The 144,179-nt window shown below is 39.3% G+C and overlaps 2 protein-coding genes and 1 long non-coding RNA gene across 4 annotated transcripts; 2 read left to right on the plus strand and 1 right to left on the minus strand.

The window, feature by feature from the left end:
- Positions 1–6,110: 6,110 nt before the first annotated feature.
- LOC127970329 (kelch domain-containing protein 3) lies at positions 6,111–26,576 on the plus strand. Of its 2 annotated transcripts, none has more exons than XM_052572841.1 (11): positions 6,111–6,215; positions 14,860–15,073; positions 16,981–17,157; positions 19,308–19,423; positions 19,504–19,575; positions 20,122–20,335; positions 20,796–20,882; positions 21,810–21,918; positions 24,418–24,491; positions 25,198–25,276; positions 25,483–26,576. In XM_052572841.1, exons 2-11 carry the CDS (start codon positions 14,920–14,922, stop codon positions 25,547–25,549), a joined length of 1,149 nt encoding a protein of 382 aa, XP_052428801.1. In that variant the 5' UTR covers positions 6,111–6,215; positions 14,860–14,919; the 3' UTR covers positions 25,550–26,576. The 2 variants fall into 2 exon arrangements, with proteins under 2 accessions (XP_052428801.1, XP_052428802.1); XM_052572842.1 differs by having other exon boundaries at positions 6,173–6,215; positions 14,827–15,073.
- Positions 26,577–35,445: 8,869 nt separating this feature from the next.
- On the plus strand, positions 35,446–78,645 carry LOC127970337 (uncharacterized). Its single transcript, XR_008156589.1, has 3 exons — positions 35,446–35,870; positions 78,242–78,334; positions 78,478–78,645. It is a non-coding gene; the product is annotated as an uncharacterized LOC127970337 (long non-coding RNA).
- A 28,968-nt stretch (positions 78,646–107,613) lies between these two features.
- On the minus strand, positions 107,614–113,283 carry LOC127970330 (transmembrane protein 121-like). The gene is made up of 3 exons (XM_052572843.1): positions 113,050–113,283; positions 112,677–112,920; positions 107,614–109,841 (listed from the first exon to the last, which is right to left on the minus strand). The coding sequence occupies exon 3, from the start codon at positions 109,755–109,757 to the stop codon at positions 108,807–108,809; it is 951 nt and encodes a 316-aa protein (XP_052428803.1). The 5' UTR covers positions 109,758–109,841; positions 112,677–112,920; positions 113,050–113,283; the 3' UTR covers positions 107,614–108,806.
- Between the last annotated feature and the right edge of the window lie 30,896 nt (positions 113,284–144,179).

Genomic DNA, 144,179 nt, shown 5'->3' on the forward strand with positions numbered 1-144,179 from the left:
ATATTACAATCAAATTTAATCTAATCTTGACAAACTATATATCGTTGGAAAGGTCTAAGACTCCCAAATTTATATTATACCAATATTTTTTGTTAAAAATGATGTAGGAAAAGTAATAGATCAATTTATGACAAGAGTGCACGCTCAGAAATCTACATTACAAAAGGAGTTTTGACCTTTGTTTAAAAAAAAGACTTCCTTGTTGCATTTTTCTCTATCACTTTTTAGAAATCATCAGAAGTTATATATCACTTGAAAACATAAAATCTCAAAATTCATCCTTTAAAACCCATTTTAAAATCAGACATTGCATTAACATGTATATGGAACATCAAAATCATGTTACAAAATGTTTTCAGTCATGAAATATAAAAATTTAGGTTTGTATCATGCACATTCAAGTCTATCTTCAAAAACGTTAACCAACATTATACATATAATCTTTCACATACTTCTCAGTGTGCTTTTTTGCAGAATTTAATGCTTAGATTTTAGGGGGAAAATTTAAGTCAGGATTTTTTTTATAACAATCTAACAATCTATCACCAACCCCTCCTGACATATCTTTCCAGTTTGGGGTAGGTATGTTGCAACAATATAACATAAATAACAATAAAATATAATTAATTGAAGCATGACTTATTGTTTTTTCTCGTAATAGAACACTATAGAACTACATTCACTATAGAACAGGAACATCATTTGTTGGTAAATTCTTCATGCCTTTTTTGTTGCTAGCAAAAAATGAATGTATTTGCCAAAGTAGAATTCATCAACTTTAGCCGTGATCTCTGTGATCAGCTCATCATCTCTCCATACCCTCTCCACATGGAGGTCACCTCATGTACGTGTCACAAGATCACACCAGGTTAACTAAGCCAGTAACCATCAGCTGACCGGGGAATGCCAAGTGTGCGTTTCTTTCTCAGTTTTGCATGGTCCCCAATAAACTCAAATCTCTTTCACATCAGGCCACTTAAACTCTACCAGGACACAGAGAGGTTCTTCATTTGGGTCCACCACTTTGCCACCTGCACCAAGGTGTGGAGCATCAGGGTGGATGATGAGACCAGACGGAAGAACGTTAACGTCAAAGGTGTCCTCATAGCAGTGAAGAACCTCTGGCTCAAGTTTCAATCCTCTACACATCGCTCTCTAGAGACCCCGACAGATGTTTACACACACTGTTTAATGCAAGATATAAATGCATTTAACCTGCAATTACAAATGCATAATGTTTTGATGTTTTAATCCCAAAATGTTGAATACTGATATTTGCAATGATAAAAGAAAGAAAGTGCTTTAAGAGGCGAGATTAAAAGACAATCATGAATTGTAACATCACTTCCTTTAATGTTTTTACTATAGAGTTGATATGGAATTTGTTTAAATGTTAAATTTGTAAAAAAAAAAAAAAAAAAGTATTACATGTTTATATGAAATGCTTATACAAAATAAATATGTAGTTAACTTTAAAGTATATCTACATTTCTTGCTTTCATACATGGTCAAATGAAAAATTTGCCGTACTTAAGTGAAAGATTTCTGCCATTTACTGGAAAACATTTAAAATTACAATTTTAAACAAAAGCACTATATGAGCATTCTGAGGGATTTTATTACACTAATATACAATCAGACATCCCAATTTCTGTAAAGTCTTTAAGTGTCATGTCATTTAGATGAATTAGAATTTAATTTGGGGTCCTGAAATACCCTGAACACTGCACAGAGGTTAAGATGACCATTGCTACATGAATAAAATAAAAATGGAAACTCATCCTATTTTGTTTTAATTTTCCCTTACTAAATTATACAGTTACTGATGCTATGGACTGTGTGATTACTAACTTTATTAAAACTTGATCTAGTAGCCTACATGATAGAATCAAATGCTTTGCAAATCCGCTCCGAAGCCTCAGATTGTGGTTAATCTTGCAGATCATGACTTATATCTACTCTTCCTCTCCCTGCAGTTTGGTAATATAAAGATTCCTCCTTTGAACTCCCACCTCTCCTGTGGGTTTTATTGTTCTGGGTCTGAATTTGGGCTCCTGGGGTCTCAAAAAAGAAACATTTTCAGGGTCCAAGGTGAACGTTATGACAACATCAGTGTTGTGCTAGTTACTAAGAAATAGTAACTAGTTACAGTTACTAGTTACTTAATTAAAAAAGTAACTCAATTACTTAGTTGATTACTTACACCAAAAAAGTAATGCATTACTGTTAAAAGTAACTTTTTAGTTACTTTTTTAAAGAACTTTCTTTAATGTTCCCATTAATGCGCTTTTATGCGTTATGGTCTATACAAACACAAAGTAAAACAGAAGGTAAATTTTAAACACTATTTTGATTAAGTCAGACCAGCACAAACTGAATATTGTATATCACAAGGATTTCTGAAATAAATAACAAAACACCTGAATAACCTTTTTTTATATAGCGCTTTAAACAAAATACATTGCATCAAAGCACTGAACAACATTCATTTGGAAAACAGTGTCTCAATAATGCAGAATGATAGTTAAAGGCAGTTCATCATTGAATTCAGTGATGTCATCTCTGTTCAGTTTAAATAGTGTCTGTGCATTTATTTGCAATCAAGTCAATGATATCGCTGTAGATGAAGTGACCCCAACTAAGCAAGCCAGAGGCGACAGCGGCAAGGAACCGAAACTCCATCGGTGACAGAATGGAGAAAAAAACCTTGGGAGAAACCAGGCTCAGTTGGGGTCAGTTCTCCTCTGACCAGACGAAACCAGTAGTTCAATTCCAGACTGCAGCAAAGTCAGATTGTGCAGAAGAATCATCTGTTTCCTGTGGTCTTGTCCTGGTGCTCCTCTGAGACAAGGTCTTTACAGGGGATCTGTATCCGGGCTCTAGTTGTCCTGGTCTCCGTTGTCTTTCAGGGATGTAGAGGTCCTTTCTAGGTGCTGATCCACCATCTGGTCTGGATACGTGTTATGTGTATGCCAGGTTAAAGAGATGGGTCTTTAATCTAGATTTAAACTGCAAGAGTGTGTCTGCCTCCCGAACAATGTTAGGTAGGTTATTCCAGAGTTTAGGAGCCAAACAGGAAAAGGATCTGCCGCCCGCAGTTGATTTTGATATTCTAGATATTATCAAATTGCCTGAGTTTTGAGAACGTAGCGGACGTAGAGGAGTATAATGTAAAAAGAGCTCATTCAAATACTGAGGTGCTAAACCATTCAGGGCTTTATAAGTAATAAGCAATATTTTAAAATCTATACGATGTAAACTAAAGTGGCTTCTACATCATAAAAGCTGTTGTGTTGAGCCCTTAAAAATGTTCCTTTCACAGCTTAAGTATGAAAACGATCAACAATGGACAACATAACACAGAACATTTTGAAATAAAGAAATGAAAGCAATCTGAATTATTCAGAATCAATTTCAAGAAACATACATACATACATATATTACTACAGGAGCGAGGTGAGCCGCCTGTCCGGGTGCTGCAGTGACAACAATCTCTCTCTGAATGTGGAGAAGATGAAGGAGATTGGTTAGACTTCAGGAGAGCACACACTCAGCACGTTCCTCTGACCATCAGCAGTGTGACTGTGGAGAGAGTGAGCAGCACCAAGTTCCTGGGTGTGCACATCACAGAGGACCTCTCCTGGACTGAAAACACTGCAGCACTGGCCAAGAAATCACAGCAGCGTCTCTACTTCCTCCACAAACTGAGGAGAGCCAGAGCCCCGCCCCCCATCATGTACACCTTCTACAGAGGCACCATCGAGAGCATCCTGTCGAGCTGCATCACTGTGTGGTACAGCGCCTGCAACGCGAACACGCTATGAACTCCCGAATTGACTCAAATGATTGGCGAACCTGCTCCGAACTCTCGACTGATTCAAATGATCCGCGAATTCGCTCCGAACTCCCAAATTTACTAAAATGATTCGCGATCCCTAAACTGACTCAAATAATTCGCTAACCTGCTCCAAACTTCCAAAATGACTCAAATGTTTCGTGAACCCGCTCCGAACTCCCAAACCGACTCAATTGATTCGCAAACCCGCTTTAAACTCCTGAAATGATTTAAATGATTCGCGAACCCGCTCCGAACTCCCGATCTGACTCAAATGATTCGCGATCCCGTTACTTGAATAAACGGAAAGAGCCCACAGTGCATCTTTGTGTTTACGGACAATGCACCATATACGGTAACGGAGTTAATTTATTTAAAAAGTAATGCGTACAGTATTAGTTACTGTCAACCAATTACTAATAACACGTTAGCCTACTGCCCAACACTGGTTAACATACATGGAAAAATAAACGACTGTTTTGTGTTTTTTCTGAATTTTTTTGATAATGGAAAATGTTTCTTCAAAAGGAAAATAGAGAATACAAATATATATTTTTGTATCTTTGCAAATATAAAACTAATTTTTAAAAGTACAAATGCTTCTTTAGGTTGGCTGTCGAATCCTTCGCTGAAGAAAGTGTTTTCTTTGCTGGAAGGCACAGTTTGCACTGTTCAACGTTGTTTGCAATTTCTTCTTTTTAAACAAAATAGCAGCGGAATTTCCATGAAATGAACGCGTTCTTGCAGCAGTGATTCAATCTGCGTCTGAGGAGATTGTAGACAGCTGTTATTTGCGCATGCTCCAGCGGGTGGCACACGTGACTCGTGAGTCGTTAATCAAGCTGCGCTTAATATAGTGTTATTATGCCAAAATACTGATTTATTTAGTTTTCAATGAAACCATTGTAATCCTGAAAGTATTCCCCCTTTTTTCAAAATGTAACTATAATCTGATTACTACGTTTTTTGACGTAATTGTAACGGATTACAGTTACTGGATTTTTGTATCCTGATTACGTAACGCCGTTACATGTATTCCGTTACTCCCCAACCCTGCTTCTGACCTGAGACACAAGAAAGAGAGAAAAAAAGAAAGAGAAATGTTGGGATTGAACACAGAGAAAGCAATAAAACAACTACATATCATGTAATGTACATTCCAATTACATTACATGAATATGTCACAGTTATACTAAATTAACAGATTTAAACCAACGAAACAAGTGAGATAAATGTGAGCTTTCAATTAATAATTTTCCAAACCTAACTAAAAAACTGGAGGCAAAGTTTTTTTAACTGCACTTAGATCACAAACCTCTGAAATCGGTTGATAAATGTGAATGTTATCGTGTTTTTATTCAGTAAAACCGCAGCTCACCCGTTTACTTTCATTTGTTTTAAGGCAGTCTTGCCCTCACGAACATGGCGGACGCGATGACGTATCGCGGCAACGGCTCAAAGCGGCCAATGAGGCGTCTAGGTATTTATATGTCTATGCTGACAACAGCTGTCTGAAAAATATATAAATTATCAGCTGTCTGGATGTTCATAAAAAACTTGTTGAACAGTATTTTAGAAATATTAGAACATATTTTTATTTTTGAATAACGTCAACAACAGCAATTATATATTCAATGTTTTATTGTTTGTTTTGTGTTTTTGTGCATATGCTGTTATGTCTAGAATTTTGTATTTTTGTATTTTTAATATTGCTAGCCTGTACATGAGCTTGAGACAGAGTCTTAATAATTATTTATAATTTGATCAGTTATGTCTTTTTTTTTTTTAATTAAAAAAAAATAATAATTTTGGGCATTTTCGCCTGTATTATGAAGGACAGATCGGAGCTGACAGGAAGTCGGATAAGAATTGATCACGAGGCTGTCAGCGCCGAATAATTAATTATTATTTCTAATTTGCACTGTGTTATGTTTGGCTTGTCTTTCCAATCTTTCTTTTGGTCTGCAATTAATATTATGTGCTCATCTATTGTTTAAAAACACTTATTCCACGCACAGCCAGTAAAATAATAACTGAAAACGTTTTAGAGATGAACAGAAATGTTAATAACTGGTTACTTTTTTGTTATTGATTGATTTAAACCATGCTGCTATTTGTATGTATTTACTGTCACATTTTACCGTCATGTTGTGACAAATTTAATGTGTGTTTGTGTGTGTCTTTGTGTAAGTGCGTTTTATCTATTTGTGAGCGTGTATGTGTGTGTCAGTGTGTGTGTGTGTGTGTTTGTGTGTGTGTGTGTGTGTGTGTGTGTGTATGTTTGTGTGTGTGTGTGTGTGTGTGTGTGTGTGTAAAGACAGTGTTGCTCCAGCAGAGGGCGCAGCGCGGGTTCATTATTTTGATCATTAGCACTCGGAAGGTAAGAGGAGACTCTGTTCAATATCATTAGTTTTTATTAACATTAAACATTCACATTCCTGTCTAATGGCTTTATTTACACGCCTTCAGCTCGAAGCTGATCTGTATCGTTATATATCCGTGTTTTAATCGCTTCGTTTGCGCTGCTGAAGGGTTTTATCTGCTTTAGCTCGGTTAGCTGGACAGGCTAATAATGACCCTCGATCACGGACAGATTAATTATTATCTTTCCTACGAATGTCACGTTTTGATTTCATGTCACAATAGCAGAGCAGTTGTAGTGAAACTGATGTTTTGATCTGATGCTTTGAGCTGTTTGTGTACAGAAGTTGTGTTGACAGCTAGCTAATCGAGCTAACAGCACTTGACAGGAGATTTATTCGTTGTTTTGATATTTTATATAATTAAAATCATAGAGTCTTACTGAATAAATGAATAAATAATGTACAGTTATGTGTATCCAGAATGAAAGCAGGCACAATTTTAGTTTGTTCTGCCATGATTTCTAATGTCTTAACAAAAATACATTTCTTGATTTAAAGCAGACGTGTGTGTGTGTGTGTGTGTGTGTGTGTGAGAGAGAAGCAGACTGTGATTAGTCTGTTTTATAGATCACATCAAAGCTGTTGAGATTCTGCAGTAAAGAGAGTTAGCTCTGTTAACCCTTCATGAAATCAAATATCATTGTTTTAACCTGCAGTGATTGGCCATGTCTCTATATTTAACCTGTCATTTAAAGGTCAAAGGTCGTTCTCTGGATGTGTCCCAACCCTAGTTAGTCGGCCCCTACATAGGCAGCAGTTGTGGAGCTGATGGTCATGTTCTCAGAAGGTTCCTTCATCCTGATGCTTCTCGTGTTGGCAGCTCGCTGTGTTTCGAGACGCAGCCGTGTGTCATTCGAGAAGCTGATGATAGACTGTTGTGTTTCTCTAAATATATTCTGGCATGTGCCTCTAGAGATATGATTATATATTTATACTCTGCAGAGCTGCTCAAACTCTGATAGACGAGACGCACATTGTGTTTGTGATCCTCTGTTCCTCACACACACACACACACACACACACACACACACACACACACACACACACACACACACACACACACATACATCAGGCCTCTGTTAACATGAGCTGGAAATGTGTTCATCCTCGGTCCATCTGAGATCAGGATGAGTGTGTGTCTTCATCAGGTTTGTAGAAATGTAGCACTGCATCAGTGTCTCATCAGTGGATGCTCTGCAGTGAATGGGTGCCGTCAGAATGAGAGTCTGATAAAAACATCACAATAATCCACAGCACTCCAGTCCATCAGTGAACATCTGGAGAAGACAAAACCTGAAACACATCCAGCATTAAGATGATTTTAACTCAAACACATAGAGTCTATAATCCATAATAACACTTCCTCCAGTGAAACAGTGTTCTGGTCTGAATCAGGAGAGAAATCTGCACAGATCAAGCAGCGTTTAAACAGATCTAAACTAATCTGTGAGAGACAACAGCAGATGCACTTTCTCACTGGAGGATGTGTTATTATGGATTATAGACTTTTATTATTTTATTATTATAGTATTTTAGCCAGACAATCTAACATCGAACACCATAATCATAACTTAAACTGGCTGATCAGGAACTAATGAATAAATGCATGACACGCTGATTTGAGCACAAGTAGAAAATAGAAAAGTTTGAGCTAGAAGGACATTAAAGTCAAGTCAGAGTTCATTCTATTGTGTCAGTAGTTCTCTGTGTCGGTGAGGGATGTAATGATTCACTCAACTCACGATTCGATTTAAATCACAAATTTGATTTCACTTTTTGATTTCTCATGTTTTTACAAAATGAGATAGAAGTAATTACAGTAAATGAGATGGTGTCCTTTTATTTGACTACTGCTGCATGTTTCTTTGTGAAATTGAAATATAACTAAACTATTGTAGAGACTTCTATTAATGAATGAACACTTTAAATGAAAAGTAACGTCATGAACTTCAGAAAGCGACTCTGTTTTAAACTGATGAGAACAAAGTTCTGTTGCATCTGTTTCACCTGAAGTAATGGCAGACGTCAGAATACTAGCTCTGGTTCCATTCATTCGACAAAGATTTTTGTGAATAAAGTGCAAATTGTTAACAAGGGAGTCAGGGTTCATTTCAAGGCATAGATGTCTAATTATAAAAATTAATAATTCCCTTACCATTAAGAAATATTAGCAATGATATTGGCAAAATAACTTGCTTTATAGTACTTTACAGCTTTTTGATATATTTGATCAGACTCTTCCTCAGCATTTGTAGGGAAATATGCAGTTTGTCTTTGCTCCACTTTCTTTCTTGCTCTTCTACATTCCTGTCATAGGGCTCTAGTGTGTTCATTCAAATACGGGTGGACATTGGTTCTTTTTTCTTTTGTTTTATATAGAGCAATACATTCCATGATGTAAGAGCAGACAGAGTTGAAAGTTTAATTGAATTCTACTGGATTCTCAGAGGGGAGCAGGTGTGGCAATATAGGCCTGTAAAAACTCTGATTTCGTGAAAAGAGAAATAATATGAGAATATGTAACAGACAATGAAGAAGCTCCACATATAATTGGAAGATTTACATTAAATATTACAATGATCTAAAAAACAATTATTCATGACATCAAGTTTCTGTTTGCGTGTCAGTAGTTCTCTCTGATTGGTCGTTCCCTCTCTGTGTGTCAGTAGTTCTCTCTGATTGGTCGTTCTCTCTCTTTGTGTCAGTAGTTCTCCCTGATTGGTCGTTCCCTCTCTCTGTGTCAGTAGTTCTCTTTGATTGGTCGTTCCCTCTCTCTGTGTGTCAGTAGTTCTCTCTGATTGGTGGTTCCCTCTCTGTGTGTCAGTAGTTCTCTCTGATTGGTCGTTCCCTCTCTTGTGTGTCAGTAGTTCTCTCTGATTGGTCGTTCCCTCTCTGTGTGTCAGTAGTTCTCTCTGATTGGTCGTTCCCTCTCTGTGTGTCAGTAGTTCTCTCTGATTGGTCGTTCTGTCTCTGTGTGTGTCAGTAGTTCTCCTTGATTGGTCGTTCCGTCTCTGTGTGTCAGTAGTTCTCTCTGATTGGTTATTACCTCTCTCTGTGTGTCAGTAGTTCTCTCTGATTGGATGTTCTGTCTCTCTGTGTCAGTAGTTCTGTCTGACTGGTCATTCCCTCTCTGTGTGTCAGTAGTTCTCTCTGATTGGATGTTCTGTCTCTCTGTGTCAGTAGTTCTCTCTGACTGGTCATTCCCTCTCTGTGTGTCAGTAGTTCTCTCTGATTGGATGTTCTGTCTCTCTGTGTCAGTAGTTCTCTCTGATTGGTCATTCCCTCTCTGTGTGTCAGTAGTTCTCTCTGATTGGATGTTCTGTCTCTCTGTGTCAGTAGTTCTCTCTGATTGGTCATTCCCTCTCTCTGTGTGTCAGTAGTTCTCTTTGATTGGTCGTTCTCTCTCTGTGTGTCAGTAGTTCTCTCTGATTGGTCGTTCTGTCTCTGTGTGTGTCAGTAGTTCTCCTTGATTGGTCGTTCCGTCTCTGTGTGTCAGTAGTTCTCTCTGATTGGTTATTACCTCTCTCTGTGTGTCAGTAGTTCTCTCTGATTGGATGTTCTGTCTCTCTGTGTCAGTAGTTCTCTCTGATTGGTCATTCCCTCTCTGTGTGTCAGTAGTTCTCTCTGATTGGATGTTCTGTCTCTCTGTGTCAGTAGTTCTCTCTGATTGGTCATTCCCTCTCTCTGTGTGTCAGTAGTTCTCTTTGATTGGTCGTTCTCTCTCTGTGTGTCAGTAGTTCTCTCTGATTGGTCGTTCTGTCTCTGTGTGTGTCAGTAGTTCTCCTTGATTGGTCGTTCCGTCTCTGTGTGTCAGTAGTTCTCTCTGATTGGTTATTACCTCTCTCTGTGTGTCAGTAGTTCTCTCTGATTGGATGTTCTGTCTCTCTGTGTCAGTAGTTCTGTCTGACTGGTCATTCCCTCTCTGTGTGTCAGTAGTTCTCTCTGATTGGATGTTCTGTCTCTCTGTGTCAGTAGTTCTCTCTGACTGGTCATTCCCTCTCTGTGTGTCAGTAGTTCTCTCTGATTGGATGTTCTGTCTCTCTGTGTCAGTAGTTCTCTCTGATTGGTCATTCCCTCTCTGTGTGTCAGTAGTTCTCTCTGATTGGATGTTCTGTCTCTCTGTGTCAGTAGTTCTCTCTGATTGGTCATTCCCTCTCTGTGTGTCAGTAGTTCTCTCTGATTGGATGTTCTGTCTCTCTGTGTCAGTAGTTCTCTTTGATTGGTCGTTCTCTCTGTGTGTCAGTAGTTCTCTCTGATTGGTCGTTCCCTCTCTGTGTGTCAGTAGTTCTCTCTGATTGGTCATTCCCTCTCTGTGTGTCAGTAGTTCTCTCTGATTGGTCGTTCTGTCTCTCTGTGTGTCAGTAGTTCTCCTTGATTGGTCGTTCCGTCTCTGTGTGTCAGTAGTTCTCTCTGATTGGTTATTACCTCTCTCTGTGTGTCAGTAGTTCTCTCTGATTGGATGTTCTGTCTCTCTGTGTCAGTAGTTCTCTCTGATTGGTCATTCCCTCTCTGTGTGTCAGTAGTTCTCTCTGATTGGATGTTCTGTCTCTCTGTGTCAGTAGTTCTCCCTGATTGGTCGTTCCCTCTCTGTGTGTCAGTAGTTCTCTCTGATTGGATGTTCTGTCTCTCTGTGTCAGTAGTTCTCTCTGATTGGTCATTCCCTCTCTGTGTGTCAGTAGTTCTCTCTGATTGGTCGTTCTCTCTCTTTGTGTCAGTAGTTCTCCCTGATTGGTCGTTCCGTCTCTGTGTGTCAGTAGTTCTCTCTGATTGGTTATTACCTCTCTGTGTGTCAGTAGTTCTCCCTGATTGGTCGTTCCGTCTCTGTGTGTCAGTAGTTCTCTCTGATTGGATGTTCTGTCTCTCTGTGTCAGTAGTTCTCTCTGATTGGTTATTACCTCTCTTTTGTGTCAGTAGTTCTCTCTGATTGGTCGTTCTCTTTATGTGTGAACGAAATTAAAACAAACTAAAATTGTGCCTGCTTTCATTCTGGATACACATAACTGTACATTATTTATTCAGTAAGACTCTATGATTTTAATTATATGAAATATCAAAACAACGAATAAATCTCCTGTCAAGTGCTGTTAGCTCGATTAGCTAGCTGTCAACACAACTTCTGCACACAAACAGCTCAAATCATCAGATCAGAACATCAGTTTCATTCGATTTAAATCACAAATTTGATTTCACTTTTTGATTTCTCATGTTTTTACAAAATGAGATAGAAGTAATTACAGTAAATGAGATGGTGTCCTTTTATTTGACTACTGCTGCATGTTTCTTTGTGAAATTGAAATATAACTAAACTATTGTAGAGACTTCTATTAATGAATGAACACTTTAAATGAAAAGTAACGTCATGAACTTCAGAAAGCGACTCTGTTTTAAACTGATGAGAACAAAGTTCTGTTGCATCTGTTTCACCTGAAGTAATGGCAGACGTCAGAATACTAGCTCTGGTTCCATTCATTCGACAAAGATTTTTGTGAATAAAGTGCAAATTGTTAACAAGGGAGTCAGGGTTCATTTCAAGGCATAGATGTCTAATTATAACAATTAATAATTCCCTTCCCATTAAGAAATATTAGCAATGATATTGGCAAAATAACTTGCTTTATAGTACTTTACAGCTTTTTGATATATTTGATCAGACTCTTCCTCAGCATTTGTAGGGAAATATGCAGTTTGTCTTTGCTCCACTTTCTTTCTTGCTCTTCTACATTCCTGTCATAGGGCTCTAGTGTGTTCATTCAAATACGGGTGGACATTGGTTCTTTTTTCTTTTGTTTTATATAGAGCAATACATTCCATGATGTAAGAGCAGACAGAGTTGAAAGTTGAATTGAATTCTACTGGATTCTCAGAGGGGAGCAGGTGTGGCAATATAGGCCTGTAAAAACTCTGATTTCGTGAAAAGAGAAATAATATGAGAATATGTAACAGACAATGAAGAAGCTCCACATATAATTGGAAGATTTACATTAAATATTACAATGATCTAAAAAACAATTATTCATGACATCAAGTTTCTGTTTGCGTGTCAGTAGTTCTCTCTGATTGGTCGTTCCCTCTCTGTGTGTCAGTAGTTCTCTCTGATTGGTCGTTCCCTCTCTCTGTGTCAGTAGTTCTCTTTGATTGGTCGTTCTCTCTCTGTGTGTCAGTAGTTTTCTCTGATTGGTCATTCCCTCTCTGTGTGTTAGTAGTTCTCTCTGATTGGTCGTTCTGTCTCTCTGTGTGTCAGTAGTTCTCCTTGATTGGTCGTTCCGTCTCTGTGTGTCAGTAGTTCTCTCTGATTCGATGTTCTGTCTCTCTGTGTCAGTAGTTCTCTCTGATTGGTCATTCCCTCTCTGTGTGTCAGTAGTTCTCTCTGATTGGTCGTTCTCTCACTGTGTGTCAGTGGTTCTCCCTGATTGGTCGTTCCGTCTCTGTGTGTCAGTAGTTCTCTCTGATTGGTCGTACCCTCTCTTGTGTGTCAGTAGTTCTCTCTGATTGGATGTTCTGTCTCTCTGTGTCAGTAGTTCTCTCTGATTGGTTATTACCTCTCTTTTGTGTCAGTAGTTCTCTCTGATTGGTTGTTCACTCTTTGTGTGTCAGTAGTTCTCTCTGATTGGTCGTTCCCTCTCTCTGTGTGTCAGTAGTTCTCTCTGATTGGTCATTCCCTCTCTTTTGTGTCAGTAGTTCTCTCTGATTGGTCGTTCTGTCTTTCTGTGTCAGTAGTTCTCTCTGATTGGATGTTCTGTCTCTCTGTGTCAGTAGTTCTCTCTGATTGGTTATTACCTCTCTTTTGTGTCAGTAGTTATCTCCGATTGGTTGTTCTCTCTCTCTGTATCAGTAGTTCTCTCTGATTGGTCATTCCCTCTCTTTTGTGTCAGTAGTTCTCTCTGATTGGTCGTTCTGTCTTTCTGTGTCAGTAGTTCTCTCTGATTGGATGTTCTGTCTCTCTGTGTCAGTAGTTCTCTCTGATTGGTCATTCCCTCTCTCTGTGTGTCAGTAGTTCTCTCTGATTGGTCGTTCCGTCTCTGTGTGTCAGTAGTTCTCTCTGATTGGATTTTCTGTCTCTCTTTGTCAGTAGTTCTCTCTGATTGGTTATTACCTCTCTCTGTGTGTCAGTAGTTCTCTCTGATTGGTCGTTCCCTCTCTGTGTGTCAGTAGTTCTCTCTGATTGGTCATTCCCTCTCTGTGTGTCGGTAGTTCTCTCTGATTGGTCGTTCCCTCTCTGTGTGTCAGTAGTTCTCTCTGATTGGTCGTACCCTCTCTTGTGTGTCAGTAGTTCTCTCTGATTGGTCGTTCTCTCTCTGTGTGTCAGTAGTTCTCTCTGATTGGTCGTTCCCTCTCTGTGTGTCAGTAGTTCTCTCTGATTGGTCGTTCCCTCTCTGTGTGTCGGTAGTTCTCTCTGATTGGTCGTTCCCTCTCTGTGTGTCAGTAGTTCTCTCTGATTGGTCGTTCCCTCTCTGTGTGTCGGTAGTTCTCTCTGATTGGTCGTTCCCTCTCTGTGTGTCAGTAGTTCTCTCTGATTGGTCGTTCTCTCTCTGTGTGTCAGTAGTTCTCTCTGATTGGTCGTTCCCTCTCTGTGTGTCAGTAGTTCTCTCTGATTGGTCGTTCCGTCTCTGTGTCAGTAGTTCTCTCTGATTGATCGTTCCCTCTCTGTGTGTCAGTAGTTCTCTCAGATTGGTCGTTCCGTCTCTGTGTCAGTAGTTCTCTCTGATTGGTTATTACCTCTCTTTTGTGTCAGTAGTTATCTCGGATTGGTCGTTCTCTCTCTTTTGTGTCAGTAGTTCTCTCTGATTAAATTTTCTGTCTCTCTTTGTCAGTAGTTCTCTCTGATTGGTCATTCCCTCTCTCTGTGTGTCAGTAGTTCTCTCTGATTGGTCGTTCCGTCTCTGTGTGTCAGTAGTTCTCTCTGATTGGATTTTCTGTCTCTCTTTGTCAGTAGTTCTCTCTGATTGGTTATTACCTCTCTCTGTGTGTCAGTAGTTCTCTCCGATTGGTCATTCCCTCTCTCTGTGTGTCAGTAGTTCTCTTTGCTTGGATTTTCTGTCTCTCTTTGTCAGTAGTTCTCTCTGATTGGTTATTACCTCTCTCTGTGTGTCAGTAGTTCTCTCTGATTGGTCGTTCTCTCTCTCTGTGTGTCAGTAGTTCTCTTTGATTGGATTTTCTGTCTCTCTTTGTCAGTAGTTCTCTCTGATTGGTTATTACCTCTCTCTGTGTGTCAGTAGTTCTCTCTGATTGGTCGTTCTCTCTCTCTGTGTGTCAGTAGTTCTCTTTGATTGGATTTTCTGTCTCTCTTTGTCAGTAGTTCTCTCTGATTGGTCATTCCCTCTCTGTGTGTCAGTAGTTCTCTCTGATTGGTCGTTCCGTCTCTGTGTGTCAGTAGTTCTGTTTGATTGGATTTTCTGTCTCTCTTTCTCAGTAGTTCTCTCTGATTGGTCATTCCCTCTCTCTGTGTGTCAGTAGTTCTCTCTGATTGGTCATTCTCTCTCTTGTGTGTCAGTAGTTCTCTCTGATTGGTCATTCTCTGTCTTGTGTGTCAGTAGTTCTCTCTGATTGGTCGTTCTCTCTGTGTGTCAGTGTTTGTCTCTAACAGCTGCTCCTCCTCCTCAGCTGTGATGTCTGCTCAGGCGTGATGGTTTAGTGCAGCGGTCAGCCGTGGCCGAGCGTGGGATGTTACGCTGGACGGTGCACCTGGAGGGCGGCCCGCGGAGGGTCAACCATGCGGCGGTGGCAGTCGGACACAAGGTCTATTCCTTCGGAGGATACTGCTCTGGAGAAGACTACGAGACTCTGAGACAGATCGATGTGCACGTCTTCAACACGGGTTAGTTTGCTTAACCGCCCTTAACCAGCTGCTGCAAACCTGCATGTAAATGTGAGGTGAACTGATGCTCCGATTCAAACGAGCTCCACACAACAGTCAAATTCAGATGAAAATCATCTGCTTTATGGAGGATATACACACAGATTAATATATAAACGAATGAAAGAAAAACAATATCAGCTGTTTCTAATGTTAGTTTTCTGGATTATACTGTATTAGGTTGAATGTGCCATAACTAGTTTGATGACATTATCAACTTTTCATGTTCTGATTAATTGCTAATGCTTTTATCACTTTATACGGTATTATCATGTTGAAACGTAGTTGCAAATTTTTTTTATCCAAATACAATATAACAGTTTTTTTTTATATATTTCTCAGTTTACAATATAAAAACAATTTTTTAATTCTACATTACATAGCATCAGAGTAGGGCTGCACGATTCTGGATAAATTGAGAATCACGATTTTTTTGATCTCATATAGAGATCACGATTCTCCTACGATTCTTTATTATTATTATTACTATTAACATTATCATTATCACAAGTATATAAATTAATTATTTTATTTTGCAAGGATTCTTTAAATTGATCAAGTGTGACAAAGACATTTATAACAAAATATTTCTATTACACACAATTATTGTTCTTCTGAACTTTCTATCAAAGAAACCTGAAAAAAATCTACTCATCTGTTTTCAACATAATAATAATAATAATAATAATAATAATAATAATGTTTTTTTGAACGGCAAAACAGCATATTAGAATGATTTCTGAAGATCATGTGACACTGAAGAAGTAATGATGGTGAAAATACAACTGCACACCACAGAAATAAATTACATTTTAAAATACATTCAAGTGAAAGCAGTTATTTTAAATGGTAAAAATATTTCAAAACTTTACTGTTTTTGCTGTACTTTGGATCAGATAAATATAGTTTGGTGAGCAGAAGAGACTTTAAAAAAACATTACACATCTTATGGTTCAAAAACTTTTGACTGGTAGAGTATATATAATATATTTAAAACCCCAGTTTTTTTAATATTAGAATGATGAAAAAGTTGTTTAGATCACTGATTCAACGACTCACTCATAAACCTACTACACTTGTTTCCTTTCTGGATGAATCAGCGTTTTTGAACGATTCTCTTGAATGAAAAATTAATTCATTGACAAATAAATTAAGACACTTGTCGCCACCTATTGGTGAAACAATGCAATCGACACAAACGTTATTTAAAGCGCAGTACTTTCAAAAGGGGATTTGTTATATTTTGATCGCTGCCATATAGACATCAATGTTTATATTTAAACTATAAACTTTATCCCAGTATTTCTGTGATAATATAAATGACTGTAAGACAGATATAATACTGTGTAGTTGAAAAGAGTGTTTGTGAAGATGTTTCTTAACCAAACATGGTAAGAGCTCTCTCTGTGTCAGCGCAGTGCGCGCACGGATTTGAATGATCCGGTAAGACTTTGTCAAAGGTTTAACAGACTCGGGGAATCGTTGTCTTTTAGAAATGAGATCGAGAGGGTGTCTGAATCGAGATCGCGATCTTTTAACGATTAATCGTGCAGCTCTACATCAGAGTATACAAACATGAAAATATATTCATATGAATGGATATTAAGTTATACAGGCATGAGTCAAAGGGTTCATATCAGGTCCAAAAAATGGGTTCTGTTTTTCAAACTGTATGTTAAATATTCTATATGCAGTTGTGTTGTTCATGAAATTTTTAAAATAATTCAATTGTTGGAGGATGTTCCTTTTTCCAGTTTTTTAGAATAAATTTATTAGATATACTAGAGATCAGACTTTAATGCAGTGTAAGTCTGTTTGGATGAAAGCGTCTGTTGAATGAATGTGTGTGTGTGTGTGTGTTCTCTCAGTGTCTCTGCGCTGGACGAAGCTGCCGCCGGTGCGGACCGGAGGACGGGAACACGCTCGGGAAGTGCCCTACATGCGTTACGGACACACGGCCGTGCTGGTGGACGAGACGGTGCTGATCTGGGGCGGGAGGAACGACACCGAGGGCGCCTGTAACGTCCTGTACGCCTTCGATGTCTGTAGGTGTCTGACAGAACGAATGCCCTCAGGTTTACCTTCATGTTTTAAGCCTTGTGTGCGGGAAATCCTTCACCTGACCCAGCCAAACATGGCCTGCATTTTAAAAATGCTTGTGAATCCCTTATTATGCTATATTATCACTAGATCTTACATTCAGTCTTTTATCAGCTTGTTTTTGGTCAGTCACCACAGGTTTTGTGATTATTTTTTAAGCTGATGCTCCACAGTTTGAGTGAACATTGCCAAATGCTTTTTTTTACTCAATAACTGAGGAGCATCAGCTTAAAAAATAATCTCAAAACCTGTGACTGACAGAAAAAAGGTTGATAAAAATACTGGGCCTAATTGTAAGATTTGGTGATAATATGTGACCCTGCAGTACAAAACCAATCATCAGTAGCACCGGTATATAAATATATCATAAATATATAAACATTTAATGCTTGATTAGTAATATGCATTGCTAAGAACTTCATTTGAACAACTTTAAAGATGATTTTCTCAATATTTAGATTTTTTTGATCCCTCAGTTTCCAGATTTTCCAATAGTTGTTTCTCGAAGCGTCTCGGAGACACAGTTCTTCTGGATGGAGTCTGTCTCAGTGTGTTCTGTTTCTTCATGTGACTCACACAGACTGATGAGGATCAGATCAAACATCTCACTGCATTATTACAGTTAACTGAGATTCCCTACTGACACACTACAACAAAAGATGGAAATAACTGACTTCAGACCAGTTTAGCTGCTGATAATACTAGTGTTCAGATCAGTTTGGTCCCCACTATATCTCTAAAACATTTATTTATTGAATGTTTTGATATTTGGACATAATCAGTGTTTTGTTGCATATATCTTTTTTATGATTAATTCCAGGACACTAAGGGGGCTTTACACCTGCCTCATTTAGTTCGGTTGAATCGTACCAGAGTTCGTTTCCCCCTTTGGTGCGGTTGGTTTGGGCAGGTGTGAAAGCAGCGATCACACTCGGGTGCGCACCAAAAGCGGTCCAAACAAGCGTACTGAGACCTGCTTGAAAGCGAACTCTGGTGCGGTTCGTTTGTGGTGAGAACGTGATCCGACCTCGAACAGACCCAACTGCAAAAAGTACTGACCATTTTTGGACTAAACCAGCTGCCGTAGTCAGCTGCGCTGTGCATTATGGGATGAGGAAGTGTTTGTTGACAGTTTGCACTTTAGCATCAGCTCGTGGACAACCTTGGAGTAGTGAGGAGGTGTGGAGCCTCATAGAAATGGTCATCTGAGCATGTCAGAGTTAAGGAGAAGTAATGCACACCTCCGCTTGAAGTTACGAGCGATTCCGCATCCGCGCTTTATTATAGAAATGTATTTTCTGCATATTGTGGTGTATACAGACAATAGATTATGGCCAGGGACAAAACCAGCCGGCGCAGTCGTCTCTCCATAGTTGTGTTGTCTCAGTGTTGTTTGCTGGCTTTTTCTCTTATGCTGGAATTTTCCCGCATGTAAATTCTGACCAATCGAAGAGCAGTTAGGAAATACGTCATGGCCAATGAGTGATGTGGATGTTGTCATGTGACTGCATTTTGGTTCGTTTCGTTTGGTTCGAACCAAAGCAATCAGTGTGGTGTGAAAAGGAACCATAAAAGCTGAAAAATGCTAAAATGTATAATTATTTGCCCTTGGTTCGGACCAAATGAACCGAACTAGAGATGTGAAAGCACCCTAAAGCTGACCTCATGAAGTGAACCATGTTCAGTTTATTCTTCTCACCACAAACATGATTTTGATCTAAATTGAGGTCCCCACGGGTAAACAAGGTAATAAATTACACACAATGAAGTTTCTTGAAAATCTAAAAATGCAGAAAGTTTCCTGTGAGGGTTAGGGTTAGGGGTAGGGTTGGTGAAGGGCCATAGAAAATACAGTCTGTACAGTATAAAAACCATTACACCTATGGAGAGTCCCCACAAGGATAGCTGACCAGACATGTGTGTGTGTGTGTCTCTGTGTGTGTGTGTGTGTCTCTGTGTGTGTGTGTCTGTGTGTGTGTGTCTCTGTGTGTGTCTCTGTGTGTGTGTGTCTGTGTGTGTGTCTCTGTGTGTGTGTGTGTGTGTGTGTGTGTGTGTGTGTGTGTGTGTGTGTGTGTGTGTGTGTGTGTGTCCTCAGGTCAGCACCGCTGGTTCACTCCTAAGATCTCCGGGTCAGTCCCAGGAGCCAGAGATGGACACTCGGCCTGTGTTCTGGGGAAGGCCATGTACATCTTCGGAGGATACGAGCAGCTGGTGTGTAGCTGTGGCGATGGAGTGATTATAATCAGCTAACGAGTGTGTGATGAAGAGTCTGACTGTGTGTGTGTTCTCAGGCCGACTGCTTCTCCAACGAGATTCACAAGCTGGACACCAGCAGCATGTGCTGGTCACTAGTGAGCACCCGGGTGAGTGTGAGTCTCTTATCAGACAGATGCATCATGACATCATCACTGTGCTGCAGCAGAGCATCATGGGATATAAGGTCTGCCTTATGCAAACAAATACAAAAATGCAAAAACATCTTAAAATTGTGTTTTTGCCAGCTGCAGCAGAGCCGTTTTCTGTGTGTTTTGGTGAATAAATATACATTTAGATTTCTTTCACTTCCAATCACATAACTTCACTGCTGACCAGGCATTACCTGAGGTTTTAGCTCAGATGAGGGATATTAGATGGTCGTATAATTCACTGTTTAAGAAGGGATCTGTGTATTGAGACGCAGCTGGTGTGTGTGTGTGTGTGTGTGTGTGTGTGTGTGTGGTCTTCTGTCACTAGATGGCATCATAGAGTTTCTTCAGGCCCTGATCTGTGTCTGTAGAGCAGCATATAGTGGACTGTGATTCTCCTTCACTGTAATGACAGCAGACAGCAGTGTGTGTGAGAGAGAGTGTGTGTGTGTGTTCAGTGCCGCATCAGTGTGTGTATCTGAGGTGTGTGTGTTGGTCTCTCAGGGCACTGCGGCTCGATGGAGAGACTTCCACTCTGCTACTATCATCGGCACCAAGATGTTTGTGTTTGGAGGAAGAGCGGATCGATTCGGTCCTTTCCACTCCAACAACGAGATCTACTGCAATAAAATCAAGATCTTTGACACGGAGACCAACTGCTGGTTAAACACACCGTCTACACAGCTGCTGCCCGAGGGACGCCGGAGCCATTCTGCCTGTGAGCAACACACACACACACACACACACACGCACACACACACACACGCACACACACACGCACACACACACGCACACTCACACACACACACACGCACTCTCAAACACACACACACACACACACACACACACGCACACTCACACACACACACACACGCACACTCACACACACACACACACACACACACACAGACAGACAGACAGAGATACACACACACACAGACAGACAGACAGTCAGAGATACACACACACAGAGATAGACTGACAGAGATACACACACATACACAAACACACTCTCTCACACACAGACACACACACACACACACACACACACACACACACACACACAGACAGACAGAGATACACACACATAGACACACTCACACACACACACACACACACACACGAAACTGTGTATATGTGTTGTTTATCTCTGATTTCCTCTCTGTTTCTCTCTGAAGTTGCCTATAATGGAGAGTTGTATATATTCGGAGGTTATAATGCTCGTCTGGACCGACACTTCAATGACCTCTGGAAGTTCAATCCAGGTGACTCTGTTCAGTCTCAGCTGTTCATTACTCGTACGTTTGTCTCATTTCAGTCAATTAAGACCCGAGCACCGATGCTGTCTTCTTCTCCTAAATGATTTGTGTTTGAGGTCCTAAACATCCAAAACATGGATGTTCCAAAACTCATGAAACGTAGCACACACACGTCAGAAACGTGCATCTGATGTGGGTTTCAGAAGCGGCAGAACGGCTCAGTAGCGCCACCTGTACACATTCAACGGAGGGCGCCTCCAGCTACGTTTAACATACATGTAGGAAAATGGGTACACACGTGTAACACACCATTACCTACCAAAAAGTCTCTTGGTACAAAATCCAAAACCCAACAGGAAGTCAGTTATTTTGAATTTCTTGTATGATTTTTGTGCAGTTTTTGCCATTTCCAAGCCTCGTTCTTTGACGACCTCCACCTACACATCTAATTTGGTGAGGTTTAGCATAAGGCCTTAGTGACATTAAACAGTGAAGCTGTAGAGTTTTCATCAAAGGGCGTGACCCTGGCGGTCTGACAAACTTTGTTTCGCCATGAAACAGGAGGTTGCTGGAACTCAGGCAAGAAATGTCTGATCTGCCCCAAACTTCACATGTTTAATAAGAGTCCTGGTCTGAAGACATCTACATGCCATTCATTCAGTTATAATCACAGCGCCCCCAGCTGGCAGCAGGAAGTTTGGCACATTTGAATGACTTGGACATATTCCTGCTATGTTTGCCACTTTAAATGCATTTTGCCCACTGTTCACTGTTTCCCAGGAGCCACCGGTGCGAGGGCCTTTCATCGCTGCTTGCAGCTTTAATGATAGTAATGTCCTGATCAGAGTCTGTGTGTTTGAGTTCATTCAGCAGTTTGAGCAGATGCTGATGCTGTTCATCTTCCAGCTCTGACGTCTGTGTTCTTGTGTTCAGAGGCGTTCTCCTGGAAGAAGGTGGAGCCCAAGGGCAAAGGCCCGTGTCCCAGACGCAGACAGTGCTGCTGCATGGTGGGAGATCGCATCATCCTCTTCGGAGGAACCAGGTGAGGAAACAAACATGCACAGGTGACGCACAGGTGACGCACAGGTGACGCACAGGTGACGCACAGGTGACGCACAGGTGACGCACAGGTGACGCACAGGTGACGCACAGGTGACGCACAGGTGACGCACAGGTGATGCACAGACTTCTGGTGCTGAGCTGCAGATCAGTCTGAATATAGAGACGCAGGATAAAAAGTCAAAATTCTAGAAAAACAATGTGACAGTGTGAGAAAACTTGGGGTCATTATTGATTCATGGCTTCGCTTTGATAAACAGATTAACTCAGGGATCAGACTCAGACGACTGTCACGTCTGCAGCTAGACATCGCTTCGGTGCTGCGCTCTCTTCACTGGTTACAAGTCAAGTTTAGGATTGATTTCAAGATTTTACTGGTTGTTTTTAAAGCTTTACATAATTTGTCTCCAAACTATATTTTCAATCTTATAGAGCCCTACATTTCAGTTAGGTCTTTAAGATCGTCGAATCAAACTGTTGCTAGTTACTCCTCGGTCCAGACAGAAGTCAAAAGGTGATTGTGCTTTCTCAGTAGCAGACCCTAAACTGTGGCACAATCTCCCTCTTTATATTCGACAAGCTCCATCACTGGAGGTCTTTAGGTCTCTGCTGAAGACTTATCGGTTTAGCTTGGCTTTTTAAGTAGTTCTTGTTTAATTCTGTACTTGTAAATTTGTATGTCTACTTTGTTTTTATTTTACACTTCACAGCACTTCTCCAGGTTTATAAAATCCTTTCAGAACTCGTCGTGCCGCTTCCGCCACTCGTCTGTGCGCTGCTAGTCCAGAGATTTGGGACGGGCGCCGGATGTAAACAGGAGCGTGACAGATTGGCATGCTGGGAAAACAGCTTGAGACACCTCTGTTCTGTTCTGTTTGTGATTGAGGATTTATTTGAGCGTTGTTTGTGCGCTTGTCTCACTGCGGCACTCTGCTTTCATGGCATTCTGGCTTTATTATCCAGTCATGATGTCACTTCCTCTATGATGTCTTAAGCCACATCAGATGCGGATCAGCGGCTCTTCAAGTTCATGTCTGTCTTTCATGGTAACGCGACCTTGGCTGATGAATGCTCTGATGCTGGTCTTATGTAAAGCTGTGCGTGTGTGGCGTGTGGGAGAAGAGCTTGATGTTATTGTGTGAATGAAAGTGTTCAGAAAGGACAGATCCTCTATAGAATGCAGGCGAAACAAGCCTGTGCTTTAAGATGAAAGTAGCCGTGATAAAAGAACTGAATCCTTCCGCTTCATGAGTGTGTTTCAGTCAGAAACCATTTTCTCTGACATCTCTCTTTTGATTGGTTACTCAGAGATCTGGTCTTTTATCACAAAACTAATAAGGAGTGTTTCCTTGTGCGTGTGTGTGCCTCCTGTGGTGTGTGTTTTTACATGGCTCTAGTCAGTCGTACAGATTTCAGCTTAATTCGTCGCTGGCTAGCGAAACGCACTTAAGACGATCTGCAGACGCTCTTACGCATCTCAGCAACATGTGAAAGAGGATCCCAAAGTGATCCATCGATTCTGAGCTATCTGTCACGTTGAGATTGTCTCCATTGCTCCCCGTGAGTCTCTGTGAATCTCAAGTGTGATGAAACGCCTGTATTATAATTCTCCATAATGAATGTGTGACTGACGTTTAGCTGTCCATCAATCGGCCGCTGTGCTTAATCCGGATCTCACTCCTATTTTGAGTGTTTAATCCAGGAATATCTCATTAATAGATGGTATGTTGTTAGTATTGGAAACCAATCTTCATCTGAAACCTATTTAAAGTCTGGTGTTCCCCAGGGCTCGATTCTTGGTCCAGTACTGTTTTCCCTTTATATGCTTCCTCTAGGATCTATTTTTAACACACATAGGGTCTCTTTTCGTCTGTATGCAGATGACACACACATCCCCTTGAAGCACGATTACAAGCAGGGCTCTAAAGTATTTTTTAGATTGTCTGGATGAACTATAACTTTGGCTTGTAAGTAATTTCTTAACCCAAACATCTGTAGTTTTCTCAGTTCCCTTGTTTACAGCAGAGAGATAAGGGCTTTTCTCTGATAATTTGTGCTGATTGTTGTTCTCACACCGGCAGATATCAGCTTGTTTCTTGTGTCTATATTTAACCCAGACTCCATTAGCATTTCTCAGACATTATTAACTGCTGTCTGAGATCCAGACCTGAGACTCTGATACAGATTCAATCTCATGATCACGCTATAGGGTCTTATTTGGCACTCAGTGAGGTTATTGGCTCTTTAGTTCTGCAGTGATGTTTTCTACCAGTGAGGCGTTAGGGTTAGGTCTTAATGTGCCTGTGCTCCGCAGATGAGCCACTCCACAGGAAGTCATAGCGCATGATGAGTTCCTAACCAACATCTGTCAGGGAATGAGTTCAGCTCAATCAGCAGCTCATACTGCTCTGTTCTCGAAAACAATAGAACTGAGAATATAGAAATAAATGAGTCGTCATCATGGAGTTATCTTGTGTTTCAGTCCGTGTCCGGAGCAGGGGATGGGAGACGAGTTTAACCTCATGGACCACTCGGACCTGTACATCCTGGACTTCAGTGAGTCTGACCGCCTCTCAGTGTGATGTCACGGCCTCATTATCATAACGAGTGCTTTTACTCATTAGCTGAAGAGTTCACATCATGTGGCCCTTACATTACAGAAGCTAAAATAAAAATGCTTAATTTTTTCCCAAATTTTGTTCAATATTTTTCTGGTCTCCATTTTAACGGTTAAATTACATTTTAGTAATCAAAAAGCATGTACTCATTTGGAATTATGAAACTTACACAGTTTACAACAATTTATTAAACATGAAACAAAAATGTGGAACTTTTGAAATACTTTTTATTTTTCTGAAACTTTGTTGATTCTGTTTTAATGGTTTTATTCAGTTTAATTGATGTATAATAAAAAATCATGTCTAATCTATGGTAAAGGGTTAACCTAACCCTAACTTTAAGAACTTAATAGTTTATTACAGTAGTTATGAGGTTTACACGCAGTGCTTCAGCATTCACACACTCGTCCGTATCGTTTGATGCTGTGCACAGCTCTACTCTTCATCTGTTCGTCCAGCATGTGCCTAACTCTGTCAGACTGTGTGTTTCACGGTAATGATGTTGTAATGTCGGTCGGTGATGCGGTGGATCCTCTCTCTGTCTGAAGACGCAGCGCAGGACTCATCCGCTCCTGACACACTGAAGCGCACTCTCATGATCTGTAGCTAGCAGTGACCACTCTGTGTGTGTGCTTCTGTGTTAGGTCCTAATCTGAAGACTTTATGCAAACTAGCAGTTATTCAGTACAGTCTGGAGCAGTCGGGCCTCCCTCATGACATCAGGTGAGAGTCAGAGCTTCCACACACACACACACACACACAGACAGACACACACACACACACACACACACACACACACACACACACACACAGACACACACACACACACACAGACAGACAGACACACTCTGTGACGGCTCCTGCTGTGTGTTCTCCGTGGTCTGTTGCTCTGATGAGTGTGTGTGTGTGTGTGTGTGTGTGTTCTTCAGGTGGGAGCTGACCGCTATGACCACTAACAGTAACATCAGTCGGCCCATCTTCTCCTCTCACGGCTGACAGCTGAACCTGACAGACTCCCGCTCCACAGATGATCCACTTCCACCCGTTCGGATCCAGACTGCAGATTCTGAACACGATTGCTGCCGAGGAGAAACAGATCGTCTCAATCTTAAATCAGTCCAGTTATTCATCAGTGTTCCTGTGTTTTAATGAAGTTTTGGAGTGAGATGAAGATCATTTATCCTGTAATCTGTAATTGCTCTGCTTGTGTTCAGATCGCTCCGTCGGGTTTAAATACAAGACTTTGGTTGTGGTTCCACATGTGCTTTTACACATCGCCCGCAGAGATGATCTTCAGAGAAGACTGGACTGGTTTTCTGTTCCTCAGTGCTTCTGACAATAAACCTGACTCCACAACCAATAGAAACAGAAATAATCTTCTGCATGCGTGCGTTCTGTCATACTGCGATCGCTGACAGACGGTCTTAGATCTCACAGAGCTGGGAGAAGCAAATGATGTTGAAAAGTTTTCTGAAAAGGTTTGAATGTTTTCTCATTTACTCACAGAAGAATCAACACCCATCAAATCCTCTGCTGTTTCTGGGCCACTTTCTCCAGATTCACCTCTTTCACAGTCGGGCTTTCCAGACACGTCTTAAACATCAGATCCATTGCTGCTGTTTCTTAACACCTCTTTCTGTTTCATCTGAATCTTTCCTGTTCTGCAGAATATTGAAGTTGAGAGGTTATTGATTCTGATGGTGCCAAATCTCCAGGTGAAGCTCTCACAGACGTCATGTAATCTCCATGCTGCTTTCATGAGCTAACAGACACAAGCTACGAGAGGAACAAACTATTCTTTCAGTTCTGATTGGCCATTTACTTCTCTAGTGTAAATGCTGGATTCAGAGTCTTTGTTTTAATCATGTTCGGCTCTCGATGTGTGAAGGAACGTTAGGAAACATCTCTGAGCCTCAAGTGTGATTCCTGGCTGGTGGATGAATCTTTTTCCACGAGTTACGTTATAAACGGGTTTTTAGTGGGATCTTGAATTTCCTAAACAATAAAACTGATGATAATTTTGCTTATTGTCTGCTTAACTGTGCAGTGTGAAGTGTTGGAACGTGTGTGTGTGTGTGTGTGTGTGTGATATAAAGAGCACATTGAGAATTGTTTTTCTGTGACGCCACCAATTTAAACACAGTTTTGAGAAGATGTGATTAAATAAAAAATATTTTTAAATGAACTTTTAATTCTCCAGAATGAAACATTTCTTTATTAATCTTTATTAATTAGTTTAGCTTTTATGCAATATTAATCTGATACTTTAGTGTATTACACAGATGCTCATTATGTACAATGCATTCTATTCATCTTCACTAATAATAGTAAACAAAATCTAAATGATTAATAATATTCAAACATTTCTTGTTAAATCTGAACTTGGTTGTGTGTTTTAATGCATTATCGGGTTTATGCTGTGGTTGGATGAGATCATGTGACCCAAGAGCCCGAAACTAGTCATGAGGGTCATTTTAAAATAGAGATGTATGATTGAAGCTGAATATATTCTCCACGTCTCTTGAGCTCTGGAGGCTCCAGCAGCATCTTCACCAATGAAGCGTGATGGATTCGGCGGATCCCTCGGTGGACGTGACCTCAGTGGGCTTCTACTGAGCAAAGGTTGTGAAGCTGAAGGTGAAGTGCTGGAGGATCTGCGGCGGGACGAGACACAGCTGTCGGGCTCGTGTTCACATCTCATGACTGGACATCACCGCTCTCTCCTCCAGACACAAACAGAGCTTTGACCTCCAGCGCTGCTCTGCTCAAACACAAACCACTGTGATGGGTTCTGCTGACCTCTGACCTCTAACCCTGATGTCAGGTCTCATGTTCAGCGCTTCTGCTCCTCGGTTAGTGAGCGATCAGAAGTGTGTTCTGTGCAGTGATGATGAAGATCTCGAGCATCAGTGATGGAGCCAGACGGGGTCCACCCCAGTAATAAACACAATACTATTTCATTTCCTTTGTTTAATCACAGTGATAAATAAAATATATGTGACATTTAAAAATAAATACATATATAAATATATATTGACTGATGTTTCATAGACGTTCAGTTGTTATGCTTTCAGATTTCTTGCCATTTGTATGCATGGAATTTCACAGTATTTTTCTCTCCTAAATTCCTTCACTACTTTAAACTCTATAATTGACTCAGGCCTCTTTTTTTCCCTGCTGAGGGACCCTTGCTGTACAGCGAGGCGGAGCGGGCAGAGATCGGGACACTGGCCAGCAGCTTCGACACCTACAGCAGGACAGGACCCGATCCGGCCCCGGGGCCCTCTGCTGGAGCAGACTGTCATTGACTGCATCCTCACAGACTGCAGCCGGGGCCGGGGCCCGATGGAGCCACTCCCTGTGTGTACGCCGCTCACACACTTTGACCATCAGCCCTGCCACTCAAGGCCTTGACCCACACTAGTGACCAGTGTCCGGCAGCATCCCCGGGTGAAAACAGTACACTTCCATACTGTACTTACAGTGCTCTATTCTCACACACTAATTTTGTACTTAATATACTAAAAACTATTTTTAGTGCTTAAGATACACATATATCATCTAAGTGTGCTATTTTGGGACACCATGAATATGAACTAAAACACAAGTACAAAATTTGTGTGCAAAAATACAGCAATTTAACTATATTATGGAAGTGCACTTTTTTTAACCTTGGACTAGTTAGTTCAAGTGATAATATTACTTTTGCAGTAACTAGTAGTTTAACTAATTACTGTTGCCAGAAAGTTAGAAGTAATAATATTACTACTGAAAAGACTATCTAGAAATGAGTAATATATTACATATTTTGAGTAACTAGCCCCACACTGTTAGTAATGACATACTGGAGATCTGATGAGGAACCGCTTTCTCCTTGGTTTTCCAGATTTGTAGAACATTCCAGCAAACAGACGTTCTGTTTTTATGGATGAATGTAATGTTGTGTGAAAGTTTCTCATGTGGCATCACTGAAACTCTATGGAATTACATTTAGTTCAATAATAATGAACGTAACGTTTCGTTTGTTGTTTTGACACAAACCTCTCGTGGGGGCGGGGTTAACAGTGATCTACTCTGATTGGATAGTGAGCTTTTGATTGACAGGTGCTCTCTGACCGGGAAGTACAGACGTCACTCAGTGGCACGCGCCGCGCATATTGGAAAGCTCTCGCGGTGATTAAGGGGTCGTTCACATATCGCGCCTAAAAACGCGTGGAAAACGCTTGGCACGACACTTTCTCCTCTTTTCCAAAGCGCTCGGGCAGTTGCGCCCCTGGGGCGTCTGTCGTTGCTAAGCAACCATGACGCACGCCAGGGGTGGTTCTTGGGTGAGTGGAGATCCTGGGCTTAGCCCAGAAAAATCCATGTATGTGACTTTTTATTTTAATAAATCAGAAAGATTAACCTTGTTTAAAATATACAACATCAATAAAAACAAAAACAAATTTAAAACAATTTATTTAAAGTATTGAGGAAAATACATTTGCTTTTTGAAAACAAAAATTAAGAATTGCAAAACAAATGAAGCAATGATTTTGCAATACATATTTTCCATGGTCATATCTATTAATTTATTTGCAACGCTGCTTTTATTTTGCGTGTCAGTCTAGTTTGAGCTTGCAATACCATTTTTCCTTTGCGCTTCACTTTTCTGCACGTCTCTCTTTGTGGCACTGTTTTGACGTGGGGTCAATTCGGGAGTTCGTAGCGGGATCGCGAATCATTTGAGTCAGTTCGGGAGTTCGTAGCGGGATCGCGAATCATTTGAGTCAGTTCGGGAGTTCGTAGCGGGATCGCGAATCATTTGAGTCAGTTCGGGAGTTCGTAGCGGGATCGCGAATCATTTGAGTCAGTTCGGGAGTTCGTAGCGGGTTCGCGAATCATTTGAGTCAGTTCGGGAGTTCGTAGCGGGATCGCGAATCATTTGAGTCAGTTCGGGAGTTCGTAGCGGGATCGCGAATCATTTGAGTCAATTCGGGAGTTCGTAGCGGGTTCGCGAATCATTTGAGTCAGTTCGGGAGTTCGTAGCGGGTTCGCGAATCATTTGAGTCAGTTCGGGAGTTCGTAGCGGGATCGCGAATCATTTGAGTCAGTTCGGGAGTTTGTAGCGGGTTCGCGAATCATTTGAGTCAGTTCGGGAGTTCGTAGCGGGATCGCGAATCATTTGAGTCAATTTGGGGATCGCGAATCATTTGAATAAGTTCAATACAAAAACAATAAAAAAACAAAAAAAAAACAAAAGACAAATTTAAAACATTTTATTTAAAGTTTATCCCTTGTATCCTGACACATATGCTGATGTCGTGTCTCTACTTTTTTTGTCTCTGTTTTCTTTTATTTTCCAATCAAGCCTGACTGGCTACACTCGTCTTGGTAGAACAGGGATAAGAAGCAAACATTAAACAGTGCACTGACATACTCTTACTCTTCAAAGATATCTGGTCAAAGGACTTTATCTCTGTGTTTATGGACACTTAAAGCCAAGTATAATTATAAATGCAGGGCTCTATACACTTATATTTTTGAAGGAGCACTTACACAGCACTTACAAATTGCATAAATAATCTTATGAGGCTAATGTATCAAATATAAAATTTGGAATACAGAAATATGAAATTATGAAAAAAAAATTAGAATGGTAGTACTTTGTCACTAGGTGGCGGTATGCCACTGCCTTAATGAGTGAGTCGGTCAGCCATTTAATCAATGGATTCATTTGAAACGGATGATTCATTCGGAAAAAATGTGAGTGTCTGTGTGTGTGTGTGTGTGTCCTAAAGACTGTGCTGAGCAACCGTTAACTGTTAGATGTTCAAAATGTAACGTTAAATCAGACACAATTTAAAACCGAAAAATAAATATAATACTATGATTAAAAGTTACAGATACCTGAAGCTGTTGTATCTTGGCGTTCAAGTGTTTTGGCTGGGGGGGTTTACTTACATTTTTGAAGAAGAAGAAGATTAATTTTGAAATATCCATTTTAATTTTCAAATAAATTTATCTAGTAAAATACTACACGCCAACAAACCGCCTGCCTCCAAAAGATCTCATTTCATTGGCTGAAGAGTACAGACGCTCATCGATGGTTGGCCAGTTTACATGTCAGTCAGAAGCACTAGACTCAGTGGGCGGTTTTCGTCGGGTTTGAATGAAGAAAGAAAGTGACGTGACATTCTGCCAAGTATGGTGACCCATACTCAGAATTTGTGCTCTGCATTTAACCCATCCAAAGTGCACACACACACACACTGTGAGCACACACCCGGAGCAGTGGGCATCATTTATGCTGCGGCGCCCGGGGAGCAGTTGGGGTTTCAATGCCTTGCTCAAGGGCACCTAAGTCGTGGTATTGAAGGTGAAGAGAGAACTGTACATGCACTCCCCCCACCCACAATTCCTGCTGGCCCGGGACTCGAACTCACAACCTTTCGATTGGGAGTCCAACCCTCTAACCATTAGGCCACGACTTCCCACCAACAACGACAACGCGTAACTCACTTGGGTAAATTTACAGACACTGTGGACGTGAGAGTCAAGTGATATTTATTTATTTATTTAAATTCTAATATAAATTACTTTATTGGCCATGAAAACTCATTGATGGCATGGTGGTAATAAAAACATTTGGGTCTGTACTGAAAACATTCGGGGCTCCAGCCCCCTTAGCCCACCCCTAACACCGCCCCTGACGCACGCGCTCTCTCCATGAGACGCAGAAATTTCAGCAACGGATAATAAATGGATTTGCAGCTCTAAAAATCGCTTGCAGTAGCTCTGCCACTAAATTTATTTCAAAATGGCAATCCATATACAGCTATGATCAGCTGTTCCTTCATCTTGGCTGAGCTTTCAACGTTGTTACGGGAAAGGATGAAGCTGATTGGTTAGTTCTTGTCACATGACCCGCGGTGCGCTTGCGGCATTCTAAAAAGTTGAAACGTTTTTAAGATGCGGTGCGGACGCACCTAACCGAGTTCTTTAATCAAGTTCTGAAGAAACTGTACACTATTTTGGTCATATCACTACACTCAGAAACTTTGGGATAACATTGGTGTGTTTGTCAAGTGTACAATTTTGCCAGGCTTCTCAGTACATGAAAAACATTATATTTGGGTATCATGACTCTGACCCCACAAACAAAAATATCAGTTTTGTTATTAATTTTAATATTTTTTTTCCCCTAAACATATTTCACATTCACAAATGCAAATTCTCCAACTGTAAACCTGTCTTCTCTGTTTTTCTAAAAGAAATGGAAAACTACATCGAACTGAATCGTTTTAAACGGTTCGCGTCTCCAATACGCATTAATCCACAAATGACTTAAGCTGTTAATTTGTTTAATGTGTCTGACACTCCCTCTGAGTTCAAACAAACCAATATCCCGGAGTAATTCATGCACTCAAACAGTGACTGACTGAACTGCTGTGAAGATGAACACAGAGCCGAGCCAGATAACGAACAGACTGACTCGTTCACGAGTCAAGAACCGGTTGCATCAGTGTTCGGATCACCAGTAGTTCTTTCAGACAGTTCGATTCAATAAACCGGTTGGAGAAAATGGTTCACCGGTTCTTTTGCGTTCGAAGTAATGGCGTCGTTGGCGATGATTCAAGCCTTCGGTTTACCCGCGCTCATAACACTAGCACAGAATCAGTTCAGAATCAATCACCAAAAGAATCAGTTCAGTTCAGACGCTCTGTGTGTCGGTCTGCTTCAGGCTGAATCACACATGCGCAGTATCATCAGCTCCTCGGTTCACGAATCGGACGCGTCTGACAGAAACGGTTCTTGACACGTGAACGAGTCAATGTTTTGTTCCTTATCTGCCTCGACTCGGTGTTCATCTTCAGTTCTCTCTTCACAGCAGTTCAGTCAGTGTACTGTTTGAGTAAATTAATTACTCGGGGATATTGGTTTGTTTGAACTCAGAGGAAGTGTCAGCCACATTAAAAAAGTTAAAATCTTAAGTCATTTGTGGATTAATGTGTATTGGAGACGCGAACCATTTAAAATGATTCAGTTCGATTTGGTGAACTGGTTCAAAAAGATCCGGTTACATCGAATGATTCATTCGCGAACCGGATATCACAAACTGCTTTGATTTGAACTCTCTCTCACAACAGACACGGAAGAGAAGACAATGCTGAATAAAGTCTTAGTTTTTGCTATTTTTGGACCAAAATGTATTTTTGATTCTTCAAAAAATTCTAACGGACCCTCTGATGTCACATGGTCTACTCTGATGATGTTTTTCTTACCTTTCTGGACATGGACAGTATACCATACACACAGCTTCAATGGAGGGACTGAGATCTCTCGGACTAAACCTAAAATATCTTAATCTGTGTTCAGAAGATAAACGGAGGTCTCACGGGTTTGGAACGACATGAAGGTGAGTTATTAATGACATAATTTTGCAAATTGGGCGAACTAACCCTTTAAGCTGTGAAAGGAGCATTTTTAAGGGCTCAACACAACAGCTTTTATGATGCAGAAGCCACTTTAGTTTTTGATTCTAAATATATTATTCAGGTGTTTTGTTATTTATTTCAGAAATCCTTGTGATATACAATATTCAGTTTGTGCTGGTCTGACTTAATCAAAACAGTGTTTAAAAATTACCTTCTGTTTTACTTTGTTTTTATAACGCATAAAAGCGCATTAATGGGAACATTAAAGAAAGTAAACTGAAGGGGTTTTATATACAGCAGTCAACAGGCGACCTTAATAATAAATACTTTTATTAATTTGATGATTGGCTTGAGCTAGAAAGAACTACTGAAAATAAATAAAATGTGCAAAAGGATTTTGAAAAAATACCCTTAGAAAGAGCTACTGCATTACTGCATTCAAACTTCCAAACTGACTCAAATGATTCGCGATCCCAAAACTGACTCAAATGATTCGCGAACCCAAAACTGACTCAAATGATTCGCGAACCCGCTACGAACTCCCGAACTGACTCAAATGATTCGCCATCCCACTACGAACTCCCGAACTGATTCAAGTGATTCGCGATCCCCAAACTGACTCAAATGATTCGCGAACCCTCTTTGAACTCCCGAACCGACTCAAATGATTCGCGAACCCGCTACGAACTCCCGAACTGATTCAAATGATCCTGCTCCGAACTCCCGAACTGACTTAAATGATTCGCGAACCCGCTACAAACTCTCGAATTGATTCAAATGATCCGCAAAGCAGCTCCGACCTCCCGAACTGACTCAAATGATTCGCGATCCCCAAATTGACTCAAATGATTCGCGAACCCGCTACGAACTCCCAAACTGACTCAGATGATTCGAGAACCCGCTCCGAACTCTCGATTTGATTCAAATGATCCGCGAATCCGCTCTGAACTCCCTACTGACTCCAAATGATTTGCGATCCCGCTCTGAACTCCGAAATCTCGAAATTGATTCTAAATAATTCCGATTGCTTTCATTTATTTCAAAATGTTTTGTGTTATGTTGTCCATTGTTGATAGTTTTCATACTTAAGCTGGGAAAGGAACATTTTTAAGGGCTCAACACAACAGCTTTTATGATGCAGAAGCCACTTTAGTTTTTGATTCTGAATATATTATTCAGGTGTTTTGTTATTTATTTCAGAAATCCTTGTGATATACAATATTCAGTTTGTGCTGGTCTGACTTAATCAAAATAGTGTTTAAAAATTACCTTCTGTTTTACTTTGTGTTTCTAACGCATAAAAGCGCATTAATGGGAACATTAAAGAAAGTTCTTTAAAAAAGTAACTAAAACGTTACTTTTAACAGTAAGGCATTACTTTTTGGTGTAAGTAATCAAGTAATCAAAGTAATTTAGTTACTTTTTGAATTAAGTAACTAGTAACTGTAACTAGATACTATTTCTTGTTAACTAGCACAACACTGATGTTAACACATATGAATGTTTGAGTGTGTGTGTGTGAGGTTTACCTTGCACAACAAAATCTCAAAGTATAGTTATGTTTATCACAGACCAGAATATCAGATGGTCCCCTCAAAAAACGTTATATTAATCAAAATTAATAATCATTATAACAACATCACAATGAGTTTATCATGATATTGCAGCTGGACTCACTGTGAGTTCCTGTGTTTTTCATTTCTAGGCTATTTACATCATGTAGTTTTTGTGTAAAGACACACGCAGTACATTATCAGCATTAAACAGCCTGTGCAAAGCTTTTTAAATGCAGTCTATAGTATTATTATATGAGCTGGTCATTCTGTCGATTCATTCAGGGCTGCTCTGGGTTTAGTACAAACACAACACTAGTCTGTGGAGGTATAGTCTCGTCTCTGAGAACAGCTTTCCTCAGCTTTCCTTAAGACTGTCCTTGTCCTGTTTGCACATGACTAAAAGAGAAGAAAACAGAATACATAGAATCAGTTCACAGTTTTATGAAAAGCAAAGAAATCCTTATAATCAAGGGATGATAAACTTAATCAGTATCACTTTTGAATAACGGTCCATTAGTTAATATTAGTCAACTACTTTAGTTAACATGATCTAAGCAAGAACAATCCTTGTACAGCATTTATTAATTTTAGTTGATGTTCATTTCAACATTTACTAATGCATTATTTAAATCAAAAGCTTGTTAACATTAGTTAATGCACTCTGAATTAGCATGAACTAACAATGAAAAACTGTATTTTCATTAACTAACATGAACAAAGATGAATAAATACAGTAATGTATTGTTCATTGTTTGTTCAGGTTCGTTAATGAATTAACTAACATTAACTAAAGGACTAGTCTTCTAAAGTGTTACCACTCAATCTTTGTAAATAAGTAACGGTAGTGAAATTAAAGAGAGAAGCTTTAGTGTAGGAGCCATGTAATGGGAAAATCATGTGACCTAATGTTGATGGGAGTGTCATTCATTAAGTGGGGTTAAAACACCTGTGGGGTGTGCGAGAGGAAGGGAAGAATGGGGGTGCTGGAGCACATATTTTATTGACCGTTACAAGCCTGTACAAATAAAACAACATTTAAGTTTTTAAGGAAACGCGTCACGAAAGTTATTCCTCCACTCAGCTCCTTAGGGGTCTGTGGATTGTTCATTTTGCGCCGCTACAAGTTAGTCAACAAAATTGTTTGTTTGAGAACGTGAAAGCGTTTAGACTGGATGGAAAGGAATTACACGCTTGTTTTAACAAGAAGGATCATTGCACATTGGACTTCCAAAGCAACGGGGCCGATGTCTTTGGATTCGTTCGCTGCTAATAATCATCACAACTGGACGTTCAAGGCAGCAGGATCGACAGCTTGGAGATGTTTGGTTTGCCGCTCTTGAACTGGTAGGACATTGGGTTCTCACGTATTTGCTTGTGTTTGCGGATGATTTGAAACTGTTTGCAGTTTGCAGTTTGTTTACGATTGTTGCAGCGCTGCTGGAGTGTGCTTGATGAATCGTTGTTTAGACTGCTGGGCTTTTGCGAATCTATTGGGGTTGAAATATGCGTTGTTTTGGATTGTGCTGGCTTGGTTTTGGAAGTGTCTTATGCTGTATTTAGCAGCACTGTTAGGCGAATCGTTGTTTAGACTGCTCTGCTTTTGTGAGTCTATCGAAGTTGTGATGCATATCCAGTGATGTGGTGTTTGAATTGTTCGCTTGCGTGTCGCATTTAGACGCGCTGTGTGCGTGCTTCAATCATGAGTGAGACTGAAACCGGTGCAGATGTTGAACTTGAACCGGACAAATGTAGAAGAAAAGTTCCACTCACAGCAAAGGCTTTGACTTCTAAACTTGAGCAACTTCAGAAAGAACGAAAAAGAAACGTAAATGTGATTTTAAAATTTCTATAGCAGCCATCAAAGAACTCCCGCTGAAAAATGAGAACGTCTCAGCTGTACAGTCTGAACTTGAAGTAAAGGATCAAGTCAAGGTAGTGCTACCACAAGAAGTTCAACAACTTCTTCGGCACGCATTAAGGCAGAGGCTGACATTGCAGCCTTGCTGGATGATTTGAATACTCATTTGAAATGATAAGAAATTAATTATTTAAAAAAGATCTAAATCTAAACTTTAAATGTGAAATTAAAATGGCCAGTATGTGTCAGCAAGTCACTGTTAATAAGTGACTGAACCGAATCATTTAAACGGTTGATTCATTCAGGAACGAAAAACTGTTATGTTGCTCAGAGAAGCAGAACTGTGCTTTGGTGGCTGTGTTTGGAATTATTTTCTGTTGTAGAAATAGAGCTAAAAAAGGCAATATGGTGTCTAAAAAAAGTCTCTTAATTAACTTGTTTACTGAACTGTTATATATTAGGGCTGTCAAATGATTAAAATTTTTAATCAAATTAATCAGAATTTTCAGTGGATTAATCACTATTTGCCACTACACCTGAATCCTAACCATTTTTTTTCTGAAATGCATACCAAAAGATAAATAACAGGACACAGATACATAATTTTCATGTATTGTTTCATCATGTGGGTCTTTTTTTTTCTGAATTTCAAAAGTTTAACATTTACTTAATCTAATTTACCTGAGCACTATATCAAACCATGCCATTTAACTACAGATAGTGTAAGAGTTTTAGGTGAACCAGTGGTTAAATATAGCCACATATCTATGAAATTATGGATAGAGAAACTCGAAAGAATGAACTCAAACAAAAACATGTGCCACAATCACATAAGCAGCAGTCTGGGCACTCTTGTTTTTGGGAGGTGTTCATTTGCTCTGCCACAATACTTTAGGATCGATATTTTGACGTTCTGAAGGCTTCAAGTGCCAGTAAAACCAAGTAAAAATGCATATGCTTTCCCAAACAGCTGTAATTTTCGCTGCATTGCATGTAGGCGTTCTGCGCATGCGCAGTGTGAAACACAGGACGCTATAACACAGTGATCCTCAAATCTGGCTCGCGAGATCCACTTTCCTGCGAAGTTTAGCTCTAACCCTAATCAAACACGCATGAGTTTGCTAATCAGTGTCTTTAGGATCATTAGTAAATCACAGGCAGGTGTGTTTAATTGGAGTCTGCGCTAAACTGGATCTCGCGAGCCAGATTTGAGGATCACTGCTATAACAGGAAGAAGAAGCTCCAGCTTATCAACTACCAAAGTCGTCTCTGTTTATCGAGCTTGGCATGAATGTATTTGAGAGTAACTGGGGTAAAACCTTAATCTTCTGTGTTTTCGTCGCAGCGCTCGCCGCTGTTTTTTACTATCTTGAGAATTCAGAGATCGACGAGACTTTCCTGACCTGAATAATTTGTCACACTGCGCATGCGTGAAATGCGTTAAAAAATTTGACGTAATTAACGACAAACAACTAATTAACGCCGTTAACGCGCTATTTTTGACAGCCCTAATATATATATGTGTTTATGTTAATGATGATTTTTGGAGGAAAAGATGGCATTCTTTGTGATTTTGATTTAATATATGAAATTATATAAATATGTAAATTTTCTGCCCCTATATCTTCAATTTTGTGATCATTCTAAATGCATTTTAGGAGACTGAATCATACAGCGAAAGAACGCACTATAAATGTGCGCGCACATCATTAAAACCTAAATTATCGCAGACGATATAGCACACTCCTCACCACTGTCTTTTTGGCTAATTTGTGCAAAACCTCTTGCTAAAATCTCAAAGCTTCATTTTAACCACCAATGCAACGATGCAATTATTTAGCTTACCTCTACATTCTTGCGAAGGGTTGATGTCTTGTCGAGATTTTATAAGCTGCTAGTTTGGTCTTCCTAGGCAAGTACAGCTTACACTGCATAATAGAGCATACATATGGCCAGGGGTTCACTTCATTTCCTTCGAGTTAGACTTCAGAATATGACTGGGTTTCGTTTTCAGCGGTGTCTGCACCACTAACGCCTGTTTTGTCCGTCTGCATCTTTCTTGTGATTTTAGCGCCAGTTTGCACTCCTGCCCATTATTTACCTACGTAGTTTCCAGGGAGTGATATTTTATTTTATTTTATTTTATTTTTTTTACTCCGTAATTAATGTGTTCTAAAATGTAGCGAAGTACAATACTTCAATCAAAATATACTTAAGTAAAAGTAAAATTACAGATTTAAAAAGTTACTTTAAAAAGTATTAGTACACAAAAAAGCTACTCAATTACAGTAACGCGAGTAAATGTAATTCGTTACTTTCCACCTGTGGAGGTATATGGGAAAGAAGGATTAGGTCTGTAAGGAAAGTACTTAATACCACCTTAACACAAACTCTCGACGAAGAAGCCCTTCATGCAGTTCTATGTGAAGCTGAGGCTATAATTAATGGACGTCCCATTACTAGGGAATCTTCTGACGCCAATGATTTGGAAGCACTGACACCTAATCATCGGCTGCTGTTAAAGACTACTCCATCATTACCTCAAGGGATCTTTCAAAAGGATGATATATATGCTCGTCGTTGATGGAAACAGGTGCAATATATATCAGATCTGTTCTGGAAACGATGGATAAAGGAGTACTTGCCTCAATTGCAAGAGCGGCAAAAATGGTCATCTCCATCCCGCAACTTCAGGTGATATTGTGCTTTTGGTTGATGACTCAGCACCACGTAATTCATGGATAACGGGGAAAGTCAAACATTTCCAGATAATCAAGGTTTTGTTCAAGTGAGACTTCAGACCAAGACAAACTGTTTGATCAGACCAGTGACAAAAATCTGCCTTCTGCAAGAGGTGGATATTTGATATTTTCCTGAAATGGAATTACTTTTAACACAGAGACGGACTTATTACACGTATTACATTGACATGCCACATATTTCTCACTTCACATTGATGGTAAACTCACTCCGTGCTGACAGTCTTTTATGGACTTTAAGGACTAACTCAGTACTGAAGAATTGATGTATTGTAAATGTGTAAACATTTATGATTGATGTAAAGAAAAAAAAAGTTCAACATTCTTTTGTATTTTGAGATCTTGTATTTATAAATGTCTCCTACTGGTATTTAATAGAATTATTAATTTATAATAATTAGGGGCTGGTATGTAGGAGCCATGTAATGGGAAAATCATGTGACCTAATGTTGATGGGAGTGTCATTCATTAAGAGGGGTTAAAAACACCTGTGGGGTGTGCAGGAGGAAGGGAAGAATCGCGGTGAGTGCTGGAGCACATTTTGTTGACCGTTACAAGCCTGTACAAAGCTGTGCAAATAAAACAACATTTAAGCTTTTAAGGAAACGCGTCACGAAAGTTATTTCTCCACTCAGCTCCTTAAACCTGTATATTGTGCTCATAACACCATTTAGTTTATTATATAAATGACAATATAAGTTAAAACGTAATAAGAGTTCATTTAAACTTTGAATTCTTATAAAGTCTCAGCTTTCACTGCTAACTAGGTTAGCGATATCGCTATCTATTATTAGTAGTCTGACACTGGTGGTTAATTAAGCTGTCAACATAATGTTAAAAATGACCAAAGAACAGCTGACTCTTACCTGTGAAAGATAACATCCTGAGATCTGTTTTTATTATCGTGTGACGGTTTGTAGGTGTTCAATCTGTCGAGGAGTCAGGTGTGTTTTCTTCTGTCCTGATGTGAGTTATGAGAGTTGCCCGCTCCAATATGGCGGCGACGTTGACCTGCGGTCGAGCGGCCAATGACGTGTCTAGGTATTTATGTCTATGGGTGAAACGAGGCTTGATTCTGGCGATTACGTTTTGGTTTCACCAGCAACTAAAGCAAACACTGAGGTGTGGAAAAGTTTTTACCGCACTGAAGCCATCTACAGTGGATTTAATCATTTTCCTCCACAAAAACATGTAGGCTTAGCCTATCTCTGTGAGTAAAGGTTTTTCAAATGATAACCATGTATTCATTGAGTCTTAAATGCAGTGGACTGAGTATTTACGCTAATGTTGGCATTATTATTTTATTAAATGTCAGCTGCTGGCGAAGCAAATCCAGCGGAGCCTTTATCTTAATTTCGTCATTACCAAATACCCATCTTAATTTAAAATTTATCTTAATTTAATTTGTTAAAGACTCGTTTTTATTGTTGTGTTGGTCTATTTATAGGCTAAAGGAGCCTATGCCTATTTAGAGTGCTGAGATGGTAAGATGTCACAGAGGACTTATTTTATTTCTTTATTCCAACTTCCAAGTGTGTAGTCTACGTTAGTTATTAATAAATTATGTTGAAACATGAAATGACTCATTTTTGACAAAGGCAAAAGAGCTGTGTGCCTGCGGTGCTTTCACACTTGGTTCACTTCGGTTGCTCCCCCCTGCCCCCGCTGGACTGTATATTTGATAATTGGATAATATTTGATAATACTGGATAATATTTGAGTCCGAACCGTGGTTCGCTTGCGTCATCAAGCCAGCAGCTGTTTACCCCGTTGCTTGGTAACGACAGCGCAGGAGAAGGCGGCAAATGCATAACATTACTCTCTGCACTTTTATCTGTTACGTTTTTGAACTGTTTGTTTTGTTGATAAAGCTTTGGTAAATAACGGAATTTACTGAAAATGCTCTAAAGAACGTTGAAGGTGAACATGAGTTGTACAGCTCTCTGCTTGCAGCGCGTCAGTCACGCTCATCAGGAAAGTGAGTAAAACACACATTTTCAAATAATTTGTCATTAAAAGCGGTTCACTTCTGCGATTTGGTACGATTGCATTCACATGAGCAGCGAACCGTACCAGAGTTCACATTAAGCGTACCCCAGACCACTGTTATTAAGCAGACTCGCGTACAGTTCTCAGGTGTGCATCCGAGTACGGAAGACATCATTCACAACATCCAAACGAACCGAATTCTGACGTCAATCGACCTCGGGTGCGCACCAAAAGTGCTAGTGTGAAAGCACTCTTAAATGATGTCGGGCTGTAAATGGGTTCGAGCTTTTAAAAAGCTGTCAATCAAAATGTACTTGTCGGGCTCGGGTCCTGTCGGGCTGACTACAGCTCTACTGCGAAGCAAAAGCATTGCATTCAGAATCCACGATCAGCGAAAATGAATCTCTGAAAATCATTAACAAAAATGAAGCATATTTGAAGAGCCTGTTACATTTGTGCAACTGTGTTCATTTTTTTTCATTATCTTTTTTTTTGTCTTTTGTAATGGCATATTTTTGATAGTTTCAGTTTTATAAAGTTTCGTTCATTTTTATTGAAACAAATGTAATTCCATAAAACTCGGCCTTATATTTGCAGTCTCTGTAAAAAACATGTACAAAACAGTTTATTTATATATTATTGTTCTTAATTCTATTTTTGTACAGTATGTAATATCAATAAAACTGCTATGAGAACTGAAACTGTTGTCTGTTTAGTCATCTTCATCCTGAAACCATGCATACTGTACACACAGCGTAAATGTGTTTAAATTCCTCCTATTCTTCAATCTCTTAACTTTTACTCAAAAGAGTTTTGTATCTCACTGGTTCTGTGGAGAGCAGTGAATCAAATTTGTTCTGTGTTGTGATTGGCTGTTCGCCGCTGATGTCATGTGCACCTGCTCCACAAACTCAGGATCAAGTTGACAGAGAGAGTTGAGGATCAGCATCATGGCACCAGCAGAGCAGCAGAATGGAGTGATTTGGTTTTGTCAACTCAAAACTAATCCTGTGACTCTGAATTTGTTCATCTACCATCATGGCACAGGCCTCAGGTCAGTCGTTCGTTACTGGACTCCTGCTGTGATCAAACTTCGTCTCATTACAGCACACAGCCACCAGGCGGCGCTACTGACCCGCGCTCAGCTGATATTCCTGCAGAGACTCCAGACTTCACAGCCGTAAAGATGAGACAGTCTGGTTCTGACTGTGAGGAAACACACCAGCACGCTTCTGTGTGTATGTGTGTGTGTGTGTGTGTGTGTGTGTGCCCTGAGCTCTCAGATCTGTAGTAATTCAGTTTCTTCCAGATCATGACATAAACACACTCTGGAGTCAAACCACATTTAGCTGAGAGCTTTACAGCGTTTACCCACCATGCACTACATCCGTTGTGAATCGTTCGTCATGAGAACATTGTGTAGCTGGTTTGTGATACAGCTGTGGCTTCGCTGTGGTTTGTTTCAGTGATTTTGCTCTGTGTCATTCCTGTGGTAGAAGCACTGTAAGCGACTCCAGTGAATCAGAATCACACAGAACATGTGCCTCGGTGAATGTGCATCTCCTGCGGCAGACTCGGGGTTAAATCAGAGTACATCTCTCAATGTCACAGTGTAATCACACAAACAAGCTATGAATTAATAATTTCCATCAACCCAGGCTGGTTTAATGTTGATGTTGGGTCAGTGTCTGCTCTGGTTATGTTCACACATCAGATCAGAGACGCGCAGCTGGTGTTTTCCTGATTTAACACACCTGATTCAGATCAGTGCATGCAGTCGGTTTCATTCATCAAAAAAATCATGCCATGCAATTTGTGTTATTTCTCTGGGGATTTCAGTTTTACTTGTTCGAAGTCCTGACTTTACATTTACACATTTGGCAGAAACTTTTAGCCAAAGTGACTTACTTCAGCCTATAATTATTATTGTGTGTTCCCTGGGAATTGAACCCACAACCTCTTGCAGTGCTAATAAAATGCTCTACCATTGAGCCACATTTTTTAAAAATAACAGATGAATTAATGTTTGCATTTGCATTGTACGACAAATGTAAGTGTTTATAAAGCATCTAAAAGTAAATGGAGCAGTTTATTCATGCTTCTTTAGCACAACAGGAAGTGCAGGGGACTTTTAATTTGATTTATGTGAAAGGAGGAAATGCAGGTCAGGGCAACATTTTGGATTAATAAAGTAAAAAGACAACTGCTTGTAGGCCTCTGGAGTTAGCAAGAGTTACTTCCTTCTGCATGAACAACATAATGTGAATATTTATTTTCTGAAGGAAATATTGTGACTTGATTGGATTATATTTGTCTCGTGTGTTTAGGGTTTGGTGGTTTCCACTGTTAACGTGGAGAATATATGGGAATATCTTATTCCAGTAGTGATACAGTAGCCAGAGTTAAACTCTTGTTCGTTCTCTGGACTCAAGACTGTTGTTTTGGTTGTCTTCAATGTCCCAGATTTCAAGGGAGGAAAAACCCTTTTCTGGGTTAAATAAATAGAACCAAAATAGACAAACTCCGCCTCCACTGAGCCACATGCTGCGCTGTGATTGGCTGTCTGTGAAATCAGAAACAAGCTGGAATCTGCAGGAGCAGGAATTACAGAATGCAAATATAGAGATTTATATTAAACGGCTTCCTTGATGAGAACGGATTATCTGACAGACACACACACACACACACGCGCACACAGACAGACAGTCAGTCAGACACACAGACAGACAGACACACACACACACACACACAGGCAGACACAGACAGACACACACACACAGGCAGAGACAGACACACACACACACACTCAGTCAGTCAGTCAGTCAGTCAGTCACACACACACAGACAGACACACACAGGCAGAGACAGACAGACACACACACACACACACACACACTCGTGTGGTGAGAGCTGAAGGTCGTGGCTGTAGTTTCTCCAGGTCAGACAGTGTTGATCCAGGGTTAGCTGTAGATGTTGTTTACTGCTCAGGTCGATCTGTAGGGTGCTTCACAAGAGAAACTGATGACGTTTAATGAGTAAAGACTGCTCCTCGATCTTCTCCAGTCATCTGCTCGTGGGTTTGTCCTTGTGAGAGCCGTCAGTGCTGCAGAGAAGCTTCACAGAAGCAGAGACGCTGTGTTTCTGTGAGTAATGACACTATCCCCCTAGAGTCCTTTGGGTTGATTTCGCTTCTGTTTTATTTGGATTCTGCCCCACAGTGTAGCTATTTATTCAGATGTAATGTCAATTATATATAGTTGAAACATAAACACTATAAACTTGTGTTTTAGTTCCTGTCACTCCACAGCAAATCTTTACATTTAAGTTATTCAGAACAGATCAGGAATGAGAAAAAGTATAAAACAAACATAAGTTATAGTGGAATTCATTTATAAATAACATTTATTATAAGTGCCAGTCATAAACAAATGTATTTAAAGCATATCTGAAACGGTCAAAGGTGGATCTCTTTGGCACAAATCCAGATTTGTGTGTCTTTGTGTCACTGGTGTACAATAAGGTCAGAGAAGAAATGTTGTTAGCGTTTCAGCGATCGTACAGTATGAAGCACTGCAGCGACTGGAGGATATTGAGTTAGCCGTGTGCTGAGACTCAGAGGCAGTCAATTAATGAAACTTAATTACACACAGTTTCTCCCTTCAGCATATCAGCTCATGTCAATCCAGACACACAGACATCATCAAACAGAAGAGCAGTGTTTGTCTGACTTCTGGATGATAAACTGGAGTTAATTTGACAAAGTACAGCAATCATCCAGCGCTGGCCGGGACAGACGCTCCGATCCGAGCGAATCTGACCTTTACCTGCAGCTCGTTCATCACAGCGGCGCCGAGCTGGATCCCAGCCGGAGGAGAGCGCTTCTGCTGTTATTAAACTGTCCTGGCTTCTCACACCAAACGCTCTGATGGGACGGCGAGAAGCACCGCTTGAGTTTGGGGTTTTAATGAACTGATCTGGGATCTGAGCACATGTGAAGGATGTGTTTCTGAAGATGTTTGGTAGGAAACACCAGCATGAAGTGTGTATCATCACTCGAGATTCATTTCTTATCAATTCAGAAAGTAAAATTTGTTATTTTGCTGTCATTTGATTTAAAAATAAACTATTGGCAGTATAATCACATCTTGAGTTAAAAAAAGATTGCTTTTAAAAACCCCCAGCTCATCTGGGAGCTGTTGTTAACGGCACAGTATCTGTCTGTCGTTGATGTTGTGTTTAGTTCATGTCTACAGAAAGTGTGTGTGTGTGTGTGTGTGTGTGTGTGAGGTAACTTAAAGGAACACTCCACTAGTTGAGCTTTATCCTCTTTCCGCTCCGTGTGTGGACATACAGTGAAATTAAATGTTGTGCCTCACAGGATTTCCTCACTCCTCTAAAGTTAATCAGTTGAGTTTTACAGTTTTCAAATCCATTCAGCCGATCTCTGGGTCGTAGCACTTTAGCTTAGCTTAGCATAGATCATTGAATCTGATTAGACCGTTAGCATCTCACTCAAAAATGACCAAAGAGTTTCTATATGTTTCCTGTTTAAAGCTTGACTCTTCTGTAGTTTCATGACGTACTAAGACCGATGGAAAGGTTGTGCTCTACTATCACGAGTGCAGCAGGTGCAGGGATATTATTATTTTCAGGCGCTGTGTAATATCACTGTACGACAGCAAAGATTATTACACCGGAACTAGAGTATAGTTCCAGCACTGAGAGAATTATTCTTCAGGTTAGATCAACTCACTAGGAATCTAATTGCATGTAAAAGTGAAAAAAAAATGTACCGGTTTTCTTTATTTTTAATTGTTTTGAAGATGCTGCATATCTCTATCACCAGATAAATTGTGTCTCATGAGTGATGAACACTGATCATGCATCAGTAAACGACAGTGAGCCTCACGCTCCGCACCGTCTCCAGGTGATCCGGCTGGACATCTCTGCAGGACACTGGGGTGTTTCTCAATCTGTGATTGGTGCTGACCCGCACGATCTGATCCAGTCCGGTAAAGCGGCTGATAAACACTCACTGATTGGAAATTGGCTCACTATGTTTAAGAGTTTTTGTTCCCCTACATAATAATTCATATACATTTATAGCTTTGTATCATTGCTTTTCCAGTTCCATTTTCTTCTTTGAACTTGTGGTGATGTAGATCTAATTTCCTCTTTCATTGGAGTGAAATAAGCATCATTTTATTTCTTGACATCACCAGGAGACAGAAATGGCAGCACAGTTATATTCTTGCCTTTTTGATAGTTGGTTGATATGTGAATGTGAAGTAACGGACTTGCCTGAATAGTTAACAGTATGGCACAGATCATATTGTTTTTGAAATATAATGTTGACAACCTATTTTGGAGTTAGCAGTCGTTCAGTCGATGGTGACCCGGCGTGCCATAAAGGGACTTTGGTAAATCACGCTTAACTATCCACAATTGCTGTGTGCCCTTTTCACCTTAATAATTGTTTTCAAACCACTTACAATGTTACTCTTGGTGTCAGATAATCACATCTATTGTGTGCTCAGCATTGATCCTGCAGAACTGTGTTGTTTGGTTCGTGTCGGGTTAGGGTTAGGGTTAGAAAGACCGTGAGCATCTTCAACAACGCAAGACTTCCGTCTACAGGATACTGCATATAGTGTTCATACCGCTGATGTTCTCTCATGTAATCTCTCCAGCTGGACCAATTCCTGCGCTTTGAGATCTGCAATGTAAAAAACTAAACTGAAGTCATATATAAAACGATGATTACTGGAGTAGGTTTACTGTCACCTCTGGGAGTATTTTAGGCCGTTTTAAATGTGTGCATTCATAGAGATGTGTTAATAAACAGTAGCTGGACTGTAAGGCTGTGTCTAAGGCCGAATCATCACTAACAGGTTATTATCCCTGTTTTACTCTATCTACTCTCTGTCTGCTTGTTTCCCAGATCATCAAGATTCACTTTCCAGCTGCTTCAAAACAAAAAAGTAAAATGTTATGTCCTTCACGGCCCCAGAGAGCAAAACTCTTTCCTCCGCTAATCCATAAATGAAACCTTTTAGGATTTCTAAATGAACTGAACTGAATTTTGTGCTGACTTGCTGGAAATGATTGAGTCAGAGAAAGGTCTCTGGGCTCCTGTGTGTGTGTGTGTGTGTGTGTGTGTGTGGTGCAATCAGCAGAAAGCATTTACTCTGACGCTGAAGAAACCAAAGTGTGTGTGTGTGTGTGTGTGTGTGTGTGTGTGTGAGAGAGAGAGAGGGAGAGTGTGTGTGTGTGTGTGTGAGAGAGAGAGAGTGTGCGTGTGAGAGAGAGAGAGAGTGTGTGTGTGTGTGTCTGTGTGTGAGAGTGTGTGTGTGTGTGTGTGCGTGTGAGAGAGGGAGAGAGTGTGTCTGTGTGTGTGAGCGAGAGAGAGAGAGAGTGTGTCTCTCTGTGTGTGTGTTTGTGTGTGTGTGAGCGTGTGTCTCTGTGTGTCAAGTCACCTATATTTATATAGTGCTCTTAACAATACAGATTGTTAAAGCAGGTTTACAGTATTAAAATAAGAGTGTGTAATGCAGAAGAACAACAGTAAACACTTCATTTAAAGGCAGTTCATCACTTCTTTTCTCTATTTATAGGCTGTAGCTGTTTCTCCATCCTTCATATTACAGGAGTGTGTTCTTCAAGCGCCCTACTCAGTGAGCACTGACTGTACACTGTAATCTTAGTTTACTGTGCATTTTTAAAGAGCCAGTAAGATGAAAGTTCTAAGCGTCCTATCACTGTTTATAAGTCCTGTACAACAGGTTTAAATCCATCCAAGGTTAAAAAACATTGTCATTTTGTCAAAATATCATTTTAAAATTACCTCAATTCTCAGAGATCCCCAAACGGTTCGCGCGAAGCTGTTCAAAAGATTCAGTTTCCTTAAACCACACCTTTCGGTAGCATACTGTGTTCTGATTGGTCAACTAACATAGTCAGCTTTGATTGGTTGTTCCGCACACACCTCCACGGTAAACTATGCGTTAGCATCTGTTTGGGGTGAATTATGTCTTATTCCTCTCACCGCGAAGCAAACAGTAAAATAAAAAACTTGAACAGTCTCGCTGCTTTTTCTTCTGTGTGTGTGTATTCAAGCCGCGCTTCAGTTTGAATCTGAATAGAGCGTTCAGCGCGGGGGCGTGGTCACATTAGATATAATGAAGGGAGACGTGAAAAACAGACATCGCGTTGTTTTCATATGGATTACTTTATCACAGAATATCTGTTAGCAGCACTTGTTTAGTTTTAAAGTAGACATGTCAAGCTTTCTATAGATATCTCTCTCACGTCTCTTCGTTGAGTATTCACGGAGTTACACTTCATTTTAATGAAAAATGGCAAAGACAGACAAAATATGGTCATGGAAATGATTGAAAGGTAAATTACAGAAGATATTAATGACTTGAGAAAGATCTTTTAGTAAAAGCAGTTGACTGCAGTTGAATTTAAGAACACATTTTAATAATTTGTGATCAAGACACAAGACGCATGTTTCTGAATGAATTTCTTTGTGATCCTCGGTCAGTTAGTGTTGGATGGCTAATGTTTTAAAATCTGTTTCAGCCTTAAATTAAATCATTTCATGGCTAGTAATAAAACCCCAGTTGAAAACACTTTTATTTGAATGTATATATTAATAACAGGTAATGCACAAACGCATATAAACAAGCAGCTGATGAGCTGTAAGAGGCAGCATGGGCTTTTAGTTCATCTCTGCTTCTAGAAGTTGCTCATGCGGTCTCAGATTTAATGTTTAATGGCATTAATGTTGACATAAATGCTGAAATGCCACTCATCTGTTTTCTTAGATTCTGCTGAGAGTAACGGTGAGAAGGATCTCTGCTCTCTTCAGGAGAAGTTATTCTACACTAATACGTTTCTGAAGTTGTGAAAGAGTTATTTCATGCTGCTGCACAGAAAATGTGTGAAACATCTGTCGATTTATAACAGTCTCATTATATGATGAAGCTGTTTTAGAGATTTCCGCTTTAGCAGAGAGCAGAAGCTTTTCATTTCAGATGAGGAACTTGTTTAGCAGTCAGCGTACAGTTTTTAAGAACGTAATGCAATTCAGTTCAAGTTTATTTGTACAGCGCTTTTCCTGATGCAAATTGATGCAAAGCAGTTTTAGAGAAAATTAAAGTTTCTGCATTATATTTAGTAGCTAATAAGTGGTGACTATCTCAAGTTGATGTCCATTTGGCAGAAATGTACGGTAAAAACAAGCCGACAGTTAATGACCTGTAATCAGACCGATGGAACATTATTAATGAACATTATCCAGACTGAAGCTTGTGTGAATCACAAACAGAGAAGGAAGTAGAGAAACATTAGTGTAGCTGCTGTTCCAACTAAGCAGAAAATCATGTGTTCAACTCAAGTACAATAATGTTAATGCACATTTGATCAGATATAACTACACTCACAATTTGAGAGATACATTTTTTGAATGCTTGGAGAAAGAGATGTGTTTTTAATCTAGATTTAAACAGAGAGAGTGTGTCTGAACCCCGAACATTATCAGGAAGGCTATTCCAGAGTTTGGGAGCCAAATGTGAGAAAGCTCTACCTCCTTTAGTGGACTTTGCTATCCTAGGAACTACCAAAAGTCCAGCGTTTTGTGACCTTAGGGAGCGTGATGGGTTGTAACGTGGTAGAAGGCTAGTTAGGTACGCTGGAGCTAAACCATTTAGGGCCTTATAGGTAAGTAATGATAATTTGTAACTGATACAGAACTTAATAGGTAGCCAGTGCAGAGACTGTAAAATTGGGGTAATATGATCATATTTTCTTGACCTGGTAAGGACTCTAGCTGCTGTATTTTGGACGACCTGTAGCTTGTTTATTGAAGAAGCAGGACAACCACCTAGAAGTGCATTACAATAGTCCAGTCTAGAGGTCATGAATGCATGAACTAGCTTTTCTGCATCAGAAACAGATAACATGTTTCGTGGGGTTTTAGTGCTCTTCATGTTTCTCATCCAAAGTGCACACACACACACACACCGCAGTGAACAGTGAAGCAGTAAAAGCTGCACATTTGTGTTTCAGGACAAATCCTCTGTGTCCCAGATATAGTTTTGTATATGTCTGGAGAATTGTGTAATAGAAACTGTATGAACTGACCTGGTGTCCCAAGCTTACTGTATGTGTAAAGGTCAAATTTCACATATTGTTTAAAATATTACAACACGACCTTTTCAGTGTGTCACATGAAAAGTATTTTCCCCCGGCGTAATTAAACTGTGTGTGATAAAGGGTGGAAATATCACACTTCACACCCGCTGTGGTCCAAACACATCTCGAGCAGTTATATATATCATCTGACACGATTAAACATTAAAAACTAGAGAAACACACAGCCGGAAAACATCACATACATCTGTTGGAAAGCGCAGAATAATAGAGAAAATGTTTAGAATGAAAAGTTTTGATAAATGATATTAACAATATGAATGAATAAATACAAAAGTTGTCTCTTGCAATTTTTTTGGTCACATATTATTTTAGCAAAGCTGCTGAATAACACTTTACATGAAATATTTACTCATGCTAGATGCATCTTCTTGTTAAGTATTTGACTTGTTACTTATTCTGTTTTTTTCCATGAAGATAGCCTTGCTGCTGACATGGTGTTAAAATTAAATTAATAAGTCATGCTTTCCACCAGTGGTCTCAGAAGAGCCCAAATAAACTGGAGATGTCTTGTGTTTGAGGATATTTGGCAAAGTGAGAGAACATGTGGCCAATTCATCCATTGTAATTGGATTCAGTAACCCACAGAGAAAATAAGATCTCCCCTCTCCGGTGTGTGCAGAATGATGGATATGATTAAATGTCAGCGTTCAGGGATTTCTTAATGTCAGTTTTAATTGTAGAGAAAATAATTTATGGATTGCCGCCTCGAGTCTCTCTTTATGGCAGTCAGACGTGAAAATATGAAGAACAAGAGTAGTGTGTGTGTGTGTAACGCTGCTGTTTAATCGTGCTCTGCCTCATGAAACACACAGGAAGTGACAGGCTGTCAGCTGCTTTATTGGCCGTTTGACATTTAAACAATTAGTGGCATCTCTGGGCTGTGTAATGTGCTCGTGTGTGTGTGTGTGTGTGTGTGTGAATGTCCCAGCTCTGTGCCTGCAGTACTCTCACACTCTGATTGTTCTGGAAAACAACACCAGAGGCTTCGAAAATTCTGTGTCTTGTTATAACAAACATGTCCACAAACAACCCTACAGTGGAAATCTGTTCAGCGGTGATGATGGCCATCAGTGTGTGACCACAGACAGACACACACACACACACACACACACACACCTGTGGTTATAAGAATGGCTGGTTCCAGTAAAGGTGAACATATGTAATAATCACACAGGTCTTTCTATTCCCAGAGACTGATATTGAGGACACATGTTGTATCTTCTGTTCACTGGAGGATCAAAACACAAACATGTTTCTCGGTTTATCTGTGACTACGACAGCTGAATGATCACATGCACTAACCACTAAAGTGAGCATAAGATATAAAAATGAACTAAATCTTGTAAATATAATCCGATGTAAGTAATTTTGGGTCTCTTCCAGTCTGGATCCTGAAGGACACGAGTTGAATGAGAACGACTCTTTCTCTGCTCTAAATAACTCAAATCATTGACTCAATGTGGATTACACACCTGTGCTCATCATCAACGCTGTGAAACACATGAAATAATCTAATATCAGATTTATCCAAGCTGCTCTCTTACATGATGATTAATATTAGTTATTATTTCTGAAAGATGTCATCTGTGAGGTAATGTGGAGGATACGATCATCTACAGCTTCTGTCAGTGATTAGGGACAGGCCTCAATTACTGCTCACAGAATAAGTTCATGAAACTAGACAATCATTCCAGTCAACAACTCCTTTACATAAAGCCGTCTAAACATACACAAACAACCACTAACAACTATTTTTCACTGCTTCTCTCCCCTGGGCTCCTCTTGTACCAAACATGACAGATTTGCCTGAAGCGAAGAACAGCTTTCTGAAGTCAGAGGATGTGTTTCCTCTCACAGATGGAGAAGGAGTTTGGTTATTACACATCGGCTGCTTGCTTCAACACTAATCCTAATGAGCTGTGCTGAAAAAGATCTAGAAAGGGTTGAAGGAAATGGCACTTATAGACTGACAATAAAGAGTGAAAGAGCATAATGAAATATAAACTAACCTGTGTGTGTTTGTGCATGAATACGTGTGTGTGTGTGTGTGTGCCTGCATACATGCGTGTGTGTGTGTGTGTGTGTGTGTGTGTGTTTGGACTCTCAGCTTATCTACCCACCTGCTCCGTCTACATTCGTCAAACTGCCGAGGGAAACAAACGCCGCCCCGTTCTCATAAATCGTGTGTGATGGTGAATGTAAAGCAGCTAAACTCAAAACCAACTGATGTGGAAAATTACCTGCAGGAAATCTGCATAAACATTTCCTGACCACCTTCAGAGGAAACTCTGGGCAGAAAGACAAATTCACAGTTATGTGATCAATCGCAATCGAACATGTTGAATATGATCCTCAGTCTGGTCATGATTCGTTTCCATCTCTGCAGTAATTATATCAGTATCAATATTAATAAGTGAATGTCACTGCAAGAGAATTTCCTCTAGCACAAATTCAGTTTAGTTATTTTTTATTTAACCCCTAATGCCTAAAAAAAGATCTTCAGAGAGAACAAGCGATTTAATGAACCTAATGAGCCGCTATATATCAGTGATTTCTTCTTTTATGAGTAGAAATCATGTTTAATTTCAGGCTTTTTGTTGTGAAGATCACCGCAGATCAAACTCTGTTTGCTTCAGTCTGTCCATGCTGAGCTTTCATTTCTAAACTGTTTAATAAGAACATCCTTGTTTTATTAAAGGAACAGCCACACAACAAACTAACACTTACATAGATTTTTAATTTATTCTTTTAATGGTCTGGTCCATCAAGTGTTCATAAACCGTTTTAATGTTTAGAGTACGTGCGGCAGACTGGCTTGTATTTTTTAGATCTATGCAGTTAAAGTGTTTATGAGATTTAGGTTTGGTCTGTGCCAGATCTGAGCCCTGTTTCAGTCTCACGGTGCCCTTGAAACTGAGACATGCGGGAAATCTCCAGGGCTTTTATCTGTCGAGGAAATGAGCAAAGAGACCTGAGGTGTTTTCAGCTCTATCAGCTGTTAAACAGAGCTCTCTCGCTCTTTCTGCTTGATGTTAAATGTCCTCGTGTTCAGATAATAATAAGGGTAGCTCCATGTCTGTATGTGTTAATGTGTTTGTCTCCTCCATTATTAGTGTGTTTTCTGTGTTCTGTCTATTGGATTGTTTAGTGGTGTCTCAGATAGGGTCAGATAGCACTGATGTTCTGCTGCTGTGTGTCAGTGAGGGAGGATAGTGCTGTTAGTCTCTCAGTATTATAGTGGTCCACAGCATCAGTGTGACTGCGGTCAGAGAAACATCAGGACTGAAGACAAATATCACATCATTTGATGTTGATGATTTTACAGGTCTCGTCGTTCTGCTGTTCAACACACACACACACACACACACACACACAGGTCTCGTCGTTCTGCTGTTCAACACACACACACACACACACACACACACACACACACACACAGGTCTCGTCGGTCTGCTGTTCAACACACACACACACACACACACACACACACACACACACACAGGTCTCGTCGTTCTGCTGTTCAACACACACACACACACACACACACACACACACACACACACACAGGTCTCGTCGTTCTGCTGTTCAACACACACACACACACACACACACACACAGGTCTCGTCGTTCTGCTGTTCAACACACACACACACACACACACACACACACACACACACACACACACACACACACACACACACACACACACACACAGGTCTCGTCGGTCTGCTGTTCAACACACACACACACACACACACAGGTCTCGTCGTTCTGCTGTTCAACACACACACACACACACACACACACAGGTCTCGTCGTTCTGCTGTTCAACACACACACACACACACACACACACACACACAGGTCTCGTCGTTCTGCTGTTCAACACACACACACACACAGGTCTCGTCGTTCTGCTGTTCAACACACACACACACACACACACACACACAGGTCTCGTCGTTCTGCTGTTCAACACACACACACACACACACACACACACACACACACACACACACAGGTCTCGTCGGTCTGCTGTTCAACACACACACACACACACACACACACACACACACAGGTCTCGTCGTTCTGCTGTTCAACACACACACACACACACACACACACACACACACACACACACACAGGTCTCGTCGTTCTGCTGTTCAACACACACACACACACACACACACAGGTCTCGTCGTTCTGCTGTTCAACACACACACACACACACACACACACACACACACACACACACACACACACACACACACAGGTCTCGTCGGTCTGCTGTTCAACACACACACACACACACACACACACACACACACAGGTCTCGTCGTTCTGCTGTTCAACACACACACACACACACACACACAGGTCTCGTCGTTCTGCTGTTCAACACACACACACACACACACACACACAGGTCTCGTCGTTCTGCTGTTCAACACACACACACACACACACACACACACACACAGGTCTCGTCGTTCTGCTGTTCAACACACACACACACACAGGTCTCGTCGTTCTGCTGTTCAACACACACACACACACACACACACACACACACACACAGGTCTCGTCGTTCTGCTGTTCAACACACACACACACACACACAGGTCTCGTCGTTCTGCTGTTCAACACACACACACACACACACACACACAGGTCTCGTCGTTCTGCTGTTCAACACACACACACACACAGGTCTCGTCGTTCTGCTGTTCAACACACACACACACACACACACACACACACGGGTCTCGTCGTTCTGCTGTTCAACACAAACACACACACACACACACACACACACACACAGGTCTCGTCGTTCTGCTGTTCAACACACACACACACACACACACACACACACAGGTCTCGTCGTTCTGCTGTTCAACACACACACACACACACACACACAGGTCTCGTCGTTCTGCTGTTCAACACACACACACACACACACACACACACACACACAGGTCTCGTCGTTCTGCTGTTCAACACACACACACACACACACACACACAGGTCTCGTCGTTCTGCTGTTCAACACACACACACACACACACACACACACACACACACACACACACACAGGTCTCGTCGTTCTGCTGTTCAACACACACACACACACACACACACACACACACACACACACAGGTCTCGTCGTTCTGCTGTTCAACACACACACACACACACACACACACACACACACACACACACACACACAGGTCTCGTCGTTCTGCTGTTCAACACACACACACACACAGGTCTCGTCGTTCTGCTGTTCAACACACACACACACACACACACACACAGGTCTCGTCGTTCTGCTGTTCAACACACACACACACACACACACAGGTCTCGTCGTTCTGCTGTTCAACACACACACACACACACACACAGGTCTCGTCGTTCTGCTGTTCAACACACACACACACACACACACACACACACACACAGGTCTCGTCGTTCTGCTGTTCAACACACACACACACACACACACACACACACAGGTCTCGTCGTTCTGCTGTTCAACACACACACACACACACACACACACACACACACACACACACAGGTCTCGTCGTTCTGCTGTTCAACACACACACACACACACAGGTCTCGTCGTTCTGCTGTTCAACACACACACACACACACAGGTCTCGTCGTTCTGCTGTTCAACACACACACACACACACACACACACACACACAGGTCTCGTCGTTCTGCTGTTCAACACACACACACACACACACAGGTCTCGTCGTTCTGCTGTTCAACACACACACACACACACACACACACACACAGGTCTCGTCGTTCTGCTGTTCAACACACACACAGACACACACACACACACACACACACACACACACACACACACAGGTCTCGTTGTTCTGCTGTTCAACACACACACACACACACACACACACAGGTCTCGTCGTTCTGCTGTTCAACACACACACAGACACACACACACACACAGGTCTCGTCGTTCTGCTGTTCAACACACACACACACACACACACAGGTCTCGTCGTTCTGCTGTTCAACACACACACACACACACACAGGTCTCGTCGTTCTGCTGTTCAACACACACACACACACACACAGGTCTCGTCGTTCTGCTGTTCAACACACACACAGACACACACACACACACAGGTCTCGTCGTTCTGCTGTTCAACACACACACACACACAGGTCTCGTCGTTCTGCTGTTCAACACACACACACACACACACAGGTCTCGTCGTTCTGCTGTTCAACACACACACACACACACACACACACACACACACAGGTCTCGTCGTTCTGCTGTTCAACACACACACACACACACACACACACACACACACACACACACACACACACAGGTCTCGTTGTTCTGCTGTTCAACACACACACACACACACACACACACAGGTCTCGTCGTTCTGCTGTTCAACACACACACACAGACACACACACACACACACACAGGTCTCGTCGTTCTGCTGTTCAACACACACACACACACACACACACACACACACACACACACACACACACACACACACACACAGGTCTCGTCGTTCTGCTGTTCAACACACACACACACACACACACACACACAGGTCTCGTCGTTCTGCTGTTCAACACACACACACACACACACACACACACACACACACACACACACACAGGTCTCGTCGTTCTGCTGTTCAACACACACACACACACAGGTCTCGTCGTTCTGCTGTTCAACACACACACACACACACACACACACAGGTCTCGTCGTTCTGCTGTTCAACACACACACACACACACACACACACACACACACACACACAGGTCTCGTCGTTCTGCTGTTCAACACACACACACACACACACACACAGGTCTCGTTGTTCTGCTGTTCAACACACACACACACACACACAGGTCTCGTCGTTCTGCTGTTCAACACACACACACACACACACAGGTCTCGTCGTTCTGCTGTTCAACACACACACACACACACACACACACACACACACACACAGGTCTCGTCGTTCTGCTGTTCCACACACACACACACACACACACACACACACACACACACAGGTCTCGTCGTTCTGCTGTTCAACACACACACACACACACACAGGTCTCGTCGTTCTGCTGTTCAACACACACACACACACACACACACAGGTCTCGTCGTTCTGCTGTTCAACACACACACACACACACACACACACACACACACAGGTCTCGTCGTTCTGCTGTTCAACACACACACACACACACACACACACACACACACACACACACACACACACACACAGGTCTCGTTGTTCTGCTGTTCAACACACACACACACACACACACACACACACAGGTCTCGTCGTTCTGCTGTTCAACACACACACACACACACACACACACACACACACACACACACACACACACACACACACACACAGGTCTCGTCGTTCTGCTGTTCAACACACACACACACACACACACACACACACACAGGTCTCGTCGTTCTGCTGTTCAACACACACACACACACAGGTCTCGTCGTTCTGCTGTTCAACACACACACACACACACACACACACACACAGGTCTCGTCGTTCTGCTGTTCAACACACACACACACACACACACAGGTCTCGTCGTTCTGCTGTTCAACACACACACACACACACACACACACACACACAGGTCTCGTCGTTCTGCTGTTCAACACACACACACACACACACACAGGTCTCGTCGTTCTGCTGTTCAACACACACACTCACTCACTCACTCACACACAGACACACACACACACACACAGACACACACACACACACACACACACACACTTCTGAGTGTTTAGAGTCTGGAGCTCGGCCAGCGGAGGCTTCGGGTCGCTGTGTGACTGATGTGGAGCTGGAGGCGAGACACACATTACACACATTACACACATTACACACATCTTAACTTGCCCTACAGCTAATGAAGTGTATCAGGGATCATGAAGAGTAAACACAGATCTAGACACACGTCAGGATCCTCAGCTTGGTGTCTGTTGTGTGCTCATTATCTGGGTTTAATGGCAGCAGCTTCAGTGTAGATGAATCATATCAGTATTTCATTTTGCGCATCATCTTGTAGTCTGAATCTTGTCTGCTTTAACACATTAGCATATAACTTAAAAAAAAAAAACACATTGTTGTGTCTTAACATTTGGTTCCAACATTTGAAGCCATCAGTCAGACGGTGCCTCGATCATAAAATGAGCCCCGGAGCAGTGGAGGGACATCCGTCATATTTACACTAGCTGTATTTACCACGATTACGCCTGTCACCGCAAGGAAATGAAGGTTAGGCTCATGGGAGAAGCGCAGCATGACTCGGTGATGTGGGCCTTGATTTCTTCCAGCAGTTTATTCCTTGAGTTTTATATCTGAAAAGGCATCAGCAGTTATAAAGCTACATGTCCAGCCACAAACACCGAACCTTACATTAGATCAGAAACAGAGGTGTAGTGGTAAAAAAAAGAGGTGGGTAAACTATAAATTCTGTGTGAGCACATCGTGGTCAGGGTAAGGTGGGCCACTGCTGCCGGTGTATGTGTATCCTGATGACATCACTGTAGGCTTTCATTTGATATTACTACCACCGTATCACTGGTTATTCCCTCATATAGGTCACACAATCACTATTCAATTCTTACATTAATCCAAGTTCTCGTTAAAGAGACTCAAGGAATAATAAGGTTGAAATCAATAAAGTATATTAAATGACAAAACAGAGTACAATTTTTTTTTTTTTAAAGAGGAATAGAGAGGGAGGCTTATATCCAGGGTCCAATGCACTTGTACGCAATGATTAGGGATTTGGGATTATTTTCATAGTTGATTAATCTGTTGAATATTTTCTCAATTAATCGGTTAGTTGTTTGGTCTATAATATGTCAGAAAAAATGTGGATCAGTGTTTCCCCAAATGCCCAGGAATGGTCCTCAAATGGTCCTCTCTTTTTGTCCACAACTCAAAGATATTCACAGAGGAGAGAAGACACTAGAACATATTCACATTTAACAAGCTGGAATCAAATATTTTTTTACTTTTGTCTTTCATATATTTTATCAATGACACAGACCGCTTCATTGCAGAAGGACATCCTTTTGGTCACGTGGTTCACGTGAGATGATTGACAGCTTTATAAACCAATGATATTGCACTGATGTCATAGCGGACGCGAATCAATAAGAGGAGAGTAATCGCTAGCTAGTGTAAAATGAATAGAAATGTTATTCTGTATGATGAAATATTTTACAACGTCATAAAATTATCTCTTCAAATGTGCGCACCATTGGACTATAGCCCTGGCCAGTGTTGTCTTGTTAATTGATATTGTCTCGGTGTTGCTGGTGTGTGTCAGAACCAACAGAGATGCAAAACACGTTTCTTTTTTATATCACTTGCGTTGCATTCAGGTCTACTTCATAGAAATGAGTCATACTTTAGATACTACGTTTTTTCAGTTTGATCTGTTTAAAAGAATGAAGTGATTGGAATAAAGTATTACTCCGTTTAATATGATCCCTGAAGTGCCACACATTAGATGTGCTGAAGATCTCAGTCATGGGTAATGAACTCCATTTCACTGACTTTCTGCTTTAAGCTTCATCGTTCTCTGAACTCTCTGAATCACTTTTCATTTAAAGCTGACAAAGTTTACAGTCAACAGGCATGAACCTGAATTAGATCCTTAACTGAACCTCTTGATTTGTGAACGCAGGATGTTTGTATTCCCAGCCCACACTGAGAGTGAAACATCTCTCATGTCTGGCTCTCGTCCACCCGCTGTCTCTTATTCATTGAGCAGCAAAACGCCATCTGATCAGTCTGCCAAACACCAGCCAGATCTGGCTCAGAAACAGCCGTGTGTGTTCAGTATCGCCTGTCAGATGCTGGGCTTTTGTTTCTTTCATGTTTATAATCCAAAACAAGCTTTTTCAGTTGAAGCCTTGAAGCAATATTACACTCTAAACATGTGATTGTGTTCACAGTCGCTATACAGTTAGCTCAGGTGTGTGACCTAGAGCAATGGAACATGAAGTCCTTTCACTTAAACATTTTATAGCGTCAGGACATGTTGGTGTTTGGCTGCTTTAACTAAAGATTGTCTTTCTTAAAGACCGAGAGCTTATGGTCAATACTAAAGCATTAGTATAAAGACTTCTTATTCTGTGGATGTTTGCACTCGAAACTTATGTAAAATAGCTTTGATTACTTTCTGTCGAAAAACAAACCCAAGGAACAAATTTAGGCACTAAAAACATTATTTTGAAGTGTTCCAAGAGTTGTCTTTTTGTGATGTTAACAGTATTTAAAGGTTACAAAAAATGTTTCTTACAACATTCTACTAGCTTAATTTTTAGCCAAAATTTAATGTTATATGAATGATTATTTCTAGCATTCCAAGAGCTTTAAAATATCAAGTCTTCATGATTATAGCATTAAAAAAATTATTAGAATGTAACGAATAAGTACAAATAATATAATGTAATTCTAAGATCATTGTCTATACGTTATGATAATGTATATCAAGTATTAATAAAGAAAGACAGTTCCATAAACATCGCTATAAGAATGTTTTTTCCTAACATTTATTTAACTCTTAAACACATTTGTGAAGTTAGAGAGAAAATTCCCCATTAACTGTTTTATGAGCAATGTTGTTGTTCTAGACATTGATCTACAGGAAGGTAGTTAGTGTTGTTAACTAGCAGTGAGCAATCCTGAGCGACTGCAGCTTAACCCGCTTCCAGATGGATCCGGTAATTCCCAGCATGCTTCACCTGCCGCACTCAGGACCCATGATTATATCTGGATTCACGAAGCTCTGATGGCTGAGGACATTACTGTGGATATCAGAGCACCAAAGTGAGAGATTCTACATGATATAGGAGTTCATTAAGGATGGCTAATAATAATAAAAGCCATGGGAGAGATGGATGTGGCACAGTGTTTTATATAAGCTGAATGATGTGACTAAAGGTGCCTCAGACCATATGAAGAAGAGCATCTTTTCAGGACTCGCAGGAGGATGAGTAATATCCCGAGCTCCTGCTACTGTCTACATCACATGAGGACAGAGAGAGATCAACGGCTGTGTGGAAGTTGCTGTTTTTCTATCATTTGACCTAGTTTCCCTGCGTGCCTAGTTAATGGATTAGTTCTCGCCTGTTTCCATTCCCTGTCCATGCAGCAAAGCCCCGAGTTTCCTGAGTTCTGTGTCCGGTATCTTTGTTTTTATTGTTGGTATGTGTCATGGGCCGGCAAAGAAAGAACAGGGTCTGGGTCCGAATGCAGGGAAGAGGTTACTTTAACATAAATGAAATAAAAAGCTAACAAGACAAAAACAAAAAAGAAAAATCAGAAAAGGACAGGAGAGAGCACATGGCACCAAACAAACACAACACTCACAGAAGACAGTGACAGTATGTTTGTTGGTGATTTCCCTCTGGATTTATTAAAAATGACCACTGGGACTCTACTCATTTAGTGTGCACTTTATTGTACAGCCAAATTGTGACATGAATATTCATTTATAGTTAATGTTTTGGTTGCACTTTATTTTGGTAGTCCACTTTAGACATTTTAAAAGCTTCTTCAAGCAATGTCATAGAAAAACCATTTTTGGTTCCACAAAAAAGCATTTAGTCAAAGGTTCTTTAAAGAACCATCTCTCTCTTAACTTTTTATAATCTTAAGAACCTTCTTTTGCCACAAAGAACCTTTATGGGGGTTCTTTATGGAACCATTTAGAAAAAAAGGTTGTACTAAGGCATCATGAAGCACCTTTATTTTTAAGAGTGTAGTCAGTAGAATGTTCATCAAAATAAAGTGTTAGCAGAAATAAAACAGACCGTCTTCTCACGCAGCTAACAGAGAACATTCTCACTAATGTTTTTAAAACATTCTATAAATGTAACGACAAAAATATATAGTTCAGTCGTGAAACTCTAGATGGCGCTGGCTGATGGGCTGTTAACTGATGATATTCAGAGAGTTAAATGACTTGGCACAAGCTGATTGGTTCATCCAGCAGCGTGCTTTCAGAGTCCTCCGAAACCCTCCACCTTCCCCAGCTCCACCTGTATATATCTGCTATGGGTTATTTTATATGCTATTGTGCAGCAGCAGTATGTCTTAAATAATCACGGCACCATATCACTACATGCTTTGGCAGCAGCAATAATCTACAACTACAGCAATAACCAACAGCAGCAGCAATTCAGCAGCAGCGTAGCAGATCTATTCCTTCAAGACCAAACACATTAACCTTTTCTTATCCATCACCGTGCTGAAATGTTCTTAGAGTTGTCCTTATTGAACTAATGTTAGCATTAATGAAGCATTGGTGTATCTATAATGTGTTAGCGGTGGAGCAGATCTTCATAGCACAGGTCTGAAAGAGGCCTTAACAAGGACTTTAAACTGATGATAACCCATATTTATTTTCCCAGCATTTTCCTATTCCGGTGTGTCCTCACATCCTCTCGCTTCATTCCGAACGCTTTGATTATTTTAACAGAGCAGTAACTCATCTAAATAAAAGCCAGCTGTTTTCATTCTCTGCTCTTTCTGCCTCACATAACCTCCCTTGAGAGCCAGTGCTGGCCGGATCTTCACGCAGACACATGCTTCTCAATCTCACTGCGTTGTTTCTGCAGCAGAAGCCGTGCTTTGGAGCTGATCTTCAGCTGTTCGTCTGAATGAATAAATGTTGTTATACCTCGCTCCTCGACAGTGATTCTGCATGCAGTGGTTTTGTCACTAGGGCTGGGAGATATGGCTGAAAACTCTATCACGATATAAGTGTTTCATATCAGTCGATATCGATAATTGATATTTTTATGACCTATTTAAAATAAGGACCAGGAGAAATATATAGTACATTTAAACATTTTTATTTTAAACTTAAAGGATTAGTTCACCTTAAAATGAAAATTTCCAAATTATTTACTCATTCCCAATGCCATCCAAGATACCCATGTCTTTCTTTCTTCAGTGCAAAATACATTTTGAAGAAGTTTTTGAAGAAACAATAGCAACTAACTGAGTTGTCTGACATTGAAGTCCATAATATGAAGAAGAAATCCTGAACTGTTTTCCTCAAACTTTCTTTTCCACTGAAGAATGATAGACGTGGATATCTTGGATGTAGAGGTCTTCACAGTGCCCCCGAGACCCCTCGATCCGGGACCCGTACGGGTAATGATCAGCCGGGTCCGAGTCGGGTCTGAATCTATTACCTCGGGTCCCGGGTCTGTTTAACATTGTGAGTAATACCCGTGTGATCGGAGTCATCAGACTCGGAGAACACCTGGCCGTGATCAAACACTGTTTGTGTTTTTTGTAACTTGCAACTTGTGAAAAGAAAAGAATGGACCCCCCCAAAAAAACGATCTCTCTCTGCTGTTAGAAGCAGAGCGTGCAGACTCAGTTAACGCACGGTAATAATGCTTGCAGACTTGACACACTAATATTTCAAGTCAGCAACACAATCTGAAGTGAACTGTCACATGAATGTTTTCTATGACGCTCAAATTGCGTTAAAGCATATTTTTAGGTTTATCCAGCTTGCACGCATGTGCAGTCTTGAGCGCGTTTCATGTTTTTTTTATGGCAACCAGTGAGGGACACTTCGACCGCCAAACCGTGCTTTAATCTTAACGTTTTAATGGTCAGATTCAGAATTCTCACAGATCAGAGAGCACAGAAATGTTAGCAAATAAATAACACCAGCGGCCATGGCACTGAACGAGCGATCATTATTATAGTTCAAAAAGGCAAACAGTCGAAGTTATTATGGAGTTAACTCGTGTCAGAATGTACATGTGCACAGTTGCATTTGTCATCCGTCACCGTGACATCAAGTGGACTTTTGAAGCTGAATTAATGAGTGTTTTAAGCTTGGACTTGGAATAATGAGAGGAATAACATGGAAAACTTTCTTGTCGGAGGATTGTAATGAATCACAAGCAGTCAGGTACAAGGAAGAGAGACTACAGCTCCTTAAATTAGGTAAGAAAAAAAGTTGTATTTTTTGTAACCGGTTTATTGACTTGTAATAGCAATTTAAGGTTGAATATGTGACAGTCGGGTCCAGTCGGGTCTGTGTCTTCCCGGCGGGTTTGGGTCCAGCTTTCAAATAATAGACGAGTCCGGGTCGGTTCGGTGTAGTACATTACGGGTCTCTTTTGGGTTCAGGCATGGATTTTTGTACCCGTGAAGACCTCTACTTGGATGGCATTGGGGGTGAGTTAATGATTAGGAAATTTTCGTTTTGGGGTGAATGAATCCTTTAACCTTCCTCTGATTCACAGGTGTGATTGGCAAAGGACAAAAAAGCAGGAAAATATAAGGTGCACCTATCATGATGCGGTGACAGCTCGTGTGATTATCCTGGTAGTTAGGACATCGCACAAGATTTGTGTCAACACGGAAAACATTTCATCAGGGCTGGTCCAAGATATTTGGGGGCCCTTGGCAAAAGACTGAAGTGATGTCCCAAGTCCTCCCTCAGGAAAATGTTTAAATTTCATTTTAAGAGTCATGAATTACTCTGTAGTACGCTACACAAAGTGGCCACTAGAGTGTAGTAAAGGACACAATGTCTTCAATGGGGCATTGTTGATGGGAATGACACAATTTGATTAATGTTTATTTTTGTCAGCAAGACACAAACAAGGTAAAAACATTTATAATTATTCATACTATTATTATAATTCTTAAGAACTGTCTTCTCTTTATGCAGAGCAGTGTTATCTTGAGCTATACTGTTATTATATTATTGTTGCGATCTTAATCTGGGCTCATGCATCAAGAGGATTTAGCTCAAAGGAAGTTTTCGAACGCTGTAGCTACTACAGTGAAAGGGTGAGAAGGTGTATAGTGTGTATTTTATGCATAAATTCTGCAAACAGAACAAAGTTTTGTATGACTATTAGTTTAACTTTTTCACCCTCTAACAACGCTCACATCTACCGTTGTGTTTGGTCACTGATGTCAAGGTTTATGTTCGCAGAGATGTGAAAACATGTCAGACAGTTGTATTTGGAGATAATAATGGTTTACTTACCACTGTGTCTTTGGCATTTTTCCTTCTTTCTTTCTCTGTCTTTTGGAAAATCATGAAGGGTATTAGCGCCTCATGATGACATTTTTAAATTTAAATGCCAGCGTAACGCTGAGTGTGGGAACCACAGTTTCTCTTCCACTGACAGCTAGTGGGGGACCTGATGGGGGGTACGCGCGGTGGATGTCACTTCAACATTACAGTGATTAGGGGACTCATAGTGTTTGTCGTTGCTTAGTGGAAATCCCTTTAGTTTGGGGGGCCCCTCTCACAGAGCAGCACTGGAGAGGGATAGCGCTGTCTCACTGTGGTGGTTTGTTTATAGTGGTTGATAATGTTTGACGAGGGCAGACACACAACCTAAATGAGCGTGCGGCCATCGGGGGCCCCCTTCAGCTGGGGGTCCTAGGCAGCTGCCTACCTGCCCCATTGCTACGGCTCTGCATTTCATCACTGGATAGGTTTTGTTCGTTTATTTAAAGTGTGGTTTATGTCACCTGAATGTGCTGAACGCTTTTCAGAGAAAATTAGGCAACGTTATTTTAGTACAATTCACACCCAGTGGTAATTTGGGGAAATCTCTGAATGGTTAACGTGAAACTTCCGACCTAGCATTGTTTCAATTCTCAGTTGATTTTGATGGTAATATCAATTTTGATTAATATGCACGTAGGAGGGAGGGAGAGCAAGACAGTAAGAAGACTGTGAGAGCACGCGTGTGTGGCCGGGGGAGGGTCTCTCTCTCTCTCTCTCTCTCTCTCTCTCTCTGCTTGTTCTCTCTCTCTCTCTCTCTCTCTCTCTCTCTCTCTCTCTCTCTCTCTCTCTCTCTCTCTGCTTGTTCTCTCAGTAACATATGCGGGCGCCTGTCAGAATTAGCACTGCAGTCAGTCTTATCTTACCTACATCAATCACTGATCAAATAAGGCTTTCCACTTATCACTCCACACCGGTTCTGTTACTGAAGAATCCAACACGAGACAACGATATGGCGCAACCAAACTGTTACATGATTGGCTGGTAGTGTGTCACTCTCTGCGTTGCTAGGTTACCAGAGATTGAGTGCCTTTGTTCATGCAACCAAACTTGCTTCGCAACCTCTGGTTTCTTCCGACGAAGAAAAAAATATCGAACCTTTTTTCGAATGCATTTTTTATTGATATTGATTACATGTCTATCGCGATACATATCGTTTTACGTTTCGATACATTTTATTGCCCAACCCTATTTGTCACATTTACTTACTTTAATGTAAAGAGAGGTAACATACAAAGGGAAAGAAATAAGGACATTCTCACTTTGAAATGAAAAAAAGAAATGTCAATGATGCAGAAATCAGAATAATTTAATGAGCACATACTGAATGCATTTGTCATAGGCTGTTTATTCTTGTTCTGTACACAGAGTTTGGTTTTTTACTGGAGTGACAAACACATTCTAAAACCAAAGTCATTCCTAAAATGATTCATCTCATGACAGTCATGTGCATGCGGCTAATGAGGAGATCCAGACAAATATCAGAACATGTTAAACCGAGCCGAGAGTGCAACACTGCTTTTTTTGGCAGACAGCTTAATCAAATCAGCCAGAATATTGCATAAACAAGCACACAAGGGACGAGCAGTGTGTGGGCCTCTGTGAATGATAAATGTTTGAAATGATCAGTAAAGAAACTGAACCACATTTTTACCACAACTTAAAGCACAAAACACCGTCTCCCTTCACATGCACAGCAGCGTTTGATCAGTTGGCGAGCCATGCAGTAGGATGTGGGGAATCTGTTACTCATCCTGGTGTGCAGCACTGATGGCAACCTTCATTAGTTTTTCTCAGTTGATATGCTAACACACAATTCATAAAGCCAATTCACTAACCCTGTTTTCCTCACATTCAATGTTAAAGACAATTCAGTATTTTACATTCAATGCCATCCATTTGAGTAATGCTCAGACGCTCCCCATACTTCACTGGCCAACTAGCCATGTACTGAATGAATAATAGCGTAATGAAAGTTTAATGAATACATCGCTAATGACTTGCTATTGACCATTTATCCACTCAAACCACATGAGAAAGCTACTTCTCATTAAGTACGCTGGCATTCCTACCAACCACACCATTTCTTTTTCATCTGTCTCTAATATAAAATACAAAAATCCATTTTAAGGTTCAATCACGAGCCAATTTCCTGGTAATAGGTTTCTGTTGAGTCAATTTTCCCTGGAAACAGAAGGTTGATTCTTTTCCTTTCATTGGAGGAAAACAATTATTTGTGTCCATCTGCAGCCAGTGTCCATCTTAAGCACAGTGACTGCTGGACATTACTATCTTCTGTACGTGTTTCCAGCCGCTGAACGCTTGAGTGTGAAGAGCTCAGGGGATCTCTGGAACTCAAGCAAACTATTGTTTGTGAACATGCTCACAATGTGCCATTGTGATTGATATCTTTTCTTAACTTCAGCAAAAAACTGATGAAATGAAGATGAATAAACAGTAATTCAATTTGAGTGTGGCAGCAGTTTTCATAATCTGGTATTGTTTTTGACAGTATTTATTTTGTACTGATGGTCATCATGTTCACAACAAAGTCAAATGTATAGAAAATGGATGGGTAGACATTTCTAGTTTTTATTGATTTAATAGTAGAATTTATTCATGACTAAAATGTTGCCCATTCAGAGCAGTTAGATGGCTTTTGTCATTAGCATGTAAAGTCACTATTTGTAACTACTTTATGCGTGTTTATATCTGCATACATATAGTAAGGAATATGAAGTATGTATTGCCCCTTTTGGAAATATTAGTTCCTGTGTAGTTCCTGAAGCTGATGCTCATGACACAGTCCATGACTAAGAAGTGCATCTGTTGGCTAGTATTTATTTGCATCAGCAGCTATAGAATGCATCAGGGCCCAAAGCATCATGCTGTTTTTGCATTGCATTACTGGTATGAGTCATTCATCTAAAATTCCTGGAGACACCACTTGTATCACAACCGTCACTAAACATCACGCATGTCTCTCTTACTGTATGTACATGAAGACTCTTATGCACTGCAGACAGCGGCACTGACTTTCCCTGTCTGGCGTAGACATTAATCATTCTTCTCATTGAATTAATCTCTGGCATGGTTAAGTGGGGGTTCAAGATAAGTCCTTTGCCTTTAATTAGAGAAAACTGAAGGACTAGAATGGCCTGCCAGACCGGAGAGCATCACAGGACATTACTTATCCAGGTCTGAGCACTCTGGAAGTGCATTAAGTAGCTTTATTATATTGCCAAATTGTAATGATAGTCTGTGCCTTAATGTTTGAGAAGAATGTGTGTGTTGAGGAGTTGAAACAAGTGGAGGATCGTAAATGGCCACTCGTGCAGAAACGGCACAGTTACAGCTAATTAGTATCAAAGCGCTTGACTATTATACACATCTGTTTGTTGGTGATGCTCTCATGTTTCTACCATGAGGCTTCTATTACAGTTTTATTTGAAATAATTAATTTACCTTTAAAATTTGTGTTCCCTTCCACTGCAGCCATCAGTACTCATTCTCCATCCTGCATATTAGAACATTCTCGTCGCATTTGATTATGACTCATGTGAGAACCAATGGAGTTTGGCATCATTTTTGTTTCGGAGCGCAAACACAGATAATGTTTCAGAGCTCCAGAGGAGGGAACGATTATCTTTTAATAATGACTTAATGACAAAGCAACATGTGACCTCAGGGGACTGCAAATAAAGCACACAATATTCTGCTATGTTCTGAAGAGAAACTGACCTTTCGCAATGCCCTGCCCCTCTTAGTTACTGTTGCTATGTCCGACAAGCTCATGCAGTAAAAAATACATTGCGGAGCAAAGAGGACACTGACAACACAGCGATAGACCAGACCGAGCAGGTTACTTCTGGTATGTAAATATGGTCTTTTTTTTAAATTCAGACAATACAGATCAGGTGACAGATTGCTATGGCACCTCAGTTCACCAATCATCTCTTTGCTATTTATAGCACGAAAAAAACATGAATGAACTTCAGAAGGTATATAGTTTCAACTGCTGCAAGACGTCAATTCATGCCATTTCTCAAATTCAAGTCCACTGACATTAATCTACTTTTCAGTCTGGTTTATTTGTCAGACAACATGGTGGATTTGGGATAACATGTTCTCAGTGGTATATTCATTTAGATGTAGAGGATGTTTGAATTGTTCTTTGTGTCAAGTCAAGTCATAATGCAAAATGACAGTTAAAGGCAGTTCATCATTGAATTCAGTGATGTCATCTCTGTTCAGTTAAATAGTGTCTGTGCATTTATTTGCAATCAAGTCAATGATATCGCTGTAGATGAAGTGACCCCAACTAAGCAAGCCAGAGGCGACAGCGGCAAGGAACCGAAACTCCATCGGTGACAGAATGGAGAAAAAAACCTTGGGAGAAACCAGGCTCAGTTATCCTCTGACCAGTGGCCTCACTTATAAAGCTTGCGTACAAACACAACGGGCTGAAAACATGCATACGCCAGTTCCTGCGCAAAAGGTGGGATTTATAAAGAAAAACTTGATGTGAAAATATGCGCACCTACACGCAAACTCTGACCCATGCGTACGCACATTTTGAAGACCGAGCAGTTTGGCGACACTGATGGTGAGTTGAGGAACTGACTGCGGATAAAGGGAATTAACCCTTTGCAAAATGGCAAAATGGCAAAATTTGCTTTGACAAATTTCAATATTTACAATATTTACAAGTTGCTCATAGGTCCTGGTTACAACAAAAAATACAAATAACATTAAATAGCCATTATGGGTCCTAAAGATACATACATGCATGTTTAGTTGACATAATAATTAAGACATAAAAGGAACTATATGTATATATCTTAAATGGATGTAGATATATACATATAGCATGAAGAGCCTGACCCACACCCCCCTCCCCAACAAGAAGGACATCATCAGGGAGCAAAGCTCCTTTAGGAAGTAATGCGCCATTTGTGAAGAACAACAGTGCAAAGGTTCATTTTTTAACAAGTTCTTTTAATGTAGATGCAATGTCACCCAGCACAACACTTATTTGCTTAAGCTCATCTGCGATTACAGTAATTGCATTAATGGTGTCTCTCTGTGTCGGGACGCACTTGTGCTGGGGACCTCGGGAAACTCCATAGCCCCCGCAGACTCTGCAAGAATAAGGACTAAACCAACTGTACACTCAAAAAAAAAAAAAATTGTTGAATGAACATGATTTATTCATAGCACCCATTATGCATCTAATCAAATCAAGTAAACTTGCACTGCTTCGAATAATAATTTAGTTACAAATAACAAGAATGAATCATTTAACACAAGTAAACGTGTTATATTTTTATTAATCAGACATATTTGTATTTTGCAAATCAAACAAGTGGCTAGTTGACTTTGAGTGTATAATTTTTGTTTCATTGAGCACACAAGCAATAAAGTTATTTACCTGGTTCCCCTGTATCCAGCACATCTGTGTCTCCCTCCCTCTCAGACACAATGCCACACACACTGGTTTGGCCGAGAATCGAGGCCATTCGGGTCTCCATTGGGGACAAATCGGGGGCGCCTTTGCCCCCACCAGTTGCACACACACTCTGTCGGTAAGAGGCAAGCCGTTTCTTTGCTCCCACCTTAAGATCGGACCACTTCTTTTTTACTTCTGGAACCGTCCTGTTTGCCGAAGCAACTGCGTTTACCGCAGCAGTGATGTGTTGCCATTCTAAATAATTTTTTTATTGGTAATTCCACTGCTGTGGCCACCAAACAAAATAGCCTTCCTTTCATCCACCTCACTCACAAGAACCTCTATTTCTGCCTCAGAGAAATTTCGCTTCTTGCCCTTGCTCTCCATTGCTGCCATGATTTTGTTTTTAAAAAACACAAATTTCCTTGCTCCTTTTAATATGCATGGCCAATGAGGTAATTTGCATTGTCTATATATGGTTGAATGTGGGCGGATAAAGGGTGGTAAATGATTTTTTTTTTTGCGTGCGCAAATTATCAGGTAGGCTGTGATTCGTACACATGGTTTTATAAATCTGATTTTTTTTTTGCGTACACTATTTTTGGCTTTTGTGTGTACGTAGAGTTTTAGTAAAGATCCTACGCACAGTTTTATAAATGAGGCCCCAGACCACCATCCACCCTCTGATCTGGACACAAACTGGATCTGGTGGCTACGATGACCTCGGAACAAGAGAGAAACAGACTAATATTAGTGTAGATGCCATTCTTCTAATGATGTAGCAAGTACATCAGGTGTTATGTGAAGTGTTCCCGGTTCCGGTTTACCTAATTAATGCAGCCTAAAAATCCTTTAACGGATTTGGATATTAAAAGCATATTAGTATGTTATGTGTATGCCAGGTTAAAGAGATGGGTCTTTAATCTAGATTTAAACTGCAAGAGTGTGTCTGCCTCCCGAACAATGTTAGGTAGGTTATTCCAGAGTTTAGGAGCCAAATAGGAAAAGGATCTGCCGCCCGCAGTTGATTTTGATATTCTAGGTATTATCAAATTGCCTGAGTTTTGAAAACGTAGCGGACGTAGAGGAGTATAATGTAAAAGGAGCTCATTCAAATACTGAGGTGCTAAACCATTCAGGGCTTTATAAGTAATAAGCAATATTTTAAAATCTATACGATGTTTGATAGGGAGCCAGTGCAGTGTGGACAGGACCGGGCTAATATGGTCATACTTCCTGGTTCTAGTAAGAACTCTTGCTGCTGCATTTTGGACTAGCTGTAGTTTGTTTACTAAGCGTGCAGAACAACCACCCAATAAAGCATTACAATAATCTAACCTTGAGGTCATAAATGCATGGATTAACATTTCTGCATTTGACATTGAGAGCATAGGCCGTAATTTAGACATATTTTTGAGATGGAAAAATGCAGTTTTACAAATGCTAGAAACGAGTCTTTCTAAGGAAAGATTGCGATCAAATAGCACACCTAGGTTCCTAACTGATGACGAAGAATTGACAGAGCAACCATCAAGTCTGTTCTAGGTTATTACATGACAATATACCGTGATATAAAAATGTACGATTATCATACCGTGTACATTTGCTTATCTACGGTATTGAGAGAAAATAACAGACACAATCTCACCTGCGCCTAGGAATCTCAACCGAGGAATCTCAACTTCCACCTAAGGGGCTGTTCATAGATCGCACCTAAAAACGCGTGGAAAACACCTGCCGTTGCTAAGCAACCATGACCTGCTCTCTCCATGAAGACGAGGAAATTTCAGCAATTGATAAATGGATTTGAAGCACTAAAAATTGCTTGCAGTAGCTCTGCTACTAAATTAATTTAAAAAACGGGAATCCGTATACAGCTATGATCAGTGGTTCCTTCATCTTGGCTGAGCTTTCAACGTTGATACGGAAAAGGTGAGAAAGCTACATGACCTGCGGTGCACTTGTCATTCTGAAAAGTTGAGATGTTTTAAACTCAACGCGGTGCGGACACTCCTGGAAAAAACGAGCACGTCACAGCGTCGCTTCCATTATAAGCACACACCGCACGCCTACATTTGAAATAACGAACATGAGCGCGACATGTGAACGGCCTTTAACTGTTCCCTTGCTCCACCCACATGTACAGCAGAGACAGCATCAGATATAGAGGACGTTATCTCTAATCTCTGTCCCATACGGTGGCCGAGACAGCTCAACACGCTGCAACTTAAGAAAACACATGGAAATTAAAAACATCAGCAAATGAAGAAAACATCTTCATCAGTTTGACAACACAAGTGTTGCAAATCCTCACAACACCTGCATATAACGAAACAAGCTGCAAATACTTCACAACACATGCATATAACGAAACGCACTTTAAAAAAACACTTTGATTTGCAGCTCATTTCGTTATATGCATGTGTTGTGGTGATTTGCAAAACTTGGGTTGTCAAACTGATGAAGATGTTTTCTTCATTTGCTGATGTTTTTAATTTCCATGTTTTTAAGTTGCAGCGTGTTGAGCTGTCTCGGCCACCGTAATCCCATGTCAAAATATGAGTTAAAATTGGCACTAGTATGCAAATACTTTTTGTATAGAAAAGACGAATGCTTATTTTTCCTTGAAGGTAGACACAGTTTGCAAAAACTGTGGTCGGAAAGCGGCTGCAAACGAGAAAACGTATCGAACATGTTTATCTGTTCAGAACATCATCATCCCGTGCAGATACAGCTATGTCCCATTTATAATTTAAGGTTAATGCATTGTGATTTCTGTGATGTGGAGTGAAACACAGAATCCAGTCATGACAATGAATTTACAGTAGCTAGCAACAATGCAGATGTCACATAAAATGTGTGATTTGATGGATTGATGAATAAATAAAAAACAAAGCTGTAAAATAATGACAAAGCACTGCTATATAAATATATAGGCTAATTTGTTTGTTTTGCATGTCTCTCTGTGAATGAGGGCCATTGTCATGTACTTATCAGTCTTGACACCTATCACCTGTGGTCTATTTAAATTCCTATTCTTCAGTGTCTCTTCCATCGCATCGCTGCTTGCAATTAACTCCCTCCTCCAACCCCAACTCCAGCAACTGAACCTGTAATCCGATCTAACCTTGTTCTTTCTTTACAGTCTCTTCATTGGAAGCAGTCTCGATCACATTTTGTTCACAACTCATGTAATAGTGAATTGTATGGTTCTGTTCTTTACCCCAGGGGGGTTTGTCTTGCTGCTCTCCCCGCTCTGTCCAAACATGGCTGCATGGACAGAACATAACCATACAGCCAACACTAACTGTATGCAATATAATTGTCATAAAATATACTTGACGGAAGTGGTCCTGATTGAAATAATAATAATAATTTGCATAAACATTAGGGAATATAATTTTTCCCTCATTTTAATTTAGTAAATCTCTGTTGTGCAGCCCTTTGCAAAAATATAAAAGAATAAAGGTTTTAAAACCTCAAACTTTTTTTTTTACATTTGTATGCATTTTCATTACCACCATTTTTAGTACAGAGTACAGAAAAATTAAGTCAAACCAGAATTTATGAATTTGTATGAATTATTAATGATGAATAATTAATGATAAATAAGTTATCAAACTAATAAATAATGGTAAAATGTTCTTGTTTTTGATTAATGAAATTTGAATAAACCCTGTTTCGATTGTTTAATACAGTAAAACCATGAAACCGTAGTATTTTCTGAGATGATTATCATACCAAGAAAATCTCATACCGTTACAACCCTAGATACGAATCAACTCATCTGTCGAGTAAAACACAAGCGAGAACGGTTTGTCGCGAAGCTCTCTTCATCTAGAAAATGCACCGATATTGATCCTCGCTCTTTCTCTCCTCTTGTCCCAAACTCTTCTTGTTTCCTTTGGTTGGCCGTACGCTTACCTTTACAGGAGCTGTCCTTGTTGACCGAACCAGCGGCAGATGGTAAACAGTAATTATGTTCCATAAATAAGTAACACAATCTACCATAAATGTGCAAGAAGAAGTAAATAAGGAACTGCTTGAAGCAAGCAAGTGGTTTGCTGGACGCTAGACACTACTTCTGCATTTGTCCATGACACTGTTGTCATGTGGTTTCTACGTCAGTAAAGGCGTTAACAAAGGGTTAATTACGTCATTGACAGGCGACTGCACTGCCCAGTGTCAGAATGGGAATTTTCTCATAATTTAAAAGTAGTTGAAAACATTATAGATATTGATTAGTATTGTTAGTAATCAGCTGGACAAAATATATAACACTAGCCTAGTGGTTTTTGGATATTTTACTGCAAATATCTTACAAATTGTACCTTTAAAGTCTTAATACATTAACTAATAAACACCTAGTCAAGCTGGTTGTTTTGCTGCAGTTAAAATGCCATTCTTTCTGTGAATATAATATAGATGTGAGATCAGATCTCTGTGTGGACCGTAGCATCTGTATTCAGACTCCTTATGCATACAGAAATCTTACTGGATTATTATACAGTACTTAATGGCAAATTAATTCTTCTTTTTAGTGTGAAATCCAACATGCCTAAAGGCCTGGGTATAATTTGAATAATAATATTTAATAATAAAAATATATAAGAAATAATAATCTTTTCAGTGTTCTGGCTGCATTGCAGAAATAAGCAGACTTTGCTGATGTCAAAAATGACACAGTACTGTAGGTGTGTGTAAGTGATCTAACATTTAATGTAGGCATGAACATGTGCACGCAGCAGGAATGACCCTCAGTGCAGGAGACGAGATGGGATGGGGGTCGGACGGCTGCTTTATGGGCTGCATGCTAAAGCGCACCCTACTTAGGATGCAAGCATGCACACTCCGTCCCAGAAAGCTGAAAGCTGAATTTGTTAGCGGTCTCGAGGGTGTTAGTGTGAGATATTCAGAAATACCCACAGAAAGCGACTTCCATCAATCTCCCATGATTCATATCCCCTTGTTTACACAGAAAGAGTTTTAATGGAGCCCATGATGCCGAGATGCATGATTGCGTGTAAATGGACAGATCTCACTGCAGTAATAAGATGATGATTTTCTTCTGGTACTGGTAATGTTCTGTTGCTTTCTTTGACGTGGAACATAATAAAAGTGTGCTGGATGTGTATAAGTGAGTTTTTATTACAATTTTAGCTCATAAACCCTTCTCCCACATGTAGATTAATAAATGATTGCTTTTCATTAGAAGCCACATCATAGTGGACCTCTTAATAATTAATAAAGTGGACTCTGGTTAATCCTAATGACCTGGCAAAAGATTCTTATTGGGTTCATTACAATGCAACTGCAACTCTGCAACTCTGACACTATCCAATTAATGAAGAAAATCCTTGGTCCATGATGGGAACAGGCCAAGGATTTCATCCAAACCAATTACAAACATGCAGCGTTTAGAAACACTTGTTATTTTATTTGAGTATTTTAGTATTCAATTAGTACTTTACAATGGTACTTTGATATTCAAGAACGTCATCACTCAAGTTTTAGTATAAAACAGCAGAACTGGCTTGAGCAGAACACATGATGCAAGAATATTTTTATCCGTTTATGTTCTGTATGACATAAAAAGCATTCGCAGATAACACAGAAGGGCAGTCTCTTAATAAATAGTGCACATTTCACTTTTTTCTCATAGCAGCTGGAGGAACTTGTCAAGTCTTCAATATTCAATGAATCGCATTTCCTTACCTTAGAGGACACCTTAATATTTCAGGTTAGCCTGCTGCCATCACTCTGACTATATTTGACACGTCACGGACACATCTGGACATCAGTTCTCCTTGGTTTTCATAGATCTGGCAGTATTTTGATGGGACTAAACTGCCACGCCAAATAATTTTGCAGAGAGTGTAAAATTGCATGGGCTTTGACCCAGCATCGTCTCTTCTGGCTGAAAAAGTGCTTGCATGCTCCAGTTTTTCTGCATTACAATACCATAATTTATCAGTCACACATTTTCACAGACTCTTGCCCTGCAAACTATCTCAGACACAGAATGAACCTGAACTTTTGGCAGCTCCTGTATGTTTGAGGATCATTTAACTTAATTTCCATTCATATTCTGTCCAGAAGAGTAAACCCATAAAAGGTTTGTTTTTGATCAAATATATAGTGTGTTTGTGTATATTGGCGGTCCCAGTCATTGGGACCAGTCTTCTCACTGTTAACTAACTATTAACTGCGACTTTTGCCTCAAAAAGCTCCTAATTTGCTGTTTATTAAAAGTAAGGTAGTTGTTAAGTTTAGGTATGGGGTTAGGGTTAAGGGATCTAAAATATGGCCCTGCAGAACTAGGCAATTATATGTGCTTTTACTAATTAAGTATACTAATTAACAGACCGATATGCTACTAATATGCATGTTAATAATAGTGAAAATTGGTCCCTAAACTAAAGTGTTGTCTATTATAATTTTAACATGTTGTTTTGTGAAAAGTGTTTTACAGATGAATCTGAATTTAAAGTTTCTTTTTATGCTAATTGTGTATATAAAAAGTAGTTTAATGCAAAGTAAACATTTCATTAAATATGTTTTAAAACTGTGGCATTAATACATGTGGCATTAATTACAATAATAATAATATAAATAAACATTTATATTTATAATATGATGGCCTTTTTGAGCACTTGAGTTTAATGAGAGTTTGTAGATATTTAAGAGGTTGTTGTGTCCAGTGTTGGTGAAACTCTTAAAAAGAAGGCATTACAATATTGCATTGTTCCCTAAGAAAAGTAACTAATTATGTTGCTTAGTTTTTTTTTATTGAAAGTAATGCATTACCCTATGTTTTAGTTACTTTTTAAATCTGGGCAGGGCTTTGTTTTAACATAAGTTCTTCTTTTGCATGAATAATATGACACAGGAGAAGAAAGTTCAACACTTCAGAAATAACTCAAATGAAACACAAATATGTTATTTTTGCTTAGTATGATTTAATTTTTCGGAGTTTCGGTTCCTTGCCGCTGTCTCCTCTGGCTTGCTTAGTTGGGGTCACTTCATCTACAGTGATATCATTGACTTGATTGCAAATAAATGCATGGGAAAATTAAAATTGTATAGCCTACTTATGAAACAGAATAAAACATGACAGAGTTTTAACAAACAATATCAAAATTATTATTATTATTATTTACATTTTTTTCAGGTTTTTGTATCAGTATTAACAGAGTAAATTTTATTTACATACAATAATATATAATTTATATTTAGCTGGTGGTATAATTGATTTCTTGTTTATTTATGTGTCTAACAGGATTTTAACCCTTTGCTAGCTACAGTGCAGAATGACTGTTTTGTAATAGCATCAGAAAGCCCTTCCAAGCACAGATGCTTCCTGCAGCTTGAGGTGAGTGTGTTTGTGCTAAAGTCTAACAGAGTTGCAGCTTCTTCACTGAACACACTGCTCTTCCTGTCTGAGCAGGAGAAAGAGAATTTAATTGTTCTTTTGAAGATGGTACTTGAGTGTCCTTGGGTGTTTGTCTCTGTCAGGCCTGTGGTAAGCTTTGGTTAGGATGCTCTATCTGGAGAAGAGCACTGTTATCAGAACATGAACCCCGTCAGAGCCGCTCACAGAGGACTACAGCAGTGCTGCTCGTGATGCGAGCGATATCAGACGATCACACTCACGGATACCAGAATTAAAATACACACAAGTCATTACACGCCAGTGTTGTTATCTGCGCAGAGAAGGTTCTGCCTGTATCACTAGCATACACACACACACACACACACACACACGTTCTGCTATTGACAAATCTGGATTATTCTAAATGAGAAAGTGTGTGGCTGCAGGAAGCACGTTGCACAATGCACAGTCAGATCATCTTCATATGAAGGCTTTCCATTCCTCAGTTTCTCCAAACATTTCATAAATGTCATACTCAAAACCGGTTAAAACAAATACCTTTAGTATAGATTACACACAACCACATGTTCATAAAATCCCATTTTAGTGGACTCGTACTCAAATAATGTACAAACACATTTTCCTAATGATTAATCACATCCAAATTTTTGTTTACATTATATATGAGTGTGTACTGTATATATTTATTATTTATATCATCTTAGAGTGGTCTTTTATTATGGCTAGCCTCAGGCACACCTGTGTAATAATCCTGCTGTCTAATCAGCATCTTGATACGCCACACATGTGAGGTGAAGGATTATCTCGGCAAAGAGAAGTGCTCACTAACAGAGATTTAGACAGATTAGTGAACAATATTTGAGAGAGATAGGCCTTTTGTATACATAGAAAAAGTCTTAGATCTTTGAGTTCAGCACATGGAAATATGGGCAAAAACAAAAGTGTTGCATTTATAATTTTGATCAGTATATATACACACACTAAAGAGCCTTAAGTTGATTACCACACACACTTACACACTTATTGATCAATCCTGATTTCTGAATGATAGTGTTTGCATGCAGGTGTTTACACACAGTTAGTGACAGACTCATTCTGCATGTATCTGTATGTAGGACTTTCAGCTATTTTATGTTGCTGAATATGAAAACACAACCTTTGTTTCCACAGAAATGTATGAAGGACTTTAATCCACCCTAATTTATTTTCATATACTTGAAAAAGAAGGGTCTCATGTGGGTATCGAAGCTCTAAACGAATTATGGAGTGGGCTGAAGAGCTGGGTGTGTTCTGTGAGAGAGACCTGAGGGACAGATCTCTGCTTAATGAAGTTAATCAGCCTCGAAGCCCTCGAGAAGGCCAGTCCTGCCACTCTTTAAAGGGGGGGTGAAATGCTATTTCATGCATACTGAGTTTTTTACACTGTTAAAGAGTTGGATTCCCATGCTAAACATGGAGTATTTTTGTTCCAAAAAAACCTCTTCCGGTTTGTCACAAGTTTGGGAAAGTTTTTTTCGAGTATGGCTCTGTGTGACGTTAGATGGAGGGGAATTTCCTTATATGTGTCCTGAGGCACTTCTGCCGGAAGAGCGCACGCTCCCGTATAGCAGAGCACTGAGAGCACAACAGACTTCACTGATCAGAGCGAGAGCGTCGCCAAATGTCACAAAAGAAGTGTGTTTTTGGTTGCCAGGGCAAGACAACCCTGCACAGATTACCAAAAGAGAAACAGCATTAAGGGACCAGTGGATGGAGTTTATTTTTACAGAGCATCAACGGAGTTGTGCAAGTGTTTTTGTTTGTTCCCTGCATTTCAAAGATGCTTGTTTTACAAACAAGGTCCAGTTTGACGACGGATTTGCGTATCGTTTATTTAAGGATGATGCAATCCCAACGAAAAAGGGTCACGATCGTGTGTTGGAACCACAGGCGGTGAGTAAAACTGCTTCAAATATCTCTGTGTTATTAACTTAGCTATTGGCGCGTAAGCACATCAAGTAAACAACATGCGATGTCAGGGGCGTCGCTAGGCTTCAGCCCCCCTAAACTTATGCCCAGCCCCCCTAAAAAATTATTTGATTAATTAATTAGTGATCGCTTCAGTCCCCTTTAAAAACTCATTTGAAACGGTGGCAAGCTGCATCAAGTTCCGGCTCCTCCCCTGATCTGAGTCTGCACGGATTCAGCGCGTTTTTCAATCCACAGGGGCGCCGAGCAGAGCGAACATCAGAGAGTACAAGGTGTGTGTGTGTGTGTGTGTGCGTGTGCGTGTGCGTGTGTGTGTGTTCTCGCATCCAATACCAATACGTCTTCGCTGCGTTCAGCTTCAGCCTTTATCACGGTGTGACAGTTGTTTTTTCTTCCAACAAAAATGAAGCGATTAACACCCATGAAAACATACTTTAGAAAACGATCATGATTTATTTTAATTTACTTTTCAAAATTCAAAACATATTATTGTGTATTTCGGCATTACATTATGCAGCCATTCACAGAAATGATTAAAGACACACATCATTGTCTGAAAGCACTAAATGTCACAGAGAGAGAAACATCATGTGGAGTTATTTTGTTTTGTATTATTAAATATGATTTTGTATTAAGTAATAATGAATCATTAGTGTATCATGATACATATATTAGAGTAAGAGTAAAGGGATCTGTGATTTTTTTTTTTTTTTTAAGTAATTGATTTATAGAAGTGGCAAATTGATAATGGTGTTATTTTTAATAAATAGAAATAAATATAGAACAGATTAAACATATTGCCAATAGACAATTACATTAATACATGTTTTGTCTATATTCTTAATGAATATTAGCTGGTTAGTTAAATGATTTGAAATCCAATAAATTTCCAGGGGCTGACTTGATGTATAACCAACCGTATTGTTGATTATAAAGGCTAAAAAGCTAAAAATTAATAATATTAATAATAATAATAAAATATAATAATTTATTTTTCATTGTAGATGGATATACAAATTTTTTTTGTCGTGCGGGAGTAGGTCTATAAATGAGCAACAGTCAGGTGAGAATAGAACAGACAGCCTCACACACACACACACACACACACACACACACACACACACACAATACCACTGTATTCCCAAGATTCATTGCAGTCATTGAACCCTTATGTTGTTTTAATTTTCTGCCAATTTCCACATACATTTCATAAGAAAAAGCTGTGGTATCATCAAAGGATAAACATGAATGTCCTAATACTGAATCAGGAAGTCTTTATTGTAAAAATCTACATTCCCAATTCAAAATTTTCCAGTGACTGGTCACATGTAAAAAACTGTATTAGTTTTTTTTACAGTGTTGTATATGGCTCAGTCAGTACTCCTACTCCCATATATGAAATACAGGGAATACAATGGAATAGTGGATTGCAATAAGGTTAGTAGTATACAACCCTACCCTAATAGTAAAATATAATTTTTTAATCATACCCTTATTGGGGGCTGAGCCCCCCTAAAATTAAAATCTTAGAATCGCCCCTGTGCGATGTTGTCATCAAACTGCACTTTCCACATGTACAGCTTAAAAAAAAAAAAAAAAAAAAAGACGACAAAGTGGAACTTAGTCATTTTCCAAAACCGCTAAGCAAATATATACAGTTTCAGTACATACCACATAGAGACGCCTTTGCTGATGCTGCTCTTGTTCAATTTCAGCCTCTGGATCTGTGTCACAGCTTCCACATGCTCTCAACGCAAAAGCCTACTGGCGCTCGTGGTTCTTTAGCTCCGCCCACACGTCACGCCTCCAGCCGCTCGTGTTTTTCCGGGAAAAATCGGTACAGACTATCTTTCTCTTATAAATATAATAAAAATAAAGACTTTTTGGAGTTATGAAGGATGCAGTACTACTCTATAGGTACTCAAGATTAACAGGAGATTGAGTGAAAACCAGCATTTCACCCCCCCTTTAACATCTACTAAATATGTATTTATGCTAACTCAGACACCAGTAAACAAAGCGGGCTGCATGTTGTGTGGAGTTTCTGACATGACTTCACAAACATCCTCATACGGCTAATTCACAATTCTTCTCTAGCACCGGTTAATTGAGTTGGTCATCAAGCTGTTGGTAGTTATCTCTGAAGAATCAGTCCCTGGCGTTATTCTTTTATGAAGAGCAAATAAGAATATGATGAAAGCAGTTGTCCCTGAATAAGCCATAACAGGATATTCTAAGATATGTGCTCATTTGCTGCTTAATCAAGGGAAATGGGAGTACCTCAGAGTTTTTACACTGAATAATTACTCTCACCACAACTCAAGCTCTGCTGTTTCTGTCATCAAGAGCTTCTTTTGTGAAGTGACTGTGTGACTTTAGCTGATTACCGGGCAAGGCCAGTGTTCGAACTATACCGTGTCCTCTGGGGGAGCCCACTTTTTTTTGCTTTTTTTTGGGGGGGGGTATGCAATTGTGGACAGCTACAAGTGTATGCACGATTATTAGATTTTATCGACACAAGTGCCTCAAAAAAGGACTTACAATGACTTACAAAGATACATAACAGCTACAACTGTATATGCATTACTGTGTATATATATATATATATATATACTTTATCAACAAAAGTTGATAGGTCAAACAGCAAACAAACAGCCACCCACAAAAAGCCTGTGTTTCTATATATTTTTTCGCAACTTGTTCTGAGCAGCACTGCTTATTTCCCCATTAATCCACTCCTCAAACAAGTGCGTGCCAGGTAACTTTTCAGACAGAAGAAGGTTTTTTGCATCCCTACAAGAGATGCACCTCAAGCTTCAATCTTTAAAAAGAGGCCATGTATATCGGTTCCCACAGTCTCTCCACTGCTGGCTGTTCCAGTTTAACGGGAGAGAGGACTCGGAGCAAGAGGGGTTAGGATAGTGACCGGTGTAGCAGTCGATTCTGTTCCCCTTTACGCAAACATACTACAATTCTTGCGTAGTTGCCGAGTTACTATACGTACGATCAGAACTAGCGTGCACAACAAGCATGACTGGATGTACGGCAAGTCAAAAATACCGTCCTAAATCCTAAACTTGAAATACATTTAAGACGAGAGGTTTTTCAACTTGAAATGTAAAAACATAAGACAAAAATAACGGAACAACTGCAAGATGAATAAGAAAATAGAGTGTGAGAATCATTTTACTATGTTGCAGTGTAGCAAGAAATGTGTCGCTTTTTGCTTTCCTTACATCCAGGTGTGTTCGGTGTGTTTGCATGCGGGAGTGTTGCCAAATCCGTGGAATTTAGGCTAGTACTTTGGGAAAATGTTAGATTAACTATATGGTTGGGTTTATTACACGGACCTGGCAACCCGAGGGGAAACAGACATTTCGAGGGGAACAGAATCGACTGCTACACCGGCCTCTGACAAGCTATTACGACTACAGCCAGAGATAACTTTTCTTCAGCTTCTTGGTTGTCACAGTGGGCGCGCGGCGGGAGGTCTAATAAGTGTTTGTAGCAAGTGAATCAGTCGTGCTATTAATGTCATCACTACACAATTTCTTAATAAAACCAAAATTAATTAAACTGCCTTGTTTTCTTTTTACCATTGCTATCATTGCTATAACTGCAGAATGAATTAAGGACTTTGCGCGTGATAAATGGCCTCCAACGTTTATTTTTTTTCTACGAATATATGACGTACTAACGGGGAATTTGCAGCGCAGCGCCCCCACACATTGATGCTCATTACAAGAATAGCATGTATAGTAATCTTTATTGAAGTAAATTAGGTTTTAATCGCCGTCATGCATGAATGAATAATATTTTTGCTATTTTACACTTAATAATCCATCATGATCACATTGCAAAACTGAAATTGTACTTCAAAATATTCATATTGTCAATATTTTTTGAGACCCCCCAAAATTTCACATTTCTCGTTTTCAGGGGAGCCCATGTCTTATTAAGGGGAGCCGAGCTCCCCCTAGCTCCCCTGTAGTTCGCACTATAGGCAAGGCTTCTCGTATAGGCTTGCTGTGGCCTGTCACTTATAAATGATGCTGGTTCTCGTCAGGGCTCTGAGTTACCTCTTCTGTCAAAACTGCATCTAGACTCTCACAAGGCTTCTCTCTGGACCTCTGCTTCACACAGAAACACTCTGCTGACTGCCGAAAAACCTTATTAATCATGTACTCAACTGTTTTTTTGGGACACCATGAACATGAACTAAAAGTAGCTTTTAACATACTATCTCTATGTATATTATAGAGTATTTAGTCAGTGCTTGTAGTACACTTGGACCCATCTTTCATACACTTTTAAATATAATCATCGCACATAGAAAATACACTTATTAGTTATTTATAATTTAATTCAGTAGCACAGTTGATAAAAGGTACTTATATTTTCAATAAAATCAATTTAATATAAACTTAGGATAACTATATAAAAGTGTACTAACACTGAACTAATTTTTTAATCATGCAAAGCTTACATTTAAGAAATACACTAATAAAAGTCCTCTGTATATTTTTTGCAGTAATATACTTTATTTTCATGCACTAAAAATTCATTTGAATATCAGTTCCATTTAGTATAATTTTGCAATCGCACTGAAGTACTACGGAAGTATAAATATTTTAATTAGTGTATATATAGTGTATAACTTACAATTTTAGGTTGCACTTTATTTTAGAGTATGTGTACTTGCATGTACTTACAGAGTACCTAACTAAGAAAGTACTGTAATATAAAGTTACTTAATGTAGTTAATTCAGAGTAAGTACATAGTTTTTACCTAGTTATTGTAGTTAATAAAATAATGTACATGAGTAACAGGACTGTAAAATAAAGTGCTACCCAATTTTATTTAACACAAAAAAGAATGTACTAGAAATGTACTTGCTCATATTTAAGTATTTTTGAGTTCATTCAAGTACACATTATTTTTGACCTGTGTCTGAAGAGTCTGACTAGATTAACAGCACTAATGATTTCAGTCTCACACTTCAGGCTGGTCTGTGGGCATCTGAGGATCAGATCACAATACTCTGAGACACTAACACTATCAATGGGAACATCTCTGCAGCGCCTCAGAGGCAGAACTGTCTTTCTGAACCTCTTTTCTCAACAACAGTGAATGAGCTGCTGAATGCATTCAAGCCAGATGAGAATGAGACAGACTGCCATTTCACCTCAAAATACAGCAACGTCTTTCAGCTGAGCACAAATGTATGTATTATATGTCAAATGTTATCTTATGTGAACATTAATGGGCAGTGTGTGAGTCAAAGGGGGGACATGGGGAGCTGTATTCTTACAGAATCTTCTCTTTATGGTTTTTGAGTCCTGACAGGAGCTCATAATGACTGCATGAATGTTAGGAGTCTGTGAGGATGTGCCATAAAAATGATGCACATAAAAAACTCGTGCTTAATCGAGGTGGATACTTCTGGACACTAACTACAGTAAAATGTGCATCACAAAAGTAATGCGAAGTCCTTGTGCTGAAACCGCACTCTGTCTTTTTACAATAGGAAGAACATCTAACATGAATGAACTTCATCTGATGAGTTACTGTGACTGTGATGCAGCTTTTCTCTAAAGAAGAAGGAACTATCTGATGCTCAGGATCCTAGATATCACGATCCCCTCGCGAGGGACCACCTTCCTGAAATATACAGACAGATGTATTAAAATGTGAAAACTATTAATCATTTATTCTTGAATTAATAAATAAAGTAATAATTGTACCCAACCTTAAATAACTGGCTTTTATACAATTATTGTACTAAAGCAATTGTTAAAACTTTATAAAATCATTTTACAAGGTTTATATCAAATCCAGTTTATTCAAAGGCAGATAAAAAACAAATGTTGACCCAACTGCTCAACAAAGACATCAGGTAAAGCACAAGAACAAACATTTACCCAACACACCAGCGGACGGGTCAGCAGACTCTAAACCACACACAACAGAGGAGTGTTAAGAGATGCATTGCTCACTGGGGAGAGCTCTCTCAGATCCAGTCCATCTCGTGTTCAACACCTGGAGCCACGCGTCTGGAGCCGTAATCAAACACCATTCACAAGAAATCGATTTAAATCCTGAATAGGGTTGGGAATCCAAAATCTATTCCGATTCCAGAAGTGGATGCTTAAGGTCAGGAATCGGATACTTGTAGTCAATTTTAAATTTCGATTACTCCTACTGATCCCTATGTGCCTTTTCTTTCTCCTTAATCTGTGATCTGCCAGACCCTTGCTCACTAACCTCAGCACTGCAAAGTTTGGCTACATCTGCGATCAGAAGCCAAAAAAGCTATAATATCTTTGATCGCTAAACATGTTGCAATAGAGGTTACACCACCAACATGACAAAGCACTTTAATTTAATTTTTAAGTTCACGAACACAATGTGATTCTATTCCTAAATTACAATAATTCATCCGTTTCATTCCTCTAACTTTGACGTGCGATCAATGTTATGATCACTTGCTTCATCCACGATGCGTACGTTAACATCAGTGTGATTTGAACATTTAAATCTGCTTTCGCTGCTTTCATCTTTCATGAATGAAGGCCTTCATAGCCTTTTCCTTATCCTTTACTTTTAAATTTTTGGCATGTTTGTGTGCTGCTGTGCGTCCCTGTGTTTAATAAGCAGCGTGTACACACATTGTGGACACACTTATACTAACACACAAAATAATTTTGTTTGATAAATAATGTCGGCGCGCACTGAATCTTCTAATATTCTTCTGTTAGGAGTTGTGTTGATTTTTAATGTAACCCGGCTTTTTCTGGGGAAACTGCATTTTACTATTATGCACTTTGGTAATAGAATAATTTATTCAGACATCTTCAACATTTCTCACATTATATCACAGTTTATTCGCTATAGTTTAGAAAATAGTAATAAAATATGAGAAGAACTCGGAGTTAAACTGTATGTAATTAATTCAGTTGAATATCTGTCAGCTGTTAATTTTAAGAACACAATTAGATAAAAAGAAAGATAATAATGAAATATGTTAACGTTGTGGTAAAATAAACAATATTCATACTGATGTACAGTAAGCATTTTTTTGTTATCTGGCATAAAAGCCAAACAGTCAAACTATATGTTGTTGTTTCTTAGAAATAATTGAAGACTTCATTTAAAAATCAGTTTGTTACCTGGAAAATTTTTTAGAATTTTAAGAAGTTCTGATGCAAATTATGCAAGATAAAAAACACAGAAAATGTGTTTACATCAGCAGTTTCTCCTTCAGGGGATAGTTCTTGTGCTCCAAACCTGTATGAGTTTTCCCTCTATGAAACACGTAAGAAGATATTTTGAAGATTGTTGGGAATAAAACAACATTGAAGCCAATTTCCTTGCGTTTAAGAGACAAAAGCATTGAGATTTCTTTAAATCAAATCCTTAGATTTCCACAAAAGGAACAGTCTCATTCACGTTTGGAAAGAAACGAGGGAGAATAAATGACAATTATCTTTTTTTTGTTGCAGTAATCCTTTAAGAATGATGATGTTCTATTGCTGCAGATTTCAGAGGAGAGAGACATGTATTCAGTATTCGATGGTGTCTGTAGCTCACCGAGAGTCAGGTAATGAACGCTCACTCACGGAGAGCCACAGCATATTGATGTTTACCAGCAAGAAAAACAGCATTTGTAATGAGCTGCTGAAGTGTAACCTCAGTGTACTGGGCCTGCAGATTGCATTCTGTGCGAAACAGCTGCCAAAATGCGATATGAGGGTGAAAATGTGACCATACTATGAGAGTCTTATTGAATCAGCTAGAGAGGGAATGTGAGAGCTGAGGCTTTCTGGCTCTCACACAGTGCATTGCATTTTAATGGCTGCTGCGCTTCACTGCAAATTTATTCACATTGTAACCTTAACATCTGTATTACTTTAGCTGTTTCGAGCCAACATTTGATTTCGACATTTTAAGCTCTTCAGCTAACATGACTGATTTTAGAAATAACTGCATTTAGAAGAAATTTTGAAAAAGTTTGAATCCCAGACACAAAATCTACAGCCTGAGACATACATATATATATATAAAGAGAGAGAGAGAGAGAGAGAGAGAGAGAGTGAGTTTTGACTCTAAGGGTGATGCAGTACAATTCCTTTGACGACTTGACAACAGCCCTCATTTCCTTCAATAAGTGTGAAGAGGAAAACCCAAGTATCTCCCAAACCCCATGTGGTTTCTTCTTTTAATTTCCTGTTTAATATATTTAAGTGCTTTGCTGCTTCCTAAAGCCTCTCTGAAAGGTGTCATGGGTTTTAGTGGTTCTTGCAGTGCATCCATTGCATTTGCCCAAAATCCTCTGGAATAATAAGACACAAAGAGAAGGTTTAGTCTGTCCCAAAATACCCATGTCTTTCACCAGACCTCACTCGTACCGTCAAAATAATTTTTGCAGCTTCAAAGCATGCCTTTATGTGCCAAGAATGATTTCTTAAACAGGTTGCTTTTTTTCCCCCAGAAAAAAATCACTTTTACTACTACTTTTATTTGTCCTCTGTTAAACGTGTGTCTCTCTTTTATATTTATAGTGTACAGGAGAATTTACAGGCACGCAAGCGGTTCCCAAACACTCAGGGCGGGAAGATAATTTACCTGGAGCTTCGATCAATACCGTAAAGAAAACCTGCATTATTCAATTGCTTGGCTCTGCTGACAGGCTCTTGTTTCTGTGGAGAAAATGCAAAGGTAATGAGGGAGACGTCAGATTTGATGAAAGTTTGGATGCTTTCAGAGTCTTTTGCAATCAAACAGTGATGAAATAAAAAACGGTTTCCGCTGTTTTTTTTTCTCTCTCTGTGGTTTAAAGGTTTGTCATATTGCATAAATGTATATTTAATATAATCTGTTTATTCATATATTTAACTGTTCATTCTACATTGCTACTTCAAATGAAGATGTTTTTATCCAAAGTGTTTCCGGTTCCGGTTTACCTAATTAATGCAGCCTAAAAATCTTTTAACGGATTTGGATATTAAAAGCATATTAGTATGTTATGTGTATGCCAGGTTAAAGAGATGGGTCTTTAATCTAGATTTAAACTGCAAGAGTGTGTCTGCCTCCCGAACAATGTTAGGTAGGTTATTCCAGAGTTTAGGCGCCAAATAGGAAAAGGATCTGCCGCCCGCAGTTGATTTTGATATTCTAGGTATTATCAAATTGCCTGAGTTTTGAAAACGTAGCGGACGTAGAGGATTATAATGTAAAAGGAGCTCATTCAAATACTGAGGTGCTAAACCATTCAGGGCTTTATAAGTAATAAGCAATATTTTAAAATCTATACGATGTTTGATAGGGAGCCAGTGCAGTGTGGACAGGACCGGGCTAATATGGTCATACTTCCTGGTTCTAGTAAGAACTCTTGCTGCTGCATTTTGGACTAGCTGTAGTTTGTTTACTAAGCGTGCAGAACAACCACCCAATAAAGCATTACAATAATCTAACCTTGAGCTCATAAATGCATGGATTAACATTTCTGCATTTGACATTGAGAGCATAGGCCGTAATTTAGATACATTTTTGAGATGGAAAAATGCAGTTTTACAAATGCTAGAAACGTGGCTTTCTAAGGAAAGATTGTGATCAAGTAGCACACCTAGGTTCCTAACTGATGACGAAGAATTGACAGAGCAACCATCAAGACTTAGACAGTGTTCTAGGTTATTACAAGCAGAGTTTTTAGGTCCTATAATTAACACCTGTGTTTTTTCAGAATTTAGCAGTAAGATATATCTCATCATCCAGTTTTTTATATCGGTCAATCCAGTCAAAGCTGATATTGTTTGAAGTTTGTGACTTTCAGGAAACTTGGAGTTCAGCTGGTCGCTGCGTTGATAAAAAATAGCCGTCAGCCTAACTTACTTGAGTTCCACAACTATTGAGGTCTCTCTCACAGGACACGTGTGTGTGTGTGTGTGTGTGTATAGGGGATGTAAAAGAGCAAAGCAGGCACTTGGACCAAAGCACTGTGAGGCAAGGGAGGGGGAGATTAAAAATCTTTAGAACAGATAACTCTTTACCCATTTAAAAAAAAAAATCTAAAGACTCATCTTTTTCACCAGCACTTGACCAACTAATACTAGCACTTACCTTTTCTTGTCTCTCCTATTCTTAAAAAAAACATAGCTATGTGTTCTGTACTAGACTAACTGAGACTTGTCATGGCACTTGTATTCTGTTGTTGTTCTCTTGTTGACCTAACTGCTTCTATTGTTCTCATTTGTAAGTCGCTTTGGATAAAAGCATGTGGTAAATAATTAGATGTAAATATAAATGTTCTAAACTTAAAATGCATTTTTGCCCCATTTGTGTTGTTTTACTACTTACACAATTATTTAAAGTATAAAACATTATTTACATTACACAGCCGAGTTTTTAATCATAATTTTAGGGGGGATTTACGCCTATGCGTATGCCTCAGCACATAGAGACTCTTTCACCTAGATATCACTCTATAGAGACTGTGTCTGTTCCCCGAACTAGAAAATACAAAAAACGTCCAAAAGAACTTAAGGTTAACAATTTAATTGAGGTTCAACAAATAAAAAACAGATGCTATATGGATAAACAAATGATAAAGCTTGACTTATTGAATATCAGATCCATTTCTACGAAAACACTCTTTGTAAATAATATGATAACTGATCATAATATAGATGTGCTCTGCTTGACAGAAACCTGGCTAAAACCTGATGATTACATTATTTTAAATGAGTCCACCCCCCAAGATTATTGTTATAAACACGAGCCGCGTCTAAAAGGCAAAGGGGGAGGAGTTGCTTCAATTTATAACAACGTTTTCAGGATTTCTCAGAGGGCAGGCTTCAAGTATAACTCGTTTGAAGTAATGGTGCTTCATATAACATTATCCAGAGAAACCAATGTTAATGATAAATCCCCTGTTATGTTTGTACTGGCTACTGTATACAGGCCACCAGGGCACCATACAGACTTTATTAAAGAGTTTGCTGATTTTACATCCGAGTTAGTTCTGGCTGCAGATAAAGTCTTAATAGTTGGTGATTTTAATATCCATGTCGATAATGAAAAAGATGCATTGGGATCAGCATTTATAGACATTCTGAACTCTATTGGTGTTAGACAACATACTTCAGGACCTACTCATTGTCGAAATCATACTCTAGATTTAATACTGTCACATGGAATTGATGTTGATAGTGTTGAAATTATTCAGCCAAGTGATGATATCTCAGATCATTATTTAGTTCTGTGTAAACTTCATATAGCCAAAATGGTCAATTCTATTTCTTGTTACAAGTATGGAAGACTTTCACTTCTACCACAAAAGACTGCTTTTTAAGTTATCTTCCTGATGTATCCGAATTCCTTAGCATATCCAAAACCTCAGAACAACTTGATGATGTAACAGAAACTATGGACTCTCTCTTTTCTAGCACTTTAAATACAGTTGCTCCTTTACGCTTAAGAAAGGTTAAGGAAAACAGTTTGACACCATGGTATAATGAGCATACTCGCACCCTAAAAAGAGCAGCCCTAAAAATGGAGCGCAGCTGGAGGAAAACAAAACTAGAGGTATTTCGTATTGCTTGGCAGGAAAGTAACATATCCTACAGAAAAGCATTAAAAACTGCTAGATCCGATTACTTTTCTTCTCTTTTAGAAGAAAACAAACATAACCCCAGGTATTTATTCAATACAGTGGCTAAATTAACTAAAAATAAAGCCTCAACAAGTGTTGACATTTCCCAACACCACAGCAGTAATGACTTTATGAACTACTTTACTTCTAAAATCGATACTATTAGAGATAAAATTGCAACCATTCAGCCGTCAGCTACAGTATCACATCAGACAGTGCACTATAGACCCCCTGAGGAACAGCTCCACTCATTCTCTACTATAGGAGAGGAAGAATTGTATAAACTTGTTATATCATCTAAACCAACAACATGTATGTTAGACCCTATACCATCTAAGCTCCTAAAAGAGGTGCTTCCAGAAGTCATAGATCCTCTTCTGACTATTATTAATTCCTCATTGTCATTAGGACATGTCCCCAAAACCTTCAAACTGGCTGTTATTAAGCCTCTCATCAAAAAACACAACTTGACTCCAAATAACTAGTTAATTATAGACCAATCTCGAATCTCCCTTTTCTGTGAGTATTTAATGTTAAACATTTTAAAATCATGACAAGAAACTGGTAATTTTAACACGAAAACTAGACACTATTGTTTTAGAGACATGTATAAAAAAACTATTCTCTGAAGCTGCAATGTGAAAAGTCCTGTACAATAAACTTGACAATTGTACTTTTGACCTATTGCAATAAGAAGGTAGAAAGGGCAAAACTGCACTAATGAAAGATGACATTTCCATTAAGTTCCTGTGTTTGGTCATACTAGTTTCCTTTGTCCTCATTTTCTGGCACCTTGTTAGTTGTGTTGGTTCCTGATTAGTAAACATCTCTTCTCAGTTCCCTTAATTACTCTTAATTTGTATACTGCATATAGCACTCAGTTTCTGTTGTTGAGTGTTTTATATCATTGTTTTTGTTAGTGTGTGCGTGTCATTTTTGGATAATCTTTTGAATTTTAATAAAAACAACACTTCTGCTTTGTTGCGGACGAGTGCTGTGTGAGAGAATTTTAAATGTCTGGAAGCATCTTCATCAGATGCACTAGGAAAATGGATTTATGTCATGCCTCATAATATCAGTTATCATGTAAACCGATGGTGAGATTTATAATGTATGCATTTCTATGGCAGCAACACTTGTGATACAGGGTAGATTTGTGAAAGGCTAAGGTCAATTCTCTTTTCAATCCTGATGGTGACAAAAAGTACTGGTCAGACATTGCCACTGTAATTATGTGAGCATGTCTAGATGAAAATCAAAAAAAATGACTAGACCGTATGATTTATTGCCTTCATATCTACATGGTCAAACAGTAGCCAACAACAGCTGGTTATACAAATAATCATTGATATTTAACTACAAACATTCAAAGTGCATTTAGTAGTCCTATAGAAAAGAAAAATTGTTTAATGAGTTTACTTTAAAAAGCGGCTTCTAAGATATTTCTCCTCAGAGAAAGCTTTCTCAGGTATCTCAATATGAACTCTAACAGTTTGTTTTTTAAATCGTCTATGATCAAATGATCTGAGCTGCTTGCATGTTATAGATGCAACTCTCTTTGAATCTCATTTGTGTATTTTTTCTTTCTCTCGTGTGTGTGTGTGTGTGTGTGTTTAGGAGAAATTTCTGAGATATTTTTACATTTAATGGTTAACCGAGTTCTCCTGAGTTCTGAAGCTCTGAATTAACTAGGTAAAGTAGTTAACTCGGTCTCGTAAGTGTTCAGACCAGCTGACTACATAACCACTTTATAGTTTGATCTGTTTTTCTTAATTATATATGTTGTATTACTGCAACAAAATGGTAATTAATTAGTCGATGATGTTTAATTTGTTAGTCTTTATGTTTGTTCTCAGTTGAACTAGCAGCTCTTAATGTGTGACTTTAACTAGCGGTTATTTCAGACACCTGTGAATAACAAGGCCTACAATATGTCTATCAGAGTTTAATTACTGGTTTAAGAGATTTGCAAAGCTTCTTTTATAAAGAAGTAATCCATTTTACTATTGCCCACTCTTTCTCTTAACTAATAAAATGTGACCATAAAGTATTATAGGAATGATATTTTGTCTCTGTTTGATTGGGAACGATTGCTTCACACCACAATGCATAATAAATAGAACTGAAAGTGTGCGCAGACATCAGTACCCATTCCTGCGAATACCTGTGCAGAATGTGGAACAAAGGCACATAAAGTTTATGACACAAAAGCCCTTTAGTGATAATGTGGCTGTTAGAGACCAGAAATGGGTAAGACAAACTGACTGAGCAGAGGGAAATCAATTGCTTTAAACAATTACGGTGCTGCACAGGCCAAGCCGAGTGAACATCACATATTGGACCTGCCACTGTCAGTCTATGCCCCGCGCTCACCATCGTCTTTCAGCACACAAGTTGTTACGCCCCGTCTAGGGCAAAGGACATAACATGAAAAAAGTAAGGAAATGCAACGGTTTCTTTTTATGTGGAAATAAATGGAACAATATTTATTGAATTTTAACAGGTCAAAAATAATACAATTGGGTATTTTACCTCAGGAGCCGACAGAGCCAAAAATAACAAACAAAATAACTAATTTATATGTACCTCTTACTGCCCTACTCCACAAAATAGAATAAAATAAAATACAATTACTTCCCCAACTCCCTAATCAAAAACAGGCAGTAAAGATCAAAACAAAGAGTTGGCGTCGGACTCCCTACCTCCCAAAATGAAATAAAAACAAAAGTATAAACAGGTATCAGTTCAGGGGTTTATCTGGAATCTAAGTCATTAAACAGGCGGTGGTCGTTATCACAAATATGGCAGTTCACAAGAATCAAACAAACTCTTTCCACTTCAACAAACTCTTTCCACTTAAACAAACTCTTTCCACTTAAACAAACTCTTTCCACTTAAACAAACTCTCAACAGGCGTACCAAATATCGAAGCAAAGTCAGGCAAGACAAAGTATCGAGTGAGCACAAGGCTAATGAAGACAGTAATGTAGGAGGCTTTTATACACGTCCAGGTGTCAGCGGATCAATCAGGGCGTGGCACCAATCAGACTGCAGGAACCAATCCGGTCTTCTTCCTGAATAAAAACAAACACCTCCCACAAAGCCTAACACACATAAATAGACCAAAGGGGATGTAACACCCCCATACACAAAAATAAACATGAAAACATGTTTATACACAAGATCTTGATAGAGAATCCGCAATAACATTATCTGTGCCCTTCTTGTACTGGATGTGCAAGTTAAAATCTTGACAAATTAAAGCCCAGCGCATGAGTCTTTGATTTTTGTTACAGAACTTCTGTAAAAATACAAGAGGGTTGTGATCAGTAAAAACTTCAACAGGTTGTGAACTTGAACCAATATAAACTTCAAACTGTTGCAAAGCTAGCAAAAGCGCGAGTGCTTCTTTCTCAATTGTACTGTAGTTACATTGATGACGATTAAACTTCTTAGAAAAAAAACACAATGGGTGATCAATTCCATTTTCATCTTCTTGTAACAGTACAGCACCTGCACCAGTTCCGCTTGCATCAACCTCAAGTTTAAACGGTTTGGTGAAGTCATGAGTGGCTAAGACAGGAGCGCTGCATAACAAATTCTTCAAAGAATCAAAAGCAATCTGACACTGAGGAGTCCACAAAAAGGGAATTGCTTTTCGGAGGTTATCAGTAAGAGGTTTCACTACATCAGAAAAATTCCTACAGAAACTTCTGTAGAATCCAGCCATGCCAAGGAAACCTCGAAGCTCCCTTTTTGTCTGCGGTATAGGAAAATTAACAATGGCGTTGACTTTGGCTTCGACTGGTCGTACAGTGCCCTGACCCACTTCCTTTCCTAAGTACCTAACAGTAGCATGACAAAATTCACATTTAGCAAGATTGAGGGTTAGATTAGCTTCTTGAAACCTAACAAACACTTCCTCCAATACCTCCAAATGACCCTTCCAGGTCTCGGAATAACACACAACATCGTCAAGATAAGCCTCACAATTTTTCACATTAGACAGTACTTTACACATCAAACGTTGAAACGTTGCTGGAGCATTTTTAAGGCCGAAAGCCAAGACCTTATACTGTAAGAAGGCATCTGGAGTAGCAAATGCTGAAATCTCAGATGCACGCTCCGTGAGTGGCACTTGCCAGTACCCCTTGAGTAAGTCCAACTTGGTTACAAACTTAGATTTCCCAATCCTGTCAATACAATCTTCTATCCGTGGAAGTGGATGGGAATCTGATTTAGTGACCTGGTTAACCTTTCTGTAGTCTGTACAGAAGCGTGAGGTACCATCAGTTTTCGGAACCAGCAAACATGGAGAGCACCAGGGGCTAGAACTAGGCACAGCTAACCCATGCTTCACAAGGTATTCAGTTTCTCGTTTCATTATTTCACGCTTGGCAGGGTTTACACGATAAGCATTTTGCTTAATTGGGCGATGATCAGCAACATCAATATCATGCTGTAACAGATTGGTTACAGTTGGTACGTCTGAGAAAAGGAAGGAAAATTTCTCAACTAACTGTAACAACTCATCTCGAGATGACTCTGATAAATGGGATAGTTTTGAACTTAGTGTTGTAAGGGCTTCTGAGTTTTGTAAACGAGCACCGGATAAGGCCGCACTGCACAAACTAAGGCCATCAATACTAGGAGAATCAGCAGATGAAACTACTTCCACAGGAACAGCGACAGTGGGAGAAATTATCCGAGCATTTCTAGAATTTTCAGAGTTTGAACGTGAAACATACAATTTCAACATGTTTACGTGACAAACACGAGACTTTCGGTGTCTCTCAGGGGTCCGTACAACATAGTCTGTATCACTTAATTTCTTTTCGATTTCATATGGGCCTGCAAACTTTGCTTGCAATGAGGAACCCGGTATAGGTAACAACACAAGCACTTTATCACCAACCTCAAAGGAGCGTTTGACAGACTTTTTGTCATATTTATCCTTCATTCGAGACTGTGATGAGGTTAAAGACTGACGAGCAAGCCTCCATGCAGAATGTAGACGTTCGTGAAATGAACTGACATAATCTAACACATTGGAGGAAGGTTCTGATGAGTGGGTTTCAGAGAGGAGATGCTCTTGAAGCAACTTTAATGGTCCACGCAGTGAGTGCCCGAAGACTAACTCAGCTGGGCTAAATCCCAACGACTCTTGCACCGTGTTACGAACAGCAAACAGCAAAAGTGGTACCTCCTCATCCCAATCTTTCTCATGTTGTAAACAATAAGTACGAATCATAGTTTTTAGAGTCTGGTGAAACCGTTCGATGACACCTTGGGACTGAGGATGATAGGCACTTGACACAGCGTGGGTAACATTCAGTTCTTTCATTACCTTACGAAACAGGCGCGAGGTGAAATTTGTTCCTTGATCAGATTGTATAATTTTTGGTAGACCAAAAGTAGTGCAAAATTTCACCAGGGCCTTCACAATGTTGGGGGTCTTTAACGAACGCAGTGGGATGGCTTCAGGGAATCTAGTAGCGGAACACATCATAGTCAACAAATACACATGTCCAGACTTAGTCTTAGGCAGAGGTCCTACACAATCTATCACAAGCTTTTCGAATGGTTCACTTAGCACTGGGACTGGCCTTAAAGGTGCAGGAGAAATAACCTGATTAGGCTTTCCTGCAACTTGGCAGTAATGACACGAACGGCAATATTGGGACACAGAGGATTTCATTCCTGGCCAATAAAAATGTTTCAAGAGGTTATGATAGGTCTTCCTAACTCCTAGATGTCCAGAAAGATCATGGTCATGGGCTAGCTTCAGTACGTACCCGCGATAGGATTGTGGAACGACTACTTGAAATACGGTGCTCCACTCATGCTTCACTTTCTCAGGGCTCCACTTTCGCATGAGTACGCCGTCCTCTAGAAAATAGGCAATTGCATGTTTAAGTAATTCAGTCTTATCTACCACAGAAGAACTGCTCGATAACAGGGTTTTATCCGCTTTCTGGGCACTGATTAGCTGTTGCTTGCCAAAAGGAAAATCAAAATTAAGCCCAACAATCACATCTGAGGAAACATCATTTTCATCATTGGCTTTCATATCTGACCCCTCTAAACACATAAAAGAGTTGGAAAGATCAACCTCATTTTCAAATTTTCGGGCTTGTGCCCGAGTAACAACACAAGACTGAAATACACTGGGAAATTCCTGCACTAACACATCATCTTCCCCTGATACACACGGTATATCTGTAACCTCTGGTAGAGCATTAACTCTACTTCCAGCAAGATCATTTCCAAGAATGAGAGAAATCCCTTTCACTGGCAACTGAGAACGTACAGCGACCTTAACTTCACCAGTCACAATGCCAGAACGCAAGTAAATGGTATGTAAAGGAACTCTCAGTACTCCCAGTTCAATTCCCTGAACCAACACATCCGATCCACAACTAGACTGAGGTGAGAATGATAGCGTACTTGCTAAAATAAACGACTGCGCAGCCCCCGTATCTCTTAAAATCCGTACAGGTGTGAACTCTGAATCAGAGTTAGACAAAGCAACTGCTCCATCACATACAAATGGTTCAAATGTCGGGTCAACAGAATTTAAGGAGTCAGAAGACGGTACATGAATGAAAGCTACACTCTTAGATATGTTGTGAGTCTTCCGCAGATTTTTCCGCTGCAGTACTGGACAAGCAGCGATCAAATGACCCTTTTCATGACAGTAGAAACATTCTCTAGCTACCGAAGAGGTATCGAGCGATGAATCATCCTTTTGAGAAACTACCGAATGCTTAGAATCGTGAGTACGATCTATTGAGGTGCGTTGCGAAGATCGCGATGATGAAAAAATTACTTTATGAGTAAGCACAAACTCATCCGCAAAGATAGCAGCATCAGCAAGAGATGAAACTTTCTGTTCGTTCAAATAGACCACAATTTTTTCAGATATACAGTTTTTAAACTCCTCAACCAAAATCAACTCTTTCAACTGTTCAAAGGTCGTAATTTTACTCGCTGCACACCATTTCTCAAATAAAGTGGTCTTTTCACGAGCGAACTCAACAAATGTTTGGCTGGGGTTTTTTACATGTCTTCTAAATTTCTGACGGTAAGCCTCCGGAACTAACTCATACGCACGTAACACTGCCGCTTTAATCGCATCATATTCCAAACTTTGCTCTAATGTTAGAGCAGAGCACACTCCCTGTGCTTTTCCCACCAATTTGCACTGTAAAAGCAAAGGCCAAATATTTCTAGGCCACTGCAATGTGGTCGCGATTCGTTCAAAAACAGTGAAGTATGTGTCTACTTCACTCTCTCTGAACAACGGAACAAGCGAAATTTGTCTACTAATATCAAATTCAGGAGAACTTACCGGCGCAGTTCGCGACGCTGAAGGTAGAGGAGATGATGCACCAGATGAGGCACTTACTGATCCTGGAATAACCTTCTCCTTTGTCTCCGGAGAAGGGCGCTGAAATCTGGTCTTTAACTCGACCTCCAGCTCTTTCAGTCGGACATCACGCCGCGTCTCAAGCTCAAGTGCCTGGACATTTAGCAGCTGACTCTGATACTGTTGCCGACTAATTTCCAGGTCTAATTCTTTTAAACGGATTTCCAATTGTTTCTCACCCGGTGAAGGGGCAATGGGATCTATGCCATCGACTTCGCCAGATTTGAGTTCCGCCTCCGCAGCACCCAAACCTTCAAGTTCTAGGTTAAAAGCAACACCCGGAGCCACACCCTCTTCCGGTAAGACCTTTTGTTTTATAAGCTCCATGCGCAACATCTCCTTTATCTCCTTTTTAAGTGCATGACGAGGTACGCGAATATTAAAGAAATCTGCAAGCACTAATAAATCGTCTTTACGGCACTTATCAAACTGTTCATGTGTGGGATCGATCGTAAATTTTTCCAATTCAAATTTTGACGTCATCACGCCCCCTACGTTTCCTCCCACACAAAGTAAAAATCCCAGGCAAACAACAAGTTGAATAATACTTAAATCGACCAGTTTTACTGATGAAAAACAAGTTTGTAATTTCGTCTTAGGAAAAGAAGAGAAAAAAAAAAGAATCGGACGAGCCCCCAATTTCATGTTACGCCCCGTCTAGGGCAAAGGACATAACATGAAAAAAGTAAGGAAATGCAACGGTTTCTTTTTATGTGGAAATAAATGGAACAATATTTATTGAATTTTAACAGGTCAAAAATAATACAATTGGGTATTTTACCTCAGGAGCCGACAGAGCCAAAAATAACAAACAAAATAACTAATTTATATGTACCTCTTACTGCCCTACTCCACAAAATAGAATAAAATAAAATACAATTACTTCCCCAACTCCCTAATCAAAAACAGGCAATAAAGATCAAAACAAAGAGTTGGCGTCGGACTCCCTACCTCCCAAAATGAAATAAAAACAAAAGTATAAACAGGTATCAGTTCAGGGGTTTATCTGGAATCTAAGTCATTAAACAGGCGGTGGTCGTTATCACAAATATGGCAGTTCACAAGAATCAAACAAACTCTTTCCACTTAAACAAACTCTTTCCACTTAAACAAACTCTTTCCACTTAAACAAACTCTCAACAGGCGTACCAAATATCGAAGCAAAGTCAGGCAAGACAAAGTATCGAGTGAGCACAAGGCTAATGAAGACAGTAATGTAGGAGGCTTTTATACACGTCCAGGTGTCAGCGGATCAATCAGGGCGTGGCACCAATCAGACTGCAGGAACCAATCCGGTCTTCTTCCTGAATAAAAACAAACACCTCCCACAAAGCCTAACACACATAAACAGACCAAAGGGGATGTAACACAAGTCAAGTCACCTTTATTTAGATAGCGCTTTTAACAATACAGATTGTGTCAAAGCAGCTTTACAGTATTAAATAGGAAAATAGTATGTCAATAATGCAAAAGGACAAGAGTAAATGCTAAATTTTCAGTTAAAGGCAGTTCATCATTGAATTCAGTGACGTCATAATCTAGCTCAGTTCAGTCTGTTAAATCAAGCCAATGATATAACTGGAAATTAAGTGTTCCCAAATAAGTTCAATAAGCAAGCTAGAGGAACCGAAACTCCATCTTTGACAGAATGGAGAAAAAAACCTTGGGAGAAACCAGGCTCAGTTGGGGGTCAGTTCTCCTCTGACCAGAAGAAACCAGTAGTTCAATTCCAGGCTGCAGCAAAGTCAGATTGTGCAGAAGAATCATCTGTTTCCTGTGGTCTTGTCCTGGTGGTCCTCTGAGACAAGGTCTTTACAGGGGATCTGTATCTGGGGCTCTAGTTGTCCTGGTCTCCGCTGTCTTTCAGGGCAGTAGAGGTCCTTTCTAGGTGCTGATCCACCATCTGGTCTGGATACGTACTGGATCCGGATGACTGCAGTGACCCTCTGATCTGGACACAGACTGGATCTGGTGGCCACGGTGACCTCGGAATAAGAGAAAAACAGAATATATTATATATATAATATGTACAATACTAGCGTAGATGCCATTCTTCTAATGATGTAGCAAGTACATCGGGTGTTATGAGTTTTGAGAATGCAGCGTACGTAGAGGATTATAATGTAAAAGGAGCTCATTCAAATACTGAGGTGCTAAACCATTCAGGGCTTTATAAGTAATAAGCAATATTTTAAAATTTATACGATGTTTGATAGGGAGCCAGTGCAGTGTGGACAGGACCGGGCTAATATGGTCATACTTCCTGGTTCTAGTAAGAACTCTTGCTGCTGAGTTTTGGACTAGCTGTAGTTTGTTTACTAAGCGTGCAGAACAACCACCCAATAAAGCATTACAATAATCTAACCTTGAGGTCATGAACGCATGAATTACTGTTACTGCATTTGACATTGAGAGCATAGATCTGTGACAGTGCGATGAGGACAGAGGACTCAAAGGCTGAGGATTAGATGCAAAGAAAGTTTATTCTCCAAAGATAATCAAAACAAAGATAACAAAAAATTGCTTGCCAGTCTCTGGGGGAAATCCAACTTCAGTTGGCAATGTGACCAGAGGAGTAGAAGATTGCCTAAGTCTCAGTGCTCGCACAGGACCAACAACCTGAGAGTTGAGTGAAGCAGAGAAGGGCAGTCCTTCTTTTTATACATCCTGGGAGCAGGGAAGACAGAGGTGAGTGTAACACCAGAGAACAAAACAACCAGCACAAAGGACACGAAACACATAGAACACAAAACAATAGAGTTGGGTCCGAGTCCACCTTTGTCGAGTACGAGTCAAGACCAAGTCCACAAACATCGAGTCCAAGTCTGAGTCCGAGTCCAAAAGGGGCCGAGTTGGACTCAAGTCCGAGTTCTTAAAGGCCGAGTCCGAGTCGAGTCCGCCCGAGTCCAGAAAGTAATTAAATTAAAAAAGATTATAAATTGGTATTGTACATTTTTACATTCTATTAATATTTTAACCTTTCAACCCATTAAACCAATGGCAATATAAAAATGTAATAAAAAAAAATACCACCGTTACATCTAGTCATTGCCATTGAACATTTTTATTTTATGTCAACAGAACTAGTTTCCTATCAAAAAAGGTTTCAAAGGTTTTATAGTATTACAAGTGCATGAAAATACAAATGAACCTATTTTATTATTGTATCACACTATATTGTCCTCCAGGTAAAGATGACATTTCAGTTATTTAATGCCTCTCCCCCACATTTGACAGAGGTAAAGTGCAGCCAATGAGGAGATCCTTAATGATGACATTATGAATTTCTTGTTGTCTTGGAGAACTTGCATCATAGAGTTGCACTGCTTGTTTGGTCAGTTCTGGTCTTGCAAATCCTGCAATGCTGAGCTGTGCAGCATCTGTTGGTTGCTGCTGCTGTCTCTGGTACTCGGTTGCATCGGTTTTCGGATCACCAGTACACTGAACCGAAAACCGTTTCTTTCGGAGGCGTCCGATTTGAGAACAGATGAACTGATGATACTGCTTTTTTATTAAACATTGTAAAGTGTGATAAAACTATATATATAAAATATATATATATATATATATATATATATATATATATATATATATATATATATATATATATATATATATATATATATATATATATATATATATATATACACTTTTTTTAAAGATAGGGGCTACATGTTTCTAATCTGTATATTTTAGATTATGTATGGGCCAAAGGGGTTTTCAGGGAAGTTGGACAATAATTAAGACTCTAAAGACTCCATGTTTAATATGAATAAGGGATGATTTATGAAATATCTGTACTGTATTTATAGTTAATGATGACAGATTCACAAACTGAGTTTGTAGTAAACAGAACATGGACACGAGTAGAGCAGCTGATGATACTGAACTGCAGCATGTGCCGGTGTCCTGACATTTTATCCTACCCTGTCAGATTTTCCTACCCGGGTTTTGAGCGATTCTCGTTCTCGAGTCAAGAACCGGTTGTATCAGTTTTCAGATCATCAGTACACTGAACCGAAAACCGTTTCTTTCGGAGGCGTCCGATTTGAGAACAGATGAACTGATGATACTGCTTTTTTATTAAACATTGTAAAGTGTGATAAAACTATATATATAAAATATATATATATATATATATATATATATATATATATATATATATATATATATATATATATATATATATATATATATATATACACTTTTTTTAAAGATAGGGGCTACATGTTTCTAATCTGTATATTTTAGATTATGTATGGGCCAAAGGGGTTTTCAGGGAAGTTGGACAATAATTAAGACTCTAAAGACTCCATGTTTAATATGAATAAGGGATGATTTATGAAATATCTGTACTGTATTTATAGTTAATGATGACAGATTCACAAACTGAGTTTGTAGTAAACAGAACATGGACACGAGTAGAGCAGCTGATGATACTGAACTGCAGCATGTGCCGGTGTCCTGACATTTTATCCTACCCTGTCAGATTTTCCTACCCGGGTTTTGAGCGATTCTCGTTCTCGAGTCAAGAACCGGTTGTATCAGTTTTCAGATCATCAGTACACTGAACCGAAAACCGTTTCTTTCGGAGGCGTCCGATTTGAGAACAGATGAACTGATGATACTGCTTTTTTATTAAACATTGTAAAGTGTGATAAAACTATATATATAAAATATATATATATATATATATATATATATATATATATATATATATATATATATATATATATATATATATATATATATATATATATATATATACACTTTTTTTAAAGATAGGGGCTACATGTTTCTAATCTGTATATTTTAGATTATGTATGGGCCAAAGGGGTTTTCAGGGAAGTTGGACAATAATTAAGACTCTAAAGACTCCATGTTTAATATGAATAAGGGATGATTTATGAAATATCTGTACTGTATTTATAGTTAATGATGACAGATTCACAAACTGAGTTTGTAGTAAACAGAACATGGACACGAGTAGAGCAGCTGATGATACTGAACTGCAGCATGTGCCGGTGTCCTGACATTTTATCCTACCCTGTCAGATTTTCCTACCCGGGTTTTGAGCGATTCTCGTTCTCGAGTCAAGAACCGGTTGTATCAGTTTTCAGATCATCAGTACACTGAACCGAAAACCGTTTCTTTCGGACGCGTTCGGATTCGAGAACCGAGGAGCTGATGATACTGCGCATTCGTGATTCAGCATGAAGCCGAATGACTCACAGCGCGTCTGAACCAAACTGATTCTTTTGGTGATTGATTCTGAACTGATTTTGTGCTAATGTAATGAGTGCGGGTAAACCGAGGGCTTGAATGAAGGGCAATCTGACGAAACGTAAGTTCATTTAATAACAAATACATCGCAATGGATTATGTATCCGTTTTTTTTTTTCAACCGGTTTATTGAATCAAACCGTCCGAAATAACCGGTTCGCGGAAAAGAATCGAACTTCCCATCACTAATCCACATTGATATCCAGTGAGTGGTGCGTGTGTTTCGTCTGCAAGCATGAGACTTCTGCCTGCAGGTGTGGTGCAGTAAAATGACAGAAGGGGAGACATTCATTAATTTATCATTTCAATTTTATGCTGGTTTTATTGTTACACATGACGTGGACTCGACTGTACTCGGAATATTTTCCGAGTCCAAAATGTTCAAGTCAGTGTCAAGTCCGAGTACAAATTCACCCGAGTGCGTGACAAGTCCGAGTTCATTCAAAATTGGACTCGAGTCCGAGTCCAAGTTCGAGTACCCCAACTCTACAAAACAATCTACTGACAACAAGGACAAGATGGAAGAGGAATATAAAGGAAAGGGGAAATCAGCAACAGGTGGGGTAGAGGCAGCCAGAGACCAGCCCAGCCCCACTGCCAGCACTGATCACAAGCCGCCGAAAAAAGTCATGACCTACAGACAGCATTTATTTACATTTTTTGCTGTTATCAGCAACATTATCATTCATCCGCATTCATTTATTTCTGTATTCAACTGCATAGACACTGATGATGAAGTTTTCAGGAGCTATTTGGCTCCTTCCCTAGAGGCGTTACAGATAAAAGCTGAGTAACATTACTCAAAGCAGTACAGTACATACAGCGACCGCAGCTCTTGCTCGAGTTTACTGTTGTGATAAGGTTTATTATGGACATTACACAACTTTAGTTTGGGCAGCTGCAGAAGCTTAAGACATCCTATTCACTATACAGTGTTTAGGAGAATTCATGAAGGATTTTAGCAGAGAGGTTATAATAGATGAAAGATGCCATTAAAGATCTACATACAGAATTTGCAGGTTAGTTATACCGGAACCTAAATTGTAAAAAGTATTTTGGTGGATGATTAGTGCTTACCAACCCTGTTTCTATGATGCACCTGATGAAGTTTCACTGCTAATCTAATTCATAGCATGGCCTTGATGTAATCTCAGATTTTTGTGATTTTACAGAAATTTGAATGACTTTAGAGGCAATTTCATTTAAATACATTAGGGTTCTTAAAATAATTAAGAGAATATTATTATCTGTTTATTTATTTAACTGACTCTAAACGTTATTTTATGTATCCCATTTAATTTTCAAAGATGTGAGGAGAGAATTTTAAGTGCACCACTAACACACCAAATTAGCAGTGTTCCTCTAAATCCAATGGAGCAAGAGCTTTATTAGACGTGGCAACTGGAGCTCATTCTTTAATTACAGAGACACATGCAGGAGAGAGATGAACAGAGAAGAGATGCCCCAGTGCTGAACTCAAGATCAGCAGATCAGAGGATGGACTGAGCAGCTATAGGGAGATGTGGAGGGCAGATGGAGATCATAGAGTTAAAGATCAAATTCATATCATCCAGCTTGATCAGACGGATAAGAGTGAGTTAGAAATACACTTTCTGCTGGCATTCCTCCTGTGTGTATTTTAATGGATTGTTTTAAACTAATTTACCTTCATGAATGAAGCATCTTTTATGCATAGGTTTTTGCTGTTAAAAAACCCCTAAAGACAAGCATCAAAGGTAAAGAAGAGCCTAACAGTGCAGGGAAAGAGATGTGTGCAACAATGGTTAAGAGAAGAACATCTTGCACATCTCACACTTGCAGTTTGCATGTAATTTAATTATATTTTATGTTCATTTGATATGCAATATCCACAAGCCAGCTTTAAATTTTTCACATTTGCAATCTAAGATTTAATCTGACCAGTTTTTATTTTTACCTATGCAGCCCTGCTCAAAAATAAAGAATGGGTCTTTGTTCACTAACCAATCTGGACTGCGGGTGTCAAGTACTAAAAAGTACAAATAGATTAAATAAACCATTCTCACTTAAATTTTAATCTGAAAAGCATTCAGAGGAACTTCTTATCTGATCTCACCTCACGCACCGTGTGAATTGGGACTGACTGAAATAATTTCACTGTTAAAGCTGCGGTAGGTAACTTTTGACGCTCTAACGGTTAATAAACAGAACTGCTTGCGTCTAGCGGAAGAACATCGTAGCCGGAACTACTTCTCTCTGTTTATGTCTATGAAGAATCACAAAGGTACTGGGTTACTCCGCCGCGGTATCCCCGAAGCAATCTAAAATAGTCCGAATATAAACACTTATTATAGGTGCACCCTAGTGATTCAGGACAAGCTAAAAACACGATTCATGGTGTACTCGCTTATTATATACATTTTTCTACATTTTGAACACAAACAAAGTTACGGATCGAGCCAGAGGAGCTTGATTTTTTTTCACAGATTATCGGTCTCATATTCTACTGTCAGGACATAATGACAGGTTTAACAAATATGTAAAACATATTTTTTTTACAAAAGTTCCCTACAGCACCTTTAATTGCTTTACATTGTTAAATCAGAAAGTATTGCAAGTCTCTTTGAGGCAGAATTTTGCATCTTTAAAATTAAAAATCGGCAGGACTTCTGCTCTGGCAGAATGTGAAGAGGCGATAAGTTGAACTGATTTAAAACTCTGTTGGTTAGTTGATTTGTCTCAGTGGGAGAAAAATATCCCAGCATGCTCTGCACACACATTATATACCAGTGACAATCAATGGCAGAATTCAAAGACGAAATGCATGCCAAATTAGATATTAATGTGTAAAAAGCACAACAAATGGATGTGTGAAATATTCCAATAGAAAGGTGACAGGCTGAATGCCCAGTTATTTGTTCAATCCAGGCGCTTTCATAGAACATCAATAAGAAGTCTCAGTCATCATTTATTTTAGTGGTTACAAATATAACCTGAGAATATTACCACCACTGAACATCCTGCTTTTGTGGGAATGATGAAGAAACATGCACATACACCAATACGAGAGAAATACAAAGACAAATACAAGTCAACACCAAAGCTTTGTCAATCAAATGCTTAAAGTAAACATGGAATCTAAATTTACTAAATTATTTAAAACATTCCTGCTTTCAATTACTCATAGATAAAATAACAAAAAGCGTCAGATCATGAAGGAATAAAGAGGCATGAATGCTGTTTCACATAGACTTTGAAGTGACTCCGCGGTAACGTTTTTCTCTCTTCTAGGACTTTGCAACTTTAACAGTGTTCTGAGACGCTTCAGTTTAGCAGGATTCTGTTAAAGTGAATCTCTGTCAGCTTCATTCATTATGTGTCAGGTAAGCAAATGCATGAGCAGTTATAGGCTTGTTAGGGCAGTGAGTTTTCTTTATCTGTTGGAAGTCATTAACACAGCACTACATTCATTCTGTTAATTATTAACTAACATCGAACATGATAAAATTAAACAATCTGAAACCGTAGAATACTACAATAGTTTTTTCTTCTTTCATTGAACATTTAAATCATTGAAAACTAAGTAGGTTGGGCAAGGTGTTAAAAGGGCTTTTTCAGATAAATGGTGTTGGCAAGAAGGAACTACATTTGCAATTAAATAGCAGCTAACTGGAGAATAAAATGAAGAGATTAAAATTAAAATCCAACTCATCAGAATTGTAATTAGGAAATGAGACATACTCTATCTTCAGTCTAATCAGTGTCTGACCTGAGTAAAACATGCTGTAACAAACACACAACGCAGATATGTACACAACTCTTTATCAAAGCATCAAATTGAAAAAAAATTCTTTCCCCATTTTTCTACTAAAAGGACATTTGTTGCTTTAGTGTTTTTTTGTTCTTTTTTCATTTTTATTTCATTTATCTTTACAAACTGGCATAGTATGCAAAGTAAATGTAATTGTCAGGAAGGAAGTTTAGCATTATGCAATTATTGACTACTGTCATACCATTATTCTCCACTTACATTTCTCTCGGATGAAAATAATGAAGCTAGCAAAATGTTGTAAAAGCTTACATCCACATTGTTTCATTAGAGATGTGTGTTTCCTTGTGCTGGTAGTCTCCAGATTCTGGGTCACGTATGTTCACACCTGGTGACCTCGGGAAGCGGTGTTTGCTCCTGCAGCACCCCCTGTGGAGGAGTCTGACCAGATCGACCCAATGCCACAGAGTTCTTCTGTAATTCCACTCCAAACCCAGGTGGGGCGCTCTTCAACTGTCTCCTGTACTGCACAAAGCTGCACGTCTTCAGAACAATGGCGAGGATGTTCTTAGCCATGAGTATCCCAGACACCCTGTTGTCCTTATAAAGGAGCATATTCCCTCCACGGATGAAGAGAGTGATGACGTTAATAGTCACCAAACTCAGAATGGGGTAGAGCATCATCTTGTGAGGACTGATGTTGGTGCCTTGCATGCTGATCTCACTCAGAGACACGCAAGGCAGCACTAAAAGAAGAATATAACAGTAGAAAAACATCAGTCCCTCGGCCCAGAGTGGAAGCCCTTTCTTCTGTGGCTCCCATAGGTTGGCCTGGATGTCCAGAACGTCCAGCAGATCCATCACCACCCAGAACAAACGGTTTCTGATCTCCTCCTTCTTCTTGAAAGCCTTCACATACTCCATGTGGTCGATGGCGACCAGGATCACGAAAAGCGCGGGTATACTGATGGAGAGCAGGAGCGTCAGAGCTTTCCGAGCCAATGCGTCGAGGCTCTTACGGTCAGCCTTGTAGTTCTGGTAAACAAAATACACCTTAATCTCCAAGACAAAGATGTAAAGGAACCAAAGTATCATGGCGTAGCCTCGTTTTGCCATCCTTACTTCAGCCCCGACCCACACTGCCACATACCGCAGCACGATGAGGAAGCAGAGGTCTCCCACCGTCACCATGATGCAGATGCCAATCTTCCGCGGGCCGTGGTTCTGCTCCACCAGGTAGGCATCCATCAGTGCCATGCTGCTCATGATGATGATGGTGGATAAACAAACATGTGGCTTGTTGGTGGGAGGCGGTGGAACCATCCTGCTGACCTCTTCCCTGAATCAAGAGGACTCAGAGTCTTCTGCTCCTCAATGCTGCTCCCATGGAGCTTCAGGAATCACTAGCTGGACACAAACAAGTCACCAAGATGAAATCTAAATTATGAAACTCTCTTCCCAGATCACTCTGTCTTGACAATAACCTGTCTGATTTGAAATCGCTGATCAAAACTCACTTGTTTTCAGAATTTTTCCTTTCTTAAAAGGTTAGTCTGCCCAATTTGCAAAATTATGTCATCAATAACTCACCCTCATGTTGTTCCAAACCCGTAAGACCTCCGTTTATCTTTGGAACACAGTTTAGGATATTTTAGATTTAGTCCAAGAGCTCTCAGTCCCTCCATTGAAGCTGTGTGTACGGTCTACTGTCCATGTCCAGAAAGGTAAGAAAAACATCATCAAAGTAGTCCATGTGACATCAGAGGGGCAGTTAGAATTTGTTGAAGCATCGAAAATACATTTTGGTCCAAAACTAGCAAAAGCTACGACTTTATTCAGCATTGTCTTCTCTTCCGAGCCAGATAATGACTCATTCACGAGTCAAGAACCGTTTCTGTCAGACGCGTCCGATTCATGAACCGAGGAGCTGATGATACTGCGCATGTGTGATTCAGCGTGAAGCAGACCGACACACAGAGCGTCTGGAACCGAACTGATTCTTTTGGTGATTGATTCTGAACTGATTCTGTGCTAGTGTTATGAGCGCGGGTAAACCGAAGGCTTGAATCATCGGCCACGACGCCATTACTTCGAACGCAAAAGAACCGGTGAACCATTTTCTTCAACCGGTTTATTGAATCGAACTGTCAGAAAGAACTACTGGTGATCCGAAAACCGATGCGACTGGTTCTTGACTAGAACCGGTTGCAAGTCATTATCTGGCTCGGCTCCGTGTTCATCTTCAGTTCTCTCTTCACAGCAGTTCAGTCAGTGTACTGTTTGAGTAAATGCATTACTCCGGGATATTGGTTTGTTTGAACTCAGAGGGAGTGTCAGCCACATTAAACAAATTAACAGCTTAAGTCATTTGTGGATTAATGCGTAATAGAGACGCGAACCATTTAAAACATTTCAGTTCTATTTGGTGAACTGGTTCAAAAACATCTGGTGACTTTGTTCGCGAACCGGATATCACAAACTGCTTTGTTTTGAACTGTCTTACAACAGACACGAAAGAAGACAATGCTGAATAAAGTCGTAGTTTTTGCTAGTTTTGGACCAAAATGTATTTTCGATGCTTCAAAATATTCTAACGGACCCTCTGATGTCACATGGACTACTCTGATGATGTTTTTCTTCTCTTTCTGGACATGGACAGTAGACCGTACACACAGCTTCAATGGAGGGACTGAGAGCTCTCGGACTAAATCTAAAATATCTTAAACTGTGTTCCAAAGATAAACGGAGGTCTTACGGGTTTAAAACAACATGAGGGTGAGTTATTAATGACATAATTTTGCAAATTGGGCGAACTAACCCTTTAAGTTGACTTCTGTTTACTCTGTCTTATTTTGTATTATCTATATATTACTCTCTGGATGTCCAATGTTTGCTTTACTTTCTGTATTATTGTTTGATGTTATCCTCACATGTATAATGTTTATTGTAAAGTGTCCTTGAGCTCTAGAAAGGCACTATATAAATAAAACATAAATATTTATTATTATAAGATGCAAGTACCAATATACGCAAACCATCAAAACCAATATGTTTAGGGTAAAATGGACCCTTTTTTCACTGTGACTGTGATCATGCTTTTAACGGACATCGGCATTGTACTACGGGGAGGAGGGATACTGAGGGTGTAAGAAAACTAGTTAATTTTTTAGTTGAATTAATAAATAATTTTAAATATCTCCTTACTATTTCCTCCCCGACACATTCATGGTAATTATTTATATATTTTTAGCTACTTTAAATAAAATCTCTGGACGGGGCAGCCCTCGTTTTAATCCAGTCCTCTTTCTTTATTATAACTCTTCCATCTTGTTATTTGGGCAAATGAGAATGCAAAAAAATATTTTTGCGGGACTCTCCCATTCACTGCTGTTTAAGTTAACACAACTATGACAACTTCTGCTGATGAGAAACCCGGAAATGTGAAAAAGGTCCAAGGTTCAAGAATTTCTAGTCTGACAGTATTTTGGCCACTGTTTCCAGATCTTCAAAGCTGCATTAAAAAGATCTTGTTTTGTTCCCATTAGCCAGATACATACAGTGCTGGCCAAAATGATTATAACACTAATATTTCCAGCAGATAAAAGTCAGTTATTTCTTTCTTTTGCTGTAGTGTGTCTGTAGGAAATATCAGTTTACATTTCCAAGCTTTTATTTTGCCTTTAATTGTAATAATCCAGTGAGATTTTTGTTTACTTCACACATAGATGTACTCAGATCATTATCAGTCTGTCTGGAGTGACATGAAGAAACAGAACAAACTGAGACCGACTCAATCAAGAATAAGAAAAAAAAGAAAATCATGACGTTTGCCAAGTATGGTAACCCATACTCAGAATTTGTACTCTGCATTTAACCCATCCATGTGCTCACACACACATCAGTGAGGAGTGAACACACACCCGGAGCAGCGGGCAGCTATTTGGTGTTTCAGTGCCTTGCTCAAGGGCACTTCACTCATGGGTATTGAGGGAGGAAGAGAGCACTGTTCATTCATTGAAGCGTCTCGGAGACACAGTTCTTCTGAATTGAGTCCATCTCAGTTTGTTCTGTTTCTTCATGTCACTCCAGACAGACTGATGATTATCAAATCTTAAAACCATCTTTTGTTTTTGCTACTATTGTCTAATCATTTTGGACACCAATGTACATCTACGGGTGAATTTAATGCACTTTCTAAAAATAACATTTAAAAGAAAATTTAGAAACCAACTGGACACCTACCTTCTCCTCTGTCTGAATTTCATTGTAACGATGAGTTGTGGACCGTCCTCATGCGTGTGCTCGGTGAGACCAAATTAGGAGAGTAATCCACATGTAAAGTGACAGAAAACACACGCAGATCTCCCCTGGTTCTGCAGTATCCTGCGGTCAGGCATGTCTCTTCATATCACAGCCCCCAAATCCCTAATGCCTCAGATGTAATGCACTTAAGTTTGCAGTGTGCAGAGAAGGCTGCTGTAGAAGTCTTAGAAGGGGATTTTGATTTCAGCACAGGAGAAAAAATCTGACTAAAGCTAAACCGATTATTTTGTGCTTCAGACTAAAAACTTACAGCAAGAGCAGATGTGTTATTCTAGATTGAAAGTCAACTTACTGTCGCGTTAACCCGTTGGGGTGTGCTGATGATTGCTCCAGTGGTTCATGTGTGTTTGCTGCTTTGTCCTGTGAATACAGATGCAGTCGGATTCGATGTGTCCTGAATGTTCACCACCTCAGATGTGAGCGAGAAGCTGCTGTCAGCTGTGCATCGTTGCTCCAGTCTCAGCTCTGAGCCACGCCGCATCAGGAATATCAGGAATAATGCTGGAATCCAGTCTCTCTCTTTCCATATGTGTGTTAATTAGGTGTGTGTGTGTGTGTGTGTGTGTGTGTGTGTGCTTGCATCTCCCCCTCCTCCTTTCCTCAGACACTGACACAGTGTGGCTCCTTCAATTCTAGCTCTCTCTCTCTCTCTCTCTCTCTCTCTCTCTCTCTCTCTCTCTTTCTCTCCTTCTGATTCAGATTCAAATAACATTGTTTTGACTTGGTAAATATCCCTAATTTTGTTGTTTATTGGCAAAAACATTAAATATAAATAAATACACACAAATAACAACAAAGTACCAATAAAGATGTGAGCGAGAGGACTATGATATGAAAGTGGGCTGGTTCTTTAATGCTGTGAATAACCTCTGTTTGTCTCACTCAACGCTTTTGGTAAAGACATGGCTTTCATTTACTTCAGTGTTCTACATTGATTTTTTGAGGTTGTAGGTTTTACTTCCTAAACAAGTTTCAAGTTTATTTGTATAGCGCTTTTTACAAAACAAATCATTACAAATCAACTTTACAGAAAATTATGTTTCTACAATATTTAGTAGTAGCTAGTAGTTTGTGCACATTTGACAGGATTTTAGAAAAAATAAAAATAATAATACAAGACGTAGTCAGCTAGACGATGAACTATCAATATTATTAATTAAGTTATTATATGATTCAGTCACACATTTAGCAATAATTGTTAGTTCTGTTGTTGATTCAAGGTTAGCATCATCTGGGGTCCTCTGAGGGTCAGCATCATCTCTTCTCAGGTGTTCTGGATCCAGACTGGAGCTTGAGTTAATCCTAGTTACCACGGGATGTGAATCCCGTGGCGAAACATAGAAACAAAATACAGACATCATTAGCATAGCTGCTGATCCAACAAAGTAAAATTAGTTTAACCCAAGCTAATGAATAAAAATGCACCTTTGATCAGATGCAACTGCAGTCACAATTTAAGAGATACATTATTCGAATGCTTGGCGAAAGAGATGTGTTTTTAATCTAGATTTAAACAGAGAGAGTGTGTCTGAACCCCGAACATTATCAGGAAGGCTATTCCAGAGTTTGGGAGCCAAATGTGAGAAAGCTCTACCTCCTTTAGTGGACTTTGCTATCCTAGGAACGACCAGAAGTCCAGTGTTTTGTGACCTTAGGGTGCGTGATGGGTTGTGACGTGGTAGAAGGCTAGTTAGGTACGCTGGAGCTAAACCATTTAGGGACTTATAGGTAAGTAATGATAATTTGTAACCGATACGGAACTTAATAGGTAGTCAGTGCAGAGACTGTAAAATTGGGGTAATATGATCATATTTTCTTGACCTGGTAAGGACTCTAGCTGCTGTATTTTGGACGACCTGTAGCTTGTTTATTGAAGAAGCAGGACAACCACCTAGAAGTGCATTACAATAGTCCAGTCTAGAGGTCATGAATGCATGAACTAGCTTTTCTGCATCAGAAACAGATAACATGTTTCGTAGCTTGGCAATGTTTCTAAGATGGAAGAATGCAGTTTTTGTAACATTGGAAATATGATTTTCAAAAGACAAGTTGCTGTCTAATATAACACCCAGATTTCTGACTGTAGAGGAAGTAACAGTACATCTGTTTAGTTGCAGATTGTAATCTACAAGATTCTGTGTAGTGTTTTTTGGTCCAATAATTAGTATCTCTGTATTATCCGAATTTAATTGGAGAAAATTATTTGTCATCCAATCTTTTACATTTTTAACACACTCTGTTAGCTTAGATAATTGGGAAGTTTCATCTGGTCTCGTTGAGATACATAGCTGAGTATCATCAGCATAACAGTGGAAGCTAATTCCGTATTTTCTAATAATATTACCAAGGGGCAACATGTATATTGAAAATAGAAGGGGACCTAGGACGGATCCTTGTGGCACTCCATATTTTACTGATGATAAATGAGATGACTCCCCATTTAAGTAAACAAAATGGTAGCGATCGGACAGGTAGGATCTAAACCATCTTAGAGCCTGCCCTTGAATACCTGTATAGTTTTGTAATCGATCTAGGAGTATGTCATGATCTATGGTGTCGAACGCAGCACTAAGATCAAGTAAGACTAGAAATGAGATGCAGCTTTGATCGGACGCAAGGAGCAGGTCATTTGTAATTTTAACAAGTGCAGTTTCTGTGCTATGGTGGGGCCTGAAACCTGACTGAAATTCTTCATACAGATCATTTTTATGCAGGAAGTTGCTCAATTGAGCAGACACAACTTTTTCTAAAATTTTAGACATAAATGGAAGATTTGAAATAGGCCTATAATTTGCCAGTACACTAGGATCTAGTTTTGGTTTCTTAATAAGAGGCTTGATAACCGCCAGCTTGAATGGTTTTGGGACGTGTCCTAAAGTTAACGACGAGTTAATGATATTGAGAAGCGGTTCTTCGGCTACAGGTAACAGCTCTTTCAGTAATTTTGAGGGTACAGGATCTAATAAACATGTTGTTGGTTTAGATACAGTGATAAGTTTATTTAGCTCCTCCTGTCCTATGGTTGTAAAGCACTGCAGTTTATCTTTGGGTGCGATGGATGAAACTGAAGTGTTAGACGCTGTAGAATCTACATTCGCTATTGTATTTCTAATGTTATCTATTTTATCAGTGAAGAAATTCATAAAGTCATTACTATTTAACGTTGGTGGAATATTTGAATCGGGTAAATAAAAACCTTGGATTGTTTTGGTTATTTTCTATGAGTTTGTGTATATGCTCTGCCCTAGCAGTTTTTAGAGCCTGTCTATAGCTGGACATACTGTTTTTCCATGCAATTCTAAAAACTTCTAAGTTAGTTTTTCTCCATTTGCGTTCAAGACTACGAGTTACTTTCTTGAGAGAGTGAGTATTACTGTTATACCATGGTACAGTACGTTTTTCTCTAACTTTTTTTCAATTTGATTGGGGCAACAGCTTCTAATGTATTAGAGAAAATAGTGCCCATGTTGTCAGTAATTTCGTCTAATTCATGTGTATTTTTGGGTACAAATAGCAGTTGAGATAGATCAGGCAGGTTATTTCAAAAAGTTTGAAAAGTAATCCTTGGTGTCAGATTAAATCCAATGAAGTTCATGAAACATGCAAAAATTTTGCTTGTAATATTAATACCGTTTTATTCAGTAAAAATCCCATCTGACTAATAGTCTGTGTTGCGATGAAGTCCAAGAGTTTATTATACAACAGAATAACTTTTACACCTTTTCTTTTACAGAGATTAATTACTGGGTCTCTGTTTTTGAAGCTGTTAGCTGTTATCAGTGCTTGATTCCTGATGAATCAGAGATGGGACCGACATCCACACATTTAATTATGGTCGATTTAAATTTAGTGCTGCTTTCTGTATCATTTCATTCAACATCCCATCAGATCCAGATGTTAAGTCTAATGGAGTTTAGTTATCTTTGATTGTAATTACTGTTGATTGATATTGTGCTTTTGTGGTTCCGAGTGTATGTTTGGATTCTTTGGTATATTTCACAATAGAACAGATGAATCTCTCTGTGTTTCTGAATAGACAGTATTCTGAGATTTTCATGAACTTCTTGACATGGAACTTGGAAGGATATAAGATTTAGTCAAGTTTTTCTGGACAACTTTTTTCTATTATCTGTATATTTTGTGCATTCTGTCAGAAAGTGGAGCTCTGTCTCAGTTTTATTATGATCTCAACCTCTCTTCCAAAGACAGACATGTTTTCCAGTGTCTGCTGGTTCCTATAGATCCGATATATGATGTGTCTTGGTTGTGTCTCTATAGTGGGTTTGCACCTGCTCAGTGTTGTATCTGTTACTGCACTGCACTGTTAGTTTCTAACATTTGTAAAACTGCATTTTTTCCATCTCAGAAATATATCTAAATTACGGCCTATGCTCTTAATCTCAAATGCAGAAATGTTAATCCATGCATTTATGAGCTCAAGGTTAGATTATTGTAATGCTTTATTGGGTGGTTGTTCTGCACGCTTGGTAAACAAACTACAGCTAGTCCAAAATGCAGCAGCAAGAGTTCTTACTAGAACCAGGAAGTATGACCATATTAGCCCGGTCCTGTCCACACTGCACTGGCTCCCTATCAAACATCATATAGATTTAAAATATTGCTTATTACTTATAAAGCCCTGAATGGTTTAGCACCTCAGTATTTGAATGAGCTCCTTTTACATTATACTCCTCTACGTCCGCTACGTTCTCAAAACTCAGGCAATTTGATAATACCTAGAATATCAAAATCAACTGCGGGCGGCAGATCCTTTTCCTATTTGGCGCCTAAACTCTGGAATAACCTACCTAACATTGTTCGGGAGGCAGACACACTCTTGCCGTTTAAATCTAGATTAAAGACCCATCTCTTTAACCTGGCTTACACATAACATACTAATATGCTTTTAATATCCTAATCCGTTAAAGGATTTTTAGGCTGCATTAATTAGGTAAACCGGAACCAGGAACACTTCACATAACACCCGATGTACTTGCTAAATCATTAGAAGAATGGCATCTACGCTAATATTAGTCTGTTTCTCTCTTATTCCGAGGTCACCGTAGCCACCAGATCCAGTCTGTGTCCAGATCAGAGGGTCACTGCAGTCACCCGGATCCAGTACGTATCCAGACCAGATGGTGGATCAGCACCTAGAAAGGACCTCTACTGCCCTGAAAGACAGCGGAGACCAGGACAACTAGAGCCCAGATACAGATCCCCTGTAAAGACCTTGTCTCAGAGGAGCACCAGGACAAGACCACAGGAAACAGATGATTCTTCTGCACAATCTGACTTTGCTGCAGCCTGGAATTGAACTACTGGTTTCTTCTGGTCAGAGGAGAACTGGCCCCCCAACTGAGCCTGGTTTCTCCCAAGGTTTTTTTCTCCATTCTGTCACCGATGGAGTTTCGGTTCCTTGCCGCTGTCGCCTCTGGCTTGCTTAGTTGGGGTCACTTCATCTACAGCGATATCATTGACTTGATTGTAAATAAATGCACAGACACTATTTAAACTGAACAGAGATGACATCACTGAATTCAATGATGAACTGCCTTTAACTATCATTCTGCATTATTGAGACACTGTTTTCCTAATGAATGTTGTTCAGTTGCTTTGATGCAATGTATTTTGTTTAAAGCGCTATATAAATAAAGGTGACTTGACTTGCCTTGACTGAGAGTCTGTCATGTTGTTTTGTATTTTTAGGGTCAGAAGAACCTGCTGCTGCCTGTAGACAACATCACGTCTCACAGAGAGAGGAAGAGATGCCGCTTATGATAGATCCATCCTATTGATTGAGAGAAAGCCATTGAATTAGACCAGAGGGACAGCAGGGCATGAAGGAACCGATGCTGAGAGTAATAGAGAGTCAGGAAATGATGGCAGAGAGTATGAGAGTTAGTGGGAGGACAAATAAAGGGAGGGATACTGTGTGCTCTTTTATAGTTCTGAAGCAAAGTGAATGATCTATTCACTGTCGTACACAGATTCTTGATTCTGTGGGCCCTATTTTAACGATCTAAACACAAAGTGTAAAGCGCACGGCGCAGGTGCACTCAAGGCTTTTGCTATTTTAACAATGGAAAAACGGTTGGCGTGCCAAGCACATGGTCTAAACGGGTTGTCCCTATATTCGTAATGAGTAATGGGTGTGTTTTGGGCGTGACTTGCAATAAACCAATCAGAGTGTCATCTTCCATTCCCTTTAAGAGCAATTTGCGCTCATGCCATGACGGATTTGTTATTTACACAGCGGAATTTGGAAAGCGCAAAGACAGAACGCATCTCCGAGATGAAATGGAGCTGCTCGTGTGCGAGCAAACAAATAGCCTTATTCTGATACATACGATGCCTATCCATTATGACATGTAGGCATCTATATATATATATATTTAGCCTACAAAAAAAATCTTATGCATTGCAATCCTTTATTTTTTAATATTTGGCATGTTTGTGTGCTGCTGTGCATCCCTGTGTTTAAAAAGCAGCGTGTGCACTCATTGAATAACAAAGAAAAAGCATTGCACCAGACTTTAGACCAGGTTTGAGCTGGTCTATGGCACAGTCTATTTTCAGCTCCTTAAAATAGCAGAATAGCACACCTCTTTTTTAGACCATGACGCCCATGGCCGCAAAAATGATATATTATAGGGCCCTGTGTGTTTCATTGCATTAGACTGTACAGCATTTAGTGAAATCAGTGCAGTCAGTGTCCACAAGAGTGAAAACCTCAGCAGTTCTGATGGATAAAACCTGGTCCAGTTACCACACAATAATCATACTTTGTTTATCGAAGCATGCTCAGCGATAATGTATGACTGCATTTATGTGAGTGTGAAGAAGTGTTTACTCATGCCAGTGTCAGGTGTTTCCTGTGAATCTGTGCTTTTCCTGGAAAAAAAAAACACACACATCTTGTAGACCAAAGCATCCAGTCATCTTGACTTAAAAGAAAATGTTTCAAATCTCTTTATTTCCTTTATTGATGATTGAAAAGGATGAACACATCTGTGGATAAAAAAAACATACATGTTTTCACAGGATGTAAAACATGGTGAACTTCTGGCATGCTTACTCTACAGAATCACAATATGTGATCCTGGAGCAAAAAAGCAGTCATAAGGAACATGTATATTTGTAGCAATAGCCAACAAAACAAAAACTATCCATTATGCCAAAAATCATTAGGATATTAAGTAGACATCATGTTTAAAGATGTTTTGTAAATTTCCTACCGTAAATATATCAAAACTTAATTTTTGATTAGTAATATGCATTGCTAAGAACTTTATATTCTCAATATTTAGATTTTTTTGCTCCCTCAGATTACAGATTTTCAAATAGTTGTATCTCAGAACAAAATTGTCCTCCTAACAAACCACACATCAATGGAATGCTTATTTATAAATTGATGTATATATACAGGTGGGTTTGATGTTTGCTCTTATAGTGACAGAAGCTTCTGGTGTAATTCTGTCAAAGAATGAGATGTTTTAGTTACTCAAGTCACCTGTTTCACCCACATCATGCTGCTGTATTCATAATTCATAACTCATTTGCATGTCATTCATGGCATTCATACATTTTCAAGAAGTGCTTTAAGTAGAGCCTGGCTAAACTGAGCATTCATTCAGTTCACTCTTAGATGATGTGCAGAGGAGCGAACCCTGGGCTCCTCTTTTAAAAATATCAGCACGTTTTATTCATTATTCATTTGTTTGTGAGAAGTATAACTAATACATTTTTACTGCTCCGGAGAGTTGCTCTTCCACCTGAATTAAAGAAAGATGAGAGTTAAGGGAATTTTATATGTAGGTTTATTCCCTTCCAGCTGCTCTGTTGACATGCTTCATCTGTCTGATGGCTTGTCGGTCTCTTGAGAGAACGGTGTTTCTTGCTGTAAATATTATTGTTAGCATGTAAAAACATCAACATATTTTCAGCCCAATTTAAGCTGAATGCAATGAAGCATGCAGTACATAATATAGTAGATTTACACTCTGTCAGATAAAACACATGCATAGTTTTCACAAAACTGGCTTTTTTTTTTTTACATTCTGAAATGTAATAAGTCCTTATCTGATTGACTGTCTGTATGCAACTAGCATGAGTAATGGCAGATTTGTGTTTTTAGAAGTCCATGAAAACAAAATTGTGTTTACAGCATAACAGTTCAGCAAAGACAGAGCTAAAATACTTTTTTAGATTTTTGTATTTGACAGGTTAGTGATTATTGAAAAATAAGATGTGAGATTGATCTAAGGCACTGTGTAGCAAATAAAGATGATACCCACTCGCAGAAGTGTATGGTAAATTCTGTTTTGTTTGTTGTTTTCTGAGTTAAGTCTGTGAAATAAGTATTTCTTGTTTTTTTTTCTGCTCCATACAAAGCATGTTTAACAGCAAAAACAAAAATAGTGATTGGACACTTTGAGTGGCTCTTCGTAAGCGAGGGTTTCTTGATTAAATAGATCAACAAGCGTTCAGTCAGAAGCACTGCAGGACTCTTTAAGGTTTAAGGTCTGTCCTCGGTTGATGTCAGCCTGTTCATGGTGAGAGAGAGTTATTTCTGTGTGCAGTGAAGGTTAAAGGTTTAGCTCAGAGAGCAGCAGCTTCCCTTCAGGCTTTAGACAGGCATTGTATTATCACAGGTCATTAAAGGCTCACTGAAGAACCAGGAAGCGCCAAGCATCGCTGCCTTTAGAATCCCTAGGTTTCAGCACGCTTTAGACAAGCACTTGCTTTGTCCCACTGGTGCACACTAAGCGCATAAGACGTCCTCTCTACTTGGGCTTTGTTTATATAACAGGGCAAACCTTGGATCTTTTCACATCCAAGCCGCAGACTGAGAAAGACATACTGGATTTTAATCTGGTGGGAAATACCCAAAACACCACAAGGCTTTCTCTTTCAGACTCTTGATCTAGCTTTGATGTCTATTTAGCCAACATTATCTAAAACCACATACAACTGAAGGAAAATACCAGCAGTTTATCATCAGTGCTCTTAAAGGGTCAGTTCACCCAAAAATGAAAATGATATCATTAATGACTCCCCCTCATGTCGTTCCAAACCCATAAGAGCTCAGTTTATCTTCTGAACACAGTTTAAGATATTTTAGATTTAGTCTGAGAGCTCTCAGTCCCTCCATTGAAGCTGTGTGTACGGTCTACTGTCCATGTCCAGAAAGGTAAGAAAAACATCATCAAAGTAGTCCATGTGACATCAGAGGGTTAGTTAGAATATTTTAAAGCAAAAACAAATTCTAACTGACCCTCTGATGTCACATGGACTATGGGTTTGGAATGGCGTGAGGCTGAGTCATTAATGACATAATTTTCATTTTTGGGTGAACTGACCCTTTAGGAGCACTGATACTCAGTAATGGCAAGTAGAAGGATCTAGAGTGGAAAATGAAGAGGGTTACATGCTTATAAACAATGTTTTCATCTTCGGGTTAGTACTTTTATAAGTGTGTGGACATGAACAACTGCTATGTAAGTTGTGCAGAAATCCTGTTTGGTTTAGCTAGCTATACAGTTTTAGGACTCTCTCAGTCTATTTTTGAGATAATATAATGTCTGAAAGCTTAATTACAGAAGAGAGGCAGACAGATTCATGCAGGACACTGTGAACATGATGCTTCAGAAATTTGTTTGTAGCTCTATTCTGTTTGTATGTTTAATTTCTTTAATGTTGCAAATCCTAATTACCATCTACTTTTGGGAAAGTACACAAGATCAATTATAAAAACCTTTTGGATTCCTTTATGTATTAGTTAAGCCTAATTTATTTATTAGTTCATGCTTAGTTGATCTTCAAGATGTATTCTCTGATCTAATGCAATAACGCAAATGAATTAAGCACAAGTGAAACTATTAAAGACAACACAAGCTACCACAGAGAAGCTGCTGTTTTCAGTGCAGATTTAACTGTGATAAACATTTCTCTCTGTACCTAGATTAGATTGTTTACAGCTGTCATATTTGCTGTGAATTAACAAGAAATGTGGGGCTTTGTGTTGCATCTTTATTTATGTCAAGACTAATAGCTGTATCATCCAGCCAAGCCAGTGAAATGAGTGATGTGTGAGTGTTAATGACAACATGCATGAGGGAAACACAAACCAATGAAGATAAAGTGAACTGTCTTTTAGTCTCTGGCATTGTGATTTGCAGGTGTCTGGAGCCCAGAAAATAAATAAATAAAATAAATTATATCCGTTTTTGAATTGGTCCTGGAGTCAGCAAGAATGCAGGAAGATGACAAATTTACATCACCAAAGACAATTTGTACATGGAGCATAACAGCAAAATAGGCTCATAAATCACATTAGCAGCGGCCCTGAGTGCCATCGATTACCTCAGGCGAAATGAATGGGGACATTAAAGCCTCTAGTATGGCGTAAATAAGGGCAGGATCCCTGGAGACGAGAACGAGGAAAGGGTCATCAGGTGAGGACAGTCAAAAACAGTTTCATTCTGTTTAATAGGATGTCTGAACCATCTCTGCATGATGTTCAGTGTAGCAGGCTAAAATAGGGTGACTATATGAGCCATTTTCCCAGGACGCGTCCTAAAATATCCAGATTTTGTCTGTTTGTGCTGTGCAGACCGATCATTGTATGACATTCATAAGAGCTATAGAGAGCAGAGTAGACGGCTCCTTATGCATTAAAATCACTCTCTTGGCACTTTGGTGTCATAGAATGATCGGTGCGCAGTGACGCTTCAAGTTGAATGAGCGAACAAACACCTAAATGTGTATTTGCATTACTTTGGTCGTTCTCTGTAGATCTCACCTTCTCACATGCCATGACTGGTTTATTATCTACCATACCTGTTATTGGTCAAACTATGGATGTTTTAGGCAATATAGAAATCCTGGCAAGGACGCGTCCTGGGAAAATGGCTCATATGGTCACCTTAGGCTAAAACATTCTTAAAGTATTAAAAATAAACATTCAAATACTGTTTTATTTTGGGTAAAAATTGGTAAAATGGAAGAGGCATTTTTGTATTCTTTAAATAATGTTAGAAATCATGCCAATAAATATGGATATTTAAATGTGTTAGAGACGTTTCTGAATGATGTTCCCACAGTGGATTTGTAAACCCAGGTGAAAAAGTCCACTTCCATAATATAATTAAAGTGCTCTATTTATGCGCGCTAATTCTGTACTTATTATACTAAACAATGATTCTTTAGTACTTCTTAAGAGAAATGTAAGATCAGCTAAGTGTGCACACATTTTGGGACGCCATGCATATTAACTAAAATGAACTTTTAACATACTATCTCTGTATTTAAAATGTATTTAGTCACCACTTGTAGTACATTTGAACCATCTTTCATACACTAGTAGACTACAAGTGCTGACTAAATACATATCCCGCTGTGGACATTATTCTGGACATTGACTGGTGCTTGTTAGTAGTTGATATATTCTTAATTCACACAAATCTTGCTGTGTTCTGCCTTAATTTCAAAGCAACACATTGAGTTTTGATTTATTGAATACAATCCAGGAAGGATTTCACCATTAGCACAGAAAAACATTAGCCTCTGCCTGGAGCTCCGACACACAGTTATAATTGAACAGCGATAAATCACACGCTAAGAGACTGAGGAGAGACAAGCCCCCCAAGCTGACACATTTTTCACCAGCTAATAGTTTAGTGGGAGTTTCAGATGAAAGACATGCTATCCTCCCAGCAGCTGAGATGCTTTATCATCGTTTGGATTCAGATCTGTGCGCCGTCAGGACAGGATCAAGATTACTGTCTGTCCATGTGTTTCCTCCAGTTCTGTAATGGTTAAAGACCATAATACTGTTCCAGAGCCTGGTGAACTGCCTTGCATAAGTAGCTCCTTTTCAAGCCAGCTTGACACTTTTGTTTGGTTAAAGATTACTGGATACTCTACTCAATCTAGTGTTTGATGTTATTGCCGTGATAGTATAAGCCTGTGTGTCTGTGTCTGTGTGTCTGTGTGTCTGTGTGTCTGTGTGTGTGTGTGTGTGTGTGTGTGTGTGTGTGTGTGCACTTTGGATTGGTTAAATGCAGAGCACGAATTCTGAGTATGGGTCAACATACTTGGCTGAATGTCATGTCATAAAAATATGTAAGTCTTCAACTGCAATAAGCAGATCTTCTGAGCCCATCTCTACCAGCCTCCCACTCTTATCAGGGCTGTAATCATTAACACAATTAATTTTGTTAATGCAAAATTACTGAAGTACAATTTCTATTCTAACCCTAACCCAAGTTTGCTTCTCTGCTTGCGATCAGATCATTTTAAGCTGCTAAACTCTGGGAAAATTTTCAGTCCAATGATCCAAGAAGTGAACCCTTACCAAAAAGTAGTATACTTCAAGTTTAAGTTTATTTGTTTATTTTTAACTTAAGTGAAGTTCAAGTATATTTTTAAGTATACTTTATGTAGCAAGTATACAAATATTTTTTTCTTTCAAATATGCTTATATGGGCTGCTTTGGTGTCCTTTTTTGGAAAGACATCTACATTTTTCTTGAACAAACGTTTGCAAAAAATACAGATTTTTGAGATTTACCCTTTAATATTTTGGTTTACATTTACATTTATTCATTTAGCTGACGCTTTTATCCAAAGCGACTTACAATTGCTATATATGTCAGAGGTCGCACGCCTCTGGAGCAACTAGGGGTTAAGTGTCTTGCTCAGGGACACATTGGTGCCTCACAGTGGATTCGAACCCGGGTCTTTCACACCAAAGGCATGCATCTTATCCACTGTGCCAACACCACCCCTTTGCTGGATATAGCAAATGATGACAAAATAAACATTTGAAACAAGATAAATGGTCTATGCTTAATTTCATGAAGGGTGTGATTAATCGTGATTAAACACAGAAAAAGGGTGTTATTATTTAGATTAAAAATTGTAATCGATTGACAGCCCTAAAATAAATATTTATATTTGTGCTGTTTTTTCCTTTATTTAGATAGGCCAGTACTGTACGTCTTAGATCAGCTCTGATATCAGTGTGCAGAGATTTTTAATTGTGGTGCTGATCCACATCCTTCAATGAATCAGTCTTTTTTTCCTTCTCTCAATACAGCTCTAATTAAAGCATTCATGCATGAGGAACTCAGGGCTCATTGTTCAGAGGGGATGTATCCTTTAATGCCCTGTTCTGGAATGTTCTTCAGCTCCAGATCTGCTTGTTTGGATGGGCCGTGTGCTGAGGTTTGTATGGCTCAGTGGCTTGAGAAATGAAACCCTTAGATCCTGTATTTGTGGCATCAGGCCCAACTGAGTGCTCAGTGTTCACGTGTTTCTCAAACGTCCTTAAAATCCTAAAGGATTTAAAGTCATAATGTGAAGAATGCTGGGCTTTGATAAAGTCATTGTTTCCGCTCACAGACATATAAGAGTCCTAAGCCCCTTTCACACTGCACGTTGGACCCGAAAATTGCCAGAAAATTGTCGGATTACCTTCTGTGTGAATGCAAACTCATCCCAGGATTGATTTCGGGGTCAATCTTGGGTTTAGGACCTAGTAACATTGCCGGATTCAGTCCTGGAACGAGGTTTGTGTGAACAAAAGCCAGAACAAATGCTGTGCCGTAGTGATGATGCTTATTGTGCAACTATTTTACCAGGTGTTTTGAAGGCAGATCAATGTTCGCAATGAAAAAATATGTTCAAACTGTAATGAAGCAGAGATCAGGTAGTTCCTCACTAGCCGCGCTAAAGTTAGTTCACTAGTTTAAGGCAACGGTAATGTGCCTAGTGTTTTTGACTTATTCGTCACATCCTGATATCACGTGTCTTTATGGGACCATTACGGGTTGTGTGTGAGTGCATGCACATATTTCGGGAAATCACTGGCAGTGAGGGGCAAAATCTAGCGACCCAGGAACACATTACCTGTGTATTTACCGGAATCACGGTGTGAAATGGGCTCTTCAGTCACAGGTGTCAACATCACCTACACAGTAAATGGATCGAAGCACAACATTTCTTAAATGGTGAATGTTTCCCAACACTGATATAAAAAGATGCAGAGTTTAGATGTTTTAGGGTCAAGTCAAGTCACCTTTATTTATATAGCGCTTTAAACAAAATACATTGCGTCAAAACAACTGAACAACATTCATTAGGAAAACAGTGTCAACACCGGCGGTGCCAGGGGGGGTCCTGGGGGGTCTCAAGACCCTGCCAAAAAACGCCTTGACCCCCCCATTTGACCCCCCCAACCTCTTCCTGATTAAATTATTTTATTATTTCGACATTTATTCGTACACTGAGCGAGAACCGTTTCTGTCGGACGCGTCCGATTCGTGAACCGAGGAGCTGATGATACTGCGCATGTGTGATTCAGTGTGAAGCAAACCGACACACAGAGCGTCTGAACTGAACTGATTCTTTTGGTGATTGATTCTGAACTGATTCTCTGCTAATGTTATAAGCGTGGGTAAACCAAAGGCTTGAATGAAGGGCTGTAATCGCAAAGACATTACATCGAGCGCAAAAAAAAACGGTGAACCCTTTTTTTTTTTTCTCAACTGGTTTTATTTGATCGAACTGTCCGAAAGAACGGGTTCACTTGAGCACCTGCTCCTTTGCCGCTTAAGTGCGCTTTTGTCAAAGCCAAATTTCCTCAAATTTCTTTGTAATAACATTCCCTTTTGCGAATGCCTGCCCACGCCCAATCATAATATTAGTACAATGTATTAATAATAATTTAGCTGTAAATAAAATGACCAACATGATGACCGTTCACCTGACGATGACGACCTCATCCAACCAGGACGATTCCTCACGGCGCACCTGCATTTATTAATTGCTAAAGGATATTTTCAACCACACGGCAGCTGGTAAGTGGTGTTTCATTCTCAGCAAAGTTATTTTGATGTTTATTTACTTATTATTATTTTACAAGTCTGATGTGAGAACATGCAGATATGTTGTTTATACTGCTGTGTGTAGCCTGTAGTGTAGAAGTAACACTAGCTTGCTGTTTAAGGGAGAAAAGTTTCACAGGCATCGAAAGGTCTGGTCTTATTTATGTTATTTGACTAAACTATTATTTTATTACAGTACTTATTTATTTTTTAACACATAGAGTGCCTTAAAAATAATTATCACAACACTGGTAAGGCTTATTCAGATTTTCTCATTCTCTGAATAATCATTATAAAAATGAAAACAATATATATTATAAAAATATAATTATAAATAACAACAGTGTTTACAACAGCAAGACCACTTTAGCCTACAACTCAATCTCTCTTGAATAAATGTAAAAATATCAATATCAATAAAAAATGCATAATATGCCTGACATCAAAGTGCAGTGTGAAGGAAATTAATAACAAATGTAGCCTGTCATTTGTTAACATTGCAAAGGTGTTCAATTTTAGACAACGACAACTACAACAGTAATAATAATATTAATCACTATATTCCAGTATATCAGTTTTTTTATGTTTTGTATCAACATTTAAGGTGGACTTATTAGGTGCAAGAGTAGTAGTGATGGTTAAAATAATAGATTAATGCTGAAATATTAAATTAAGCCATGTTCCTAGATGGACAGAGAGTGGAAAGTAATAGATCAAATGAGGAGATGGAGATAGAGGAAGAAAAAGAGGGAAATATAGAGACACAAGTGAAAGAAAGAGAGCAGGGAACAGCAAGCCAGGAGACAGAGCCATTTAAAGCCTTTTTCCATGTGCCCCTTTTATACTTTGAGCACCTGCCCCTCCAAAGGTCTCTGCATGGCCCTGCTCAGAGGGAGTGTCAGCCACGTTAATAAAGTTAACCGCTTAAGTCATTTGTGGATTAATGTGTATTGGAGACAAGAACCATTTAAAGCGGCAACTAGGGCTGTGACTGTGGCTGATTTTTACCACCGCGGTAGTCATGGACTAACAACCGCAGGTGGCGTGGTGTTGAAAAAAAAAAAAAAGTATAAATATATTAGTGTCAAAATTTGCTCGTTAACGAAGGCGATAACTTTTTTTCAGTTTAACTTATTCAAAATATTCAACATGGGGCGGGTATGGCCACCCACTCACAACTGCTGCTTCTGTCACTTTTTCTCATGACAAGAAGTGAATTTATTCAGTCACAGAATGACTGAACAGGAGACGTTTCAGACACGCGCTCCACTTCACTTTGTGCGTGCTTCCTTTGTGCGTATCCTTCGTATCAAACTGCAAAATAAATTATGTGCAAACAGTGTCGTGGTCAGGTAATTCATGGAATTACCTAAAAAGGTGATTAAACTGTGCATGCATGTAATATATTTTATATATATTATATACAGGATATATTTAAATGTATGCACATGTCTATAAAATCAGCCCTGCACTGTCTCACTCATCTAACACATCCTATTTAACTCGTCCTCTCCAAACCTGACCAGCCAGCGTAGTCCTGCACAATTTGCAAATTTGGCTGCAATGGGTGAAAAATATACAACTGTGTCGGATACGGGTGCGGGTCGGGTCGGACACAGGGGAAACACGGGTCTAAACACGGGTTCAAAACAGTCACGTGCAAAAGTAAAAATAGGCCTAAGTTCCACTTCAAAAAAAAAATCACAACCGAGCGAACAGCTGCATGAATCATTAGTTAACAGATGTAAAAGATCAGCCAGCTTTTTTATTCGTTGTTTTTTTTTGCGTTATTATATCGTAATTTTATATTATATAAAATTATATTGTGCATAAGCTCAACTAACGCGATCGTTATAAAGGTGTTTAAACAACAATACACTTGCATGTATTTGACAATCTGAATATCAGATATTTCATTCCATAGCTAACACATTTGTGAATATGGGCCTAATCTATGCTGTCCAGGGTTGTTGTTGTTTTTTTTTTAAATTGCATCTGAAAATTACTTTGTGCAGCTCATTTACATGTGCGCTCTGGCCCAGATCCAACCTCTCACGATGCTCAGCTGTGAACCGTTCGACTTGAAGCACAACCTCAGACGGTGGTATGTTTCGGTGGTATGTTTTCTTTCAGAATCAAAAATGCAACAAATGAAAGCCTTTATCTGTATTTCCGACTGATGAGAACTATGCATATACATTCATAAATCAGTCAATTTTGTATTTTATTATGAGATATTTTATTCTAATGTGATCAGTGACTCAAGCACTGATGGACCAAAGAGCACGTATTTTGACATTTCCAGTAAAAACGTGAAATATAAATTCTCAGAAAATGCATTTCAATACCAATATATTGAAATCTGTTTATACACTCCATTAATAAAGGAGTCCAGAAATAGACATACTTTTAACTTAAATAGACACATTTAACTTTTAGGTAGCAAAATAATTTTTAGTAATTCTGTCAATTACACTAAGATTATTACATTGTCTGCTATATATTTGCTTATTATTATTAAATATGGGCAATTGATAAAACATTGATCAAAATTAAGATAAAATGTATAAAAAACTAATATCTTTTAAAACAAGTTTTCCATAAACAACTTCTGTATGACCTGGCAATAAAATTTGAAAAAGTGTGTCTAATGTGATTGGCTTAACTGATTTGATTTCGGGTGCAGGTCGGGTGTCGGTTCTATTTTAAGCGGGTCGGGTCGGGTGCGGATTTTAATTTAGTGCTGCTGTCGGAAAACGGGTCGGATGCGGTTTTAAGAACTGCGGGTACGGGCGGGTGCGGATTTACAAAATCGGACTCATGCAGCTCTCTGAGCCAGCGTTTGCGATCACGAGAACTTATGCAAACGCTGATGGCAGACATAAATGCAGATGACTCCAGATCGGTGATGTGGTATTTGCTTTCCCAACAAGATCCATCGCCCAACACTAGATTAATTTGCTGAATGCATAAACTGTATTTTCTGCCAATCTAATCTGCCAATCTAAAGAAACACTGTGTTTGAGGTAATTTGTTAATTGCCATAGACTTAGAATTTGCAACTATTACAATCATAACACTTATATACAAAACTTTGTATTATGCTTGCTATAGAGTTTGTGACGTCACGTGCACTACCACAGTAGACAACCGCAGTAGCAACGGACCACCACGGTGCAACCGTCACAGCCCTAGCACCAACCCTTTAATTTGAGCGTATTGCTTGCAAACTGCAGTTGATTAATTAATTAAAAACAAAGTAGTTGATCTGCTGTGTTGTTTTTGTTCTTTAGTAGCAGTTATTAGCCATGTCCACTATATTTTTTGATGGTTTTCATGAGACCCCCCTTGAAATGACCAGGACCCCCCATTGCCCCCCCAATCAAAATTGCCTGGAGCCGCAACTGTGTGTCAATAATGCAAGAACATTATATGGTGTGTGTGTGCCTGTGTGCATACTTGTGCGTCTGCATGTCTGTGCGAGAGAGAAAGTGTGTCTGAGTGTGTGTGTGTGTGTGTGTGTGTGTGTGTGTGTGTGAAAGAAAGAGCGAGTGTAGGTGTATGAGAGTGTGTGTGGTGAGGGAGAGAAAGTGCGTGTGTATGAGGTTGTGTGTGTGTGTGTGTGTGTGTTTGTGTGTGTGTGTGATTGTCTGTGTGTCAAGACTAAAGCGGTGGTAATGAGGCCAACACCTGCCGACAGCATCACTCAAACAGAGACAGAGTATGACATTATGAGGATGAAGGAAAACTCACACAGGAGCATCTGCAGTGCTGACATGGGACAGAAGGAGTGAAGCAGAGGTAAAAGATGCTTCAGGCTGAGGGAGGAGAGAAACTAGGAAGAGGTGCGGCAGAATTGAAGCACACCGTTTATGTCTCTCATTTATGCCTTTAAGGCTGGATCTTGAATTAACCCTACTGAGAAATTTTAAGCATAGATGATTTGAACATAAAGGCTGTTCCTAAAGATGCTGCAGATTAATTTGATTTCCAAGATACTTTTTGGCCAGATTCTAAGACAGCATTGCATGTGAAATCATAATCCCAGAATGCAACGATCTCAGTGAAAAGATCTGTTATTTTCTATGCTCATGAGAGTATTGCATTATCTGAGTACAGAACAAGAAGAAAGTTAATTTCAATGTGACATTTTTGAACACTGATTTGAGCAGGACTATTTGTATGATGCACTTGTAAATGTAAATGTAATTTAAATGTAAGGATGCAGCAGTTACAGCATTCACATATGGGAGAAATGCACGTTCATACTAAATTAGTCAAATTTAGCTGATCAAATAAGGATTTCTTGAGGAGATTTGGTTTAAGGTTGTAGTTTGAGTATATAGTCTAAATTTCTAAGGCTCTAAGAGTTAAATGTTGTCAATTTTTTGTTTTATCTGGTCTGTGTTTTTTTCTTGGACATTATCACTTCTCCATTTCACTCAGAAAATCTTGTTTTGTTGTTATTTCAGGAAATAAAATGCATCTGGCTTAAAGCTCTCTGAGTTTTCGAGGCTGAAATGTGATGAGATTGGCTTGAATTCCTAGCAGGCAGGAACAACTGCCGTAACCTTTAAGGAGATGGCAGAGCTGAACTAGGTCAGTTGAAATCCAACCGTATTTGATAAAAACGTTGCTGTTTCGGAGGAGCAGACTTTAATTAATTTGGTCTTTCCTCCAAAGCTCCATGTAGACAAATTCAGGCAAACTCTCAATGTCTGAGAGTGTGTTCAATGTTGTACCTCATCACCAGTACAATGACTACTGATCACTTAATTATTCAAATCAACAGAACATGGAGTCAATGCATGAATTCAACATCAATACAAATGCACTGCTGAATTTTTCCAGTGTGTTTGAAGCAGTCTTACATGAGTTCAGCTCCATGGATGGCTTAATGTAGTAATCGGGATAAAGCATGCTCTGTTGCAACATCATCATAGCGAAATGTACAACAATACAAGTGTACTGTCTACTTACATCAAAAGCGGGTGAAATATGCTATGAAGCATGCACTTTAAAAGACAACTAACATTTATTAATATTATTGATTTAACTACACTTACACTACTGGACGTGGACAAAATTTTGAAGTGAATTAATCTTGATAACGACAATAACTTTGCATTGTCAACACTCCTATTGAAGTAAACTGATCTGAATAAGGACTCTGTTGTCTTCAGTGGGCTGCTTTATAGATTAATTAACCCTAAACTAAGCTTTTTTAGGGAAGTTTTGGCATAATAGTCGGGCTCGAGTCGACTCGTAACTGAAAGGTTGTGGGTTCAGGTCTCAGGTGGCAGGGATTGTAGGTGGGGGGAGTGAATGTATAGTACTCTCTCCAACTTTAATACCATGACAGAGGTGCCTTTAAGCAAGGCACCTAACCCCATAATGTGTATTTGGCGTGCTGTCCAGGGAAAGGCTCTGAGTTCGGGAATGGCCCGAACCTAGAGTACCCCCCTCCCCGTATACGTGTAAAATAAACTTGAAGTGAGGAGATGGGGTGGAGGAGGGACGCTGATAAACTGTCAAATGGATAGAGGTAAGTCAGCTGTATTTATACAATGGTGTTGATTAACTTGAGTGCGCTCCACTGGTGTTAATTACGCTAAGTCGTGGCCTAATGGTTAGAGGGTTGTGGGTTCTAGTCTCGGGCCGGACGGAATTGTGGGTGGGGGTAGTGCATGAACAGCTCTCTCTCCACCTTCAATACCACGACTGAGCTGCCCTTGAGCAAGGCATCGAACCCCCAACTGCTCCCCGGGCGCCGCAGCATAAATGGCTGCCCACTGCTCCGGGTGTGTGCTCACAGTGTGTGTGTGTGTTCACTGCTCTGTGTGTGTGCATTTCGGATGGGTTAAATGCAGAGCACAAATTCTGAGTATGGGTCACCATACTTGGCTGAATGTCACTTCACTTTACTTTATTAAGTATCTGACACGCTTCTCCCGAACCTTGTTAATAAAACATCATATTGGGTGTAATTGCGTGTACTTTGCTGTTTGAAATTCTCTTTTTAAGTAACTCTTTTTTGTTTCTACAGCACTTTTGGTCAACATTTTGGTTGTTTTTATTTGTGCTTTAAAAATAACATGAAAACACAAAAGCATGCTATGAAGCACTGTCAAGAGCATCCCAAGCCAATAGGTGGCGATATAATTCAATTCAATTCAAGTTTATTTGTATAGTGCTTTTTATGATACTAATTGTATCATTTTTACAGAAAATTTAGTTTCTATAATATTTAGTAGTAGCTTATAAGTGCTGACTGTCAGTTTATGTGCATATCGCAGAAATGTAGAGAAAAATCAATTAAAGACACAACCAAAAAGACGATGAACACTATTAACAACAATTATTATGTGATGCAATCAAACTTAAAGAAACATTTGGTAGTTCTGTATGTTGTTTGAGGGATGGCATCATCTGAGGTCCGCTGAGAGGTTGACATTCTTCTCAGGTATTCTGGATCCAGACTGGAGCTTATGTAAATTCTAGTGTGGCAAAACAGAGAAACAAAGAGACATAAGGAGCATAGCTGCTGTTCCAACCAAGTAAAATTAATTTGTTTAACCCAAGCTAAAGAATAATAATGTGCATTTGATCAGATATAATTGCATAATCTCAACCATAAAGCTATGTTGGCCAATCAGAAGCCTGAAAAAAGTTTCCAGTAGTTGGAGATAACAGCACATGCTCTGATGTCACAAGACAGAATCTCCTGTTTCACTGTCTACACGATAACACTGCAACCAGAGTTTTTGAAAATTTTCACCATGGCAGGAGTTTCCAAAAATGTTTGGTTTCAGTGACCTGGTGCTGCATTTGCATGTGAACGAATGGCCAGACCACATAGAAAAAGCTGCGGTTTTGAAAATTCCCGCATTTGTGTGGACAGGGAATTAGTCTTGTTGTATAGACCTGAACTAATTGTGTGTAAAAGTTTTCCTTAAGTTAGTTAGGTTCACTAAAGAAGCTATTATTTTTTTAATTATTATTTATTTATTTTTTTTGAGTGTGAGAGTAAATTAAACAGGAGCAGAACTTGTGTACCTCAAGCTCTATTGCTGCTGAAGAGTGTGTGTGTGAATAATCCCAATCCATTCCAGAACGCTTGATTTGGGTTTAGTCCTTAACCCAGAGTTCAGTCAGGACCACTTTAATCAAATGTATATTTATTAGAATCATAAAGCATACATTTATTGTTATGCTCTGGGCAAACTCGATGTGTATCAATGTAGCAATGCTTCGACAGATCCGAGATAGCAGCAAGTCAAACCTACCTGAGGTTACAGAACAGATCCAGCAATTATACGATTCACAATTTAACATGAGTTGTTGTAAACAGGACAAAATACAATGTTAAAAAATGAAAACTATTTTAACAGATTTCAAATTATAATACAGATTTTATTTTACAACCTGCTTGTTTAAAGCCACGATATAAAGGAAGGATCAAACAACAAAATATAATCAATACAAATTATTTTATTTTATTAAACTACAGTGATACAACAACAGTCAGTAACAAAATAAAAATAAGTTTGAGGTAATAAAAAAAATCCCAAAAAATAAATGTAACTGCAACAGAATTTCTGAAGAACTAGCGCGATGCTATATTTTATGTATAAAATCTATAGTTCTATATTGTGAGCATAAAAAGAGTGTGTTGGGAATTAAAGGGAAACTTATTGACCATTTCTTCTCTCTATTTTCCACCCTGATACAAAAAAATTATGTACTTTTGCAAACAAGTCAACTGCTATTCTCAGTCATGAAATGGAGAGACAGAGAGAGAGAATTAAATTAAATTTATGCATTTAGCAGACGCTTTTGTCCAAAGCAACTTACAGTGCATTCAGGCTAACAGTTTTGTGATCAACATGTGATCCCTGGGAAACACAATGCTCTACCACTTGAGCCACAGGAACAATATAAAGAAAGATATAAAACTGCAAACAGCTGTTGGTGTTTTACTGCCATTGGTATTAAATTTAAAATTAATGAGTTTTTTTAAAATCTGTAAATCGTTAGAGGCATGTTATTCCAGTGAGCCTGGGTGGGACATAAAAGCTTCTCCATGACATCTGACTGTAAACTGCTGCTAATTGGAGCCTTAATTTTTAAGACAGAATGTGATACCCATGTAGCCCTAATGTCTCTTGCTGATATAAATTGATATGACATGATATCCTTGCCTAGACAGAAAAATGTCAGCACAGCGGCAGCAGCAGTAAGACTAAATGCTTCCCTAAATATAGCATGCACATCCAGCTTAGTGAGGCTGGTTATGTGGGTATGATAGAACCGTCCCCCTCTGCATAAACACACACATGATCTTTGAAACATAGATGACCCATTTTACAGTCTTCCAGGCAAAATATTGCCTCTGCCAATCAACTTCGTCATTTCTTAATCCCATCTCTTTCAGATGGCTTTCAGAAGTTTCCTGCAATTTTTTAAATAATTTTGCAAGCTTATTGTGGTGTTCATGGTCCTGCCTTCTCTGTCAGCTCTGCTTTCTTTTTTGACTCAAGTAAACATTAACTAAAAATAGTGATCAGATGGTCTGTTTCCACTAAGACATTTACAGTCTGTTTAAACATGTGCTATTTCTTTAAATGATATATATTTTCTAGATAAATCATAGTCCTGTCTTGGTTTCTATGGCTTTGACAGAAATGCTTATTTTCGAGATATTGGTTTAACAGCATGACCGGAGGCTTCTCGTTCCCTGTTTGTTACTACTGGGTGCTTTGAGTTTGAGCCCCTTCAAGTTAATTCTCTATCATCTATTTTTTATATTAAAATAAATTTTATACAACATTTTCATTTCTATAACATGTGAATATGTCCTCTATCGTATACAACAAAAGTTTAGAAAAGTAAGTTAGCTAGAAAAGTAAGGGTCTCATGGTGCACTTTTAGTCCAACGAAGCAATAACGTCGTAATATGGATGATAATTCATTTGTTTACATCTAATTTCTTTGGGAACAGTATTGTTTGTATCCGTTATGGAATAAACTATGCTCAAAAAACTGCATCATGTTAGTAAAAAAACAGCATAGTATTGTAGCATTTTAACAAAATGTCAAAGATAATCGGAATATTGTTTATTTGGATTCTGGCACTCTCTTGTGATGGCTCGTGACATGTGCTATGATGGACCTGTCATATGATGTGGGCATAACTTAGCGATCAGCCTTTTGCACAAATAATTCTTTTTTTTTCTTTTTCAACATTTGTCATATATGTGAGTGTGTTTTGTGGGGATTGTGGCTTTATCAGCATGATTACCATCTCTATGACTAATGATCAGCATGTGATAGCTATCAGTGTGAATGCGCTCTACATAAATAGAGTGTGATTATTGAATATATGGTGCATCTGTATGATAACCATCTATTAGGAAGGCCATCAGCATGTGAATACCGACTGTTTGAGTGTCTAACAGTGTAAATGTTGTATTTCTAGCAATCTTGGGATATACAGTAATTGGCATAAGCCTATAGTTAATTCTTCTTATTATTTTCTAGTGCTCAAATAAATCAGTGTTGAAGATTCTGTCTATTGTTTTATAATTGAAAAACTATGCAGTGGTATGTTTAAGGACTACAGTAGTTTCTGGAACCCTTCAATAAATTTGGTATATCTTATCAGTAAATATTTACATGGGTTGGGGGCTAGACAGTCTCAGAAAAATATTTGCAGGAATCTAATTTTTCATGGTATCTTATCTCCAGATTTGAAATGAGACATGTGACTTTCAACCCATTACTTTTCTGAATTGCTCCAGGACTGATTTAATGTATTTTTATATGACAAAAAAAGTGCACACTCAATGTTTCGCTGGTACTCATGTTCTCAATGTTTCTGCAAAGATACCAATGATCCTGAAGGCCGACAAGAGCCACAGAGCAGTTGTGCTTCAAGCCAGGGTTAACGACACCACACTGCGGCAAACCAAGATACTGAAGAGGGACTTGAACGAGATGATGCGCAGCATAGCATCATCATGTCAGGACAACTTCCCACATATCAACGAGAACACCCAAAGGGTCATTAGACTTTTTCCTTTAAATGAATGGATACTGTCATTGTGTAAATAACAGAAACTGTCCTTTGTTAATAATTGGAATCTTTTCTGGGAGCGTCCTAGGCTTTTTTGTGCTGATGGCCTGCACCCCAGCAGAGTCAGAGCAGGACTCCTGTTGGACAACATATCCAGGACATTACACTCCATATGACTAGTTCTCAAATAACTGCTATGATGGCTTTTGTTCTACCCACTTATATGATATAAGTACTTGCATTGCCCAATCTATTATGTCAAATGCAGAAATATTAATCCATGCATTTTTGACCTCAAGGTTAGATTATTGTAATGCTTTATTGGGTGGTTGTTCTGCACGCTTAGTAAACAAACTACAGCTAGTCCAAAAAACAGCAGCAAGAGTTCTTACTAGAACCAGGAAGTATGACCATATTAGCCCGGTCCTGTCCACACTGCACTGGCTCCCTATCAAACATCGTATAGATTTTAAAATATTGCTTATTACTTATAAAGCCCTGAACGGTTTAGCACCTCAGTATTTGAATGAGCTCCTTTTACATTATACTCCTCTACGTCCGCTACATTCTCAAAACCCAGGCAAACCCAGGTTCGATGCCTTGCTTAAGGACACCTAAGTCATGGTATTGAAGGTGGAGAGAGAGCTGTTCATGCACTACCCCCCACCCACAATTCCGTCCGGCCCGAGACTAGAACTCACAACCCTTCGATTGGGAGTCCAACCCTCTAACCATTAGGCCACGACTTCCCCATGTACTTGCTACATCATTAGAAGAATGGCATCTACGCTAATATTAGTATGTTTCTCTCTTATTCTGAGGTCACCGTAGCCACCAGATCCAGTCTGTATCCAGATCAGAGGGTCACTGCAGTCACCCGGATCCAGTACGTATCCAGACCAGATGGTGGATCAGCACCTAGAAAGGACCTCTACATCCCTGAAAGACAGTGGAGACCAGGACGACTAGAGCCCCAGATACAGATCCCCTATAAAGACCTGGTCTAAGGTCAGAGGAGAACTGGCCCCCAATTGAGCCTGATTTCTCCCAAGGATTTTTTCTCCATTCTGTCACCGATGGAGTTTCGGTTCCTTGCCGCTGTCTCCTCTGGCTTGCTTAGTTGGGGTCACTTCATCTACAGCAATATCATTGACTTGATTGCAAATAAATGCACAGACACTATTTAAACTGAACCGATATGATGACATCACTAAATTCAATGATGAACTGCCTTTAACTGTCATTTTGCATTATTGACACACTGTTTTCCTAATTAATGTTGTTCAGGTACTGAAGAAGTGAGAGAGTAGTGAGAGCGAGGAAAGGAGAAAGGAAAAGAAAGCACCGATAGGCATGAATGGAAACACTAATGACAAGCTAACAAATGCTAACGCGTTACGGGTGAACTGTACTCGTGGATTTAGAATATAAGTGAACGATCAAATTAATCAGATTAGATTGATAAATAATATCAGAAATATGGTGGGAATTAAGTTATATTTTGTCACTTTAAACAACAGAGAGTGATAGAAAGATAGAGATTCTACAGAAAAACAAAGTTACGCAGAGCTAAGATCACAAAAGAGAAGCAAGGCAAGCAGGAATAACACTGTGCAACAGTGACACCTTGTATACATGCTTTTCTGTTGTGTAGACAAAGTCCGCTGTGTTTTTACCCCTTGTTGCAAAATTCACATGTTGGTAGAACTTTGGCAAAACTGTCTTAGATTTTGCATGGTCGAAGTCACCGGCTATTATGAAAAAGCAGTCTGGGTTTTTTTTTTTCGTTCGCTGATGGCGAAGAACAAACAGCATTGTTACCCCACTCTTTGTTTTTTTTACACACACAAGCCACCTCCGTGAGCCTTACCAGACAGTGATTTGTCTCTGTCCGCTCATAGCATGCTAGTCTATGCAGCTGAGTAGTGGCGTATGAGATGTTGTCGTTTAGCCATGTTTCAGTGAAAACAAACACATAACAATCCCTTGTCTCAAGCTATGTAGACTGACTTAGTTAAGTCCAGTTTATTTTCCAGAGAGCGAATGTTTGAGAGCATGAGTCATGGAATCGCTGGTCTAGTGGGGTTAGCCCTTAGCCTAGCTCGTGTGCCTCCATGCTTGCCATGCTTCTGGCAGAGAGGAGCCATGTTTATGAAGACTCTTCACTATATGAATCTGGTTGAGGTACAAAAAGGCTAACAGGACGATTTGATGACTGCTATTTTTGTCCTTTATCAGGCCTAAATGTAGTATGGCTGGGCCTCTTTTGTGGCCACATGTGACAATGCACTCCTGTGATTTTCTAACTCAATTTATGCTAACAACAACCAGAGTAAACAGATTAGTTAAATCCTGTTAGCAATTGCTGTGGTCAGCATGTCTCATGTGTTCAATACATCAAAGAGAAAGCAATTAGAGAAGATAGTATAACAACTGAAAATTCAAGTGATGTATTGTAAGACATTTGTAGGCTGTTATGAAATGGACCTCGACTGTCTATCCAAATACTGAGTATATCATTATGTATGTTGCACACACACACACACACAAACTCACACACTGTTGTGTAATAAGCATAAGAATACCATTTCCCTGCCACATTGTTTGATGTATTTGAAAGTGAAAGTGAAAGTGACGTGACATTCAGCCAAATATGGTGACCCATACTCAGAATTTGTGCTCTGCATTTAGCCCATACGAAGTGCACACAGAGCAGTGAACACACACACACACACACACACTGTGAACACACACCCGGAGCAGTGGGCAGCCATTTATGCTGCGGCGCCCGGGGAGCAGTTGGGGGTTCGATATTGAAGGTGGAGAGATTCAGTTAAAATATAATGTATTTAGTTAATATATTATGTCTAAAGGTGTATTATTTGGTTTATTTCCTGGGAAGACCTCATACAGGCAAATATGTAACTGCTGAATATTGTAGAGGAAATTAAGGAATTGTCCTATTGCAATATTGTAATTGCCTTCCCCTTTAATTTGTTTTGCTCTGTGTCACCACTAGATGGCGAAATACATTTATTGCATATAAGGGAGAGGAAACAAATCAAGAGTATTTTCACGTTTGTTCTTGAGCTAACAAGCTTGAGAAAATGGTTCAAGCTTTAAGCTTTAGTATCCCTTTGGCAAGCAGAGTGAGGTATGTTAGTTTGTTTTATATGTATTTCTTTGGTACCATTTGTTGATTAATTTGAACAATGTTAAATGTATAGAATGTTACATTTTATTATTATTATTATTTTTTTTATGGTGCCATATGCTGTGATACAATTGTTATGGTGCTATGAAGTTAATGTGTAAACACAGTGTTGTGATGCATGGAGAACATTTTCAACAAAGAATTGAGACAACGAATACTTCAGCAATGAAGTTTATTGCATCTTAAAGTAAATTGAAGGCACCTGTTGAAAACTCTCTTTCTTTTCTATGAAGCTGAGGGCCAATACAGTAAAACTCGCTACTACACATGAGGTTTCATCGTGTTGCTGTTGTTTCATCATGTGAGTGGGACACTGGACTTCGCATCTAAAGCGCTGATTGAATCGCGTCACGTCAGCATGAGATGGATATCTCATCAGGATTGTAAAATTACACAGTCAGCTGGAGCGTGGCTCATTCATGAACGCTTGGATGGTTACAGATAAAAAGGTAAACTTTCAGTAAAAGAACATTACATGAAGTAAGATCGCAAATACAACTTTCTGGACTGTGTGAGTTAAAATGTTTACAATTAAAGACACTTTAGAGAATTGAAGTTCAAGATACAAAGTTGAATGAGTTGTGAAATACTGATTTATGACGTTGTTATTGAGTATTCCTTTATAAGATATTGACTGCCACAGGTAAATGCTGGGTTTTATATTCATGGTAGAATGTCAAAGAATTTGTGATTGTGTTGCATATATGATTTGACTTCTTACCATTGCTGATTATTTGCTTGTTTAAATTATAGATGTCTGATATGAGTAATGCATTGCTCTCTAAAATTTGTAGACAGATAAAAATGGAAGACACAGTTGAGCAAAAGGCAGCGCAAGCAAGTCAAAAGCTAGTTACTGATAAGGATTAAAATATTTCTAAAGAAATGCAACCGGTTGGATCAAGATCAAGTTCTTGAAAAATAAATCATACAGAGAAAGGCCTATAGATGCATAAATGGGAGACCCGGAAGCAAGCGAAAGCTTTAAACAAAGCTTATGACTCCTGGAAGGAGACTGCTAAGGAAACTAGGACTAAATTGAAAGCTTTGTGCACATATGAAGAGCTTTAACATATTTTAAAGGGCATTCAAACTAAACATGATGTAGTCACCCAGCATTATGCTCCCTTATTGCGCAATCAAACAACAACTGCAGAGACTGTTAAAAGATTAGATGTTTGTGCCACACTAACTGCAGAAATTTCTGATTTGGTGAGCAAACAAATAGAAACTGATGAGCTGATCCAGCAAAAAGAAGTTGTAAAGGAGAGAGTAAGGCAGACATTAAATAAAGATGAGCATGCATCTGTCTTTGGTTACACCAACACCGATACCATCATCTCAGAATCAAAACAAGTTTCAGAAAGCCTAACAACATCGGAGACCTCTTCCAGAGCTTCCAGTAAATGAGCCGACGCAGAAGCGGAACTCGCACCCAAAGTAGAGCAAGCGAAGGCTATGCAAGAAATTCACAATCAGCAGTCCAGATTACTTGAGATGGAGAATGACTGAAAGCTGAATGAAGCAAGAATGCTAGCAGAGATGAAACAGAAAGAATCAGAGATGCGTCTAAGACTAGAAGAAAGGACTAGGCTGCAGATGCAACAAGCAGATAAAGAAGTCAAGGTAGCCACAGCTCGAGTGAATGCCTACAACATTTGTGAGAGTAATCTTGAAGAAGAGGAGGAGGGGAGAGGTAATGCAACATGGTCTGGAGGGAGAGCGGCTGAAAACCAACCCCAGCTGAATCCTCAGGTAAAGCACAAGTTGATTACCTGTCCCAGAGCCAACGACTTTCACTGGTGATCCTTTGAAGTTCATTGTTTAATATCCTTCACAGTACTTATTGATCATAAATTTATTCCTGCAAGCAAGAAGATGTTCTACTTGAAAACCTGTCTTGTTGGAGAAGCTCGAAAGGCTGTGGAAGGTTTCAGCGCCGCTTCATCTCCTGGATGTGCCAACTTTGGCCTTAAATACCTTGCAGAGCTGTATAAGTCTGAGTATCCCACAGCTTCGTCATTCATGAAGAATAATTTTTATGTTGATGATGGCTTGACTTCTGTTCCATTGATTGAGGAGGCGAAGGAATTGATCATCAAAGATCAATGGTTCAAGCTTTAAGCTTTAGTATCCCTGTGGCTAGCAGAGCGAGGTATGTTAGTTTGTTTTCTATGTATTTCTTTGTAGTTTTACGGTGCCACCATGCTGTGATATAATTGTTACGGTGCTATGAAGTTAATGTGTAAATGCAGTGTTGTGATGCATGGAGAACATTTGCAACAAAGAACTGAGACAACGAATACTTCAGCAATGAAGTTTATTGCATCTTAAAATAAATCAAAGGCACCCATTGAAAACTGTTTCTTTTCTACGAAGCTGAAGGGCCACTACAAATGTCTTTTCTTTATATTGAAATTTTTTTCATAATGTATAAGCAATAGCACATCTAGAGATGACACAAATATTTGCAAGAGTTTTGAAGAAAAATAACTTATTTGGGCAGGGGTAGGCAACTCCTAGAGAGCCACAGACCTGCAAAGTTCAGTTTCAATCCTAATCAAACACACTTGAACAACCTCATCAATGTCTTCAGCATTACTAAGGCTACAGGCATGTGAGGGTTTTTTTTTTAGGGTTGGAGCTAAACTCTGCTGGCAGGACTGTGGCTCTCTAAGACCGAACTTGCCTACCCCGTCTTAGGGGATTTCCAGTAAGATGTCAGAAGACATTGAGATCCATCTTTTGTTTATATAAAATACTAAAGTTTGATGATGAGATGGTATGCTGCTTCAGGACCACCTGAAGAGCCTCTCCGACAGCAGAACCATCACTGATATCACCTTGAGCAAAGAACTTTTTCATATTTATACTTTATTTAGTACGTGTATACATAGCTGTAGAATATTTGTACACATTTTTGTCCCCATTTCTGTTTTCTCTGCTGCACACACATCCCTGTGTAAGTATTCTTTAACCTGTTGATTTTTATTCATAATATTCAAAGTTTATTTATATAGCACATTTCGTACACAGGTAATTCAAAGTGCTTTACATAAAAGAAAGTAAAATAATAATGAAGAAAAATAATAACAAGAATAAAACAAGCATTTTAAAAACTATTAAAATTATAAAAAAAATACTTATTTAAAATGAATTTGAAACAGAAAATGATGTTACATCAAATTAAAAACTGTGAAAATATAGTGCAATCAGTTCGCACATTACACAGTGCTCATTCAA

This window comes from Carassius gibelio, chromosome B13 (genome assembly GCF_023724105.1).
Source record: "Carassius gibelio isolate Cgi1373 ecotype wild population from Czech Republic chromosome B13, carGib1.2-hapl.c, whole genome shotgun sequence".
NCBI lineage: Eukaryota > Metazoa > Chordata > Actinopteri > Cypriniformes > Cyprinidae > Carassius > Carassius gibelio.

Bases quoted from the DNA above. Each gene is read 5' to 3' on its own strand.
- LOC127970329 (XM_052572841.1), top strand. From the start codon at position 14,920: ATGTTACGCTGGACGGTGCACCTGGAGGGCGGCCCGCGGAGGGTCAAC. The intron at 20,336-20,795 runs GTGAGCAACACA...TTCTCTCTGAAG, and splicing joins ACGCCGGAGCCATTCTGCCT to TTGCCTATAATGGAGAGTTG. The intron at 20,883-21,809 runs GTGACTCTGTTC...TCTTGTGTTCAG, and splicing joins CCTCTGGAAGTTCAATCCAG to AGGCGTTCTCCTGGAAGAAG.
- LOC127970330 (XM_052572843.1), bottom strand. From the start codon at position 109,757: ATGGTTCCACCGCCTCCCACCAACAAGCCACATGTTTGTTTATCCACC.